General features: G+C 39.2%; 1 protein-coding gene across 1 annotated transcript; it reads right to left on the bottom strand.

Moving 5' to 3' along the window:
• Window positions 1–18,373: 18,373 nt before the first annotated feature.
• LOC119265942 (myosin-2 heavy chain-like) lies at window positions 18,374–94,469 on the bottom strand. The gene is made up of 12 exons (XM_037546991.1): window positions 94,428–94,469; window positions 26,285–26,579; window positions 24,437–24,607; window positions 24,092–24,322; window positions 23,183–23,353; window positions 22,838–23,068; window positions 21,802–21,870; window positions 21,411–21,581; window positions 21,061–21,291; window positions 20,152–20,322; window positions 19,807–20,037; window positions 18,374–18,552 (listed from the first exon to the last, which is right to left on the bottom strand). The coding sequence occupies exons 1-12, from the start codon at window positions 94,467–94,469 to the stop codon at window positions 18,374–18,376; spliced, it is 2,193 nt and encodes a 730-aa protein (XP_037402888.1).
• Between the last annotated feature and the right edge of the window lie 29,243 nt (window positions 94,470–123,712).

The raw sequence follows: 123,712 nt of genomic DNA, 5'->3' as shown, positions 1-123,712 counted from the left end.
CTTATAGAAAGCCAAATTACAGAAGTGAATCACAGACACCAAACAGTTCTTGGCTGAATTGAGTGTTGAGGTAACGAGAAAGTTTTTTTACCTTCAATCCATGTTCCAGCTAGCTCAGATTGACTGGCAGAGTCATCACTGGATTCATCTCGGATACCTGGAAGGATACTCGAGGTTTTAGCAGCTGTTTTATCCACCATTAAATACTGAATCTGAACTGTGTCTGTTAGTTTCCTTCATGTGTTCCTGTCTGAACTTACCCAGTGGATCAGCTGGGACAGGTTCCTCCACCTGCTCCTCCTTCAGAGATGTCTCCTCATCTTTCAGCTCCCCTGTTCCTCTCTCGAGGTCAATCCGCACTTCCTTCACTAACTCAATGCTGACCTCCTTCAGCAAAAGCTGTTTCTCCACCTCATTTTTCTCCTCTTCAGCCTTCACCTCTTCAACTGCTACCTCCTCCACTTCCTTCCTTCCGTTCTCATTTGTCTGTTTCACCTCCACCTCCTTCTCAAGTTGCTCCTCCAGCTTCCCCCTCTTCTCTCCTCTCTTCTTCTTCTCTTTCTTAAACCATTTTCTTTTTTTAAGTGGTTGCTCTTCGTTTGGTTCATCATCCACAACTCGTGGCCGACAAAAGCAGCAGAGCAGCATTTTGGCTGTTGGTTGTTCGATGTTCAGGAACAAAATGGCCGAAATCTGTGTTTTTCGGAATTTTGACTCAGTGCCAGAGTTCTGTCAGGTGCCTGTGACATCCAGAGTTCCAATGATGTCATAATAGTCCAGTTTGATAGCAGAACCACATGCTGCCATTTTAACTGATAAGATGAGAAAAGCCTCCATAAAACTGCTCTAAATGTTTTGATACTGAGCAAAATAGTGACAGCAAACATACGATATCAACAACTATGAGCGCTTGTCAGTGTTACAGCACTTTATTTTAAAGAAAGCAGACACTGAGCTTCATTAAGGCCTTGAGCTTTGTTCAATGGAACTCATATTAGACACTTAAGCTTAGGTTTATTTGCAGTTTTACTCATTTTTACTCATTATAATCTGTGTTAGGACACAGTAGGAAGTCTGTTATGTGAAACTCACTAATTACATCATCTATTGTAATAATGCACAACAAACAATACACTGTTAAAACTTGTGATGCAGGTTATTGAGCATGAATTTTAGTTTAATAAGCCATTTAAATCAGAAGTCAAATTGTTTCCATTTTCTAAAATGCAGATTTAATTATAAGTAAAAAAGCTTGAAACAAGTTTTCAAGATGTGTCTATTTTCTAAAGTGTAGCTTTAGTGATCATTAATCAGCTTAAAATCAATAAACACGTTTTCAGTATGTCGGTTTTTCTTCCATCGTTTAATGTAAACATTATGTTTGTGTTTTTTTTAGTAGCTCAAAGCATGTGCACATTTGCTATTTTAGTTTCAGCCAATTTTAACAACTAAACGTGCTTAAAACTGAACTATACACTCCTAAAAACGTGGTTCTTTTAGGGGTTCTTTAGAAAAGAAAATGCTTCTATGTAGAACCATAGAAAAAAAAATCACAGTACTAAAAGCTCATTGATGGAAAAATAACTGATAATGGCTCTTTACAAAAAGCAGTCAAGAACATTTGAAACAGTCAAACATGTGAACAAACAAGGAGCATTAATAACTCAACAAAGTTACTTTTCATTGGAAAATCTGATGTATACAATGATATTTAAAAGAGACCACCAACTGTAACTCAGAGAAACGTTGTTCAAAAGTTATGTTAAATGTATCTTTCAAATGTGAACACATGAATGACAAACTTAAACTTGACACAGTTTTGCAAATTAGTGTTATCTGTTGAATGGTTTAAGAGCTTTGATTCAATACTCCTTGATCCCAGTCAGGTGTGGATAATTCCAGAGTGTAGTAAATGAGCTGAACCTTCAAACACACTCTTATGCTCACAGCAGCCATGGGCTCCTCAAAGCCACTGACTGAGGATCGGACACTAATTATAACAACTCTTACAAAGGAAGAAAAGCTATAAAAGATATTAAAGCCCTTTGTACTTGTAATTTTCACAGTCCAAAATGACGTCAAGTAGTTTCTCAAGATCTGAAAGACAAAAGAAAAGATTTGCTCTTAGACTGGTCAAATATGCACACATCACTACAAAGGACCTATTGAAAGGAATGACTGGCACAGGCATAGGTATGCACTCGCCCACAGTGCAGTGTTATTAGACAAATGTCATCTACATGGAAAGGTAATCAGAGCTTAAACTGTAACTGTGATGTTAAGGAGCTCATCGCAAAAGTCAATGTGTAAAGAACGCAACACTACCCTTAGCCAGAGGCACTTCAGATCAAGTCCTGTGGTCTAACGAAGCAAACATTTTACTATTTGGACACAGTAACCAAAGGTATGTTTACAGAAAAAAGAACAGGATTTGATGAAAAGAACACCTTGTTAACTGTATGCATGGGAGTGGATCTATTATGCTATGATGTTATATGGCAGCCAGGGGCAAGGGAAATGTTGCAGGGATAGAGGGAAGAAAAAATTCGGTAATACTTTCTATGAATCTGTCACGGTTGGCCCCTCCCAGTCCTGTCCATGTGCTCGTGTTTTGGTTGTGTAACTCTGATCAAATCAAATCAAATCAAATTCATTTGTATAGCGCTTTTTACAACGGATGTTGTCACAAAGCAGCTTTACAGGATTTCAGAAAAGACAAAGTTTCCACAGGACTGAAAGAATGTACAGAATGTACAGAAACCCCCCAGTGGGCAAGCCAGGGGCAACAGTGGCAAGGAAAAACTCCCTCAGAACTGAGGAAGAAACCTTGGGAGGAACCAGGCTCACCAGGGGGGACCCATCCTCCTCTGGTCAAACTACCTACAGGTGATTATACTACTAATATTATCAGCAGTAATATTGATATTAGGAATATCTAGGAGTCTATGAGAACATCAGGGTAGGGTGGGCAGCTCATCCAAGGTGGTTGGTGGTAGCTGAGGCGTGGGCAGCTGGTCTGAAGTGGGTAGCAGGGGGGCTCGGCAGTCAGTCGCCCTTCAGTGTCCAGCCGGACATGTGGGCGGTTGTATACTCGGAAAAAAAGCAGGTAAATGGGATTAGTTTTGTTCTATCCATTTGTACATAAACAGGGAAATAAACTGTCCCTCGTTGTTCCATGTATTTAAGCCCTGTGTTTGCCCCTTGTGTTTGCCAGTCTTTGTATCTTTGTGTCTGGTCTTTGTTTGATGTGGATTCTGGTTCTTTGTCATGTCTGTCCCCCAATCTGTACGTATCGGCTCATTGACCCTGGACTGTTATGACCACGACCCTGGATTTGCCCATAATAAATCTCGCTTATCTCAGCATGTGCGTCCGCCTCCTCGCTCCCCCTTACAGAAAGACTGGCCTCCACAGGACGCAGCAGGTAAGCGAGACTCCGGCATGTGGTTGTTCCGTTGGGACGAAACTCCGGCTGTTTCAAAGCAGCCTGAGTTCGACGTGTCCCAACGCCACCAAGCTGGAGACAGCATATCCCCTGGCGCTGAGGGAACACGACCGTCTCGTCGGTCCCGCAAGAAAGCAGAGGACCTTCCCTCCTTGAGTCCGGGCAACGAGAGCTCAGGTAAGCGCCTTGGGTCTGCCCGTCTTGAGCGCCACTGCAGGGAGGAGCGACCTGCAGTGCAAGACGGGGTCAGACGGAAGGAGCATTCAGATGACCCGTTTTTTGGAACTCAGCTCGTTCTCAAGCGCCACTGCGAGCTGCCTATCGCTCGAGTGAGCCTTGGGAACGGCCGAGTGGGTCCAGTATCTGTGTGTTCCTCCAGGTTGGAGCAGAGGTTCCCAGCCCGAAAGCCTGATCCCGTGGCCGCACCCCACGGCACCCCTGATCCTGTGGCCGCACCCCGTGGCACTCCTGATCCCGTGGCCGCACCCTGCAGCACTCCTGATCCCGTGGCCGCACCCCGCGGCACGCCTGCGCCTCCGGACCCGCCGCTAGTCGCCGCGCCTCCAGGCCCGCCTGCCTCCGTGGACATCGTAGCAGGCCCGCCTGCCTCCGTGGACATTACATCCCCTTTGTTCCCGCCCATCCCGCCCTCACCTGTGTCTGTTCCCCCTGGGCCTTCCGTTTCTGTCTCTGTTCCCCGTGGTCCTTCTGTGCCTCCTGTGTCTGTTTCTGTTCCTTTGTTTCTGCCTTGTTCGGTCCCTGGTTTTGTCCTGTTCCCTACTGTTGTGTCTGTCTCGGTTCCCGTTCCTGTTGTGGTTCCCGTTCCTGTGTCTCCTTTTGTTTCTGTTCCTGTTTCCGTTCCTGTGTCTCTCTTGGTGCCTATTCCCCTGTCTTTTGCGTGGTCTGTTGTTCGTTCTTGTTTTCCTCGTCCTGTGTCTCCGGTCGTCTCTCGGTCGGCGTCGTTTTGTGTTGTGCCTCCTCGTCCTCCCTCCGTTTGTTGTCCTCGTTCTGTTTCGTCTGTTCCTGTGTCTGGTGTGTCTCCGTCTGTGTCTGTTCCTGTTTCTTGTTCTGCCTCTTGTGGTTCTGCCTCTGTGCCCGTTTCTGCCTCTTGTGGTTCTGCCTCTTGTGGTTCTGCCTCTGTGCCCGGTTCTGCCTCTGTGCCCGGTTCTGCCTGTGGATTTTGTTACGGACCTGCCAGAATCACAGAGTTTCACCACCATCATGACTATCGTTGACCGGTTCTCCAAAGGAGTCCGTTTCATACCATTCAGGTCTTTACCCAATGCTTTTGAAACAGCGGAAACGATATTCCAGCAGGTGTTTTGACTATATGGAATTCTGGAGGACATCATATCTGACAGGGGCCCTCAGTTTACTTCTCGAGTATGGACTGCTTTCTTTGAGCACTTAGGAGTGGCACTCAGTTTGTCCTCGGGATATCACCCACAAACAAATGGGCAATGTGAGAGGACTAATCAAGGACTGGGCAAATATCTCCGGATATGTTGTCACAACAACCCTGCAGATTGGTCCAAATTCTTGGCCTGGGCTGAGATAGCCCAGAACTCCTTGACTAGCTCCACGACAGGATTAACCCCCTTTCAGTGTGTTTTAGGGTATCAGCCGCCTGTCAGCATCCTGGACTGGAGCACAGACCGATGTGCCGGCAGTTGACGATTGGATGCGACGCAGTGAACAGGTTTGGGAACAGACTCACCAAATAATTGAGAACGTCATACAAGGTCAAAAGAAACAGGCAGACAAGCACCGAGGCCCGACCCCGATCTTCCAACTTGGAGATCGGGTTTGGTTGGCGACCAAGGACTTTCGACGTTCAGAGGGGCGTTGTCGTAAGCTTTACCCCAAATATGTAGGGCCCTTTAAGGTTATCAAGAGGATCAATGACGTTACATATAGACTGGAGTTGCCCCCCAGATACAGGGTCTCTAATGCTTTTCATGTTTCACTGCTCAAACCTCTGATTACAGGGCCCATGGACGAAGCGACTCCGGAGGCCATACCCCCACCACCAGAAATGATTGAAGGGGCTCTGGTTTATGCTGACCGTGATTTGTTGGATTCCCGGAGACAAGGTGGACAACTCCTGGTGGACTGGGAAGGGTATGGACCCGAAGAGCAGTCTTGGGTACCTGCTGGGGATGTGTTGGACCCAGGACTTATCCGGGACTTTCACAACCGGAACCCAGACAGACCAGCTCCTCGTACCAGAGGTCGTCCACGTGGTGGGCTCCCCTGTTCACTGCCCGCCCGTCTGAGGAACCGCAGGGAGGGCCCTTCATCTCGGCGTCCTGACAGCTGTACTCCGACCCCTGTTCATGGACCGGGTGGTGGGAGTGGTTGTCCGGGTCGTCCCCGTTCCATGGCCCGTCCGGACTCTTTGGGGGGGGTTCTGTCACACATTCAGCTCGACGAGCGGACTCCAACTCCCAGAACACCCTGGGACATCATGTGACTCTGGACTCCGGTACGCGCACCTATCAGCGCTCACTCTCCCCAGACTTTTAAGGAATGTCACCTGTACCTCATTAGAGCTGAGCATTTAAGCTCTGCTCAGACAAACAGTCAGTGCAAAGTATTGTTTTTCCTAGAAACTTACTGAGCGGATTCCTTCTTGTTATTTGATTGTCTTTGACTGACTGTGATTTCGACCATTTAGAATCGTGTTTTTCGACTACGTCTGTTGCCTATCCCTTTTGGTACCTCTGCTGGTTTTGTGGATTTGTTATTTGGACTCTTGGAGTGCAAAAGAGTGTCACTTCGTAACACCCTGAGATGCACACCTTTAGCACAGACATGTTGCCATGGTAAGAACATTGTTATTATTACTACTTCATTCTACTTTAATTGGAAAATAATTTGAAGTGAGGTTAAATAATAGCCAGGACTGTAAAAATGCTCTTATTTTCCTCAATGTGGATGTCATCTTGATGAGAGTTCTGCTACTGCCCGCAACTCCATCCTCAAGAAGATCCATGTGTCTCAGTCTCAGTCCCTGAGAAAATCTTTACATGTTATTTTGTGTTATTTGTAGCCATACTGTTATTATAGCTGCTGTTCACTAGTATTAATAGTCAATTCATTTCTTGACCCTTAAATTACAAAATCTATTTTCTATATTTTATACAAAGGAAACACAATTGCTTACCTGTAGATGAACTCTAAGTGCTGTCGAAGAGATAACCGGAACGAAAAAACACAGACCCCTTCCGGACAGAAGCTGTAACATCGGAACTATGATGAGCATTTCTTGTGCAGCACCTGGCAATATTTGTTTGGACAACCAAAGCAACAAAGCTTAAGTGAAGTAGTTTACACTGAATACATCTAACACTTTGCAACACATTTCTACTGTCAGGTTTTAAAAACAACCATCAAAATCTCACCGCTGATATCCGTCTTCCTGGACCCGTTTGTGTCATTTCATTTTTTTGTTGCAAGAGTTGCATCTCATTGCTCCGTGCAAAATCTCTTTTTTCTGCATCCATCGCACAATTTTGCATCTATTTCGAGGACTATCCTTTCCTTGTAACAACCCAAGAATTTTTCTTTGGATTAAGGACATCTTCCAAGCCTGCTGTGAGCTGTTCTGAAATCGCTCCGTTCCCATGTTTGACATGAACGGAGGACCTGCAGTCACGTGATACAGCAGCGCACTGTACAACATCATTTCAGGCGCGAAGAGTGAAGGAGACCTTTTCGCTGCTATAAAGAGGTAAGTCAGGAATAGGACGGTGTTTGGCATTTTATTGTGCCATGTAAACTATGTAAACGTAAAAACTCTTGTTCTTTAATCGTAACTGTAGCTGAGCCAACATATCAACAACATCATCAATAGCATACCCCATTGCGCTGCTAGTCAACCATTAGCATAGCTAGCTTAGCCAGAATGCCCTGATCCTTTCCTGGGCAGATCGCAATAGACAGCGTAACTTTGGTCACAGTTGAACACATGAAAATGTCACTGTCCATGAAATAGACCAACATGACATTCATCGAAATGTATTTAAACATGGAACAACCGAAACAGCTGTTTTATTAGCTACTAATGGCAGAGTTTAGTGTTAGCTTATGATTTAACTTTATTCTCCTAGATGGAAACTCGTGGACGGAAGTCAAAGAAGCCTGTCTCCAACAACATCTGATGCAAAGTCATGTACTTCTGACGTGACTTCATGCAAAAGATGTGGTATTCAGTCACCACAGCAGAGTAAAGCAGGTAATGTTGGTTTTACATGTTCACTAAAATAATAATACATGTTTTAGTACAATGTCTATTTTTTGTAATGTTTGTGCAGAATTCAGTGTTTCTTAATCCTCTCTGGTGACGCACAGAGCTGCATAGTTTTAACTACTCCTCAAAGTCAGCTAAGGTTTATACGTTAATAAATAAATAATAAAAGTAATCTATGCCATACATTTTTAAACTTACAATTCAACAATGCATTTTTTTAAGATAACCAGTTTGCTTACTTTTAGTGAAACAACCAAATCATTCTTGAGGTGTAGAAAATTGTTCCAAATTCAATTTTTTTTAACTGAAATGCTGGTCAGATTTAATAAGATTATGCAGGTTCAACCGCAAATTCCTTGCTGAAAAATGAGCAGACCTAACCTACCTATGGAAAGGGCTTTTTCTGTTTTTCTATGATGAACACTAAAGCTGTATCTAATAGTGTCTAGTGGACAGACTGCAACATATTATATGATATCATAAGCTCATTAAAATGTGTGTTCACCTTAATCCATATCTGTTCCTTTTTTGACCTCAACTTGAAATATGTGATTTTCAGTTAAACCATATACGCCAGTGCAGTGCAGTTATCTGTAATATGACATTTTTTAACCGCACACAACGCTTCGGGTTCTAATAAACTAATAAAATAATTAATAAACCTCTGTTTCCATTCTGCACTTAGTATCTGTAATATTATTGATTGTAACTGTACACTGCAAGCCATTAGCTGCTGTTGCAGTGCCTGTCATAACATGTACATTTGCTGTTTTTACAAAACTGAAAATTAAACAATGTAATTGGGTAAACCACGTCACCATGTAAGGGGTGCAAAACACACTAAAATAAGTTTAGGACTAACAAATCCTTTGTCCTGGTGTAATCCACTGGGTTACTTTGCAGTTGATACAGTATAGTACATCAAAATCAACAGATGTTATACATTAACATGTAGATTATTTTGTTAAACAAGTAACAGGTTGTGGTGAATACCAAAAAACTTTAATATTGTTTGTCATTTATTACAGTATCACCAACTGCTTTGCATGATTTACAAGTTGCAAAGACGCTTCTTGAAGCTGAAAAGGAGAAAGTTAAAAGTCTTCAGGAAACAATAAAACATCTTCAGGCAGACAAGGAATTCCTGAAAGATCAACTTTCCCGAATGACAGGTAAATTGAAGGGTTAGCTAAACAAGTTAAATATTTTAACATTTGATCATAAAGTTGTAATTTGATCAAAATCAGTTTCCTTAATCATGATGTTCCCATAATTGAATATGCTTAACTGCTTGGCATAAAATGTGTGTTTACTGTGTAAACATGTATTTTTTCTGTTCATTTATAGCCTCATCTTCTAGCGATTCTAGGTCATCAAGCATTTCAGGATCATCTACAGGTGCTCCAAAAGGAAAAGGTAAGAAGCTAACCCACTTCCTCCAAAATCTTTACCTTTTGCCTTCATTCACACGTGTGTATAACACACTGAACAAATGTCACTTGAGTGACAGTCATAAAACTTTAGTTGTTTGCCTAAGACTGTCCCATTGTGTTAATTACATTTTGAGGGCATTGATATTGCTTTAATTACAAGACATCATTGGTTTGTTGTGCACAGAAAACAATTGTGTGTCTGCAGTGCAGTTAGCATCTACAATATGATGGCTTGTAACTGTACACCAAACTGCAGCCCATCAGATGTTGTTAATGGATCTGTCACTACAGGTACATATCCTGTTCTTACAAAACTGAAAATTACACAGTGCTAATTTAAGCTTCCCATATTGCCAGGTGGATCTGTGTGTTAAGCTTTGCAGACTTATAGCATTACTATATGTAGGAGAATTAATTATTCATTATTAATACATTTATTTTATCTACCAACTAACTTTGTTACGTTGTAAATAACAATAAATCTTTTTGATGATACGCCTATGTGGGCTATAGATGTAAAACCACTTTGATGAAGTGATGCTTAATGCATGGCTTGTTCACATAAAGTTGTATTAAAATAATTCAAATGATTAAGTGCGCAATAATTTCTTAATCTTATAAGATCTAAGGTAATAGCATTAGACCCAGTTACAAATTGTTGCTGTTTTTGTTTTATAAATCCTAAAAATGTGTAAAGGAGATAAAAAACACAATGTCAACATTTTGAAAATTGGCTATAAGCAGCACTATCATGTATTTTTTTCCAAGTTAAAGTAAATCCTCCTTCACGGTAAAGCTAAATAGCAGTGATATTTGTTTCAGGACAATCACTTAGTTTACCCTGAAAGAGTTTAAAGGTCTATCAAAATGAGCATGTTGTAATTTTCAAAACAGGATATCCTGTAAAAACTGGGCATATCCCTGTAATTACAGCCACTGTAACAACAACTGATAGATTGCAGTATACAGTTACAATCTGCACAGATGCTAACTGTAATGCAGAATCACATGTCTATTCACAAATATGTATTGCAGTGTACAGTTCAAGCTATAATACATTCACATTCTGAAAATCATGGCATAGCAGTATGTAAATTGAATATGAAATAACATTTTCTCTGGGTGTAGTTTGGAAACACCCACATCTTTATAGGGTTTTATTCTGTGAGTGAGGCTAAACACTGGGCAGCGTATGCATGGCAAGGCAATGCACATGGCATACCAGTATTTAACCACCAGCAGCTTGCACAATGGTATGTTGACAACTAGGGTCCATGGTTTCATGGGGTCTGTGGTACACTATACTGTCAACACAAAACAATTCGTATTGTCTCTCATCGTTAAATGTTGCTAGTCCTCTTCTAAGGTCCAGTTAGCAACTTCACAATCCCAATATACATGATCATAATAAAGCACAATAGCTAAACATAAAACCAAAAAAAAGTACTTGTATATAACATGATGTCATGAGTCCAGCACAATACCAAACTTGTCTTCCCAAGCTGTCCCCCTGAGGTAACACCACTGCAGTCCTGTGACTTTAAGTTTGTCATTGTACTGCAGAACAGAGACACACAAATGTACTTATCAGTTTGAATGTGATATTCAGTTTTGCCACAGATCTGACACTATATATTGGTTCAGCATGAAAAAGTTCCATATAATGTTATTGCAAAAAAAGTCATCGATTAACAGTAATTTTGCTGGTGGTATATACTTCATTAATCTATTACCAACATTTGACATTAAGTACATTGAATGCAACAATTTTTAGTGTCATTGATCTAATTATAATACTTAAATGTGATTTGTTCTACCCAGGAAAGAAGGCTATTGAAACAGAGGAGGAAGAGTCAAGGGATGAGATAGCAGGTAAGATGAAAACTATTACTCACTCAATAATACATGTAGAATATATCACAAGTACCAATAAATTATTTTCTTTTTCTGTGAAAAATGATTTAAGCGGTCATGTGTAATAAAACAATAGCCGAGAAATGTCCCAATTTTATCATAAATAGTCAATCAGATGAGATGAATGAAAAAAAATGTACCCTTTAAAACTCTCAAAAAGTAATTATGCTCTACTAATGACATACACATGCTTGGTATGATCATTCAACTGTGGTTCAACTTGGTTAAATGATTTCAGTATGTCTGGTTGTACTTTTTAAACATTTTCAGCAGATTTTAACAGTATAATAACAATTTATTTTTTTGGTCAGTTAAATAGTGGTATTGCATTTTTTTCCCATTCCATTACATTTCTAACTATCAAAAACAATGATACAGCTTACTAACATTATTATTATTTTCTTATTTAAGTTCAGTTTGAGTATGGATTAAATTGAAATTGAATTTGGAATAACCTAATTAAAGACGACTAGTAAATCCAGATGTTTTGTTTTGCCAAGTTCTCTCCACAGAATCATCAACTATTGATGACTCAGATGATGAGGAGATGAAACCTCCCTCAAAAGGAAAGAAAGCAAGATCAACAAAGCAAGATGACCTGGGTCGAACTCGAGGTAATAACTAATAGTGATTATAATATACTTTTGCAGTGGTTCTGTGGCTTATCTGAATAAAGATATTCTTTTTTTTTTTTTTTTTTAGCAAAAACTGTTGGCGGAGTAATAATGCGTTACAAGCGTGCCCTACATGCCTTTAACCAAGGTGGCTCAATGAAGAAGGCTTTCCAAAAAGTTGGGGTGGATCGCAATACCATCTCCAGGACATCACCAATTCCTGAGCTTGCGATAGCAGCACCTGGTGTCTTTCAGGCCCTTCCTCCATGGAATGCCCAAGTAGAGAAATTGTCCACATTTGTAGATAGATGTCGTGAGGCCACAACTGACGAAATCAAGGAAAAAATCATGCAAATGAAGGCTTGTGGAGAACTGTTACCTACGACCCACTGAGGTGAAAAAAAAGTTCAGCAGTGAAGACATTCCAATGTTTGTTCTTTTGGAATGAGCAGTTTTTCTAGATTTGCTTAAATTCTTGAAAACCTTTTGTTAAGTAAATGGCACTGAGGTTGTTTAATATTGTTTTGAATGACAAAGCTTTTGTTGTATTAAGAAAATATTTGTTTAGGATTAACCCTCAGAAATTATGTTACACTGGAAAACCTAATTTAATTTGATTAAAAAATACAGGGTTAAAAGTAATTATATCCATGTATAAAAGTCAGTGCCTGTTTGATGTAAATCATGTTTAATGTAAATCATCAATAAATGATGACCTGTTCACCGTAAAAACGTACAATTCTTTTACTCTTCTGTTTAGGCATTCTTATAGATGGCAATCCTACTTTACTTAAAGCCTGTAAGGAGTGCTTATAGTGAGTTATAAGTTGTTATAAGTTCATATAGAGCTGATCAATAACATCACTTTACCTACAGACTGTAAGGAGTGCTTATAGTGCTTTATAAGTTGTTATAAGTTCATATAGAGCTGATCAATAACATCACTTTACCTACAGTCTGTAAGGAGCGCTTATAAATGTTCATTAATTGTTATGTGCACTTCTAAAGTCATTTTTATTTTAATGATACTGATGAGCATTAGAGAGTATGCCAGTGAGAATGGGGTTCTCACTGTGAATCTTTATAAAGCATTATGAGAATAAACAAAGCAGTTGTTATAAAACTTTATGATGCTGGTCTCACCAATATTCCAGAGAACAGGAACATGTATATATTATAGGGCATTATAGCACTTTATAGCATTATAGCACTATACAGCATGTTATGTGTGTAATTACAAACACTTATGTACAGTTACAAATGCTTATGTCAAACATTATAAAGCCTTATGAATGCTTTATAGATGTTTATGAATGCACTTATAATGCATTATAGATACCGGATTCATAGAAAGTGTTACCAAAAATTCTCCTAAATATCAACATCACATGAAAGCAAATGTGACATAGTCCATGAAGAACCTGGAGAAAAGTAATTAGAACCAGATAATGATTCAGAACAAACACCAAAATCAACCTCGATTTACTTCAAAGATTTACTTCGCCATCCCCAAACTTACGTCTAAAAAAATCCTAAATGATGGCACATCAGAAAATCCTTTAAATCCATTTATTTGGACAATAAGTGTGTTCTTGCCATTCTATATAATATCATATAACACTGGAATAAATATGTCCTGCAAAAGTGCAGCAAAAAGTAACAGCATATACACATTATCAAGGAGCACATACTGGAAGTTTAAGATCCTGTTTTTTTTTCCAGAAAAAAAATTGATTAGACACTTCAAACGTGTTTATCACTATAATTATAACCTGTATTAGTACATATTTGGAGCTCTTTTATGTGAAAATAACGTATAATTGCGAAATAAGCTGCAATAATTCACAATAAACATTGTTAAAAATGATTATGGAAATGATTGAGCATGAATTATCACATGAATTCCCATCTTATTGGTGTATGATTGGCAGCATTTGATTCCTGTAGGTTATGAACAGTGATATATGACTTATGGAGTTGATTATTTTAGAGGTAGCGGTGGCAGGTAGCAATTAGCAGGAGCCTAGAATGTTACAGTTTGAATAAGTGCAGGTCCAATGAAGCCGCAAATTCAGAGAAGAAACATCTGAGCAAGTACACCTGTGTCTCTGCATGTAGAGCTGTTAGCTCTAGTTACTGTTGCTTAAATGTCCTCATCTGCGCTAGAGGCTAGCGTTAGCTTAGCAAAGTCACTAAACCACCGGCACTTCTGACTCCTGGTGATGCACTGAGGCAAGTTTATAAGCAACACACAAATACTCAAATATTAGAGATAAATAATCTATAATTATCCACGATCAGTGCAAAATTAGAGGAAAAAGAAGCAGCATTGTGAGTCATGTTGAAGGTCCCACCCCCAGCTAGACAGTTTTAGGAAGGAGGAGGGAATTTCCTCGTTTCTTACGATAGGAGTGGACACCACAAATTTCTAGTGACATATTGCCCTTTATTGATTTGGATGGTCCACTGTGGAGTCTTTGTAAATGAATAGCAAATATTTAAGTAAAATTCAACTGAATAGTCATTACACGCCACTGAACTTGAAGCTGAATGTTACTTCGATGGTTCTCTGTAGATGCTTTGTAAATGCTCAGTCTGCCTCTCAATAACATCCAAATAAATATCCATTAAATTCAACTGAACTTGAGGTTCAGTGTGGAAGAGTTTATTAAATATAACCCTAAACCCTAAACCTAACCCTAATCTTAACCTTAAGGCAAAACCTAACCCTAACCTTAATGTTGATGATAATCAACTGAGGATCACCAGAAAGTTTGTTAATGATTTAAATAGCTGTAGAGCATCTATAGGTGACCTTCCAAATAAAGTGTGACCTATTGCCCTTTATTTATTTACAGTGGGTTGCATTATCTTGCATATTGCTCTTTAAATGATGACTTTTTTACAAGGATCTTGTGCAATGAACACAAATCTGAGACAAAATGTATTTCAACAATTCTTAAACATTTTATTAACTATTAGCAATAAACACATAAAGTACTACATTTAAACAACAAGAAAAACAGTAAAAAGCACAAAAATGTAAAAAGTATGTGAAGTATATAAAGTATGTAAAAAGTGTAAAGAACATAAAGAAGAAAATATGTAAATGTGTAAAATATGTAAATGTGTAAAAATATGTAAATGTGTGAAATATGTAAATATGTAAAAATACGTAAATATGTAAAAATAAGTAAATGTGTAAAAATGTGTAAACATGTACAAATATGTAAACGTATAAAAATGTGTAAATATGTAAAATGTGTAAATATGTAAAAATATGTAAATATGTAAAAAATGTAAATGTGTAAAAATGTGTAAACCTGTACAAATATGTAAACGTGTAAAAATGTGTAAATATGTAAAAATGTGTAAGTATGTAAAAATATGTAAATGTGTAAAAATATGTAAATGTGTAAAAATGTGTAAACATGTAAAGTTTTTTTTTTTTTTGTGATGCTTATTGGTGGGTTCTGTCTGTCATCCTGACGTTTTGTACATCTACGTCAGATTTTTGCTCCGTTTTCTCTGGGCCTTCTTTGCATGAACCTGTTCCTGAGGGCAAGTGCTGGTTTTATTCAGGTGCCTCTTCATCTGTTTGTGTCCCTTCACTGGTGAGTGTACATTAGGAGGGGTGGTCCGTGGTGGGTGTAGAGGCGGAGACTGAACTACAGAACAAAACAGCAAAGAAGAAAACACAAACTTAAAAATACAAACTCTGTAGGTGCTCATCACATCCTGCTTGCTTGCTTTCAGAATCTGATCAACAATCAACAAATAAAATATCAAATATTCAGTAATTATTTTATGTCCTGACTAAAACTGAGTATTAGAGAACGTGTTTTGAGTAACCTATAGCTGGCAACACTTCAGTATATGCTGACATTAAAATGGCTTTATAGAGCACTTATTAAAGGCAGATAAAGTTTTTAAACCTTTATAAGCTTTTTGAAGTTTAATTAACATTTTCCAGAGTAAATTATTTGTGTATCATACACTGTAAATTTAGATTTAATGTTAGTTGTCATGAATTTGTGAAACTCTACTTGAAGAAAGTGATCTTACAAGTCTGATTGATAAACTGATTTGACTTTTATTGTTAAATGCTTTCATTTGTTTTTCTTTCATCCTCACTTTTACACAACGCTGCAATCTCTTCAGATGCCTTACATGCAGCAGGGGTTTTGCAAGCTGGACAGAAAAGTAAATGTTTTGCTTAAAAATGGAAGAAATCTCACAATATAGCATTCATAAATAGAAACCACACATTAAGAATGTGATCTAGTGTCTATAGGCCTGTGTGATGTGTGTAAGTGTGGTGAAGTCAAATTCTGCAGGTAATGCAGAAATCAGCACATTATTTACAGAAAAGTGTTCAGCTGCACAATGACGTTTCATAGATCAGAGTAAGACATACTGTGTCCTGCAGCACATGGACATGTATTTGCCACTTTAATAAAGAGTCAGATGTGGTTTTAGCAGGCTGAATATATGTACAGACATATACAGAGAGGATATGGGTGACTATTGTCTTCTAGTGCTTGCTGTCAATGTTACACTCATGACTCCATTGCTAAAAACGCAAAATTTGGAGACCAAAATGTCTCGGCTCATCAGCTACATCTGCTGTACATTGAAAATTGTGTACATTTCAGTTTTTGACCATTTATTCCTTTACAAATATAGTAATGAGCATCCAGTACCTGTTAAATCAACAATAACTGGGGTGAAGTAAACATTTTCCAGATGACCTGTAATGATCTTATTGAGCCTTAACAAGCCAGTAGTTGGTTATTAACTGAAAGCTAATTACTACATCATTATGCCATGAATATAGTCAATTAAGCAAATTTGTGTATTTGACATCATAGTAATGAGGAAAAGTGCCCTTTGGAATTCTTAACTCTCCATTTGATGCTTTGTAATGTACTAATTAGCAAACAGTTAATTGGCAATATCTGGCTTGATAAGGCCTGATGAGGCTTGAATAGAGTGATATAATGTCCTCCTATAGAATACATGCCTATACACATTAGCAGTCCTTAGGCCTGCTGTAATAGGTTAATTTCACATTTTCTAGCTGTGTTATGCTCAAAACTCTCAATGACTCTATTTCTCACCACTTTTCTCAGTGTGGCTGACATCTGCTGGCCTTTCATCAGAACTGTCAGTCAGGTTCTTTAGCTCCTCCCTCTCCCTCAGTCGTTTCATCCACTTCCTCTTCATATCCATCTGTTTCAGCTCCTCTTTCAGGGTGGAGTCCACTGTGGTGTTCAGATGGAGATGCAGGTCTACTGGGGTATCATTGTGGAGGCTGGAGGTCGGAGGATGGACCAGAGGCCTCTTCACAGCTACAACACACCAAAGCAGAAGATACAATGGACTCCATTAAGTAAATAAAAACAATACATAAGAAGTTTCCTGCTTCATGTAATCATGTAATTAATAAAGTATTAATGACAAACCACTCGTTTCTGAGAATATTCCGGCCCATTTCTTCTTCATTTTCATCTGCAGTAGCTCATAATCCTGATGCTGAGCTTGGCCACTGTTCTTTAAGTGGGAGCTGATGGCTGACGCCTCCTTGTCCTCCAGTTTGCTCAAATTGATGGGGGGATTTGTGGGCAACAGCAGGTCTAGGAGGAGAAAATCCCAATTAACCATCAATTTTGCTCATTTGAATGCAAGTGATATACATAAGGCGATAAATATTAATACTGTAACATTGACACCGTAAGAATTGACGTTAATCTACTTGAATTAACAAAGTGATCATGCAAGAATGACTGATAAACTGATGTTGCTTTTATTTTTAATTACTTTGTTATTTTATTTACTTTACACCACTGGAGTCTCTTGAATTGCATTGAGTTATATAATTTTAGACGTGTTTTCTATGTCATAGTAATGAGCAGCCAGTTAGCTTGCAGCTGCGATCTCTATAGAGCTTAATTAGAGCAGAAATGATGCTTTGGAAAATATTTAATGTGCTGTTGTTCCTGCCTAATAATGTAATAATGAGCAACAAACTATTTGAAAGTTTTTGACATGGTTCATTAGTTACTACCTTAATAAAGTCAAACAGTGAACTTGTAAGAGGTGCAAAACATTATGATCTTAAGTACACAGATAAAAGAGCCCTTGGGAATTCTTAACTCACGCTATTTTATTCTTTTATAATTTAGTAATTAAAAACTAGTTAATTAAAAACTACTGCCTTCATAAGGCATAATGAGGCTTTTACAGTGTTATAATGTCCTTCTATACAATACAGGCCTATACACATTAGCAGTCCTTAGGCCTCCTATAATAGGTTAATTTCACATTTTCTAGCTGTGTTATGCTCCAAACTCTCAATGCCTCTATTTCTCACCACTTTTCTCAGTGTGGCTGACATCTGCTGGCCTTTCATCAGAACTGTCAGTCAGGTTCTTTAGCTCCTCCCTCTCCCTCAGTCGTTTCATCCACTTCCTCTTCATATCCATCTGTTTCAGCTCCTCTTTCAGGGTGGAGTCCACTGTGGTGTTCAGATGGAGATGCAGGTCTACTGGGGTATCATTGTGGAGGCTGGAGGTCGGAGGATGGACCAGAGGTCTACTCACAGCTACAACACAACAAAGCAGAAGATACAATGGACTCCATTAAGTAAATAAAAACAATACATGAGAAATTTCATGTTTCACGTAAAAATATTAAGCAATTAATAAAGTATTTATCACATACTATTCATTTCTGAAAATATTCTAGTCCATTTCCTCTTCAGCTTCATGAGCAGCAGCTCATAGTCCTGATGTTGAGCATCACCACTGTTCTTAAAGTATGTGCTGATGGCTGTTGCCTCTTTCTCCTCCAGTTTGCTCAGACTGTTGGCCAGAACTGTGTTCAACAGCAGGTCTAGGAGGAGTAAATCTTAATTATACACCAATTTCATTTATTTGAATGAATGTGACATACATGAGATGATCAGTATTAATACTGTAACACTGATATAATTATAATTATAGTAATTGATATACTTCTACTTGAATTACCAGAGTGATCGTGGAAGACTGACATAAACTGATTTTGCTTTAATTGTTAATTACTTTAAGTTATTTCATTATATCACCCTCACCTTTACACCATAACAAAGTCTCTTGAATTGCCTGCTCAGATGCCTTACATGCAGCAGTGGTCTTGCAAGCTGAACAGAAAAGTAAATATTTTGCTTAAAGAAGGAACAAATCTGACCATGTAGCATTCATAAATAGAAATAACATATTGTGAATGTGATTTAGCGTCTATAGGCCTGTGTGATGTGTTTGAAAGTGACATGAAGTCAATTTCGGCAGGGGAGCCAGAATTCAGCACAACATGTCTTATACAGAGGTGGTCCACCACACAACAACATTTCATACATCACAGTAACTTGTACTCTGTCCTAAACCACATTGATAAGTCTGTGCGACTTTAATGAAAACACAGATGTGGTTTGAGCAGGTGAAGTGAGTTTTGGAGACATATTAAAATTCAGTGATTATTGACTTCTAGTGTTTATTAGCAATAGTAAACTTGCAACTCCAGCACTAAACTAAAGGAGCAAATATAGACACCAAACATGCCTCGGCTGATCCACTACATCTGTGCTTAGTGGAAAATTGTGTACATTTCATTTTTCAATCATTCAGTTATTTAAAAGTGCATTAATGAGCACTCAGTAGCTATTAATTAACTGGCTGCTAATTAATACATTACTAAGAAACAATAACTGGGGTGAAGTAAACATTTTCCAGACCACCTAATGACCTTATTAAGCCTTAACAAGCCAGTAGTTGGTTATTAACTGAAAGCTAATTACTACATCATTATGTCATGAATATAGTCAAATAAGCTATTTTATTTGTGTATTCTACATCATAGCAATGAGCAAAAGACCCCTTTGGAATTCTTAACTCTCCATTTGATGCTTTGAAATGTAGTAATTAGAAAGTAGTTAATTACCAATATCTGCCTTGATGAGGAAAGATGAGGCTTGAAAACAGTGATATAATGTCCTTCTATACAATACATGCCTATACACATTAGCAGTCCTTAGGCCTGCTATAATAGGCTAATTTCACATTTTCTAGCTGTGTTCTGCTCAAAACTCTCAATGACTCTATTTCTCACCACTTTGCTCAGTGTGGCTGACATCTGCTGGCCTTTCATCAGAACTGTCAGTCAGGTTCTTTAGCTCCTCCCTCTCCCTCAGTCGTTTCATCCACTTCCTCTTCATATCCATCTGTTTCAGCTCCTCTTTCAGGGTGGAGTCCACTGTGGTGTTCAGATGGAGATGCAGGTCTACTGGGGTATCATTGTGGAGGCTGGAGGTCGGAGGATGGACCAGAGGCCTCTTCACAGCTACAACACACCAAAGCAGAAGATACAATGGACTCCATTAAGTAAATAAAAACAATACATAAGAAGATTCCTGCTTCATGTAATCATGTAATTAATAAAGTATTAATGACAAACCACTCGTTTCTGAGAATATTCTGGCCCATTTCTTCTTCATTTTCATCTGCAGTAGCTCATAATCCTGATACTGAGCTTGGCCACTGTTCTTTACGTCGGAGCTGATGGCTGACACCTCCTTCTCCTCCAGTTTGCTCAAATTGATGGGGGGATTTGTGGGCAACAGCAGGTCTAGGAGGAGAAAATCCCAATTAAGCATCAATTTTGCTCATTTGAATGCAAGTGATATACATAAGGCGATAATTATATTAATACTGTAACATTGACACCGTAAGAATTGATGTTAATCTACTTGAATTAACAAAGTGATCATGCAAGAATGACTGATAAACTGATGTTGCTTTTATTTTTAATTACTTTGTTATTTTATTTACTTTACACCACTGGAGTCTCTTGAATCGCATTGAGTTATATAATTTTAGACGTGTTTTCTATGTCATGTTAATGAGCAGCTAGTTAGCTTGCAGCTGCTTTCTCTATAAGGCTTGATTAGAGCAGTAATGATGCTTTGGAAAATATTTAATGTGCTGTTGTTCCTGCCTAATAATGTAATAATGAGCAACAAACTATTTGAAAGTTTTTGACATGGTTCATTAGTTACTACCTTAATAAAGTCAAACAGTGAACTTGTAAGAGGTGCAAAACATTATGATCTTAAGTACACAGATAAAAGAGCCCTTGGGAATTCTTAACTCACGCTATTTTATGCTTTATAATTTAGTAACTAAAAACTAGTTAATTAAAAACTACTGCCTTCATAAGGCATAATGAGGCTTTTACAGTGTTATAATGTCCTTCTTTACAATACATGCCTATACACATTAGCAGTCCTTAGGCCTGCTATAATAGGTTAATTTCACATTTTCTAGCTGTGTTATGCTCCAAACTCTCAATGCCTCTATTTCTCACCACTTTTCTCAGTGTGGCTGACATCTGCTGGCCTTTCATCAGAACTGTCAGTCAGGTTCTTTAGCTCCTCCCTCTCCCTCAGTCGTTTCATCCACTTCCTCTTCATATCCATCTGTTTCAGCTCCTCTTTCAGGGTGGAGTCCACTGTGGTGTTCAGATGGAGATGCAGGTCTACTGGGGCATCATTGTGGAGGCTGGAGGTCGGAGGATGGACCAGAGGTCTACTCACAGCTACAACACAACAAAGCAGAAGATACAATGGACTACATTAAGTAAATAATAACAATACATGAGAAATTTCATGTTTCACGTAAAAATATTAAGCAATTAATAAAGTATTTATCACATACTATTCATTTCTGAAAATATTCTAGTCCATTTCCTCTTCAGCTTCATGAGCAGCAGCTCATAGTCCTGATGTTGAGCATCACCACTGTTCTTAAAGTATGTGCTGATGGCTGTTGCCTCCTTCTCCTCCAGTTTGCTCAGACTGTTGGCCAGAACTGTGTTCAACAGCAGGTCTAGGAGGAGTAAATCTTAATTATACACCAATTTCATTTATTTGAATGCATGTGACATACATGAGATGATCAGTATTAATACTGTAACACTGATATAATTATAATTATAGTAATTGATATACTTCTACTTGAATTACCAGAGTGATCGTGGAAGACTGACATAAACTGATTTTGCTTTAATTGTTAATTACTTTTAGTTATTTCATTATATCACCCTCACCTTTACTCCATAACAAGGTCTCTTGAATTGCCTGCTCAGATGCCTTACATGCAGCAGTGATCTTGCAAGCTAAACAGAAAAGTAAATATTTTGCTTAAAGAAGGAACAAATCTGACCATGTAGCATTCATAAATAGAAATAACATATTGCGCATGTGATTTAGCCTCTATAGGCCTGTGTGATGTGTCTGAAAGTGACATGAAGTCAATTTCGGCAGGGGAGCCAGAATTCAGCACAACATGTCTTATACAGAGGTGTTCCACCACACAACAACATTTCATACATCACAGTAACTTGTACTCTGTCCTAAACCACTTTGATGAGTCTGTGTGACTTTAATGAAAACACAGATGTGGTTTGAGCAGGTGAAGTGAGTTTTGGAGACATATTAAAATTTCAGTGATTATTGACTTCTAGTGTTTATTAGCAATAGTAAACTTGCAACTCCAGCACTAAAGTAAAGAAGCTAATATAGACACCAAACATGCCTCGGCTGATCCACTACATCTGTGCTTAGTGGAAAATTGTGTACATTTCATTTTTCAATCATTCAGTTCTTTAAAAGTGCAATAATGAGCATCCAGTAGCTATTAATTAACTGGCTGATAATTAATACATTACTAAGAAACAATAACTGGGGTGAAGTAAACATTTTCCAGACCACCTAATGACCTTAGTAAGCCTTAACAAGCCCGTAGTTGGTTATTAACTGAAAGCTAATTACTACATCATTATGCCATGAATACAGTCAAATAAGCTATTTTATTTGTGTATTCTACATCATAGCAATGAGCAAAAGACCCCTTTGGAATTCTTAACTCTCCATTTGATGCTTTGTAATGTAGTAATTAGCATGTAGTTAATTGGCTATATCTGCCTTGATAAGGCCTGATGAGGCTTGAAAACAGTGATATAATGTCCTCCTATAGAATACATGCCTATACACATTAGCAGTCCTTAGGCCTCCTATAATAGGCTAATTTCACATTTTCCAGCTGTGTTATGCTCCAAAACTCTCAATGACTCTATTTCTCACCACTTTTCTCAGTGTGGCTGACATCTGCTGGCCTTTCATCAGAACTGTCAGTCAGGTTCTTTAGCTCCTCCCTCTCCCTCAGTCGTTTCATCCACTTCCTCTTCATATCCATCTGTTTCAGCTCCTCTTTCAGGGTGGAGTCCACTGTGGTGTTTAGATGGAGATGCAGGTCTACTGGGGTATCATTGTGGAGGCTGGAGGTCGGAGGATGGACCAGAGGCCTCTTCACAGCTACAACACACCAAAGCAGAAGATACAATGGACTCCATTAAGTAAATAATAACAATACATAAGAAGTTTCCTGCTTCATGTAATCATGTAATTAATAAAGTATTAATGACAAACCTCTCGTTTCTGAGAATATTCTGGCCCATTTCTTCTTCATTTTCATCTGCAGTAGCTCATAATCCTGATACTGAGCTTGGCCACTGTTCTTTAAGTGGGAGCTGATGGCTGACGCCTCCTTCTCCTCCAGTTTGCTCAAATTGATGGGGGGATTTGTGGGCAACAGCAGGTCTAGGAGGAGAAAATCCCAATTAAGCATCAATTTTGCTCATTTGAATGCAAGTGATATACATAAGGCGATAAATATTAATACTGTAACATTGACACCGTAAGAATTGATGTCAATCTACGTGAATTAAAAAAGTGATCATGCAAGAATGACTGATAAACTGATGTTGCTTTTATTTTTAATTACTTTAAGTTATTTTATTTACTTTACACCACTGGAGTCTCTTGAATTGCATTGAGTTATATAATTTTAGACGTGTTTTCTATGTCATAGTAATAAGCAGCCAGTTAGCTTGCAGCTGCTATCTCTATAAGGCTTAATTAGCGCAGTAATGATGCTTTGGAAAATATTTAATGTGCTGTTGTTCCTGCCTAATAATGTAATAATGAGCAACAAACTATTTGAAAGTTTTTGACATGGTTCATTAGTTACTACCTTAATAAAGTCAAACAGTGAACTTGTAAGAGGTGCAAAACATTATGATCTTAAGTACACAGATAAAAGAGCCCTTGGGAATTTTTAACTCACGCTATTTTATGCTTTATAATTTAGTAACTAAAAACTAGTTAATTAAAAACTACTGCCTTCATAAGGCATAATGAGGCTTTTACAGTGTTATAATGTCCTTCTATACAATACAGGCCTATACACATTAGCAGTCCTTAGGCCTGCTATAATAGGCTAATTTCACATTTTCTAGCTGTTTTATGCTCAAAACTCTCAATGACTCTATTTCTCACCACTTTTCTCAGTGTGGCTGACATCTGCTGGCCTTTCATCAGAACTGTCAGTCAGGTTCTTTAGCTCCTCCCTCTCCCTCAGTCGTTTCATCCACTTCCTCTTCATATCCATCTGTTTCAGCTCCTCTTTCAGGGTGGAGTCCACTGTGGTGTTCAGATGGAGATGCAGGTCTACTGGGGTATCATTGTGGAGGCTGGAGGTCGGAGGATGGACCAGAGGCCTCTTCACAGCTACAACACACCAAAGCAGAAGATACAATGGACTCCATTAAGTAAATAAAAACAATACATAAGAATTTTCATGTTTCATGTAATCATGTAATTAATAAAGTATTAATGACAAACCACTCGTTTCTGAGAATATTCCGGCCCATTTCCTCTTCAGCTTCATGAGCAGCAGCTCATAGTCCTGATGTTGAGCATCACCACTGTTCTTAAAGTATGTGCTGATGGCTGTTGCCTCCTTCTCCTCCAGTTTGCTCAGACTGTTGGCCAGAACTGTGTTCAACAGCAGGTCTAGGAGGAGTAAATCTTAATTATACACCAATTTCATTCATTTGAAAGCATGTGACACACATGAGATGATCAGTATTAATACTGTAACATTGATATAATTATAATTATAGTAATTGATATACTTCTACTTGAATTACCAGAGTGATCGTGGAAGACTGACATAAACTGATTTTGCTTTAATTGTTAATTACTTTTAGTTATTTCATTATATCACCCTCACCTTTACACCATAACAAAGTCTCTTGAATTGCCTGCTCAGATGCCTTACATGCAGCAGTGGTCTTCCAAGCTGAACAGAAAAGTAAATATTTTGCTTAAAGAAGGAACAAATCTGACCATGCAGCATTCATAAATAGAAATAACATATTGCGCATGTGATTTAGCTTCTATAGGCCTGTGTGATGTGTTTGAAAGTGACATGAAGTCAATTTCGGCAGGGGAGCCAGAATTCAGCACAACATGTCTTATACAGAGGTGTTCCACCACACAACAACATTTCATACATCACAGTAACTTGTACTCTGTCCTAAACCACTTTGATGAGTCTGTGCGACTTTAATGAAAACACAGATGTGGTTTGAGCAGGTGAAGTGAGTTTTGGAGACATATTAAAATTTCAGTGATTATTGACTTCTAGTGTTTATTAGCAATAGTAAACTTGCAACTCCAGCACTAAAGTAAAGGAGCTAATATAGACACCAAACATGCCTCGGCTGATCCACTACATCTGTGCTTAGTGGAAAATTGTGTACATTTCATTTTTCAATCATTCAGTTCTTTAAAAGTGCATTAATGAGCATCCAGTAGCTATTAATTAACTGGCTGCTAATTAATACATTACTAAGAAACAATAACTGGGGTGAAGTAAACATTTTCCAGACCACCTAATGACCTTAGTAAGCCTTAACAAGCCAGTAGTTGGTTATTAACTGAAAGCTAATTACTACATCATTATGCCATGAATACAGTCAAATAAGCTATTTTATTTGTGTATTCTACATCATAGCAATGAGCAAAAGACCCCTTTGGAATTCTTAACTCTCCATTTGATGCTTTGTAATGTAATAATTAGCAAGTAGTTAATTACCAATATCTGCCTTGATAAGGCCTGATGAGGCTTAAAAAGAGTGATATAATGTCCTCCTATAGAATACATGCCTATACACATTAGCAGTCCTTAGGCCTGCTATAATAGGCTAATTTCACCTCATTGTCTTCCAGTTTGGCCACATTTGCCAGAAAGTTCAACACCAAGTCTAGGAGGCGTAAATCCCAATTATGCTATAATTTTTTCTATTTATGAAGCGTGATATACATCAGCATTAATACTGCAGTACTGACATCAGTAAAGAGCACATATTTTATCTAATATGTTATTTTTCTCCTTTAAGTCTTCTTACAATGACCAAGGTCAGTCAGAACTGATGATTTTTACCTGTTCCTTGTGTAATCCTACATATACATATACAGAATTTTAATAGCCTGATAAAAACAATGAATCAAATTCTTCACTCTCAGCTTTACACCATGCTGTAGTGTGCAGCTCCGATTCACTGACAGAGTCGTCACTGGATTAATTTCTGATACCTATTCAAGGTTTTAGCTGCTGTTTTATCCACCTTTAAATACTTAATCTGAACTGTGTCTGTTCCTTCATGTGTTCCTAGCTGAACTTACCCAGTGGATCAGCTTGGACAGGTTCCTCCACCTGCTCCTCCTTCAGAGATGTCTCCTCATCTTTCAGCTCCCCTGTTCCTCTCTCGAGGTCAATCCGCACTTCCTTCACTAACTCAATGCTGACCTCCTTCAGCAAAAGCTGTTTCTCCACCTCATTTTTCTCCTCTTCAGCCTTCACCTCTTCAACTGCCACCTCCTCCACTTCTTTCCTTCCATTCTCATTTGTCTGTTTCACCTCCACCTCCTTCTCAAGTTGCTCCTCCAGCTTCCCCCTCTTCTTTCCTCTCTTCTTCTTCTCTTTCTTAAACCATTTTCTTTTTTTAAGTGGTTGCTCTTCGTTTGGTTCATCATCCACAACTCGTGGCCGACAAAAGCAGCAGAGCAGCATTTTGGCTCTTGTTTGTTCGATGTTCAGGAGCAAAATGGCCGAAATCTGTGTTTTTCGGAATTTTGACTCAGTGCCAGAGTTCTGTCAGGTGCCTGTGACATCCAGAGTTCCAATGATGTCATAATAGTCCAGTTTGATAGCAGAACCACATGCTGCCATTTTAACTAATAAGATGAGAAAAGCCTCCATAAAACTGCTCTAAATGTTTTGATACTGAGCAAAATAGTGACAGCAAACATACGATATCAACAACTATGAGCGCTTGTCAGTGTTACAGCACTTTATTTTAAAGAAAGCAGACACTGAGCTTCATTAAGGCCTTGAGCTTTGTTCAATGGAACTCATATTAGACACTTAAGCTTAGGTTTATTTGCAGTTCTACTCATTTTTACTCATTATAATCTGTGTTAGGACACAGTAGGAAGTCTGTTATGTGAAACTCACTAATTACATCATCTATTGTAATAATGCACAACAAACAATACACTGTTAAAACCTGTGATGCAGGTTATTGAGCATGAATTTTAGTTTAATAAGCCATTTAAATCAGAAGTCAAATTGTTTCCATTTTCTAAAATGCAGATTTAATTATAAGTAACAAAGCTTGAAACAAGTTTTCAAGATGTGTCCATTTTCTAAAGTGTAGCTTTAGTGATCATTAATCAGCTTAAAATCAATAAACACGTTTTCAGTATGTCGGTTTTTCTTCCATCGTTTAATGTAAACATTATGTTTGTGTTTTTTTAGCAGCTCAAAGCATGTGCACATTTGCTATTTTAGTTTCAGCCAATTTTAACAACTAAACGTGCTTAAAACTGAACTATACACTCCTAAAAATATGGTTCTTTTAGGGGTTCTTTAGTAAAGAAAATGCTTCTATGTAGAACGATAGAAAAAAAAATCACAGAACTAGAAGCTCATTGATGGAAAAATAACTGATAATGGCTCTTTACAAAAAGCAGTCAAGAACATTTGAAACAGTCAAACATGTGGACAAACAAGGAGCATTAATAACTCAACAAAGTTACTTTTCATTGGAAAATCTGATGTATACAATGATATTTAAAAGAGACCACCAAATGTAACTCAGAGGAACGTTGTTCAAAAGTTATGTTAAATGTATCTTTCAAATGTGAACACATGAATGGCATAATTTACATAATTACTATGTATAAGTACTTGATTAACTTGCTTCATTTACATTGATGTATCATTCATTTGTGCAGAACTGATGGACACATTTGAATGATGTGGAGAGAAGCACTGTTGTCAGTGTGGTTCAATGCCCAGCTCTGGTGAGGACACTCACATCAGTTCTTAACTGTACTTTCTTAGGCAGCCTATTCAAGTAGATTTTTTTTCTTTTTAAATCCCCCAAAAAGGACAACAACTTGTAGAAATGATTAATATTACTATAATTATTAACAGAGAAATCATGATAGTAATGGAAAAGAATAGAGTAAGGCAGAAACAATGGCAGTGAGCAATTATGTTATTAAACCATTAATGAATATCTGTTTGTTAATCTGTAATTAAATCTGTAATATCTGAATTTTTTTATTTCCTTTGGTCCATCTGTTCTCTCATTTTGCCCAAGTACTAACATATAGAAAGTTTCCAGTCCAGTCATACCATATGGCTAAAAAGTGACTTTTAAATGTAATATTTTGCTCATAGAATTTAACAAAACTGTAGACAATCCAAATCTTGTTGGTGAATAAAAGCATTGAAATTACACAAAATCCAAAAGGCAGCTGTTAGAGGTTAACATGAGCCATAAATGTGCCAAATTTCATTATGTTTAGACCAGTCAGAACCAGGCTTTTTGTCATAGTTTACTAACTAGTATGGGTTGGTGAAACTGTGCTTTTTCTAACATTGCACCTGTGGTTAAAACTGTGATTTTTGAGATTAAGAAGTGATTTATTTTGGCTAAGAAGACAAGGATATCCACATTTTCTGGCTTTAGGCTTAACCCCTGAATGCTTGTGATTTCACAGCACATGGAGGTTTGGTTGCCTCTAACTGTTCTAACTTACAGTGGGTTGCAAAAGTATTCAGCCCCCTTGAACTTTTCAAACTTTTGCCACATTTCAGGCTTCAAACATAAAGATATGAAATTGTAATTTTTTGTGAAGAATCAACAACAAGTGGGACACAATTGTGAAGTGGAACGAAATTTATTGGATATTTTAAACTTTTTTTAGAAATAAAAAACTGAAAAGTGGGGCGTGCAATATTATTCGGCCCCTTTACTTTCAGTGCAGCAAACTCACTCCAGAAGTTCAGTGAGGATCTCTGAATGATCCAATGTTGACCTAAATGACTGATGATGATAAATAGAATCCACCTGTGTGTAATCAAGTCTCCGTATAAATGCACCTGCTCTGTGATAGTCTCAGAGTTCTGTTTAAAGCGCAGAGAGCATCATGAAGACCAAGGAACACACCAGGCAGGTCCGAGATACTGTTGTGGAGAGGTTTAAAGCCGGATTTGGATAGAAAAAGATTTCCCAAGCTTTAAACATCTCAAGGAGCACTGTGCAAGCGATCATATTGAAATGGAAGGAGCATCAGACCACTGCAAATCTACCAAGACCCGGCCGTCCCTCTAAACTTTCAGCTCAAACAAGGAGAAGACTGATCATAGATGCAGCCAAGAGGCCCATGATCACTCTGGATGAACTGCAGAGATCTACAGCTGAGGTGGGAGACTTTGTCCATAGGACAACGATCAGTGGTACACTGCACAAATCTGGGCTTTATGGAAGAGTGGCAAGAAAAAGCCATTTCTCAAAGATATCCATAAAAAGTCTCATTTAATGTTTGCCACAAGCCACCTGGGAGACACACCAAACATGTGGAAGAAGGTGCTCTGGTCAGATGAAACCAAAATCGAACTTATGTTTGGCGTAAAAGCAATACAGCTCATCACCCTGAACACACCATCCCCACTGTCAAACATGGTGGTGGCAGCATCATGGTTTGGGCCTGCTTTTCTTCAGCAGGGACAGGGAAGATGGTTAATATTGATGGGAAGATGGATGGAGCCAAATACAGGACCATTCTGGAAGAAAACCTGTTGGAGTCTGCAAAAGACCTGAGACTGGGACGGAGATTTATCTTCCAACAAGACAATGATCCAAAACATAAAGCAACATCTACAATGGAATGGTTCACAAATAAACGTATCCAGGTGTTAGAATGGCCAAGTCAAAGTCCAGACCTGAATCCAATCGAGAATCTGTGGAAAGAGCTGAAAACTGCTGTTCACAAACGCTCTCCATCCAACTTCACTGAGCTCGAGCTGTTTTGCAAGGAAGAATGGGCAAAAATTTCAGTCTCTCGATGTGCAAGACTGACAGAGACGTACCCCAAGCCACTTGCAGCTGTAATCACAGCAAAAGGTGGCGCTACAAAGTATTAAAGCAAGGGGGCTGAATAATATTGCACGCCCCACTTTTCAGTTTTTTATTTCTAAAAAAAGTTTAAAATATCCAACAAATTTCGTTCCACTTCACGATTGTGTCCCACTTGTTGTTGACTCTTCACAAAAAATGTCAATTTCATATCTTTATGTTTGAAGCCTGAAATGTGGCAAAAGGTTGAAAAGTTCAAGGGGGCTGAATACTTTTGCAACCCACTGTATCTACAGACATTTCACACTCTTATTAGGTTCAATTTCTCCTCTTAAAACCTAAAAAAAAGTTTTTTGCTAATGCACAAACTTAAAAAAGATGGTTTTCAAGGTTTCTTTAGTAGAAATATAGAGCCATACACATTCAATGAACCATTTGCATGCTTGAAAAAGCTCTTTGCATGGTCAAGTGGTTCTTTGCATTTATGGAGAATGTATTGCACCTTTTTGACTGGTTTCTATACAGCACCAAAATGTTCTATTGTTGCAAGCTTGACATTGTAACAACAGCAAAACCCTTTCTGTGCACATGGATCCATATACAACACATTCTATCACTCTGAAGAACCATTTCACCATGCAAAGAATCATTTAAGCTTGCGAATGGATCTTTGAGTGTTCATGCTTTTATCCAGGATGATTGTTTTTACCAAAGAACCATCTTTTTAAGATCTATTTTTAAGATTGTAGGGTATATTTAAAAAAAATGTGCCTCTTAAATTGAAATTTTGATCTAAAAGCAATTCATCTTTCAGCACTACTAGAAACAGTGGCTTGATATGAATGACTCAGCAGGGCGGAGTAAATTAAAAGCCAGTAACGACTGCTTTTTTGATTTAGGATTAAAGGGTTAAAATTTCCTTAACAGTGACAGAGCAAACCACTGTAGTACTGTTGATAGAAGCAGTGTTGCACTGCCAATCCTTGTAAGTCCGTGTGTAAAAGAGAATATAACAATAACCCGCTCACCTCATGCATTAAATTAACATTCTCCTCCATACATCAAATGAACTGGAAGCCTGGCGAAGTAAATGGGTCGAGAGGATGGCACCCATTTCTCTTTGTCACACACAAAGACATTGTTAGGAATATCGATGAGAGCGGAGAGAGAGTGGGGCGAGCGTAATCTGCAGGCTAATAGAAAAACCTCAAAGACTCCGATATGAAAAGGTCAGGTCCCATGGGAGCGAGAGAGCCAACGTGTTCATGCCGGTCCTTTGGAGTGTGGAGAGAGATAGCAGGGCAATCACTCGGACTCCTCGCATGGCCTTCGGGCCAATGGGTCGCGTGTAGCTCAGGTCTGATCGCAGATTGGAGAATCGATGCTTATTTAAAATGACCCGGGGGCCTGTGTGTGATACATGTTTTAAAAGAGAGCACATTTACCTCCTCCTGTGATCGCATTGTGCAAAACGACATTGAAAATATATTAGGTACATGAGAGTTTTCTTTGAGAGAGAGAGAGAGAGAGAAAACAAGGACAGAGTGTCATTAATATGAGCCACCACTCTCCCATAACCCCAGAGGTGCTTTTTATTTGCCTGTGGTCATCTCCAAAGCCTAAAGTATCATGACTTTGAATGTTTTTGTTGTCGTACAGCAGCATTAAATCGACTCTGTGTTTGTATATCTGCACGCATTCTAGCCTAAAACTAAGCTGCTAATTATTGCCAGGACTTCATAATTTTTTAATTTATATGACTTCATAATAATTTTATGTGCTATAAAATCAACTGAGCTTAAAATGGGATTTCAGGTTTTGGCATAATTTAATCGAGAAGGTGTAAGCAAGGTCACTGACAGCATTTTGATGTGAAAAGAAGGACTGTAGAGAACATTTCACTTTTTTTCTTCACAGTGGTAGTCATAGGAACCAGAGGTCGTAGTGTCCACAATGCAAGTACAGCTATATTATTTACTGTTCAAAATGACCAGTGAAGCTGCATGATGGTAAAAAAGTAATACATCTGGTCACTCTAATAACTAAATAATCTCTGTCACAAACAATTCTTAAAATACTATGCCGGACATTTCAATCCTGACAAAATTATTTCTAACCCAAGCTGTTTCTGAAAAATCACACAAAATAGCCTGAAATGATCTTACTTAAAGGTAGTGTTTCAATGAAACTGAATATTGTGCACGGAAAAGCAACTTCTTATTGCACCACTGCCAAGAAAGGAAAGATGTGACTCTATGAATTGTTGAGCACAAACTGCTCATTACGCTTGCTTAATAAAACTGACGTAGTTCATTTCACTGTTTTGGCATCACAATTAGACTCATAGCATCTTATAAACAGCAAAATGAAACTCACTTTACTTAAAATATACAGAACTCTGACATAGTCCAGAGAAAATATACACAACTCTGTCAGTACAATGTCACGGCATTGCTATAATGATTCATAAAGATCTTATAAGTATAAATATGATACTCACTTTCTAACTGTTAGAACAGAGTATCAGTATCAACATCTTTACAATACAAGTACAATACAGTAGGTTGACACCTTTGTTTGATTTTGCACTAAGTTACACAGTCAGCTATTATAATGTGCTGTCATTGCACTCCAGAAAGTGTTATGACAGCACATAATGTTGGCAACAACCTGTTGCTGGACGTAGGTGTTGTGTCAACTTGATATTGAAGTTAACAAAGGCAGCCTTTATGAAAACTGATGCTTATTGGAATAAACCCTTATAAACGTTTATGTAAGTTTATGTCAGCTGTCATGAAAGACTTATGCAACAATCATTTAGCCTTATGAAAATAACCTAAGGAAAGTTCATATTTAGAACAACCTAATGATTTGGTGATATTGTTTCATTAGAATGCAGCTACAGCTATACTGTGGAGCAGATGTTTGTGTGGTCATAAAATAGAGTCACTATTTTACCTTTACTCAATAGTTTAGAAGCATCACCCAAAATGTCATCAAAACCATCCCTTAAAAGCTCACAGCAATAATTCAGTTGGCCATAGCACTATTTCACTTCTCATTGCTTCCATCTAAAATGGACATGCCAAGCTTTAAATACATTGGAGATTGTTTAGATGCAATCCACACTCAAATAGAAAATCTCAGTCATAAGAAATTCCGGTCTTGTCAATCAGCTATGCACATTTCACACTCACATTTTCACAGTGATTCATTGCATAAATCATGGCATGCAATATATTACATCCAACAAACATTGTTGTTTGTACCAATAGCAAAAGGCCTATATGTCCCTTGTGGGTGCCATGACTGACTTCCCCAGTAAGTCTCCAGCAACTAAAAAGCAAATGCATACACGTGTTCATGGCCCCTTCCCACAAGTGTAAGTTATTAAAGTAGAACCACAAGCACACATAAATAAAAAGAAGGTTCCAGCACTAAAAATGGAGCAGGAAGCTACTTACTGTCCCATTGTGGTGGCCGGAGTCCAGTATTCATACCAGAACAGGAGACTGAAATTTTCAACAAAGTAAAAGCAAACAATGGTATTACAATTCAAGCAATTCACAGAGCTATATTACAAGATGACATCATCTTCCATAACATCACCTCTGTGAACATCTCCACCATAGACAGACCTCTCACTGGGCATTTAATGTCAAAGAACCAACTGTACAGAGTTCCTTTTGAAAGGAATAACGAAATGAAGGAGATACAGTATTTGTATTTGCAGGTAAGGCCTTACCTCCTTACATCCTACCTTTCAATTTGTCTGAGAATGATGTGTGATGCTGTCTCAGAGATTGGTGTCATGCACCATGTTCCAACCATTGGCCCCTACAACACAGAACATCAGTGAAGTTCCCAGCACTATATTGACCATTCCTCAACCATCCTCAACCCTACTGAGGAATTCTTTTCAGCATGGAAGTGGAAGGTGTATGATCTCCAGGCCCATAATGAGATGTCACTACTTGAGGCTATGAATGCTGTGGGGGCATCACAGCTGAGGACTGCAAAGGGTGGCTGCGACATGCACGAAGATTTTTCGCTTTCTGTCTGGAAGGGCAGGACATCAGGTGTGATGTCAATGAAGTGTTGTGGCTCAACAGAGAAGAGAGATTTTTTTTTTCTTTTAAAAGATTATGCATCTTTTTATTTTCATTACTATTGCCGGATAGATATGAACACTACGATTAAAAGGGTTTATTCCCACATTTGTGTGTGTGTATTTGTGTGTGTGTGTGTGTGTGTGAGACAGAGACAATTTTTCTTGTGGTCAGTAACACAGTGCATTCAGTCCCATTCTGATACATATATCAGTACTTGCCTAAGGATCAAATAATCCTTACAATGTGGTGACGTTGTTGTAGTGATTGTCTGGCTTTGTGTGCTTTGGTGTATGTAGCTTATGATTGGAGTGTTTGAGGTTTTGCACAGGTGATACAGTGTTGTGAGAGATTCTTCTACTGTTGTAAACACTGCACTGAGAGCACTGAGAATAGATTACTATTTCAAGAAATGCATCTAAGTGACTGAAAAACTGTAATATAGTACATTAAACTACTGTGGAAGTAAAGTGACTAGTACTCAGTAATTTACTGAAATTTAAGGCAATATAAGGCAGGTTTATTTATATAATATGTTTCATGCTGTCATTCAACGTGTTTTACAGTGAGAAAATACAGTCTAAAAAGTAAAGGAGAATTAAAAGTTACAATATGATAAAAACATGGTTAAAACAGTAGATTTAAAAGAGAAATCGTTACATTAAAAAGCAATTTAGAAATGAAATTAGAATAGTAAAGTGCCATTACGGTGAATTTTTCACATTTTTCAGTTTGTCATGTTGCGCAGTTCCTGTAGCTCAACTTATATATATGAGGAGGTCAGTAAGTGAAAGAGTGAGGATCTAAATGAATGAAGTGAGTGAAACAGAAAATAAGAGACTGAATGTGTGCAGGAATGAATGAATTAGAGAGCGAGTGAGTGAACCAAGGAATGAGCTAGTGAGTGAATGAGTAAGTGAGTAAATAAGCGAGCTAATCAGTGTTGGAATAAGCGAATGACTGAGTGAAGGAGAGAGTGATTGAGTAAATGAGTAAGTAAGTGAATGAGTGAGTAACCAAGCAAGTAAATGAATGGTTGAGTAAACAAACATGTGAATGCATGAATGAGCAAATGAATTATGTGTGAGTGACTGAATGAGTGAGTCAACAAATAAGTGAAGGCGAATAAATGAGTGAGTAAATGAATTGAGTGAGTGAATTAGAAAATAAGTGAGTGAATGAGTACAGGAATGAAGGAGTGAGTGAGTGAGTGAGTGAGTGAGTGAGTGAGTGAGTGAATAAGCAACCGAGTAAACAAGTGAGTTCATGAGTGTTGGCATGAGGAATTAATAAGTGAAAGAGTGAGTGACTGAGTGAGTAAGTGAGTGAGTGAGTGAGTAAACAAGCAGGTGAATGAGTGGGTGAGCAAATGAATGAGGGAATTGGTGAATGTCTGAAAGAGTAAATAAATGAATGAGTGACAATGCGCGAGTGATTAAAGGAGTGAATTAGAAAATAAGTAAGTGAATGAGTACAGGAATGTGTGTGTGAGTGAATAAGTGAAGGAGTGAATGAGTGAGCAAGCGAGTGTTTGAGTAAGTGAATGAGTGAGTGAAAGACTGAGAGAGTAACAAACCAGTGACCTGATTAATAACACATTATACTAAAATGTATGTTTCTATATCAATGAATAAAAAGTCAATTATATTCATGAACACTGTTTAAATCAGTTGTATGCAAATGTTTATCTCAAGAGTAAATTTAGCCTGAAATCCAAGTGTGTTTCACAAATGCAGTCTCCTCACAACAGCAAGTGAGCTCAGTGGAAAGCAAATTTCAGGCCCTAACTGGGAGCATCCTTGGTAAACACTGCAGAACATACTGATCTAGAAGCAGACCGTCTCTGTCTACATAATTGCATTCATTGGGATGTAAAAAGACAAAAAGCACATCCCTCTCTGAGTGTTGGTGCACAGAGGAAGTTTGATAAGCCCTGCCATTGGCCTTTTCTTTAGAATCCTGATCTAAGGCCTCCCTCCGTTTTTTCTTCCAGCCGTCTAAATATTCATGGGCGAATGCAGGATGAGCGATTCCTCCAATCAGACGGAAAGGCAACTGTCGCCTTGGCGATGTGTCGGCATTCACTGCTGAATCACACACACACTCTCGCACACACACATTCTGAAATTTGGCAGGCGTTGGCCGTCAGCTCATTAAGGACACAGAAGCAGCAGGGATAAGATCTGCTAAGCAGTGCACAAAATAACACCGGCAAGGTAATCTGCAATCTCTAACAAGAGACGTACAACAAACACTGCTTTTTAAATGCACAATCCGAGCTGCTTTAGAACCGCTTTGTTGACCAAGCTTATCAGAAAATTTAAACAACGTCAAAGGAACATTTGCATACGAGTTTAACGGGTGGTGTTGGAGGGCAGGCGAGAACGAGAGAGAGAAAGAGAGGGGTGAGAGAGGGAAAGAAAGAAGAGGTAGAAAGAAAGGGAAGAGAGCAAGAGAGAGAGTGATAGAGAGATATTCAGCTCGGAAGAGAGGAGAGGGAGAGAAAAAGAGAAAGAGGTTGACAGAGACAGGAAAGTGAAAGAGAGAGAGAGCAGAAAATGAGTGCAAAAAGAAAGAGGGTGAGAGAGAGAGCGAGAGAAAGAAGAGAGACAGGAAGAGCGTAGGGTGAGAGTGAAAGATGGCGAGGAAGACAGTGAGAGACAGACAGAAAGAACACATGGAGGGATAGAGAGAAAGCAAAAGGGAGGGGAGAAAAAAGAGTGTGACGAAACAGAGGGTAAGGACGAGAGAGAGAGAGATGGAAAGAAAGAAGAAGACGGGAGAAGGAGGGGAGAGAGACAGGTCACGAGGTAGTGATGGAGAGACAAGAAGAAAAGGGGTAAGAAAGTGAAGAAAGGTGAGGAAGAAAGAGGGAGAGATTGAGAGCAAAAGAAAGAGAGGAGAAAATACCAGTGCTAAGGGACGGAGGGTGAGAAAAGGAGAAAGACAGATAGAGACTCAAAGAGAAAGAGGGAGCAAAAGAGAGAGGACGGAGGAAGAGAATGAGAGAAAAATAAGTGGGTTGGAGAAAGGAAAAAGAAAGAGAGGAGCAGGAGAGAGAGAGAGAAACAGCGAAAAAGAGAAGGAGAGAAAGACAGAAGAGTGAGGAAGGGAGTATGAAACAAAGCAAGGAAAATAGAGAGAGGAGAAACAGGAGAAAAATATCATGAAAGAGCGAAATTAAAAAGGAGATGAAAGAAGTGGGTCAGAGAGAGAGAGAGGGAGAGAGAGCGAAAGAGAGAGGGAGAGAGAGAGCAAAAGAGAGAGAGAGAGAGGGAGAGAGAGAGAGAGAGAGAGGGAGAGAGAGAGAGAGAGAGAGGGAGAGAGAGAGAAAGAGAGAGGGAGAGAGAGAGCGAAAGAGAGAGGGAGAGAGAGAGCAAAAGAGAGAGAGAGAGGGAGAGAGAGAGAGAGAGGGAGAGAGAGAGAGAGAAATAGAGAGGGAGAGAGAGAGCGAAAGAGAGAGGGAGAGAGAGAGCAAAAGAGAGAGAGAGAGAGAGAGAGGGAGAGAGAGAGAGAGAGAAAGAGAGAGGGAGAGAGAGAGCGAAAGAGAGAGGGAGAGAGAGAGCAAAAGAGAGAGAGAGAGAGAGGGAGAGAGAGAGAGAGAGAGAGAGAGAGAGAGGGAGAGAGAGAGAGAGAGAGAGAGAGAGAGAGAGGGAGAGAGAGAGAGAGAGAGAGAGAGGGAGAGAGAGAGCGAAAGAGAGAGGGAGACAGAGAGAGGGAGAGATAGAGAGTTAGAGAGAGTGAGAGTGAGAGCAATTGAGAGATAGAGAGAGTGAGGGAGAGAGAGAGAGAGAGAAAGAGAGAGGGAGAGAGAGAGCGAAAGAGAGAGGGAGAGAGAGAGCAAAAGAGAGAGAGAGAGAGAGGGAGAGAGAGAGAGAGAGAGAGAGAGAGAGAGAGGGAGAGAGAGAGAGAGAGAGAGAGAGAGAGGGAGAGAGAGAGAGAGGGAGAGAGAGAGAGAGAGAGAGAGAGAGAGAGCGAGAGAGAGAGAGAGAGCATTGCTTAAAGCATCTTTTAATTCATGCAGCTTGGATGAGATTTCTGCAGGTTGCGCTCTGAGCAGGTCTAAAGAACAACATAATTTACGACTAATTGGCAGATGCCAGTCACTTCAGGCAGATGCATTAGATGAATTACCCTCAGCAGATATGCTCAGTGTCTGAACAGCAGATTGCTGTGGAACAGCTTTGTGGCTGTACACAGGATAAAAATAAAACCTTGGCAACTGAATTCATCTTAAATAAAGTCCATACACTTATTATTTCTCATTATATGAGACCATGATAAGAGTTCAATAATTCAAGCTTTATTGCTTGGGAAAAAAAAAACAAATACTAGAATATTTTCAAGATAAAATTACTTAAATAGAAGCTGTTGGAATCAGAATGTTCATTAGGCACTCTCCTAATGAGAACTAATTGATATGTTGACTAGAATAAAACAGCTAATTTAACAGCAACTGAATTTTATATGCATTTTTGAAAAACATCATTCATATAGAGTCCATAAATTAACCTAAATGGCAAATATAAACAGCCTGTTTTGAATTCATTGTTTTAATGATGTCACAAAAATCTGCTCATTTGCATATTTCCATCTATTCAGCCTCCAGATGTTTAGCTCTGCACACTCACACTGAAATTACAAGGAGTATTTCAGACCAGACTGAGGCGCAATACAGGGCAGCTCATGGATGTGTGTTTATAAATGATTGGGATAAGATTATGTACAAGACACTCATGTTTCTGCAATGTTTACTTCTAAGCTCTCCAGACAAAAAAATGGTCTTCTTGCGTTTTTAAGGTGGTAGTAACTTCAGGCTCCTGCAGACAACGTTGCATTAGGATGATTGGGTCATGAATACGCGCTGAGTGTGACCGGATTCATAGACTGAGAAAGGGTTGTACAGTGCAGTGAATGTCTCGCTCGATGAGTAGACAGTGGAATGCAAAGCAGATGTTAATGATTGGCAAAAAGGGGTGATTGCATTAGGATATGCCAAAGACTAGAGTGTGCAGGAAGTAGCTGAATTTGCAGGTATATCGAAGCGTACAGTAATATGGGTCTACTAACAGTATCAAAAATCCCAGTCTACAGGAAATTCTTGCCAGAGTTGTGGCCAAAAAACTGACGGAGATATACTGGCAGGATGTTTCATGGCTTGTGAAAAAATTGCTTTGCTTCCAGGCAAGAACTGCTTCTAGAAATCAACACAGGTCCTTCACAATCAGTTTCTGAAAGAACACTCTGCAGGACCTGCATACCAAGAACACATGGACCGGAATGGCACACAAGAGGCCTTTGCTTAATTCTGCTAAGAAAGCTGCACAAAAATTGGACTGGAAACATGTGATCTAGTCAGATGAATCTTGATTCTGCCTGTATGTGAATGATGCTAGACATTCACCTCAGTAAGCCTTCATTGAAGACTGCATGCAAGGTGCGGTTCAAACTGGTGGAGCTCTGTCATGTTCTGGGGGTGTTTTAATTATGTGGAAATGGGTTCTTTGGTTGAGGTGGCAGTAAATTTGACCCACAGTGCCAACAACCAGGTTTTGCCTTTCGCTCATCATCTTCATCTGTAGAATATGACATTCTTATTCCTGTATTCCAAATGGACAGTTCTTGCATTCACAGGGCTTCAAATGTGACTGACTGGCATGATGAACATTCAGGAGCATTCATCTAGACTGGCCTGCAAAATCTCCAGATTTGAATCCTTTCGAAATCTGTAGGCCTGCCTGGAACAACAAGTAAGACATTAGGGAAAGCATCCATGAAATCTGATTAAACTGCACAATTCTTTGACATAGGAGTGGCTGAACACTGATGTTGCCTATATCCAGAAACTTCTCCAGTTAAATGAGCTTATGACCATGTGGTTGGTGAAGCACAGAAAACTTGTTGGTGTGATTGTTTTTTCCTCTTATTTTAGAGTAAGCATATTTAATAACTTATGAAGTATATCTTAACTTGATGTGAAGTACTATTTTATTTACACTGATTGTTAGTGTTGAGCATGTGTGCACTACAGCATGTGTAGATACAGCATGTGATTCACATATTTATGGATTTGCTGATAATGGTGTTTCTACTCTAACTCGTGTTGTCTTTAAACATTAAGTGCAGATCACTTTCACAGTTTTGAAATAGAAAAGAAAAAAAACTGAGAGCAATCAGTGCAGCGTAGGTATTATTTCTGCTGATTTTCAGCACCTTACATGTGAACAGGTGCACATATGTCAAAATAAAGAAATCTGCTTTGCATTTGGTCACATTTTCTACAACACTTAGATTGAGCTCTGCCATTGGACTGTAAATGTGTTTGTGTTTACATCTGGTATGTATTTTTATGACTGCTGGTTTAACATTAATGCTCCTAGTACATGTTGATTGTAATTTAATCTGCTGTCTCTTTGCTCAGGAGAGATCCCATCAATGCCTGTAAAACACCAGATAAATGTAAATCTAAACATTACTTCACTTAGGCACTCCTTATGGCTGGATTGGCTCCCTTATTTACATTTTAACAGGTCTTGTATAACCACCTGAAGGAAGATGGGATGCATCACAAATATAGCAGCATGTAAATCATATATTTAAATAATTAACAACATGCAGAACTGTCTGAGGATTATTAAAAAAAACAAATGTGGTGAAAATCAGTTGAATAATAAGCAAATTATGGCCAAATTAATCATCATGTCTCAATATATTTGTTTACAAACAGATCGTGATCGCTCCAAGAAGGCAGGCGCACAGATGCATTGTCCTCTTGTAATTATAAGGTTCTCTCTGCATTCTGAGCAGTTTTGAGATATTGAGCTTCAAAGATTTTGGGTTCCAAATAGCAAAAACTGAGATTTGGAACACGTCTCTTTAATACATTACAATGACACCTTTAATTTATTCTAAATGTAAAATATGAAAATCCTGTTAGATTTATAACTGAGTTTTTGGAACAGGTCAAATGCAGATAGAACCTTCTAATCTTAAGAACTCACTTTCTGCTTGGAAGATTTTATCTGAAAAACTTGAAGCAATTTATTTCAAAGAACACAAACAGTTTATACTCATAATTTGTTTGATGAACATATAATTAGTGTAATGGAGCATCTACGTTACCAGAAAGTGAAATTTAATACTTTAAATGACGTTTTTATGACTTGTTTATTGTTTATTTATTTTTATTATTATAGTATTTTAAGAACCTTTGTCTTGTTTTGGGATAAATCATAGTTTTCAAAAAAAAGCATTGATTGATAGAAATGATAGCTAATTGATAGATAAATATAAAGATCCGTGCTAAGTATTGTGTCCAGTGCAACTTTAGGTAGAAACCATTAGTTTAAGTTTCCTTTAGGCAACCGTTCACTGTAGTGAACTGTCTCAGCAAGTCAGTATAGCAAGTACATATAAAGGCGATGTGAGGTTCTGTTTTATATCAGAAATGAGACTCTAATGACCCAAAATGTCTTATTTTGGGAGAAAGAGGAAAATAAAAGATGGATGAATGAATTAATTTAATGTTTATGCTGTAATTAAGAGCCCTTCAGTACAAATGTTTATTGTTTAATTACCTTTAAGGCTTAATGGTTATAAATTTCAAGACAATAAGATGTTTTAAAGAACTGTAAGAAGACAGGCAGAGTTTTAGCAACATGTTTTCATGTTTCATAAAGTTTTAGAAACTTTTTCCACAGACACTGAGCAGTACGACGACATGACAAAGAAACCTGATTGGCTCCTATTTGTGTATTTGAAGTGCTGGTTGGCTCACAGATTGTACCATATAGAGCTAAAATAGAGGCTAAGTTTGGACATAGAACCAATTTTGACAAAAGTGTTAGAACCTTATAATCCCAAGGGGACTACATCGCTGTGACTGAGAACAACAGACAGTGTGGCATCCATGTATGAATATCTAAGGGATAGCCAATCAAAAAAGAGATAATTTATATACGTCAGTCTTAAAGGCACAGTAACAAAAACAGGCTGTGTAATTCTAAGGGATAAAAAGAAATTGGAAAGTTATCAGATGACTCATGAATTATCATGTTTTTGGTATGTGCATTTTCATAAACATCATGAGAAGAATCTTAGAGAAAAAGTTAAAAGGATATGGCCCCTTTAGGATGATTTTAAATGCCAAATTATCACTTTGTGCAGTGCAGTTTGATGAAGAAGGTCCATTCACTATGAAACATTGCTACAGCTCATTGTGTGTGAGCATATAAAATTCAGTCCCACAGCACTACTGCATGTACTGGATTATAAGTCAGGTCCATTTTAGATTCAGATCTGCCTGCAAAAAGGCTTTTTGCACCTTTATGCATAGCAATTTTCCCCAAAGGCTTTTGTGAAGAATATTTTTTTCCTTTTTCTTTCTTTTTTTTGGATGAAAGACAACATTTGTGTGACTACACCCTCCTCACAATCCCTCTGAAATATTTTCGGTCCTTTGGCTGCCTGCCCACGCCGTCTCCTTCACTTCGTGACGGCAGGCTCGTTCCATTCAGTCTGATCCCTGCAAGAGAAGAATGAAAAAAAAAATCCCTCATGTCATACAGGATGAAAATAGCACCAGAATTCTTACAAAATGCCAGAATAAAGACATTGGGTCCTGGTGAGCGTCTTGCTTTGCTATTTACATTCGGTCATTATTCACGTTCCGTGAGACTGTACAGCCAGACAACTTTCTAATTACAGTAAAACGGATTTTTATGAGTAAATAAGCAATCAATTTTCTTAATGGAATTTTTGTTTTTATGAGTCTGTCTGGTTAAGATTCATCAAATATGTCTGCTGTATAAATTTATTTTGTGCACACACACTATTAAAATGAAAGGTGAAGCGATGCCATTGAAGAGTGTTTACTCATTCTCTGAAGAACCTTTCAAGTGATTGTTCTTTAAAGGAATAGTCTGGTGAAAAAAAAGTATTGACACAATTTTCCTTTTAATCCTGATGTAGTCAATCAGCCAAGAGTGAAAAGTCGAAACCCTCGGATCTAGATCAGCAGGGGAGGTCTAATAATCTCTGGGTAATAAAAAATATGTCTGTAATTTTTAGTTAATTTTTATTTAATATAATCATGATGCTCATTCTAAACCCTGCAAGTGTAGCAATTCATTAAGTTTTGGTGGAAAATGAAAAGGGTTTAAAACCTGAAAAACTCATCAGAAAATGATCCAATCAGGGTTTTTTTGTCTCTGTGGTATCTAGGTAGATGCCCTGCAATGGACTGTCAACCTGTCCAGGGTGTTTTTTGCCTTTCACTCAGTGGTAACTGCGATAGGCTCCAGCACCCCCTGCAACCCAGCATGATAAGCGACTTAGAACATGTATGTGTGTGGTATCTATGTATATGGGTTCCAATCGGGAGGCAGCATTATAAGGCAGCATTTGTGTGCTCCCCTGGGACGAAGGCTGTCCCATTCGGAAGGTAGCATAAGTCAGCTGCTTGCTAAGGTGCCTTATTTTGACAAGACAGCATTGCATGTATTCATCTCAGCAAAGGCAATCCCACAATACTGTTCACCAGCTGACAGTTCCATCGTTTCAGTTTGATTAACATGCCGGATGTAGGGGCAGTTTTTGTCAACCGAGAAGTTTATAAATGTAGGTTATTTCTTGACTCCTTCTTTATTGTTTTGAATGATCGTTATATTTGTTTTATGTATTTAACATAATTTTGTTTGTAGATCTTTTGACGTTTAAGAAATGTAGGCAGTTGGCTTGTCAAATGCGACCTAACAGGCTGCATTTGTAACTCATTAAGTGAAGCTAACCTTAATTAGCTTAGCTAGTGTGGTGAATTTGATATTATTAATTCTATAGTTGTAACATTAATTTCTATTAGATTGGTTATTATACTGTGTAAGATCCTGGTTGAGTTATTTTGTGGGACCACAGGGTTTCAGTGGAAGCTGATGTAGGAGGCATCTGGACAGGAAAGGGGCCCCCTGAATGTAAACAATGCTATATATGGGGGTTAGACGACCAAGGTTATTCTAGAGAGAATGTATGTTAAATGCCTAATATGGCTTGAGAGGAGCCATACATCAAACTGAGGCTATCTTAACAGAAACCAGATGTGGGCTATATGTCCACAGCAGGTATAAAACCAGGAGCTGAAATGTATGCGGCAGAGACTATTGGCTGTTCTCACCAAGCTGGTTTGCGAAGGCTTGTTTGTGACTTCGACCTCTCAATGCTAATAAACATCTTTATATGCAGGAGACGGGTGTCCTACACCTTCACAGCATCGCTACTAAATAAACCACAAGAATTTGGCGTCACGAACCTCGGACGTGCTGTGGCCTGCAGGTGCAGACGACTGCCTCGACGCATCTACCTCCGCTCCTATTGTCGACAGAAAAGGGTGAGTTTTTCTCACATGTGTGAGCGCTGGTCCATTCGGTGAGGCTGTGCTGTTCTGTTGTGCTGTTTGGTCGCACCGTTAAAGAGCTTTGTGTGGGTGTGCCATGCTGTCTTGGTTGTGGGTTTGCCTCTTCGTTCTAAATTTTGTTTTGTTGCGTTGTAATATGCCGCAACAGGGGAGAGTATGGTAGAATAAAGGGAAAAAGAGTAGAAAAGAGTAAATAGAGTTAAGAAGAAGTTAATACCCTAGGAGTAACACTAGAAGTGGGATTGATTGACACCATGCAAGCGTAACGCAGATTAGGGCCCTTTTATCTCGTTAACAGTAAGTCATGTGTTTTCCATTCACCACACTAGCAGGCTAGCTGTGTAAATGTGATGGCTCTTCATAAAGAAAGACCAGGTTAAAATACTGGCCGTTCACTGTTTAGTATTAATATTTAGCTTTTATGTGTAAACAATTACTGATTTGATTCTATACCCTGCAATGTTTTCTGTTCTCAGGAACTAATGTTACTGCCGCAGAGAGGTGCTAGCTGGGGGGCTGAGGAAGATAAGCTATGCTGAACGACTTTTCCAGTGCATATTGGGAAAAAACATGGCGGAAACAGCACTGTAGACGGACATTCTCTTTGAACAATAAAAACTTATGCATAATAAAAATAAAGATAAAAAAATAAAAACAATGCAACTTAATGGACAATGTAGAAGTTCAGAAATGAAATGTTTTTAAAAATCATCGTCATTAACTGCTTAATCCAGACAGGGTCGCAGTAGCACTTGGGAGAGCAGAGAATCCCTGATGACCCTGTCCCCTGCAACTTCCTCCAGCTCATTCTTGGGGACCCCCAGCTGCTCCCAGGCCAATTTGGAGATACAGTATAATCCCTCTTGTGGGTCCTAGGACGACCCCGGGGTCTCGTTCCAGTAGGCCGTGCCTGGTACACCCCCACCAGGAGGTGCCAGGGGGCATATGGATCAGATGCCTGAACCATCTCAACTGGCTCCTCTTAACGCAAAGCAGTAGCGGCTCTATTCTGAGCTCCTCCTGGATGAGGAGGTCCTCCTCATCCTATCAAGTAGAGTATAGCCCACCACCCAGTGAAGAAATCTCATTTCTGCCACTTATATTCGCGATCTCATTCTTTCAGTCATTACCCATAGCTCATGACCATAGGTGAGGGTGGGATGTAAACAGAGAGCTTTGCCTTATGGCTCATGTCCCTCTTCACCACTACAGTCCAGTGCAGCGACCGCATTACTGCTGCTGCATGTCCCAGCCTGTGGCTGATCCCACGATCCCTCTTCTCATCACTCGTGAACAAGACCCCGAGATACTTAAACACCTCCACCTGGGGTAGGTCCTTTCCTCTTACCTGGAGTGGGCATGCCATCCTTTTCTGGGCTAGTACCATGAACTCAGACTTGGAGGTGGTGATCCGGATACCACCTACTTCACACTCATCTGCAAACCGCTCCAGTGAGCACTGGAGGCATCCATGTGATGCAGCCAAAAGAACAATATCATCTGCAAATAGCAGAGACGTCACCCTCCGGCCTCCACACATAATGCCCTTCTGACCTTGCCACCCTGGCCATGAATATCACGAGCAGGAGTGTTGATAAGGCATAACCTTGGTGGAGTCCAACGCTAACACTGAAAGAGCTTGACTTAATGCCGAGTATATGAACACAGCTCTCACTCCGGGAGCATGGAGATTGAAAGGCCTGGAGCAATAGCCCTAGACTGGGTTGGCAAATTCCCATGCCCCCTCAACAATTTGTGAGATGTTGAAAAGCTGGTCCTTTGTTCTATGACCTGGACAGAATCCAAGCCTGGACGGAATCTGTTTTTAAAAATATAAACCACAAATGCTTATTTTTATTTATAACAGCTAAATTTCAGACTAGGAGTTCATAAATCAAATGAGAATACCTAAAACAAAATGCACATTAGCAGCTTAACACATTTTACATAAAATTATACATCGTTTTTATCCTCTGTGTGTTGGTGTGTAGGTGGATGAGGACAGTGCATGGGTTGAAATGATTCACAGACTAGTAGTCATGATTATCTGGGGTGCCAAGTGAAGTATATAATGACAGATCCAACTCCTTGAATCAGCCCGTTCTTCAATTTGTACCTTTTCGTAACCTTATGTTTTAAAACAATAACATAAAGAGCCTGGAGATGACACGGGGTGTGTGGGGTCAATACAACTTAGAGAATATAATTTTAATGGATTATGAGGGTGTCACCCCAGGATCAGTAGGGGTACTGTCCTAGTCACAGTTTTGCACCTTTATTTCTCTAATATACATACATTAAAAAAAACACTGTTATTTGCATTTGTAGCGATTATTTTCAGTAACTCCAATGCAGCTCCATCTCTCTCATGGTTATAATGGATTATTACATTATAATATGATCATGGAATAGCTATATAATGACACAGCTGCTTAAAGATAGTGTGCAGACAGTGTAGACATTTAAAAATGTCATCTAGAAGGTCTCATTCTCCCAGTGTTTTGCCAAGAGCCCCAGAATCACTAAATCTGCCCCTGGTGCTTGCAGAAATGAGCATTGTCACCGAATGTTTTTTTCTCATTTGACATTTGGCTGAACTTAAAGCCATGCTCTGATAGTAGTCATGGTTTGTGTCACAGTTTGTTCCTCTGAATGTGCCTGTTTCTTCCCCTTTGTTGTAGCCATGTGCTTTTGTTTTTATTTTGGTTCCTGTGATCCACCTTCTTCCCCACCATCCCTATTAGGATTCCCACCTGTTTGTAGTACCTGTCTCTTCCCTCTCCCAGGTGTTCTCTACTGTTTGTAGTCTGTCAAACCATTTGTTTCTGTCCTTGGTTGTCTAGTCTGTGTTACTTTATCACATGTAGTGGTTATGTGCCTGCCCTGTGTTTGGTTGCAGTTAGTGATTCAGCATCATACTCAGTGTTTCTACTAGATTGTTTTGTTTATTAAAATTGGCTCACACTTACATCCAGCCTCATTACTCTCCACACATAACAGTTTGCCACTGTTAGTCAGCAGTCACCCAAATCTTTTCTGTAAATACAGCTCCAAAACATCTCCCAGCCCGTATAACACCTTCAATCTAAAATAAAGTGGCTGCCTGCTGTGTTCATCTATGCAGTAAAGTTTCTTTTTATGGTTCACAGTCCCCAAAGTTTAAAATCAGACTGTGATCGTCAAGTCTGTGAAACCTTAAAAATTATATTTTGAGCAGTTGTTTTTTGATATTTTGAGCAGAATGTTTGGGGATGTATTTACAGAAAAGATTTGGGTGACTATTGACTTTTAGTGTTTGCAAGCCACAGAAGAGTTTTAGCTCCACTGCTAAATTGAAGAAGCAAAACATGACTTGGCCTATTTGCTATATCCGGATTAAGTGCAAAATCGCACTTAATCCTGCAAAATTTTGGTTTTCACTGAACTAGTTTGAGGAACATCCACATAATGTAAAGATTCTCCTGTCATCAAAGTAAGCAACCATTCAGAAACCTTTATTTTCAAGTGTGCACTGTTTAAAGGTCATTTGCCCAATTAAAAAAACCCTCAAAAGCCTAAATAACTAACTAAATGAATAAAAATGAATAAAAGGAAAGGGAATTCATGGTGTGACTATGTAACAATTCCTGTCTGACAATAAGCTTAGTTCACAGACACTGGGCCATGTTGCCTTGGAGCTATATTGACTGGAGATTCCTTATCTGTCGTCAAAAGCCTCTTGAAATGAATGAACTTCTATAGCTTCTCTACACACAGCAGTCTCTTTCTGCCCTTTTATAAGGAGGGAACTGAGTAAGTCAAGTCCAGAGACAGCAGTACTACTTCCTAAAGATGAATGCATCATCACTAGCATATCAAAACCTCATAATTTTCTGGGTTAAAAACGCCAGCTGCACATTACACCATGTGAATATTTTATGATGAAAGGGCCAGTAGAAATGCTCCAAAATGACTTTGAATAACATGTCATTATATTGAATCCTATATCCTATATTCAGTCTTTTTTGTCCTTATTTGATCCACAAATAACATCTGTGTGATTAATTTTACATGATCATTTTCCAGATTCTCTTTAACCCAGTAGTTTTTGCTACTGTGCCTTTAAGACTGAGTTATATGAGTTCTGCTCTGATTGGCTGCTCTGTACTGTGCCTCGTTTAAAAAGATCTAAGATCTGAAACACTCTTTTTAACTTCAGTGTGAGTGGGCAAAGCTAACCCACTGTAGGCCGAATAGGTGGGAAATGAGTTGATTCTTGTGACATCACAGGAACATTGAATTTAAAACGGGGTATTTTGCAGCTTATTTTTCGCTGCTGTCAGAATGCAGTTGTTTCTCCATTGTATCTCAGGTCTTCGGAAGCAGGCCTTCTAGTGGTCCCTAGGTTCAGGCTCAGCTCTATGGGTGGTCGTTCCTTCAGTGTTGCGGCCCCCTTGCTCTGGAACTCTCTGCCTCTCTCTCTTCGCTCTACCTCTTCTCTTTCTCACTTCAAATCTTTATTGAAATCTCATCTTTTTCTCCTTCATTTTTCTCCTGCATCTTCCTCGGGCCTTGTGTAATGTGATATGCACTTGTAAAGCGACCTTGGGTTTTGTGTAAAGGCGCTATGTAAGTTCAACTTATTATTGTATGTCCCCTATATTACGTTTAAAATAAATGCCCCAAAATTACTTGAAGAAAATGTAGTTTCATTGATTTATATTAAAAGTATAGTATTTTGCTTCTTTTGTAAAGTTACAATTTTGGAGATACAAGGTTTTGTTCCAACTGGACCAATGCATTGTATTACCTGGGGAGTGAATGGTACATTTTGAAACCATAACTAAGTTTACATAGTGCTTCAAACAGAGATTTCCATGACATGAGCCCTTCTAGAATATGATTTCAGTGGAAAACCGTGACCAGTGCTAGGCCTTCAGTTCAGGTCATAAATGTCAAAACAAGAAAAACTCCATGATAGGCTAATGTCTAATAGCATGTTAACAGCAAGCTAACATTAGTGCACATGAACATTTCATTGCTTTTTAAGATTAAACACAGACATTTGAAGCTTGTAACAGACATTTATCAGTTTCACAGTGATTTTCAGTAAAAAGTGGCTTAGAGCTGCAGCTGCTGTTTTACATTCCTAACACCCACCTGAAAACCGGTTAGACTATGACTTCTATTCACAGTCAGTGATGTATCTAGAACTTTGTGAAGGCCTAGAATAACATTTTTTGTCACTTACTGTAAATGTTGTAAAACAAAGCTCTAACAAGATACCACCAGGAAAAATTCCTGATTGGACAATTTTCCTTTTGCCATTCCAAGACTTTAACCCTTTAGTTTCCAAACAAAATATAATGAATTAAGATGAATATCATCACAGCACTAGCAGTGTTTAAATGCAGCAAAAAGGCCCTGAGGGCTCCTCACTTTTTATAAATGTATTTGTTCTTCTTCTGAAAAGTTATCATTTCATAGATAGAAGGTTTTGTAACAACAGCAACAATGTACATTTGCTGATGATGCCCCTGCAGAGTGTGGCATGCGTTATAAATGTATGTATCTTTGAAGGAGAGTATGTCAACCTCATTGGTTAAAGGAATTTGCATTGCATATATAAAGCAGAGCTCCATAGGGAATTTCAATATAAATATCCACTGACAGCACACCCAAACTTTCTACCTGCGAGACGGCTTAAGTGGGTCTTTGGAGAATAGGGAATGGCCTTTGTCCACAAAAATCTGAATTAATCTTTTTAGAGAGGGGTCCAGTATTAGAGTATATGCATTACATCTAGTGGCTACCAGATTTATCATTTGGGAAAAATGAGCAATAAAACACTGTGTAAATATGTATGGAGATTTTCTATGGATGAATTCAACTCAGATTAATTTGTTCCCTTTATATGTGTTTTCTACCTTATGCAGCATTATAAGAGAAGATTCATGGCCAGATGTGTGAAGCCTTTTGCACCAGTTTCAAGCACAAATAGGACACATTCTGGACATGTTTTATGATACAAAACCAGAGCACTGTGCAAAAGTCAGAGACAACCCTTTGTTTGTTTAATATCCAGTCAAAATGACCATAAAGTATGTTGATAATTACATATAAGATTAATTACATACAAGATAAGCCACTTGCATAAGAAAAGTGAAAGAATTAGAGGAAAAAAATAAGGAAAATTAGAGAAAAAACTTTCCACAACTGAAGTAAAAAAAAAAAAAAAAAAAAAAAAAATAAATAAATATATATATATATATATATATATATATATATATATATATATATATATATATATATATATATATATATATTAAAAACTACACAGAAAACAAGACTGACCAACCATGCTAGATCTGGTAGACCATCAAAACTGCCCCATCAGGTAAAAAGCACTTCCCTCAAACCCTCGTGTGGTATTTGCCATTTTTTGCCATTTTTAATGTTTACCAAAAAAACCCAATGAACATATAAAATAACACATTATCAGTAACTTCACACTTCACACCCCCTACACATTTAGGTGAACCTGCGGGAAATAAAAGGTTCCCTTCTCTCTGCTCTTCTCTTACATGGCCTACTGTTAATGTGTGTCTCTGTGTGCATGTGTTTGTATGTATGTGTGTTTGTGTGTGTGTGTGTGTGTGTGTGTGTGTGTGTGTGTGTGTGAGGGTGGACAACATGGACAGGCTGCTGACTGGCTACAGCTGACGGAGAACCCTATATATAATAGGAGAACCCTATGTTGGCCACTTGTGATATTTTAAACAATTGGTATTTTTAAATAAATTGTTAAAAAAAAAAATCAATAATGCGGTGGCTCCACCAGACCACTGAGTAACAAAAACGCCAACACCACACAAGGGTTAAGATAATAAATATAATTAAATAAATACCCAGAATGAAGCTATACAAATAATATCCTGAATTAATCTAATGTTGAATGAATATCCACAGTACATAAAAATTTGTTTTCAGAATCAAGCTATACTAACGTTCTAATGAAGGTAATAACCAGATACTATATTTTGAAAACAAAGGTCTAGTAAAATAAGAGTCCAAAGAGAATCTATTGTTTAATGAATATCCAGAAATGAGTTTGGATAAACTTCATATCTATAAATTATAAATTAACACTCAGACTGAACTTATATTACATTGTCACGACTCCCTTCAGCTCTGAACACTCTTTGGACTCAATCTCCCAGAATCCCCTGGGAGATCAGGTGATTCAAGCCTTACTCTCATGCTCCAGTCAGCGAGGACCGATCAGTTACGCCTGTTCTTCTCTGATTAGCTCAGTTTAAAGCTCAGGCTTGTAGATGGTCTCGTTGTGAGGTATTGCTTCTTTTCACAGAGCTACTGAATGTTATTTCTGACTGTTTATTCCTGTTCTGCCTTGTTTTTGACCTGCCTGATCCCTTTTGGACTTTTTCGCCTGGTTATGCTTGTGTTTTTGTGTATATTGTCTTTTCTGGATTTGACCATTGCCTGTGACCTGATTGTGGATTCTGTTTGCAGTAATAAAGCCTCTGATTCACCTCTTATGTGTGAGCGTCTGCGTCATGCTGTCACGTAACATACATTTTAATATTCAGAATGAAGTAGTATAGTATAGTATAGTATAGTATAGTATAGTATAGTATAGTATAGTATAGTATAATGTCTTGCATTTGAGAAGTGTTGAATTTTGAGAACTTATTAAGAAATGAGTATCATTAGATAATTATAAAATATTATTTCTCATTTAAGAACTTAAATAAACTTAAAAATTATGTCCCTCCCTAAAACAATATGAAATACTGTATGTTCCTTTTGCACTAAAAAATAAAAATGATATAATAATGCATAATAACAATATGACAAACATGACATATGACAAGTGACTCCACATGTTTGAGGTCTAAATCTGACATCTGGGCCTTCAGGGCTGTTATCTTGGGTGCTACATGCTAAGCATTCAAAAGCACTAAGGTCAAAAATTGTGAAAAAAATGAAAATAAAAATAAAAATTATTTTTCATATGCTGTCTTTTCACTTTTACCTCTCCGTGAAGGTTTGAGTTCTCTCAGCACCAGATCAATCTGATAAACAACAAAGACCTCTGTCATTGCCTTTTCTTGCTTGTCTTTGTCGAGAGTAACAATAGTTCTGGAGGGCACTGCATATTTTCATGTATAAACAAATTAAAAGCACGAGGATCTGTCCCCACAATAACACTAAGCAGAGATGGAGTGCTGTCCCTGAGGTGAACTCCTCAGCCCAGCATCGTCTCAGAGCAGAGCTGCTGTAGTGGCAACGAAGCCAATGAATATTAGCACTCAAGGACCAGCTATTGATTTGCAAAATGCAAGCAGCGAATGACTGTATTATCCTAGGGAGGGTCTTGATGATTGCACCACGAGCTACACGGAGAGAATAGCAGATGTTTCGGCCCCGAGAGGGTAAACAGAGATTGTATGGCGTGAAATGAATACCAAGCTTTTTCATGGAGCTAGAGAGAGAGAGAGAAAGAGAAACAACAACATTAAATAAAACCAAAGAATGACACTGGTTCATTCAAGGTAACCAGTAGTTCAGTAATTGGAGAGAGAGAAAGAGAGAGAGAGAAAGAGAGAGAGAGAGAGAGAGAGAGAGAGAGAGAGAAAGAGAGAGATGACTACACTCTGGAAGTTTTTGTTTTTTAAGTCATTGAAAATATTCCTATTATTCAGCTGTTTCTAAGACTTAACCATTTAATTATTATTAACAAAGATGTCTCTGTTAATTATTGTATTATATTTATTTTTATTTCATTGTTTATAGTAGAATACTGTGTTCCTCTGCATTAATGTTTACTGACTTACTTACAATCGCCAGATTGCAAGACTTTCTGATTGTTTGTACAAATGAAAAGCAAAGGGAAAATGTTAAATGTGTATTTGCATTTTAAAAGTGCACATGTGACATATTCTGTTCATATACAACGTATACAACCCCAATACCAGTGAAGTTGGGACGTTGTGTAAAACATAAATAAAAACAGAACATGATGATTTGCAAATCCTTTTCAACCTATATTCAGTTGAATACACTACAATACATGACAAGATATTTAATGTTCAAACCGATAAACTTTATTGTTTTTTGCAAATATTCACTCATTTTGAATTTGATGCCTGCAACACGTTCCAAAGAAGTTGGGACAGGGGCAACAAAAGACTGGGAAAGTTGAGGAATGCTCAAAAAACACCTGTTTGGAGCATTCCACAGGTGAACAGGTTAATTGGAAACAGGTGAGTGTCATGATTGGGTATAAAGGGGGCATCCCTGAAAGGCTCAGTCGTTCACAAGCAAGGATGGAGAGACGTTCACCACTTTGTGAACAACTACGTTAACAACAAGTTAAAACGCTGCCATGCAAAGCGAAAGCAGTATATCAACAACATCCAGAAACGACACCGACTGACGCAAAGTAGAGAAAAGTGTCCTGTGGTCTGATGAGTCCACATTTCAAACTGTTTTTGGAAATCATGGACGTTGTGTCCTCCAGGCCAAAGAGGAAAAGGACTGTCCGGATTGTTATCAGTGCAAAGTTCAAAAGCCAGCATCTCTGATGGTGTGGGGGTGTGTTAGTGCCCATGGCATGGGTAACCTGCACATCTGTGAAGGCACCATTAATGCTGAAAGGTACATACAGGTTTTGGATCAACATATGCTGCCATCCAAGCAACGTCTTTTTCAGGGACGTCCTGCTTATTTCAGCAAAACTATGCCAAGCCACTGTTTCGTAGTAAAATAGTGCAGGTACTAGACTGGCCTGCCTGCAGTCGAGACCTGTCTCCCTTTGAAAATGTGTGGCACATTACGAAGCACAAAATACGACAACGGAGACCCCGGACTGTTGAGCAACTGAAATTGTACATCAAGCAAGAATTGGAGAGAATTCCACCTACAAAGCTTCAACAATTCTCCTCAGTTCCCAAACGCTTATTGAGTGTTGTTAAAAGGAAAGGTGATGTAACACAGTGGTAAACATGCCTCTGTCCGAACTTCTTTGGAACGTGTTGCAGGCATCAAATTCAAAATGAGTGAATATTTGCAAAAAACAATAAAGTTTATCTGTTTGAACATTAAATATCTTGTCTTTGTAGTGGATTAAATTGAATATAGGTTGAAAAGGATTTGCAAATCATCATATTCTGTTTTTATTTGTTTTGCACAACGTCCCAACTTCACTGGAATTGGGGTTGTACGTACACAGAACATTGTGAATACTGTACACTGAATTTCTTATGAACTGATTCAATTCCATGTGTAAATTTGCAGTACAGTATTGGCTACTGAATAACTACACATTACTTTTACATTTGTCCTGCAAAACACAGAAAATGACTGCATTTACATTTAATTACAGCTTATTACTGTATGTAGTGTGCAGCATAGCTAGTGGTGACTGTGGAGTTTTGTACTTTACTGTTAATTTGGTTCGGCAAATTACTGTGAAAGTTGTAAAGCTAGTTGCCAGTATTGCACTGCAAATTTATAGTGATTTTTTTACAGTGATAGTGGAGCTTTAGAGCAAGTAAATAAGGCTATTAAATAAAGCAAAAACAGTTATTTGGATCAACACATGAGATCACTGGTGCAAAAATTATGGGGGGAGGGGGGCAGTTAAGGGAGTGTTGAGACATGGCAAGGACAATTAAATTACCAAATGAAGAAGTTATTTTTGTGGGGTAGCAGGATGGCTATTAAAAAGGATACATAAGTTCTATTATCAATTTTATTTTCTATTAAATCTTGTGTTGTTATTACAAGCTAAAACAGGAGATGACTATGTATGTGGAAGTTCACACCAAGTGTGTCAGTGTGCAGCAGCACTTAGCGAAGCATGTAGCTAACAGCTAACCTCACCAGCTTTTATTTGATCAACATTATGTGATTCTCTATCTACACTAAAAAGAAGCATCCACCAATGTACTTCTTATTAACAACATTGTTTTTGTGCTTTATCGTCGACATATGAAGCACTAGATATCATAAGAATATGGTAACTTGCCATGTCATGTTCTGCAGCCCCAGGGGACACTGACTTGGACTCCCCCTGGCTCCGCCCACTTTCCTTCTCTCCCCCACACCTGCAATTCATTCCAAGGACATTATAAGGATGTGTTTTCATTTTGTTGAATTTCACTGGTTTTGACTGCTGTTTTTTTTGCTTTGAGTATGAATGAATCTGCATTTTTTCCTGCCTGCTTGCATGTTGACCCTTGCCTGCTGTGACACTGAGCATCAGAATGCCCTTTAAAAAGTCACTTTGGACTTGCAACCCTCCTTAGCCGCTACGTTACAGTGTATGAACTCTGTAAACCTTTATGTGGTGTTAGTGCTGTATGTGAGATTTAGTTTTTTGATGTTGGTCCCCCTGACTTGTCAGATTAAATACACACCCCTGACTGGGACAGTGACACTGAAGCCGACGTTAAATGAAATGCTTTGGGCACTAAAAAGACAGCATGAACTAAAAGAGTGGAATGGAGGAATGGAAACATCTATTGGCTGTAGAGCAGATTTTTATACCGAGCTTGATTTCGCAGTGTGATTTGTTTGTGTGTCAGTAAATTAATTAGAACATGTTTAAACCATTTGATGCACACCTGATGCGATTTTGTGGGTTATTATATTTGATTTCTGTGAACTTTCACTTTATCGTCAAACTTGCAATTTTCACAAACAAATTGAAATCTCACTCTGAAATTCCACTTAAAATAAGCATTTTAAAACATATACATATTTTTGGAAAATATGGAAAAATTGATTTGAATTGTTAGAGGGATGCAAAGTTATTTCTCACCACAAAACTACAAAAGACAAACTCATTACTGTTTATTACTGCTGTCGGAACAAAACCTCATATCTCCAAAATGAAAAAAAAAAAAACAAAACAAAAAAAAAAATGTAATTTTGGACCATTTCTTTTGGTACATTCACTGTGAAGTTCATATGCAGTGTAAAGGGCAACTATGCCTATTTCAAACTATGAAGATAACTGAAAAAAGACAAAAATTGAGAGGAGTTTTTGTTCCGACAACAGCAAAGTATTAATATTATAAAGCAAAAACATTTTAGTATAAAGCAAAAATTCTTCTTCTTCTTCTTCATCTTATTATTATTGGTCCTGTTTAGGTTGCTGTTATTGAGTCTATCACTGCTATTAGTATTTTTGAACACGTTAAGCTCCAAACTTTATGACATTACCTTTGTATGTTTTGGTAATATACTCATATGAAGAGAGAGAGAGAGAGAGAGAGAGAGAGAGAGAGAGAGAGAGAGAGAGAGAGAGAGAGATGATTTCCTTTGACAGAAAACCTTTGTGTCACGTTTCAGAGCAATTTGAAGTAGATTTAAATGGATAAAAGAGCTGTCAGTGCCGAATGCCATTGGCAGTTCCACCTGCATGCCTAAATGGGGGGCTGCCGACTCGGGGGGATTGTGAGCGTGCTGCAGGATTTTTTCAGTCAGGGTTTGTGGCAAAGTGGCAGAGCGTTAAAGGCTACAGTGGCTGACGCAAACGAGACCCCATACGTCAAGCCTTTTCACTGAGATTAAGAAAAGAAATGATTTTCTTTATTGCTTTAATGATGCACTTGAAGTCTTTGCAGGGAACATGCGAGAAGACGTTGAATGCATCATGAGAAGCGTGAGAATTCTCTGTGCATATTTCTGATGCTTTTCAATTTACCCTGAAAAAAGGAACTGACGTGCAAAGCTGTGCTGGTACGCTACGAAGTAATAATATTTGTTGCATATGGCTAATCATTACACACAAATGAGACTGAACATTTTTAGCCTTGCCTTGTGTAAACTTTAAAGCTGTCAATGTACTGAAAGGCATGACTGCGTCTATAGCTGCGTTCCAAAGCCAAGGCTGCAGCTGTGTTATCACAACACCTCCTTAGTAGCCTATTGGTCACACAAGTGGAACAGTCCTAATGAGGCTGTGTGGTGACGTCACCAGAAAGGTCCCATCTCTCGTAACTGTGGCATTAAACTTATGAGGGAACTGGTGCATTGAGTTTGTTGCTATCTTTACAAAAAAGGAGGAGATGTACTTATGTAGTGCGCTGAACTACATATATACAAATGTTTCTAGACAGGATATATGGACAAATCTTTCCTTAATCAATCACTTTACACTTGTAAGGTAACGAAGACAAATTCAAGGACATGAACAACTTACATTTTAAAACAAGCTCTGCTCCAACAGCTTTGTTTTCCATCTTTATCATGGTGCTGTTTTTTTTTTCTTTGCATTGCTTGTGCGCGAGGAACTGTAGGTAACTGAAGGCCTGTAAGGATACATCTGGTGCGTCCTTGAAATCACTCAGAACATAGGCTGCATATCTAGGCTGTATACGCAGGGCCTTCTCTGACATAGCAGCTGAGAAATGCAGCCTATCTCAGCTGCAGCCTAAGCCTTAGAATGCAGCTTATACATTTATGTTGATGCTAGAAGTAAAACACAGCTTAAAAGCAGTTTTTAATCAAACTTTGCTAATGTTCCTATCTTAAGAAACCTTGATATCTTCAAAAAGACTTGAAAAAGCAGTTGGCCTTCACACTTGTTTGGGTCTCATCATCACAAACTCTGAATTTGTTTAGTGCTGAACTTTATCTCCAAGGGCTACAACTCAGGCAGACAGCGTAAAAGGGTCAGTTGGTATCAGCAATTTCCAAGTCTGGCCCTGAAGGGCCACAACACTCATCATTTAAGTGGTCTCTCCACACCATCACACCTTATCGGTCGCTTATCAGGTCGAATCAAGTGTCGAAGCAAGGAAAGCACTAATGTATGCAGCACTACAGTTCGGATTCATGTTAAAAATATAGTCTAACCTGTCAAAATCGGTGGTTTCTCATGACAGTAGAGGTACGAGCTCAGCTCCAGAGCTGAAACACCAGAGCGAGTGGAAGGAAAAGCACAAGGCTCCATGTGAAGCTTCTTATATGTGTGGAAGGAGCCGTTAATCAACCAACAGCAGCCATGAGCATGGAGACACATGAGGAAACGGAGTTAAAAATAGGCATGTAAGTCTTCTCAGCACCCAAGCCTGAGTGCTTGAGATCGACATGAAATGTTCTTGACATGCTAACTTCATGGTGGCTGCATCCAAGGGTTAAATTTGGCTGGAACAAACCACAAAGGCATTCCAGCACCATCTAAGCAGCTTGGAACAGGAAAGGATTTCTCCTCTGCAGAGTTTTCTGTCTGTCTTTTACTCCAGAGTTTTCTGGTTTCTAGTTTCTGAGCTGAACCACGAACCATATTTGCTGTTGTTGTGGCACAGAAAATAATGACCTGCCATGTTTTCACATGAAAATAGAAGGACCAGTCATGCCATTCATTTCCTGTTGTGTGGTATCTGGTGGTGCATAGAAAGTAACTGTGCAAGTTTCAATTTCTATGATAATAATATTATAATTTTTTTTAATCCAATTTAGCCATGGCTAAATGAACTTGCTCGCTTGGTCTACCTGTTTCAAGCAAAGCTGCTAAGCTGGGAGAGTGAAGGATAGCACTTTCTTTCCAAAGAAGATTTTATTGGCACCATACCGGAAAATGTAGCAATAAACTTAAAAGACTTTTGTTATCACAGCAGAAATCATGCAGGAAAAGATCAGTAGGGTAGCAAATGATTAGCCATCTTGCTTTCTGCAGAGCCCATTCAGAAGCAGCTTAGGGTTAAACTGGAAGTCAGAAGGTTGTAGAACTCTAGATGGGTTAAAGATAGGATTACCAGAGTGTTAAACGCATCTTAAATGGTCTGAATGCAGTTAGCTAAATGTAAAACCATTTAAGCATGAACTGGTTCTGTATAGACCGCTGGGATAGGCTCCAGCGCGCCCCCACGACCCTGAGGAAGTGGCTTAGTGTGTGTGTGGTTCTATATAAAACTCATGGTTCTAAACCACTGTCTTTACTAAAGAATTACCCTTGAAGAACCATCTTTTTTTTGCAGCATAGACCAAATGATGATTAGCCAGCCAAGGGTGGCATAGTTTTGTGGCAGACTGTGTAGTATCATTTATGTTTGCATCATTATTTTTGTAATATAATTTATGTTAACATTCATATTATACTATGAATATATATATAATACTATTTATCTATGATCTCTGGTGATCTGCCTGCAGTGTGAGAAATTGCTTACATTCCGTGAGGGTCATACTTTAACCCCACTCACTTGTCGTAGTTGTGAGTTGTCTCATGCCATTTTTCTGTTGGTAGCCTTTTAGAGAAACGTTGCATCAGCCATCCAGTTCAAGGTTATATTCAAAACTAGGACTTATTCACTTTATATTGCACTTTGGAAGTCTGTCATGAACATGAAATGTACTCTTACAGTCCTGGAATGCAGTGCAATAGGTACTGCACAAACAATGGGCCTCATCCACCAACATCCTTAGTTCTTAAGTGGACCATTTTTGTTCCCTATAGGAAAGTTCTATGTAGTGTTCCTGATTTTCCTAATCGCCTATTCTGTTATTTTGAATACTCATCACCACCTCGACGTCCCCATTACTGCAATTGGTCCACTGCGTGAAGTGAGCTTCTAGTCATGCTGGGACATGTTACTTCCAGTTTGAAAATCTGATTTGTTGAACTGCATTCAAAGCCATGGTAAATTCCATGATATACGCACACTTATGATCCCTTCACAACAAGTGAATTGTATATTACTGCACCACAGCATGAAAAAAAAATGTGCTGATGATGGAATAATCTTTGATTCTCATGCTGCTTGCATGGACCACTGAGTGTACTGATGAAGTAAGAACCTGTTTTGTATCAACTGGGAGGGACTTACGGTCTTAACTAGAGCTGGGCTGGTCAGCTACATTGCTAACAGGCTAAGAGAGCCAACGGCCTAAACAACTCTATCATTAATATCACAGGCTTCAATTAAAGTATGTATGGTATGATTAACTGTAATACAGAAATATACATGTCTAAAAAATGTCACTTGAATGGATTACAGGCTTCAAATGTTCATGCTTCAGTCAAAAGTTGCATCAGACCAAGGCTCAATCCCAAATTGCTCTGTACTCCATAAATAGCGTGCTAGCTAAGAAAGTTTAGAAATTCAAGCCTCTGCAGCGAAATAGTGCATCATTTATTGAGTATAGATGTTGCCAAATGAGTATTTATGAGCTATATTTTGCCCTGTCGGGGTGAGAAAATGCTGTGAAATCTCAATAAGGCACAGCCTTAATGCTCTTGACTTATTGCTTTAGTATACTTAAATATGCAACAGAGTATTCCATGGTAGATCAAATTAGCTTAGTTCTTTTGTGGTTTGAATTACACTGCCAGCATGTAATCATAATTAGGACACCATGTATATAATGATCCAGTGTATGTAATAGTGATTAATGAAACATTTCTATTCACTTTATAGTGTATAGTATGGTATTCCGTACAGTGCTCTAATGTAAGGAACATTTCTATTCCCTGTTTAGTGCTCCTGATTAAGGGACCAATTTCAGGAACAGTTTGTAGTTTTTGACTAAAATTTGGATGCTGTCAGAATTTTGTTGCCACATCTCTTTGGTTGTAAAATAGGTCCCCAGTGAACACATAACATTAAGCATTCTTACACGACTAATTTTAACTCACAAGCGACAAATTCATTCAGGATTAGCAAGTTTTTGTCTGTGACAGCACTATAATGGCAAAAATCACGGAGTGTTCACCTGCCTTAAGATGTTTGCCCTCTCTGTTTACTGCATATAATCCCAAATATGAGCTCCCAGCAGCTTTAGTTTTGGATATTCCAAGCTAATGTTCTCAGTTTTTTCATCCGTGGAGCTTTTCCTGGAACTGCTTTGCTTTGTTTTTCCTCACAGTGCTCTGACAGATAGACCTGGCAATGCGCATCGCCTTACAGGCACAGAGCTAAAATGGTTATCGTCCGTTTGATGTCTTCCTCTCCGCTTCCGGGCCTCAAACAGGGAAACGAAGCAAACAGCGGGAAGCTAACGCAATGCTTGTGCAAATCTGGGACGTGCTTGTCCGGCAAATTTTGCCTTAATCGCACATCCTCTTGATGGCTCGCTCTGTGCTAGCCGAGTTGTATCTTCATTAGGAGGACATTCTGTGAGTAGTAATTCACGTTAATGAATTTAATTGCACCAATTATGGCTGTGTGGAAGTTGGAGGTTCCTCAATGATGCGCACAAACAAGACACCAAATTATTTCTTGAAGGGATGCACATGTGCACAAAAACCATGATTTAATTATTTTACACTTGGAAATCATAGTGTTTTGCTCTGGGACCATTTTACGCAGTCGTGGCCTTGTGATTGTGCAGGATGGACTATATGAGTTACTGTTACTCCTCTAGTAATTTTCTTCATGAGTCAGTTCAAGCAGGAGCAAATCCCACTGGGTTTGTTTTTCGGCCTGCCACAGAATGTGAAATCATCTCAGGCGGACACAGAGGAAGAGGGAGAAAGCTTGGCTCATATCTCTGCTCTGTTTACTCTACAGTGACCTAAAGGGGTTGTTTCCTTCTCACACATTTCACCCTGTCCTCCTCCTTTTGATTTTTATTTGCATGCGCCTCTCCGTCCTTTGTAGATCCCTCTGGCATCAACTCCACATCTGCTCATTTTTTAGATGTTTTCTCTGTGGTGCTTCATAAAAGATGCGCTAAGTATTTAAATTCACTTAACGGTTCCGCTGTAGAAAGCCCAGATTAACAAGACAGATGTTGCCTGGATTAATAAAGCTCATTTGAAGGGACCCAAATGTCAGATTCACACACAATCAGAAATTACAGAGGGATATAATACAGCTGAAGTGTGGAGTGCGCCTTACTCTTTTTGTGTTTTTGCTGTTAGGCTCAGTTTTGTAAGGAAATTGCTTCTGCTATATAAGCATCTGCTTTGAGAGCATTTTAAACACAAATGAGACACCATGAATGAATGAACGTGTCAGTGAGGGGATATACTTTGTGATTTGAATATGGCAATTTGAACCTATACGACAAATAAAAACTTAAACTAAGATAAAAAGCATGGAATCATATGCAATCAGTATCTATTGTCAACCAGTGATCAGTCTGTTCTACAACACAATGCATCTTAATGGATATGCAAAACCAGCTAGGTATACACAGGTGTTTCTGTCCAGCCTTCCACTGTGAGAAGACAACTCAGTCCTACGGGTCTGAAAGGATGCGTAACTGTCGAGAAGCCTCACTGAGAATATTTGTAGATCAAACAAAGAAGTTAATGGTGATCTCAGAACAATGGACAGCTAGCACTTTGTAGGTTAAAGAAATGATAAAAGGGCATTTGCACTGTGAGAAAGCATAATACATGCCATTTATCACTGGGGCCAATGGGGTCAGTAACCCCATGAGTATGATTTAGAAGGAGAATTGTGAAGAGCATACCAGGCATGGCTTTTACCTTTTAATGCATGCTAGGGTATCATTACAACCACGCTAGGACCACCTTGAGACCACCAAGAATATGATTATTTACTCTATCACACTGCTTGCTCTTTAGTTTAAGTTTTCATCTAACTGCAAAACTAAAGAGTTATCTACACTGATCTTACCTATAGTATACGTATAAATACAGAGATTGGTACCTGCCCCTTACCTAATTATATGTTGGGCTGATACATGGTGTAAAGCGTGTCCATCTGTCCTGTCCAGAACATCAAGGAAGCACTGCAGCATATGAAAGAGAAAAGAGCTAGATAGGTGCAAAGCAGTGATGCAATAAAGCTGGTATGATTTAACAACAGGAGGCATAAAGGCACAAAGCTGACATGGTTAAGACAAAGTATCAAACTGGTCTGACAAATAAACTAGCACACTACACAGCTATGAGCACAGCGGGAACTCAGGTCTCTGACGAGCTTTGCTGGGTTGCTTTTAAAACTGAGCTTGTGGTGAGTGGTCGCTGAAATGGTAGAAATCGAGCCTCTAATGACAGTTGACACAGCTACTAACCTGTAAAAGAGACAGGAAACAGACAGGGGAAAATATATGTAAGACAAATAGACAGAGAGAGAGAGAGAGAGAGAGAGAGAGAGAAATATCAGACCAGACCAGATACCCCTTTATTCAGTGTGTTATGTGTCATTTGCACCATCACTGGGATGGTACCCTCTAATATACATATTCTGTATCTTTAGTTAGTACCATAATTGTACCATCACATAATTATACCACATTCCTTTGCAATTATTATCTTTTTTTTTTTTTGACATTGTATTGACTCTACACACTCTTTTCTTGAGCCTTTTATTTTAATGTTCTCTTTTTAAGCTGTAGGTCATAAAGAAAAGGTACAAATATGTACCTTGGGGATATTTTTTTTCATGGTTGGACATTGAAATCATCATTAATCACCTTAATGAACAAAAAATGTACCTGCACAGAACCGTTTTCTAATAGTTTAGCCTTTTAGACTGGATATTAAAAGTATGTCTGGGTGTTTTCTGACTTTTGTACAATACTGTTTTTTTTTTCCTTTTAATTAGTCTGTTTAGACTTTTAGCTATAGGCCCCTGCGTGAATGTGCTATTGATTGATAAATAAAAACAACTTGGCTTTTTGAATGAGAACTGTTTGCCCTATCCTCAGTAGGATTTAGATTGGGGGGGACCATATGGGAAGATGCTACTATCACTAATTAGAAGGAATCAAAACTTTATATTACCACTGCAACTACAAGCACTCTTAGATCAATGTAACTCTACCTCTGTAATCTGAAATCACACACAGGTCCACCCTGTGCCAGAAAGTAAAAGCTTATAAAAGATAACACAGTGGTCTGCTGTTGTGGGGTTGTTTATGTTACCATGACTAAGCCACTGTCACTGGTCTGAAATGTCCACATAGTGCTGATCAGGCAGAGAATTTCTGGCCTTTTACTCCATTTGGCATATATTTTTCCCCAAATCTAACTTTGGGTAATGATCACCCAGTCCCAAATCCAAAACACCAACCATACAAAGCACTAAAAACATCTTGAGTTCTAACAGCGTCCCCTATTCACCTTACCTAATGTGAGTGAGTTACAAGTCAAGGCAGAAAAATCTATTTAATCTAGGCTTAGGTTTAATCTGGATCTGAGAACCTGGCCTCAAGAGTAATAACTTATATGTGCCATTATGGGTGAATCAGGCTCAGTGGTGTTGCTGAGGGTTTTATCGTAGCAGCGACACACATGTGTGTAAAAACCCCATCAGTGTTGCTGTATCTGTGACTGATACACTTCTACCAGCAACACACACTACCACGTTAATGTCACTGCTATACTGAGATCACCACCAAGGTAATATATACACACCAGCTGTCCTGTGGTTTGAAACTGACCAGTGAAGAATGAAGCTTCAGTCTGTAATTATACACATATATAGTCCTATAGGTAGATGTTTCTAATGAAGTGGCCACTGAGTGGAAGTACAAAGTAGTTGTTTCCAGTAGAGTGTACACCACTGTGCTGGCAATGGACCACCCCCTGTTCTGTGGTGGTCCTTTTCCATTGAATGGCCATGAGTGCAATTACAAGAGGCACCTAATATACTGGCCAATTAATGTTTTATTGCCCCTGCCTGTTATTTACTAGCTTGGAAATATCTCTGAAAGTATGAGAGGCATCTAACCTCTCAGTCAAGTAAAGCTACTCAAATAAAAACAATCCATATAAAATTAAAAACCCTAAAGAAATCTGAAGGTTAAATGTCATTCATTTGTCACCTTTACAGAGGATGCAAATAATTATATATATATATATATATATATATATATATATATATATATATATATATATATATATATATATATATATATATATATATATATAATATATATATATATATATATATATATATATATATATATATATATATATATATACTTTTTGTTTTGGACTGGAATGCATAATTTCCGGCTCATTCTCTGACTTTCATTGCATGCCTGTCCTTGTTTTTTTTTCATTTGAATGAAAGAAATGTCAGAACATGAACTTAGCTGTAAGTGTTTCTATCCACCTTTTATTCTTTACTTTAAATGCGTTCAGTTCTCATACTACAGGTACACGTGCCTAAAGTTGGCCCAGAGTTTATATGTGAAAGTTTAGCACTGATTTCAAAGGTGGGTTTTATCCTTTAGAATGGAGCATGGCCATATATTGAGTTTGTAGGTGTTAATGAGATATGGACCTTTGGCATTACAGTTATGAGTTCCTACATTCAATAAAACCTTTCACACTACATGACTTGCCGCAGTATAGAATGACATTTGTATGACGCAGCTTTATTACACTAACTGGATTTGCCATTCTGCACTTATATTACACTGAACTCGTGAACTGCCCCCGAGTGTCCATGAGGGAACACATATCAGCAAGAAAACCGTTTTGTGAGAAGGAAGCATTGATCAGCCTGTATTATCCCTCTCCCCAAGCTGCCTTTTCACACGTTTCATGAAGTATACCCTTGCCCAAGCTTTCTAAGGTCTTTTCTGTAGCAACACAGATAGGTTTGAAACTGTAGTGTTTGTATTAAGGCTCATCTCCACTCGCCAGTATGTCCATTTCAAATGATGTAATCATCACTGCCCACATACTTCCATGCATCCTTTTAGGCATTGATGTTAAGGAATACATCCACTGGAGGGCAGTCCAGAGTCAAACGTTTCCGATAACAACAGAAATAGGTTTTAGTAACTTACCTACTACAAAAGAGACGAAAGAGGCAGCGTTGTAGACTGTGGTGGTCTGTGAGGTCATTAAATACTTCTCGACATGTGGACAGAGAAGTCTTTAAACTTATGTAATGCAAAGACAGAAACTGATCATGTCTCGATTTAACTATTAGCTACACTTCCCCCATGATTTACGGCTCTGTTTTGTCTGTATACATTAGTTTTCAGAGAACATACACAAATATGGGCAAAATGAACACAAAATATGGACAAAAAGCTCTGTCCGTATCCATATCCATATACTATCCACATGCTGTTGGAAAAAAGGTATCTCCAAAATGGTAACTTTACAGAAGAAGAACCTACTTCACTTTTAATGCAAGTTAATGAAGGCAGACTTTCTTCCAGAAGGCAGACTTTCTTCCATTTTGGACCATTTCTTTTGGTCCGTTCATTCTGAAATTTACACACAATATAAAGAGCCATGGATTCTTTTACATATGTAAAAAAACTGAAAAACAGCAAACATGGAGATACAAGGTTTTGTTCTGACAGTCCCCATATTTAACACTGGACACAATGTTTTCCATCAATGTTTTGCATTATGTTCAGAGCATTTTTCATAGTAAAATGACAATGGCTATATATGGCTGATAATTTTGCATGAAATTATTTAGTTGTCGTGAAAAAAAGGCCTGTAATGGTACTGATCACACAGAGGTGTACCACTTAACTTTAAACGCAAAAGGAGCTTCAAATGCAAAGTGCTTTGTCTTGTATGCATGAACACAACAGAGACCACCGTCATTATTCAAGTTTCAGACACAGCAGTCATTAAAGTGTCAGGAGAAAAACAGAAAACATACTTAACAGAAAATTATACAGAATCCTCAACAGCCAAATGTATTGCATGTTTTTTAGCATTTAAAGTGCCCATGCTTTACCTTTACTACAAGCTCACTGAGTTTTTTGAAGAAATCTGCAGGGATATTTTTGCACATATCCAAAGTTCAAGCTTAAAACCTGGTTTTCACAATCCAGCTTATCCCAAACACATTCAGTAATTTGAGGTCTGGGCTCTGGAGTGGTCAGTCCAATGTTCTGAGAGCACCAGCAGCTTCTTTGTTTGATGTCTTCTGTTTTGTCTTCTCACAGGGGAAGGATGGACAGAAACACCTGTGGATTTTTCAGATCTGATTGGTGGAGTGGAGCTTGTTTTTTCTTCTCTCTCAAAGATGAAAGCCTAAAGTGTGGTTTATCTGATGGTGATAGTGTTGGAGGTCTACTAGGTCTTCCAGGTGGTCCAACTTGCTTTTTTCACTTATTTTACTTTGACTCTTCCTTATGCAAGTGGATTATCTTGTATTATTTTAGAGTACTGAATGTTTTATTTAATAGGTCATTATGTAATACTGCATGTGCATAGTAATTTGCATTAAAAAACTAACAGACATATACATTCACCGGCCATTTTACACCTTGCTAGTAAAAGGTTGGACCTCCTTTTGCCTTCAGAACTGCCTTAATTCATACTTTCAACAAGGTGTTGGAAACGTTCCTCAGAGATTTTGGTTGGTTATTTGAGTTACTCGTGCCTTTCTATCATCTTGACCCAGTCTGTCCATTCTCCTCTGACCTCTCACATCAACAAGGCATTTTCGTCCACACAACTGCCGCTCACTGGATATTTTCTCTTTTTCGGACCATTCTCTGTAAACCCTAGAGATGGTGGTGCATGAAAATCCCAGTAGATCAGCAGTTTCTAAAATACTCAGACCAGCCCATCTGGCACCAACAACCATGCCATGTTCAAAGTCTCTTAAATCACCTTTCTTCCCCATTCAGAAGCTCCGTTTGCACTTCAGCCAGTTGTCTTGACCACCTCTACATGCATAAATGCATTGAGTTGCAGCCATGTGATTGGCTGATTAGCTATTTGTGTTAAGAAGCACCTGAACAGGTGTACCTAATAAAGTGGCCGGTGAGTGTACAGTATATCAACAAAAATGGAGATGCATATTTTTCTTTGGAAAGTGACAATATACATTTACATTCATAGCATTTAGGAGATGCTCTTATCCAGCACTTACAATGATGCTTCGTTCTCCACTCAGAGAATGTTTTAGACAATTAAGGCATTACATAAGTGCACTAACAACATGACATTTTAATAAGTGCAACATTTGTAATCATTAAAAAGCTTTTCTAAGAAATGGGTCTTTATTTGTTGTTTAGGGCTCACTCTATCACCTCGGAGAAGAGTCTTAATGCTTGCCTCCTATGCATCTTAAGGTATGGTGGATCAAATCTTACTTTGAGCTTGAAGGGCTATAGGTACAGATCAGGTTTTGACCAGCACCTTTAGGTAGAGAGAAGCTGGTCAATTTTGGCTTTGAAGGCAAACATCGGTTTTAACTCTAATGCAAGCAGCTACGGGAAGCCAGTGAAGGGAACAGTGGTGACATGAATAAACTCAGGAAGACTGAAGACAAGCCATGCTGCTGCACTCTGGATCAGCTGCAGTGACCTGATGGCCCGCATAGGAAGACCATCTCAAAGTGAGTTGCAGTAGGCAATCCTGGAGATGACAAGAGATTGAACAAACACCTGTGTGGCCTTGCTAGAGAGAACAGGACAAATCCTCTGGATGTTGTAAAGGAGAAACCCACATGTACTGCATGGTTTTCAGCGTGAGCTTGTCACCCAGAAATTAAGTAAGGCATTGTGATGGATTGACCATGGAGTTCCACAGCATTCAGTGTGGACTAAAGATGTTTTGAAAAAGATAAAAAAAATATACTCTGCATTCTCATATATATAATGCTGTAGATTCTCAGTAGTTTGAAAATGCGGCTTTTAAATCTGCTAGGATGGCACTGAACACTTTTCAGTGAAGTGTTGAATAAGATAAACTATTTCATAAATTTTTCTCAAACCGCCAGTGTTTTATGAATGGGGGACAGCTGTTGCAAGCACAGGAAGTATATCAGTGTGAGAACAGCATATAATGTGACTTTTATTCGGCAATATTAACATCCCACATTGTCAAAATCCATTTAGAAAAAATTCAGGTTTCCTTGGATCTGAGATTCCAGGTAAAGACCTGAAAATTAAATGATTGCATCTGGAATTGTTTAATTTACAGAATAAGCATTTTCATTGGGTGAATTTAATTGGCTTTGGTGTTGCTTGTATTCATTCAGAGTGGGCACTGGTTGGATTCATTCAGAGTGGGTACTGGTTGAATTCATTCAGAGTGGGTACTGGTTGGATTCATTCAGAGTGGGCACTGGTTGGATTCATTCAGAGTGGGCACTGGACGGATTCATTCAGAGTGGGCACTGGACGGATTCATTCAGAGTGGGTACTGGTTGGATTCATTCAGAGTGGGTACTGGTTGGATTCATTCAGAGTGGGCACTGGTTAGATTCATTCAGAGTGGGCACTGGACGGATTCATTCAGAGTGGGTACTGGTTGGATTCATTCAGAGTGGGCACTGGTTAGATTCATTCAGAGTGGGCACTGGACGGATTCATTCAGAGTGGGTACTGGTTGGATTCATTCAGAGTGGGCACTGGTTGGATTCATTCAGAGTGGGCATAGGTTGCTTTCAGTCAGAGCAGGCTCATTTGCACTTGATCTTGGCCCTCTTTAATCTGTTGATCTCATCTCGATTAGTTATGGTCTTGAACTTGTTATGAACTTTAAAAAGGTGGTCTTGACTACAGCCCTATTCAAATCTTTTGGCCTTGGGAACCATTTTAAAACATTTTCAATGTCCAAAAAACACTGTTTCAGTGTTGATAGATGGCCAAAATGGAAAAAATATTCATGGGTTTTGAAATCAGCATCTATATTAGTGTGAGCAAGGTCTAAAACTGCACAACCACTGCTGAGAATGTGAAAATATGTGTTGTAAGCAAAGGTGCTTAATATTTTTCAATCCAGGTCCAATTTATGGTGGGCCAGTATACACAGGAAGAGCGTAGTTTGTCGGCTGCGAGGCTTCGGCTCAGTGCCAGTGTGGCGTGTTTAATGTTGGTCTGTCTCTCGCTGAGATAGACAGATGGATGCGAGGTATCAGAGGGGGGAGAAAACGAGGTCAAAAACAAACTCGATGGGAAACGGAGGAGAAGCCAGTGAATCAGAGACGCAAACAGCCTCAATAAAACATCAATCCTCCATCACACGCTACAAGTTGGCTGGTATGGGAGATACACTTGAAAGGGGATTTTTTTTCTTTAAAAGAAGAGAGAGAACACAGTATGAGCAAGCAGCAGTGATTTCTACAAATACCTCAGTAAACAGTGGCATATTGACTTCCAAACGATTGACATTCAATTGCTACAAGACATATAATAGGTGTAATAAATCATGTCTAACGCGTCAAACAGAACACATAGTTCCATCCACATGCAGATAAGCATTTATAAATGCTGGCAATAAAGCAATGACAGATTTGATTCAGTCTTTTGGTGAATCACACCAGCGGTTACTCATGATCAGGTGTGTCAAACTCAGGTCCTGCAAAGCCACATCTGTGATGCACCCAACTCAAACCATGAAAGATTCTGTGAGTCACTGAGTGGAGTCAGGTGCGTCAAATAACACTAAACTCTACTAAATGCTACACTATACTCTGTAGTGTACTTCTCTAATACTGCTCATATCAAAACAGAGCCAATGAAAGCACAAAAGCTGTCAGAGACCACCTTTCATTTCGTTCATTTCCACTGAAAACAGCCGTTGAGTTATTCATTTTTCAGGAGATATAAGATAATCCACTTGCATAACGAAGGAAAAAGTCTTTATTTAAATAAATGAGTGAGTGAAAAAACAGACCCCATCGAATAAATAGGAGAAAATCAAGCTCCACTTTTGCTTCAGATATGAAAAAAAACTCACAGGTGTTTCTGTCCATCCATCCACTGTGAGTAGACAACTCACCACTATGGGTCTGAAAGGATGTGTAGCTGTTCAAGAAGCTCTTACTAAGAAAAGGAGACAGAAAAGAAGAATCTTTTTGCAAATCAAAGAAAGCAGCTGCGGGTGTTCAATGGACTTGAACAATAGACTTGACCACGCCAGAGTCCAGACCTCATCATCACTGAATACATTTGGGATTATTTGGTGAGAAGCAGAAAATGCAAAACCAAGTTCTAAGACTGAACTTATTCCTGCAGTTGTCTCTGAAAAGCTGAAAGCAAGACTTGTCAAAAGAGTGGAAGCTGTAATTAAATTGTGTGGGAGTTTCGAGCTGGACGCTGTTTTTTGCTAACCAAGGGGCTAAGGATCTGTATGGGACTGTTTTTTATTTTATTTTAGTCCCCCCTCCACCCACCCTGCAGTTCTGTCCCACCCACCCTGCGGTCCTGACCTACCCACCCTGCAGTTCTGTCACAATAAACATCCATCCAACATTTGACCTTTGTGTTTTCACAAATACATTACTCTCTGTTGAAATGACCAATCATGGTCATCAGGCTTACTGTGAAGTAACTTCACCAAGCATCATTTATTCAGAGTAAACACAGAGCTGGAATTAAAACACAGAATGGTTATTTTTAATGTTTTGCTGGGCTTGGCCGCTGTGGCTGGTGGACTGAAGGCTCTGCCATATCTGTAAGCTGCAAGAATTTTCGTGTTGTCTTGTTACTTTGCACATGATTCTGAGTTGCTTTACAACTCTACAGAATGACTTGATGCATTTTAATTGTTTTACTGTTATCATTTTAAATTGTGAATGATTTTGTAATCATTCTACTTTATTTAGGCTATTCATTAATTTGTGGGATGTCTTTTCATGCGTGCGTCCACCTGCTCCTACCTGCAGTTGGGTGGTTACACAGCACTGAAAATTAGTCCCGCTCCACAAAGTATTGTGGTGGGTCCCGTGGGATTCACGCTGGATAGAATGCAGACATTTGCCCTACGTAACACACACTTTTTGTGTGCAGGCCTTTCATAATGGAGGAGTGATTTCAGTCCACCTTGAATAAAAAAAAAACGAAAAGCAACTTTAGTTAACCTTGTTTTTAATAACAGCAACACGTTTGCTAGTTCATGTCTTATCAAAGCAGTGCTTGAGATTTTAAGGACTTTTTTGTTGTTTTGCTATGCGATCTATAATTGACATATAAGACTTTATTCCACATACAAACACAGTGTGAACCCCCCAAATGCTGAAAAATGTGTTATTATATAGTTGTATGTATTTAGTGGCACATATAAATATATAAATAAATGAATGCAGTTATATGCATATGGTACTTTGTTACAGCAAGTGCAAGCGTCTAATGAGCATCATAGAGGGAGATGGTCTCAGGATAGACTTATAAGCATGGGGAACTAAGAGCATGCGGAACAAACAAAAAGATCCTCTATCATCCTCAAGGCTGCAGTGCAGTTAGAATACAAGAAAGTGTACATGGAAGATTAAACAAGCTGTCAGATCATACAGAAGACAAATCCAGGAGAAATCGCAAAGGGTGGCCAAAGTTACAAGTGTTTGTCAAACTAATCTCCTAAACTGAGTTTTTCAGTCTGATCTCTATCTACTACATCTGTAGCGTATTGATCAACAACAATTATTCTGTCTTTAGAAAAATAAGAAAACACATTGACTTGAACTAGACCAAACAGAAGACAGTGGGCATGTGTTTCAGCATTTCCGTAAGCCATAAGTGATGATTTGCTGTGGAAATCATGACTACGCTACAGACGCAGCAGATAAAGATGAGGTTGAAAACATTGGAGTGTTCTTTTAAATGGTAAAAGATCTTATCCAGCCACCACAAGCTGTTTTTAGATGTTTTATTCAGTGTTCTGGGTATTTTGGGAACGACATTATTATTGAATAATAAATAATATACTCTAATGATCTATTTATAGTAATTTATTATCAAAGCATATGTCTGGAGATTTAATCAGTGCTTTGCAAATGAGGCTTGTTGGATATTAATTTGAATAGAACCTCATTCCTTAATCAGTTCTGTATGGCCTCCTCAGTAATGCTGGAATCACAGGCAGGCCCACTCCACCTAAAATATATCATTTTTATTAAGGATTTATATTACGGATCATGAAAAATTAAGATGCCAAAATGTTTTTTTTGGAGAAAAGAAGCCACGTAAGAAGGATTTTTAGTTCCCTTGTAATGGATGTTTTATAAAAATGGTATTTGTATACATGTTAGTATTACCATGTAGAAAATACAGCATTTTTACATTTAATATTAATATAACATTAATTAATATTAATATTGATATTAAATATTAATACATACATTTTTGGGATATGAAGCTTAAGCTTTTGGACACCTTTGGGTTTTTTTCTCAACATGAAAACCAAAGTTGTGCCAAAAATGTCAAGAAAATAATTATAAGGCTGAGAAACAAAGAAAAATGAAACAGCGAGACACGTCAACCAAACCTTACCAAAATCATCGGTTTGTAAGGTTATAAAGACAAAAGAGATAACTAATAAGCTTAGTAACCATAATGAGTATTAAAATCATAATCAGAATGTTTATTTGCTCAGTTATTATGAGTGCCAGATGTTTCTCTTGGTGCAGGTGTCAACGAAAAATTAAATCCAATAAAACAAACATAGCATAAGATATTATATATAGAAAAACATAAAATAGACCGTACACAAATAAACAGCAAGTAAAATGATGTGCAATGGGCTAAGTACAAGCACTGTATTCATGTACTGAGGTATATGTATACAGTATGTACAGCTAAGAGAACTGAGCAGCAAATATAAATATAAATGTAACTGTAGACATGTTTACAAAATATGTAAATTGCAACAAGTTAAAGAGTATTTTGTGCACTGACTCCAGAGGAAAGTGAGAAAGGTTCTTATTCAGGAAGATTATGGTATTTTAATGTGTGTAATAAAGTTAATGTGTAGCAGTTTAAGGCAGAGGGGTGTGAGAAGGCATCTTGTTTATGAGGATGATGGCCTGAGGAAAGAAGCTGGAGGTGGTGGTTGGTCGGAATATTTAGGGCTCTCACTTTTGGTCTAAGATGGAAATATCTGGAAAGAACAGTGACAAGGGTGTGAGGGGTCAGCCAGAATTTTCCCTGCCATTTCCTCATACTACATGAGTGAAATGGGAGTGGTAGGCCAAGAAAGGCCTTCACAGCTGATGACAGAACATTCTCATCGTAAAGAACACAAATCCCCAAGCCATGAGCAAATTGTGGAGATGACAAAGAACTAACCAAGATTCAAAGCCTAATCCAATATGCCCTCACCTGTAAAACATGGTGGTGGTAGTTTTATGGCCTGGGCCTTTATCGCTGCCACAGGTACTGACTCACTCATCTTTATTGATGTTGTGACTGCTGAATGTTGTGAGTACAGAGGCATATTAAAACATCATTAAAACCTAAAAGGTTCTTCACTGGCTGAGTCAGTCAGCTGACTTGAATTCCATTGAGCATGTCTGTTATATGCTGAAGAAAAAACTTTAATATGCTAAAGAAATAAGAGCTGAAGATGGCTGCAGTACAAGCCAGGCAGAGCATCACCAGAGAAGTTATTCAACATTGCAAAGGATATGCGACAAAATACTAGACATGTAGACATGACTAATTTACAGTACATAACACTGCTGCCTCCCAAACAGTACAGTGCCTTGAAATGAGCATGGGGGGCATTATGGTGCCTTGAAATAATGTCATGATCAAACATTATGAAGGGCACTGTATGAGGCACAATTGGTTTTATAACACTGAAAATGCTGATTCCAAACTTTTGAGATGTACGTGTAGGCTATTATTCTCTTGCTTCACTTAATGTCTATGTTCCTGTAGTGCTTTCTGACAGAGCACAGATTTGCCCTAACTAGCAAGCGGCTGCTGGCGCACTGATATTGAATGGCAGTTTGTCTCCTGTGTTTGTCTCATTCTCCCAGTTTACCTCCGCCAGCCAGAGTCATTGATTTTCCCCTGTGGGCCTGTGAGGAAGCAGCTGTCGCACTGAGACCGGCCGGGTGTGGAGCTTCATGTTTGTGCTCCATCACCAACCCCAAAGGGCCTTTTTAGCTGCACACAGTCAGGTGAGCGGCAGCAGAGCCCACTTCTGAGTTTACTGCAGAAATGATGAAGTGTTGGAGAGGAGGTGTCTGGGTGAAATCAGGATATAAAGTGAATACAGCTGTGGATAATTAAGCCTGCAATCTCAGGCCTGCTTGCATAAGGCTGAAGTTGAGCTTGTGTAACAGGTAGAAAGACCCAAAAGAAAGAGTAGCTGGAGTAGCTGGACTATATTCTTCAGAACAAACTAATTTTCATCAGCACATCTGGGTGAATTTTTCCTGTAACAGTACTTTTTATGATATTTAAACACAGTGCAAAAAGAAAAATATCTTAGTTTTACAACTGATCTTCCAATCTGAGGAAGCTTGCTGGGCAATCTTCCATGCCTTCTTAATTCATTGTTTTAGAATTCAGAATGTAAGCAGCTCTTTCTTACGCTTAAACGAGTCACTGAAAAGCTGCTAGCTAATTAGCTAACTAGGCTAACATAAGATAATGTTCAATGTAAGCTAACGGGTAGTCTTGCGGAGCTAGATGTCACGTCAAAACGAGAATATGGATTATGGCAAAAGCCACTGTAAACACAGGACCCCCTCTAAGACCCGCCCCCAAATTCCACTCATTAGAGGATCACAAGTTTGATCCACAGCCATCCATGGCTGAAAGTTCAAGAGAACTCAATCGACCTCTCAGTCCTCTGGGTAGGTAGGATGGTCCTCCCTCTCCCACCATTAGTCAGCATGATGCTAACCAGCGCAGATGTCTGTTAGCTGACGTAAAGGAACTGGTGATTAGCACTCTCCTCCAAGCGTGTTCAGCTGTCCAATGACTTTGCGTTAGTGGAAGTTTGAAAAGATTTGGTGGCTGGCTTCACAGGACACTGGTGGCATCATGTGAACTCTAAACTGAGGAGAAAATTGGAAGAAAATCCAAAAGTAAACCACTTCAAATGCTTTGTTTGAAGACATTAGCTCAGGAGAAAAGAAATATGGTAAAAGAAAGAAGCTTCAGGTGATTTCAGCATTGTATTTGGTATACCATCAGCTAAGACATGGAGATGAGCATTTCAGACTGATTTATTTTGCTGGAATAACGGAGAACGAAGTTCAAACCATTGCCCAGTGGTGAGTACACGTATTTATGTATTGTTGCTGTTGTTTGTTGCAGATAATGATTATTCTTTTCACTTGTTTTTTTAGTGGGCATGAGGGCACAGCGATTAGCTCAAGTAGATAGAGCTTGTCTATTTTCAAACATAACTGCCAGCAATTTCCTCATCACTTTCACTCCCATCCTATCCTGCAACCATGCCAAATACAACTTTGGTAACCCATCATAAACTTTTATCACATGTCCATTGAGATATCCTAAAGCTAATGCATAGTCTAGTATAACCTAACTGCTTTTTCCTTGAAAGAAGTCATGTTCCTTTTTTGCACATGATGCTCATCTATGTGCTAGTTGCAAATTTTGGGGAACTTTTCGGTCATGCTAACTTACGTTACATCCATGGGCTAATAACAGGCTTGTTGTATGATGGACAGTGTTGATGAGTGTTGATCATCCCCTACTTTGAGTTGTGCCTTAAAGAGGAGGAGGAGTTACATTGGTTAAAATGTTTCACACTTTGTTTCCACCCTAATAATTTTACATTCCCTTCCACTTAGCTCAAGATTTCTCATGGCTCTCTCTGGATGTTTATGATATACAATCACGTCTAGCTCTGCTGGTAGCTAAAAGGAAGCTTAGTGAAAACGTGGGCATCAGAACTTCTTTTTGTAGGGTAAAAATGAACTTAAGGTGACTTAAAGAAGGTTTGTAGCTAAAGGGGCTCCATGTGTCCCTCTGCCCATAGCTACACCAATGCATTTAGTTACTTTAAGTTAATTTTCACTCTACTGAAGAAGCCTCAAGGTTTCACTAAGCTGCTCATAGCTTTTTAAGATTTTTAGCTGCTCAAAAAAAAGGCCTTTGATGCAAATTAAAATGTAAATTGCTATAAGTACAAGCAACATTTACATGACTGCATGCTGCAGTTGGCTGTGCAACATCGTGGTACAAAGGATGCATATTTATTTCAGTGCCAACATGTAAACACAGCGTTAGCCTGCTCAACCGTTTCTGCAGATTGTAAGAATTTAGCTGAGCTGTGCTACTTCTTTGCATGGGCTACTACATACCTAGCTAGTACCTAGTAGGTAACTAGTAAAGATTAGTAGACAGTGGTGAAATAAACAACTTAGTTCATAAGGGTGTAAAATAAGTAAATACATACATAAAAATGCCAGAATGAAAACAGAAAATATTCACAGATTAAAACTAGCAGTTTAAATGATAAGATACAATAGTTTGTGCATTCAGAGAATGGCAAAGTCAGCTGAACACATAATGCCCTAAGGAAGCCATTTAATTAAGCTTTAACATCCTGTCTTGTCCAGCTTTGTCCTTCCTTGTTCCTGTCCCTGTCTGCCTTTGCTTATCTTCAATTATATGTCTTGTTCCATGTGCTTTTGTTGTTGTTTTAGTTTGTGTCTCCTCCCTAGTCCTTGATCATCTGTCCCACCTTTCTATAGCCTGTAGCTCTGCCTTCTCATTAGTCCCAGGTGTTTCTTGTTTCCCTAAGTGTATCTATACCTGTGGTTGCTCAGTCCCTTTGTCTTGCTTTGTCTATGTGACGCTGTTGCATGTTTTCACCTGTCTTCTTGTTCGTCTTTTTTTTTTTTTTTTTGTTTAGTTCAGTTTTTCTTTATTTTGTTTTGTCATGGATTTGTCTGCTTTGTGCCACTCTACTACTCAGTTCATCGGATTGCAACTCGTAATTGCATCCAGTCTCTGCATCTCCAATGGTACAAAGGCGATTGTCCATTTAAGACAAGCTCACATTCATTGCAAAAAAAGCACTCCTTCTCCTTTGTTGATTCCACAGCTTTGTAGCCGCACTGTTCTCAGATATATTTCAGAAGTGAGCCTGGAAAAGACATGTTTAGAGCAGGTTTTACTTCTTTTAGTGCTTTCTGAATACAAGTTTTTTCCCCCCTTGTACTGTTTCAGTGTGAATTAATGTTGAATACTGAAGGTTATATTGATATAACATGCCTTAAAACCAGTCAAGATATTCTTTTAAAGTACCAAGGACTAATAAATAATGACAGTTGTTGAAGATACGTGAATAGTTCATCAGATAAAGCTTAGCATTGTACTGGATAAATGTGGCTAACACAAAGCTAGCTTTGCTGACTATGGGGGCCGTGTGATGCGTGTGCATGTTGTATCTACGGTGAGTCATTAGCCTGCTTTTTCACAGCCATTTATATTTGAAACATGCAATTACTGTTAACCTTTGGTGTCTTATTAATCCCCTTTATAAAGTGGTTAGTGCGATCTTGCATTACAGGGACTGCATGATTCTGTATTTTAAAAAAAGTGCTGTGGAGCTGGCTGTGGGTGATGTGGCAGCCATGTGGTGTTGCAGTGCTTCAGGAACGTTTCACTCTGTACTAGAGTTGCCAACCGTCTCTTAAAATAAAGTCCTCACATAATTGAAAGCTAAAAGACTTCTTTGGTATTAAAGTGATACGGAACGTGCTTTTGTTCCATATTTTTGAGAATCATTTCAGTGCAGATCTATGGGAGAGACTATTAAGTCAGGGTGATTTGTGTGAGAGAGAAGGAAACCTTCCTGCTCTCCCTCAGCGTGTCTATCATTTTGTGCTGTCAGAGAATGCGCTCAAGTCATGACCAAATAGAAGTGCTGTCAGCGTTGCTATGATACGCCTGACAGTGGCGTGAGATTTTAAAAAATGGCAACCTCCGAGCATAGTCTGCCAAAAAAGAAAATACAAAAATACAGACAGAGGCAGTGGGGAAATGACTACCTATGGCTGGAAGAGCCAGCTACATATACTAAGCCAACTGCACCACCTGCCACTGCGTTATCTCTATTAGTCCTGGTGGAATTTGTGACGTCAAATGGCATGCACAGGAGGAACTCATAACAGAAGCAATAGGCTGTGGAGGACACAGGGAGAAGGAGCAGTCTCAAATTTCCCTGCCTGCCAGATGTCACTAGAGGCTGATCATTTTGATTTTTGTATTTAATGCAAATCTGGATGATAGACAACAATGTTGAGGAAGCTACTTCAAAGCACAACTTGGCAAGCTACACATTACTTCACACTGGAAGAAGAACTAACTTACAGCATGGCTATAGATGGTTTTTCAAGAGTTGTTTAGTAAAGAAAATGGTTCTATATAGAACAATGAACACTCAAATGGTTTAAGGGTACTTTGCTTCGCAAAAGGTGTTTTTATGGAGAATGTACTACATATAGCTTCAAAATAGGTTCTTCCGTGCTTGATATTGTAACGTTAGAAGAACCCTTTTTGATGCAATATAGAAGCCTTTTCAAAAAGGTTCTATATAGACCTGCATACAAGTGTTGTGCTTGTCAAGAGCAGATGCACGCTTTTTATAGAGAAGCGTTGCTGCATTGTTTGTTGGGTTGATTTAATCCGTGTAAAAAATCTTGCTTTTGTTTTGCCTTGATTGGGAAAAAAAGACCATGTTTATAGCAGTGAGGTGCCCAACACCGTATGCTGCCATTATGGTGCTGCATGGGTTAGCTAGGTACCCATGAAACATTTGTTCCCAGGGACTGATAATGCTCCAGGCCTGTTTACAGGTCATACATAAACAAAAAAAACAAAATACCACAGCCTCCATGGGAAAGTGCAAGGAATGTCAACCTTTTATGATCCCCAATTGTTTGTAATTTCACTAATTTACCACACAAAAAAGCAATGTAACTTACCAGAATCCCATTCACATATGAATGTAGTTGACTCACCAGCAAGCTACAGCAAAATATAGTTAAACAAATGGATTAGGTTTGTTTTTGGTCAGTGTTCCTCAGTCCAATGTCTTTTTGAGTACTCTCTTCAACTGTTGGACCTTATCGTACTTACTCCTGCAGGACTATGGCTTGAGTTCTCCATAGTTAAGAAATAACAGAGTCACTAAACAAAGAAAAACCTTGATTCTGATTAGAGATTTTCTTTTCGTCTTTATAAAGATAGCGAGCCAGGTATCCTTCGTTCTCAGACTTAGTATCTTCTCATACATGTTAAGAACAAAGTTATCATTATTGCTCCAGACATTTAATCTAGTCCAAGTAAGTCCTTTACCCACCATGGCATTCTGTCAATCATTCTAGTAACCAGGCAGATAAATATAGGGTCCAGGACATGCTTCCTAACTGCCCCTCTAAGTCTGTAAGCAAGCCCCCAATATCCCAAAAAGAAAATCTATTTAATTAAACTATTAAACTAACTTCAAATAACCCAAGTTTTTCAATCATTTTCTTTTTTTTCTTGTGTATCAGTGGGTTATAGTAGCAGTGCTCCTTCACCCCCCTGCAGCTTTCCCAAAGTTTACGCCAGGTAATGATAGTGGTGTCACATTTGTTGGTATTTTAGAAGAAATCATGATAAATGTTTTCTTCTTTTTTTCCCTTTATGATAAAAGGAACAGGGAGCGATACATCTCTCACCTCCAGGGCGCCTCCTGTTCCGTACATCCGTATATCAGATAAGCATCCGGTTCGGATCACAGCGCTCCTGTGTTTTATCCCAGGCAGCTGCTGTCCCTGCCGGCAAAGTCGCTACACTTTAAAATGCGTGCGCATACTCATTACCAGAAGAGTGGAAACAAATGACAGTGACTTATGGAAGGCAATAGATTAAATTGTAATTATTAACAATGGTGGCCATTGTGTGTCAGCATGTTAATACGGCGCTGCTTTTAATGAGCTGTGACAGAAACTGCAAAACAGCGTTAAAAAACAAGAAGAGGAAAGATGAGGGTAATCAGGAAGTGATTACAGTTTGTCACTTAATCAAACGTCTCCCAGGGACGTCACAGTGTCATAATTAAAGTGCCATGCATGCAGAGAGAGAGGGAGAGAGAGAAAGAGAGGGAGAAAGAGAGGGAGAAAGAGGGCAACAGTGTGAGTATTGTGTGACAAGAGATTAAAAGGGTGCTGGCTATAGTGTCCAAAGTCACTGGTCTTTATTACAGACCCCCACCTTCTTTAATAAAGGGACTGCAACCCATCTGTTGATGCACAGTTTGTGTTTCTCTATCCCATCATCAGTGGTCAATTTCTGACCACCATGTCAGTATCACTGCTGTACTGAGATTTGTCCACCACTCAAGTAATGTCTAGAATCCAGTATCTGGTTCTGTGGTCAGAAAATGATGAATGGGGTAGAGGGGAGCTGATGAAACGTGCAGCAACAGATAGGCTTCAGTCTGTAATTTAAACTTCTACAGTGGAAGGGAGGTGAAGCTGATGTGAGGGGTTTCTAATAAAGTGACCATTGAGTGGAAGCACAATGTAGGCGTTTCTAATAAAGTGGCCAGTGAGTGGAAGCACAAATAAAGTGAAGAGTGAGTGTAAGTACAAGGTAAGCGTTTCTAATAAAGTGGCCAATGGGTGGAAGCACAAGATCAGCTTTCTAAGGTGTTTCTAATAAAGTGGCCAGTGAGTGGAAACACAAGGTATGTGTTTCTAATAAAGTGGCCAGTGAGTGAAAGTACAAGGTAGGTGTTTCTAATAAAGTGGCCAGTTAGTGGAAGCACAAGGTGGGTGTTAATAATGAAGTGGCCAGTGAGTGGAAGCACAAGGTGGTTGTTTCTAATAAAAGTGGCCAATGAGTGGACATACAAGGTTTTTTTAATTCTCAGTTCACAGCATTCTGTGCAAAATCACTGTTCCATTATGTAAGTGTCCAGTGTTTGTTTCTGTTTTGTCTGTTTTTGCGCTTGTCTTTATGTTTCACTCTGTGTTTTTGTGTATTTGACTTTGTGTTTCTGTCCATCTGTGAGTTTCTGTTTGTGTGTCTGTATTTCTGTCTGTTATGACAAATCAACATAAACCGGACGCGCGTGGATAAAAAGGACAATAGCAGCTTTATTTTCAAAATCACAGTCCAAAAACATAGTCGAATAACAGGCGTGGGTCAAAGCCAGAAACCATAGCACAAGTGTTATAGTGAACATAACACAAGACAAACAAAAAAAGGGCAAGACAAAAGACAGAGTCAAAGGGGCAGGGAAAAGTGGTCAAAACACGAATCAAAACAGTTCAACAAAAGGACAGAGGGATAAGGCAAAAGGCAGAGTCAAAAAACGAAACAAACTGTCCAAAAAACAGGATATAAGCAACAGGAAAGAATGCTCAGTAGTTTACATCACAACTAGACCAAACTAAAACCCGGGCTTATAAACTAAACTATATGAGTTGCATGACTACACACACACAGGTGATACACATTAGAATTCAGGTGACTGTGAGCGCTGATAGGAGTGAGAGAGAGAGTCAGAAGTCATGTGATTCCCCGTAGCATTCTAGGTAATGGAGTCCGAGCCGGGTCTGACGAAAGTATCTCAGTCATGTGATCTCCCAGAGGAGTCTGGGAGATGGAGTCTGTATCTTTCTTAGAAATGAGAACTTTAGTGCAAGTTCTGCCAGGGAGACTCCAATGCTACGTCACTAATTATTCTGACCAATCACTGACCAATGACTTGACTTACACACCTGCTTTGCTGCTTTCAGATTCTGACATTTCGTCGTTCCCCTCCTTCCTCCCTGCCACCACCAGTTGGTCCCTGCTCAATTTGCCCAGGGGGTAGGCTCCGCCCCCTGCCGTCCCTTTACGGCAGGATCTGTGAGGCTCTACACGTTGAAGACCTGGGCGCAGGGCCCGCGCCAAAGACTTTTAGCTTACTATGGAACTGTTAAACATTATTAGATGAAACTATATTTCTTCCTTCACACTTGTTTCTGGAGTCTTTCTGGTAGAACTTGCCAGATGCGTCACATCTGTCTGTGCTTCTGTGTCTGTATTTCTGTCTATCTGTGTTTTTGTCTTACTTAATCTCTCTTTGCTTTTGTTTGTGTCTCTGTGTTTCTGTCTATGTCAGTATTTCTGTTTGTGTATCCCTGTGTTGTGTGTGTATTTCTGCTGGTGTCTGTGACTTTTTAATCGTAACTCTTCAATTCCTCATTGAACAAAATGTGCGACTCCACACTTTTCTGCGGCCCAGCTGAACAAATCATATTTACTGCCTCTAAATTCAGCCAACACTTTTAGGGGGAAGCATCTGACATATTAAAAAGCACTTGTGAGCTTCCTCACTGCTTTTTTGGCATGACTAATTTTTTCTCCCCTTGCATGACCCAAAATGTACATGGGGTGTCTTGCAGAATGTTCTGGAAGACTTTATGAATAAAACACACAGACAGAGAGAGAGAGGGAGAGAGAGAGGGAGAGAGGGAGAGAGAAAGGAGAGATACAGACAGTAAGTAAGAAAGCTAGAAAGTAGCTCTCTGATAGCTAGAAATTCTAAAAGGAAAGAGATTGTCCGAGGGAGAGATGAGAGAGCTAGAGAATAATAGCTAGAGACAATGACCTAGACAGAGAAAAACAGAGAGAGAGAGAGAGAGAGAGAGAGAGAGAAAGACTATTTTGGAGCGAGAAAGATAAAATAAGACAATGCTAGAGAGAAATAACTAAAGCAAAAGAAAAAGATCTACAGAATGAGAGAGAGGAGAGCAAGACAGAAAAAGACAGAGAGAGAGAGAGAGAGAGAGAGAGAGTAATAAAGTAAAGGGAGAGCCACTGTTTTGTAGAGAGAGAGAGAGATAGAGAAAAAAACCATCAGCTTTATTAAACAGATCTTCCCTTATAGAGTCTGGATGAGGCTCTGTGCATTTGTTTGGGGGGGGGGTGGGGGTTGAGGTTGAGACAGACTGGATGTGAAGTGCAGGCCCTCGCTATAGGCTAAACCATCTCCCACTCTCTGTGTAGGAACGGACAGAAGATGACGAAGAAAAACCTCTGCCCTGTCATCCATCACTAATCTAAGGTGGCAGGCTCAGACAGACTGCAGAAACAATAGAGGAAACATCTGGTTAAGGACAGTGTTTAACACATGATGATACGGAAGCCTTCGCCACACCATCTGTTCCCTCTATATCAATTATGCGGGTGCCATATATATATATATATATATATATATATATATATATATATATATACACTGCTCAAAAAAATTAAGGGAACACTTAAACAACACAATATAACTTCAAGTAAATCAAACCCAGCAGCAGGACCGCTACCTCCACCTTTGTGCAAGGAGGAACAGGAGGAGCACTGCCAGAGCCCTGCAAAATGAACTCCAGCAGGCCACAAATGTGCATGTGTCTGCACAAACGGTTAGAAACCGACTCCATGAGGATGGTATGAGGGCCCGACGTCCACAGATGGGGGTTGTGCTCACAGCCCAACACCGTGCAGGACACTTTGCATTTGCCAGAGAACACCGGGATTGGCAAATTCGCCACTGGTGCCCTGTGCTCTTCTCAGATGAAAGCAGGTTTACACTGAGCACATGTGACAGACGCCGTGGAGAGCAATCTGCTGCCTGTAACATCCTTCAGCATGACCGGTTTGGCAGTGGGTCAGTAATGGTGTGGTGGCATTTCTTTGGAGGGAATGCAGGACAATGCTAGACCTCATGTGGCTGGAGTGTGTCAGCAGTTCCTGTAAGATGAAAGCATTGAAGCTATGGACTGACCCGCCCATTCCCCAGACCTGAATCTGATTGAGCACATCTGGGACATGATGTCTCGCTCCATCCACCAACGCCACGTTGCACCACAGACTGTCCAGGAGTTGGTGGATGCTTTAGTCCAGGTCTGGGAGGAGATCCCTCAGGAGACCATCCACCACCTCATCAGGAGCATGCCCAGGCGTTGTAGGGAGGTCATACAGGCACGTGGAGGCCACACACAATACTGAGCCTCATTTTGACTCGTTTTAAGGACATTACATCAAAGTTGGATCAGCCTGTAGTGTGTTTTTCCACTTTGATTTTGTGTGTGACTCCAATAATCCAGGCCTCCACTGGTTATTAAATTTGATTTCCATTGGTGATTTTGTTGTCAGCACATTCAACTTTGTACAGAGCAAAGTATTCAATGAGAATATATCATTCATTCAGATCTAGGATGTGTTATTTGAGTGTTCCCTTTATTTTTTTGAGCAGTATATATATATATATATATATATATATATATATATATATGTGTGTGTGTGTGTGTGTGTGTGTGTGTGTGTGTATAATTGCTGCTCAGTTCATGTTTATCTTAGCTGGTCTAGATCAAAACAAAATCAACTGTAATTCATCTGTAATTGGCCATGGCCAGGTTTTCTCTCTACTGTCGAAACAGAAGTGTCAGACTATGGATGACAGAAATGTTGTTTTCCTGGAAACAACACATGAATAATAAACCTTGAAAGGCTTGACAAAAAGCCAATGAGATAAATCAGGTGTGGTGGAGTAAGACAACTACTGTTACAAAGCTCTCGCTCTAGCTCCATCCCCTGCTGACTGATTAGGTTTTATATTCATATATAAAAATATAAAATCAGTGCATTTTCTTATAGCTATGTGACTGGACAAAATAAGCTTCATAATAAACTAATAAGCAGAATGTACATATTAGATTTATTACATCTTTTAACATTCAATATGTGAGTGGTCTGGATGGGTCAGAGGCAAGTAGAGTTGGATATTGGATAAAACTTTTAATAAAGAGACAAACCAGAGATGGAATCCAGAAACAGGCTAAGGTCAAAAACAGGCAGTCACAAACCAGGAAAATCGGTACAAACAAAAGGCTCAGTAATAAACAGCGAGCTGAAGCAAAACTTCACAATGAACCTAACTAAAAGCCTGGGCTTCATACAAACTATAAAGCAACACATGGCAAGGAATACAGGTAAATGTAATCAATATTCAGGAGAGGCTGAACATGTATAAGTGGGTCGCAAAGAGTCTGGAGTCAGGTGACCTCCCAGAGAATTCTGGAAGTTGGAATCTGCAACAGAGTGAGGCGTAGTGGTTTCAGCGGAGCCGAAAGACGTGACACAATAACATTTTTTTCATCATATAAATGCAGGATTCACATTAGCGAAACATGAGAATCATGTGATTTCCACAAACCGAACAATTTCCAGTTTTTATTAGCAGTGTCCAGTGAGAGTAACAGAGGCTGCATGTTCTAAACAATAAGTGTATGAATAATATATATATATATATATATATATATATATATATATATATATATATATATATATAATATATTTCATATAATTGTATAAATCATATACAATATATTTCCAAAAGCATCCACTCACCCATCCAAATCATTGAATTCAGGTGTTCCAATCACTTACATGGCCACAGGTGTATAAAACCAAGCACCTAGGCCTGCAGACTGCTTCTACAAACATTTGTGAAAGAATGGGTCGCTCTCAGGAGCTCAGTGAATTCCAGTGTGGTATCATGATAGGATGCCACGTGTTCAACAAATCCAGTTGTGAAATTTCCTTGCTACTAAATATCCCACAGTCAACTGTCTGTGATATTATAATGAAGTGAAAGCAATTGGGAACAACAGCAACTCATGAAGCAGCAAGACAGCAAGCTATGAAGTGGTATGCCACGTAAATTGATAGAGCGGGGTCAGTGGATGCTGAGTGCGCAAAGGTCAACCACTTTCTGCAGAGTCAATCACTACCTACCTCCAAACTTCATGTGGCCTTCAGATTAGCTCAAGAACAGCGAATAGGGAGCTTCATGGAATGGTTTTCCAATACGTTTAAATATAATGTACACTGCTCAAAAAATAAAGGGAACACTTAAACAACACAATATAACTCCAAGTTAATCAAACTTCTGTGAAATCAAACTGTCCACTTAGGAAGCAACACTGACTGACAATCAATTTCACAGCTGTTGTGCAAATGGAACAGACAACAAGTGGAAATTATTGGCGTTGGTGGTGCTTTCACACTCATGGTAGCATGAGACGGACTCTACAACCCACACAAGTGGTTCAGGTAGTGCAGCTCATCCAGGATGGCACATCAATGCGAGCTTTGGTTTGCTGTGTCTGTCAGCGTGGAGTCCAGACGCTGGAGGCGCTACCAGGAGACAGGCCAGTACACCAGGAGACGTAGAGGAGGCTGTAGGAGGGCAACAACCCAGCAGCAGGACCGCTACCTCCACCTTTGTGCAAGGAGGAACAGGAGGAGCACTGCCAGAGCCCTGCAAAATGAACTCCAGCAGGCCACAAATGTGCATGTGTCTGCACAAACGGTTAGAAACCGACTCCATGAGGATGGTATGAGGGCCCGACGTCCACAGATGGGGGTTGTGCTCACAGCCCAACACCGTGCAGGACACTTTGCATTTGCCAGAGAACACCGGGATTGGCAAATTCGCCACTGGTGCCCTGTGCTCTTCTCAGATGAAAGCAGGTTCACACTGAGCACATGTGACAGACGTGACAGAGTCTGGAGACGCCGTGGAGAGCGATCTGCTGCCCACGCAGTCCTCCATCTGCTCACCAGAGGTAGCCTGACTGCCATTAGGTACTGAGATGAGATCCTCAGACCCCTTGTGAGACCATATGCTGGTGCGGTTGACCCTGGGTTCCTCCTAATGCAGGACAATGCTAGACTTCATGTGGCTGGAGTGTGTCAGCAGTTCCTGCAAGATGAAGGCATTGAAGCTATGGACCGGCCACCTGTTCCCCAGACCTGAATCCGATTGAGCACCCCTGGGACATCATGTCTCGCTCCATCCACCAACGCCACATTGCAACACAGACTGTCCAGGAGTTGGCGGATGCTTTAGTCCAGGTCTGGGAGGAGATCCCTCAGGAGACCATCCACCACCTCATCAGGAGCATGCCCAGGCGTTGTAGGGAGGTCATACAGGCACGTGGAGGCCACACACAATACTGAGCCTCATTTTGACTTGTTTTAAGGACATTACATCAAAGTTGGATCAGCCTGTAGTGTGTTTTTCCACTTTAATTTTGTATGTGACTCCAAATCCAGGTTAATAAATTTGATTTCCATTGATGATTTCTGTGTGATTTTGTTGTCAGCACATTCAACTTTGTACAATATTTCATTCATTCAGATCTAGGATGTGTTATTTGAGTGTTCCCTTTATTTTTTTGAGCAGTGTATATAGTCATTGGTTCAGCGGCTGTTGTTCATAAAACTGCTAAATTTGTGTTACAGTGGTGGCTCTCAAGAGGAACTCGTGCTTCATTTTTGTTAGTTTGCTGCTTGTTGATATATACATATGTAGAGAGAGTTAGAAAGACAATCCCATAAGCACTGTCTACCGTAGTCTTCTAAAAATGCTGAAGGTTCCCCTTTTAAAGCCATTTAACAGCTGCTTCAGGATACATGGGCTGCAATCACATAGCAATCTACAGCTCCACTGCTACAAGTGGTTTGAAAGCTCAAACTCACAAAATTCATTAGCACCATTTAAAAAATTAGTGGCAGTAATAATTTTTCATGTTAAAATGTATATGTATTTAGTCCGTGTTTCTACATTCACAGGCCAATGTTTAGGTGTTCCATTTTGTTGCATTTATCTATAAATATATTTATAGATATAGTTAGTTATAGTTTAGTTAGTTGACCCTTAAAACCAAAATATAACTATATATATATATATATATATATATATATATATATATATATTGTATTTTGAGTCAGTTACAATTTCAATTGCAATTATAAAGTATTTACACAAGATGTGCAAGTCACACATGCCATATGTTGTTATTTTCACAAGACACTGGGCTACTCAGATACGCCACTATTTGACATGCAAATGCTAACAGAAATTTGATATCTTTATGCATATGGCTACTTTTTTTATCAAAAATGTACCTAGCGTCTGCAACTTTTTGTTATATTTATGCTTGTAGATATCTTGAAAACCACTGGAATTGTAGATACTTTCTCAGAAATTGTTAGTCTGGAGTGTCTATGAGCTGAAAGTGCAAGGTTGCTTCATTCTATTGGTCATTATGCGTAAACAATTAGCATAAGGCAGCCATGTTTTTTACTAACACTGAATTTTATGTGGTACTTGATTTAAAGTGGAACTGCATTTACGATAGCACAAAATTTAAGAGGCTCAGAATTTAAGATGGAACACCATTTAAGGTGGCACTGAATTTAAGGTGTACTTTCATCATAAGCACTCAGTTTGTCTCAAAGAGCTACAATAACAAAATAATTCATAAAAATATGTTTTGTTATCACAGTGACTTTTGGAGAGGCCCAGTGAAATTAACGTCTTACGTACATTTGCCACAACACTAAACTGTGCAGTGCGGATGTCCCTCAGGGCTGGAGTTTGAACTACACAGTTCATCAGGTTTCACTGTTATGGATCTTCATGCACAGCCCTGGCCTTTTATGATGCAGTATTATAGTCATATGGGTTTCCTTTATTCCCTAAAGTTTCATATCAAAACATAAAAGTTCTCATCCCATTCCTTCTTATCTAACATGTTTATAGTATTGCGACTTTAGCCTATTTGAATGATTGATTGCATTCATGAGTCGTCTAGTGCGGCCCTTGCACATGCTCCCCTTTCATGTGGTGAGACACACAAGACTACAGGGAGGGAGATTGGATTGAAAAAATAAATGACGTTTCAATCAAAGGAGAGAGAACGTTAATGAGATTGTCCTTTTAGAGTGCCTGCACACGCACTATGACCATAATGAATGGAGATGTATGCGAATGTATGCTCTGGTTCAGCAGAGGCACTTAATGGAAAAAGACAGTGATAATCTGATAGCTCCTACTGGGCTACAATCCCTCGAATGAGACAATGCATTAATAGAACAATAAGGCTAAAGAACACAGCGCAGAAATATCTAAGGACCCGGAGTTCTGCAAATGCACCCGGGGAGCTGGTGCAACTGCCGCGAAAGCAAATGAGAGCTTTTTGTGACTCGCAAACCTCAAAAACAACACCGGAGCATGTCTCCTGACAGGGCCGTCTCAAAGTCGAGCCGTGGACTTTTCTCTTTTGATGCTACTATGAAAGGGGACACAGGCTATCTTTCATCTTTTACTCAGCCTCCCCCTCCTCCTCTGTCCCCCAACACTCCTCTCTTTCAATCTAAATTCTAACTATCCATCCGCTGCTACGAGGCAGCCTGTGACATTTTCTCCACGACAAAGGGAGACAGAAGCTCGGGTGATTTTCAAACGCAGAGGAAAGCCGTGAGACACCCATCAGCTTCGATCAAGACAGGCCGTTACACACCAGTGCTAATGGTGTTTGAATGGATGCCGTGTTCCGCTTGCATGATTTTACACCACAAACATTTTCTTGATGTATAACCATCACTACGCACTACAACGGCAAATTACAGTGTTCTCATAATTGGAAAGTACTTTTTAGGCTTTTCTTTCAACATTTTGTCATTTTTTTCTAACATGCACTTTTGTAAAAAGTACTTTGGGCAAAAAAAAATCTCATATAACATAAAAAAAAAACATATAAAAGTCACTTACTCAAAGGCAGCCGCTGACCACTGGGCTGCTACCATTACCAATCCAACAAAGGACTGACCATTGACACTAACAGCTGACTTTTGGGATACCACCATTTACAATGCAACAAACTACTGACTAGATACTACCTTTAAAAACTACTGACCACTGAGGTATCACCTTTAAATGTACAAGTACTGACTATTGAGGTATCACCTTTAAATGTACAAGTACTGACTATTGAGGTATCACCTTTAAATGCACAACTAGTGACCATTCAGACACCACCCTCAAATATCTCGACACAGCTAATGACCATACAACCTTTAATAACACAGACAATTACTGACAACTAAGATACTATTTTCAACAATGCAACTAATACTGACCTTTCAGTTACTACCCTATACAAAGCAATTAACTGGAGACCGCTCAGGTACAACTGAGCTACCACTATATACAATGCATCCTGCTGACCATTGGGGAACATCTTTCAACAACACAACTACTGAACATTCAGATAGCACCTTTAAAAACACATATACCTACTGATAAATTCAGATACCACCTATTACAAAGGCATTACCTATTGATGATTGAAACACCACCTTTGAAACACCACATCACAGCAGCTTACCATTATGAAACCTCCATCAGCAATTTAACTAAATACTGACCTTTGAGATATTTATTTTTACAAAGCCACTACTGACCTTTGAGGTAAGACTGTTAATGACTGACCTTGAGATACCACCTTCAACAACACAGCTAACAACTGACCATTGATCTACTACCTTTAAAAAGACCACTGAACTTTGTGTCACCACCTACAACACAGCTACCTATCACTGAGATACCACCTTAATAACCACAGCCACTACCTTGAGCAAAACAAGCTGCTGTAACTTCTGAGCACTGAGATGATAACTTGAGCAGCACAACTACAATGTAATTAATTACTAACCCTTGACCCACCAGCTTTTTACAAAGCTTTTCACTGCTGACCTTTGATCTATTACCTATAACAACAAGACCATTGACCTTTGAGTCACCACCTATGACACAGCTACTTATTTTTAAGATACAACCTTTAACGACCACAACCACTGATCTTTAAGAACCACCTTTAAGGACAATTTCTGAGCACTGAGATGTTACCTTTAACATAACTACAATGTAACTAATTACAGACCTTTGAACTAGCAGCTTTTTACAAAGCTTTTCACTACTGACCATTGATCCATTACCTTCACCAACAAGACCACTGACCTTTGAGTCACCACCTATAACACAGCTACTTTTCATTAAGATACCACTTTTAATGACGACAGTCACAGACCTTTAAGAACCACCTTTAATGACCACAACCACAGACTATTAAGAACATAACTGCTGACCACTGAGATACTACCTAGACTAATACAGCTAACTTCTGACCATTGAGATGCTATCTTTAACACAACTACAACGTAACTAATTACAGACTTTTGACATACTTTTTACAAAGCTATTCACTACTAACCAATGAGATACTACCTTCAGCAACCAAAGTAACTCTTGTCCTTTGACCTAAGGACCATCTGGACCAATCCAAGCCTTTTTTTATCAACACCACTATAATTACAAATGATGTACATGCTTTTAATATTCTAACTCAAATAAACCACAGCCTAAGCAATCCACAGCCTCTTTGAATCTTTGAAGGCCCATTGAGACTTCCTGACCCAGTCAACAAAGAAAATTTAGGGAGATAATTGTCTGTCTGTTTTCAAGCTTCAAGATCAACGACTGTGAGCAGAGAAGGCTGGAAGCTTTGTAGACCGATGCAGGCTTTGATACGTTCAGCTTGTTCAAAACCTCACCCAAGTTGTCAGAGAGCATGACATGCCGAACGGGTTCTTGGCAGAACATCATTCATCATCTCAGCTCAACGACTGGAGACTGAGATAATAAGACAGGATCAAATGAAGACTTTGACTCTCTTCTCTCCCTTTTTTCTGTTGCTCACTCACCCTCTCCCCCTGCTCTCTCTCTCCAAGATGTTTGAGAACACTTCAATAACTCACTGAAGCTCTGATGCCTTAAGTGACAGGCTCTGAGGAATGGAGGGTGACACTGGCTCTTCCTTGATTAGATAATTTCCTGAACTTAATCACATTCAGAATTAGAAGTGCCAAGCCTGACAGGTGACAGCCAAACAAGTTTTTATTCACTCCAATTGCTCAATCAAGCCTGGGATTCTCATCTTGTAATGGTCTATTGGGGGATTGATTTATCTCCTGTTAAAGCTACTCGGCTTGTTCGTTTTCAAGCTTGTTTTCCGGAATCGGCCTAAACAAGTCCAAGAGAGAGATGTGTTCCCAGACCATTCCTGTGTGGCTCTACTGAAGGACATGACATTTTTTTTTTTACACATTTTGTAATTTCCTACACATTCATGGAGCTGAATGTAGAACACTTTTCTTACTCAAGTAGCCATATTGTATTCCCTTGCATATTTAGAGTACACCGTTCAGCAGTGATGTAAACAGGAACACATTTTTGAGTAGGCCTACGAAAAGGTGCATAGGCCACTTAGGTCAATTTTTTTCAGGATACATTTTCCAACATAATGTCATAACATCAGGCTGTAGCCTATGGTAACAGCAGTGAACAGTGATCACCCTGTCTACCTTATTCAACAACTGTATGGTGATCTCATCACTATAAAGCATACGGCCACTCGCCACACAACTTTTGACAACAAACCCTTTTTTACAAAAGCCAGAAAGTGCAATTCTTGCCTTTTTTAGAGGTTTTTTTTCTCCAATAATATTGATGGAATATATTTTGATGGAAATGTAAAACCAGAATCTGGATTTTCATCTTCATAGGTGAGCAAGTATGTCAACATTTATAAAAGTGTTTTTACTCTGTTTGAATGCTCTTTTTTATTGTGTCACTTGTACAGGATTTTTTAATATTATTTGACGAAAGCTGCATTTGTCAGTTTTATCTCAGCACGGGCGTCTTTGTGAATTGTTGTCACAGCAGGACATTCTCACCCTTCCAGTTTCACCCCGCATTGCTCACAAGCAGCTCAACAAAGAGCCACAACATTTCACACACAGTGCCCTAGTTAATTTGACAACAGACATATAGGTAAAAATATATCATTTGATTGTGTCCAGAGTCAATTTCCATTCTGCCTGCAGAAGGACCACCAGGAGGCCTGCAGAAAGCAGTTAAAATCAGAGTGGAGAGATGTGCTGACATAGATATTTGCCTTAATATTTTGAAAGTTTTGCTTTTGCTTTTAGCTTTTGTAGTGAAAGAGCATTGTAAGAACCCAATCCATAGCATCAAAGGCTTGAAGCAATATAAGATAGCAACAGTTGCTGAAAAGAGATACAAGGGCTGAAAAAATTAGAATGAGCTTGGGACTGACTGATTGGGATTGGCTAATTGGACTATACCTTGCACATTCAGGAATGATGCAACAAGGGTAATGACTTGATTTGATTGGCCAAAAAACAAGGAGAGCACTCGCAAAATAGCCTATCAAGTTTTATTATCTTCAATATTATAAAGAGAATTTTATTGGAAATGTTTGGTTAGTTTTTACTGCCCCCGTGGACATCGTTGCAGGCCTGCCTGCCTCCGTAGACGTTGTTGCAGGCCCGCCTACCTCCATGGACGTCGTTGCAAGCCCGCCTGCCTCCGTGGACATCATTGCAGGCTCCCCGTGGGCCTCCTGTTTCTCCTGTGTCTGTGGCTCCCCATGGGCCTCCTGTTCCTCCTGTGTCTGCTGTTCCCTGTGGGCCTCCTGTTCCTCCTATGTCTGCTTCTGTGTCCCCGGGTTTTTCTGTCCCTTTGTTTTTGCACTCGTCTGTTCCTGGTGTGATTTTGTTCCCTTCTGTCGTGTCTGTGCCCATTCCTGTTCCTGTTGTGGTTCCCGTTCCTGTCTCTCCTTTTTGTTTCTGTGCCGGTGTCTGTCTGTGTGTCAGTTTCTGTGCCTGTGTCTGTCTTGGTTCCTGTTCCCCTCTCATTTGCGTAGTCTGTCTTGCGTTCTTGTTTTCCTCGTCCTGTCCTTGTCCGTTCGACTCTCACTTGGTGTTGTTTTGTGTTGTGCCTCCTCATCCTCCCTTCGTTTTTCATCCGCGTTCTGTTTCCTCTTCTGTTTCTGTGCCTTCCGCTCCTGTTGTGCCATGTTCTGTTCCCATTTCCGCTCCCATTTCTGTTCCTGTTTCTGTGCCCATGGTTTCTGTTCTGTGTTCTCCATCTGTGTCTGCTCCTGTTCCACGTTCTTGTGTCTCTGTTCCTGTTTCGGCTCCTGTTTCGGCTGCTGTTCCTGTGCCTGTTCCTGCTTCTACCCTGCTTCTGTGCCTATTCCTGCTTCTGTGCCCGTTCCTGCTTCTATGCTTTTGGCTTCCACTCCCGTTCCAGTACCCCCGTTCCTGCTTCTGTGCCCATTGTTCCTGTTCCTGCTTGTGTGTCTGTGCATGTTCCATCCCCCATTCCTTGTGTCCTGGCTCCTGTCCCTGTTTAGTCCTGCTTTTGGTGTCTGTTTGGTTTTGTTCTGTTTTGTTTTTTTGGTGCACCTCGGAGTTGTGGGGGTACGGTCATGATCGGCCCCTCACAGTCCTGTCCATGTGCTTTTTGTTTACTTTTTCATCCATGTACGTTTGTTTTGGTTCAGTCCAGCCCCCTTGTTGTCTGACTCCACCCCTGATTGTTACTACCTGTTTCCCACCTGACCCTTATTAGCCCTCTTGTATTTAAGCCCTGTGTTTTCTTTAGTCTAGTGCTGGTCTTTGTTTGATCGTGTTAGATGTGTTGGATGTATTGTATTGTGTTCTAGTGGTGTTTGGTTCTTGTTTGAGGTTTTGTGTTAATTTTGTCATGTCTGTCCCTCCTGCTCTCCGTATCGGCTGTTTGAACCTGGACTGTTTTGACCATGACCCTGGATTTGCCCATAATAAATAGACATGGTGTGGTAATCAAACGGCTGGTAATTTTAATGTTTTTTGTGCCTGTCCAATAGTTCTAAGATTGGAAGTGCTATTAGGGACTTATTTGGTATCATGAGTTATCATGGGTGAATTTTTATTTTGGGAAAGTGTTTCAATTAGTATAAAAGAATGATAAAAAGCTGCTTAAAATATAATTGGTAGCTAATACAAAGATGCTTATGCTTAATAATTATTGTCTCCATTTGATTGGACAGGACTATGATCAATCTGGCCTACCTGTGGCTACACGCCTGCCTTTTAGTAACTGTAAGCCTTGCATGGCTTTTGCCAGCAATTGAAAGAAAGAGAAGGGGACACCAGCGGACAATGTTTTGGGGGAAAACACTCCTTAGTCCTCAGGGTGAAAAACACACACACACGTATTCCATCTATTTCTGTCTCTTGATTAACGATCTGGGCCACTTAGGAGACTCTTTGATCTATAGCTCCTACCTGAATATATATTTCAAGATGAGTCGCTTTATTCCTCTGTGTATTCTTTCTAAAGTTTCATTTGCCATGGCAAACTTATGACTTTGTGCTAAAAAAGCTGTTCTGATTTTCTGTTTCAGCCTGTAAAGTTTGATTCTGCTCAAAAGGGTGACACTACCTGCAATGTGCCATAAAAAGGACAGAAAATTTCATTTTCTAATCTTTGATGCCTGCTTCTGGGTGTGGAAGCATAGAAGTTGTAAACTAACAGGCATGATCAAGCTATTTGTATTCGTTCGTTATGCCTGGAACACAGTCAAACAGAAGACTGGCTGCCAGGAGAGAACACTCTCAAAAATACAAAATCATACTCTCATGTAAAACGGGAGGCAGAGAGAAGAGAGAGTGCAAGGTAAGGTTTGGAAAGGATATCGGTGAATGAAGGGCTGGTACAGTCGCCTCCAGAGGCTGCTAATCAAACCATGTGGAATAGTTGGAATGATGGAGGGAGTGAAGTAGATGCAGGTTGGAGAAAGTCAGTGTATGGCTGAGAGAGGTGCAGAGTCAGCAAGGCTCTCTGCCTGATCTGCAAATGATTAGCAGGATGCTGCAGTAGAGGCAGTGGAGACTGGCAGAGTCTTCTGTAGAAAACTCACTGTGCACTGGAGAGCTTCCTGCACAGGAAGGTAATGACCTGTCTCCACCGAGCTGACACACACTCTGTCTTCAGGTCCAACACCTCTATCTTCTCGTTTCAGATGCCACCGCTTGTGTAAAACTGACAAATGCAGTGGTGTAGTCTAGTCTGAAGGAGTGAGTGAACTGTGACTAGCTGATCCCCCAACTCATTTTTATTTATTTTTCAGGAGATATTTCTATACAGACTAGATATAAAGGAATCCACTTGCAGGAAGGAGAAAGTCAAAGGAAAATAAGCAAAAAAAAAAAAAAGCAGGAGCTTTCAAAATGAGTTTAATAAACAGATAAACATCAGATAAACAGCACTTAAAGCATTATATATCAATCCTTGAGAGAGAGGAGAAAATCAAGCTGCTTCAGATCTGAAAACATCCACAGGTGTTTCTGCCCATCCTTCCACTGTGAGATGAGAACTCAATATTCTGTTTCCATATATGTAAAAAATATTATACATGATTGACTAGAGACTGAGAGAGAACACCTTAAGGTTTTCTTTACAATTAATAGGCTAGCTTGACAAAGAACGGAAGGCCTTTGTAAACTACCCCCTACCACTTAGTGCAATACCTGCTCTCATGTAAATGCAACACATCTGTCTTTTAATCTATGTAATTATGTAAATAGATATATTTTAATTCCAACTTTGTCATACTCTCATCATATCATAACTTATGTCTATAAGTTTTTTTTTTTGTTTTGGCCTAATTCATGTCAATTTTAATTGTCTTTTTATTTGTGCCTAATATATGTAAGTTTATGTACAATTATATGACTTGTAACACTGCAATTTCACTTCAGGATCAGTAAGGTCCTATCTGTCTATCTAGAAAATTACTTTTTTAAAACAATATGATGTGTATTTAAATAGACGTTTCTATGTATCATTGTAGGTAATTAAATAAGGTTTTTATGCATCACTGAGACTTTGAAAATGGGAATTTGTAAATTGGTTGTGTACATGGTGTATACCTGCTGACTATACATGTAGACTACACACTGACCTGTGAACAGATATTTTGGGCACAAGGCCTCAGGGAGAAGAAAAGGCAATCTGAATATGAACAAAATTCATTTTAATTTACAGCATATGGCAAACACACTTATCCAGAGAAACACTCTAACCATGTTTCAGAGGAAAGTAAATGAAGTGTTATTCTGAAGTTAATAACATGTTACTGTTATTATGAAGATGCCATTTCTGCCAGTGCACTAGCACCAGTACCAGGAACTAAACACCAGTCTTCGGCATGTAGGGCTGTAGTGGTACTACATTAGTACCTGCTGAAGCATATGAATTAAAACTGTATTTTGGAGGCCCATATTGCTATAAAAATCTTTGCTCATGATTCATTTCAGTTTTACAAAAAGCATTTGTACACAGATAAAAGGTAAAAGGCAGGATAAAACTTAAGCTCCTCTGGGGTCTATCTATGTGCGTGCCTGACTACACTGAATAACAATATTTACATGCACAGCAGTTTGTGGGCTTGTAGTTCATAACTAACTGACTGAATGGCTGACTTATTGACTCACTCACTCATGTTTAGCAGGTTGCAGGTAGCTTTTGTGTGCTTCATTATAAAAAAAAAGAAACTGACATGATCCCATACTAACAGAATCTTACATATGGACATGCATTTGCAGTTCCAAACTGTATGTATTTGAAGTTAAAGACCATAAACCCTACCAAATGGATCCTATGTAAGAACATGCATGCATAGTCAACTTGATGCTGCTACTAGTCAAACTAGTACAGATTGAGTTTATTTACCGATAGGGGAAATGTTCACTGTGGAAGAGTGGAGATGAGAACAGTGGGTCTTCCAATCAGTGACAATGTACGCCCTTGTTGACAGACTCAAGCACTATCCAAAACATTTGAAGAAAATAACAGGTTCAGAGTGACATTCATCTGCCATCATCAGCATAGTCTTCCACATAATCATTATCATCACCATCACTGTTCATCGTTATTACTCCTATCCCTGCTATTGTCATTCCATTGTGTGAGTAATATATAAAATCCCCAACCCCTTGAACCCAAACTCTTGTGCATGACCACAAGTTCAATTTTCAATTTAAGAGAGGCCAGTGGTTGTGTTTTTGCTGACAGCGTAGCCTGAACAGTTCGGGAGTGTGGAATGGTTTGTGTCCCCATTTTAGTAAAGCTTCATTAAAAATTCATGGGCTTCTGAATGAGTGAACTCCAAATACAGCACTGTCATCCCCTCTACTGCAGTGCCCACTGCTTTGAGTGTTCATACTAGAGGTCTTCACACTTTCCTACCTAAGAGTTATATATATAGTTCTATAGTTATACCTAAAATATTTTATATAATGCAGCACTGATGCTAAAAAATAGAAAACCTGCACCATCCTCCACTACACTGAACAACTTTGAAATGACTCTTGTATCTATAGTACTTGCAGAAAAAGTTTAAGGAACTCCAACAAGGTGAATGTGATGGTCCAGCACTGGTGTTCATTAGTGGAGAAGAAAATGGAAAGAAAGGAAGATACTGGATCAAGGTACAAAGTACCTACAGTACTTCCAAATCCTATAGACCACCCTTCATTTCTGTTTTTACAGTCAAGTAAAATTATGACTTTTTCAAGAGATATTCCAGATATAAGGAAACTCAAAGAAAAAATAAGTGAAAAGATAAAACTAAATAAAATAACAGCAAAACCTGGTAGACCACCCAAACTCTCCCCATCAGGTGTTAATACTATGAATCTGAATGAACAAAAAAGAAGAAAAAAACACTGCAAAACAAAGAAGCTGCTGGTGTTCTCAAAACAATAGACTGGCCATCCCAGAGTCCAGACCTCACTAACCCTAAATGTATTTGGAATTACTTCAAAACCAACTTCTAAGACTGAACCTTTGAGGTGTGGAAAAAATATCCCTGCAGATTTCTTTGAAAAATTGAAAAGAACAGAAGCTGTTAAAAAAATATCAACACCGGACACACTAAATACTGGAATATTTGATAAAATATTTAGCAATATTTAGTTGTTGAGGCTTCTATGTAATTTTCTGTTTTTCTGGAAGTTAAATAAATAAAAGAATTGGCCCTGATTTTTGCACAGTATTATAAATACCAAGATTTGCACATTGATGTCTCTTTTCATTTTCTTTTTAAGCTTTATTACTGTATATGCCTACATACCCCAAGACATTTAGCCATGGCTAAAAAGTAATGTTTTTCTAAGGAGAGCTTGCATGGAGTCTGTGCTGTGCTTATATCATAAAATATTCTCCTTTTGTGGCCACTGAAGAGACATGTGAGTTTTGCTGATAACTTTGTGCTAATACTCTGTTTTTAATCCCTCTCTGAATGAAAACCTGCAGTGAAAATTTGGAAGGGATGTCTATTCAGTGGTTGGTGTTGAGGAACTTATTAAGATTTAATAATTAACTGAGCTAATTTATTTTGTTGTTGGCTTTATATTGAAAAAGAAAAGAAATTCATTAACATTACTGAAACAGCTGTAACTGGATCAAACATATTACCAACAGTATTATGCGAGCTTACACAAAGCCACATTTATACAAAATATTTCCTGAGGTTTATTATTCAATCAATACAAGGGAAGCATTGCAAATGAACTGGGCTTCTCTTAAATTATACTCGATTTTGTTCATCAAGGTACAAACAACAATCATAACAGTGGTTTTAGGGTCCAACTGTATACTTCATCATCGTTAACCGTTTAATCCAGATGGGGTAGCAGTTGGGAGAGCAGAGAATCCCAGATGACCCTGCCCCCCGCAACTTCCTCCAGCTCTTTCCTAGGGACCCCAAGCTGCTCCCAGGCCAACTTGGAGATGTAATCCTTGCAATGGGTCCTAGGATGACCCCAGGGTCTTATCCCAGTGGACCGTGCCTGGTACACCACCAGGGGGCAATCGAATCAGATGCCCGAACCACCCAGCAGGCTCCTCTCAACGTGGAAGAGTAGCGGCTCTACTCTGAGCTCCTCCCGGGTGACGGAGCTCCTCACCATATCAAATAGAGTGTAGCCCACCACCCTGTGAAGAAAGCTCATTTCCGCCACTTGTATTCGCGATCTCATTCTTTTGGTCATTACCCACAGCTCATGACCATAGGTGAGGATCGGGATGTAGACTGACCGGTAAACAGAGAGCTTTGCCTTATGGCTCAGCTCCCTCTTCACCACTACAGTCTGGTACAGTGACTGCATTACTGCTGCCGCCTGTCCCAGCCTGCAGCCGATCTCACGATCCCTCTTCCCATCACTTGTGAACAAGACCCCAAGATACTTAAACTCCTCCTCCTGGGGAAAAGGCCTTTCCCCTTACCTGGAGTGAGCATGCCATCCTTTTCCGGGCTAAGACTGAATGACTGATTGATTGACTCACTTACTCATGTTTAGCAGGTTGCAGGTAGCCGACCCTTTCTGGATTGGGGCCTTGTCATGGCAGAAGGGCTTATATGGTCTAGGGATCTTCAGAGCTAAGTTGTTGGGAGCAATATACTCCTGGTAGGGTCTCCCAGGGTGAACAGGTCTGGAGTGAAGACCCAGACTAACACAATCCAAAAACCCACCATGAAAAATGGCCACAGAAATCCGTGTACCCTGCGGCGAGCGCCTGGTGACTGGGCAGCCCATGTAACCCGGCCAGGCTCAGCCCGATGAGGCAACGTGGGGGACCATGTGGACCATCACCCACAAGGTCCAGCATGGGGGAGCAGTGCAGTGCTGCACAGGAAGTAGGAGATTTCAGGGGGGCCCTTGGCAGCCTAGGCCCTTGCAGCAGAACCTGGCTCTCTTGATAGAACACGAAAAAGTATTATTTAAATAGAATATGATGCTATTAGGTTCCCTAACTAAAGGTACTGGAGACATCTTTGAGGGTACAGCCCAGTGACAGTTTAGTAGCTTTTTTCTGAGATCGTAGGAATGAGTGGAAGCCTGGACCTGCTAGTGGGTTTTGGGTGTTAAAGGGGTTAATACTGATTTAATTTAGTAAGCAAAATTATCCGTTAATACATAACAAATGCAAGCATACAGAAAGGACCTTTGGACATAATAATATTTTCCAACTAACAACCTAATTTGTACATTGAAGTTTTAACATGGGACCTCCTTATCTGGGCCAACTGGCACAAGTACATTTCATGCACTATTCTAAAAAGACTATAGCAATGGCAAAACCATTAACACAGTCAATATAATATTTCATATGCACTGTGGAGAATCTTAATGGCAAATCACACAATGAATCGTGAACCGCAGTGGCCCTCAGACGTAGCCCTGTAGCCCTGGAGTACCTCACCACTGCAGTCTGCTGTTTATTCTTGTTGAAACACACATTTCCAACAGAGTTAACATTATTAGCTCAGAGGCCAATTATAAAGCCCTTCATTAGCTGAATCCAGTGTGGCAAAGTGTTGTATATATGCAAAAGTAAACTAAAGGCAGGTGAAGTTGGACTAAATTAATTTCATTTATTCATTAAGCAGATGCACTTCCCCAGAGTGCTTTATAAAACATGCAGAAAGAAGATGTCACAGTGATTCATGCGCTCAGAAGTCCTGTGACAATCTATAACCTCAAGACAAATGAAACAAGCTTGTTAAAGTGTAAGTGCAACTTAAGTGCTACATCAGAAATTAGAGCAGAAAACTAGCAAAAGTTAAAGTGTAACAAAACTTGGGAAACAGTGAAATACTCTCCCATTTTGCCATTAAAAGCTATTACTTTGCATCAGCATCGGCTGTGCCGGATGCCTTCACCCCATGCTATTTGAACTTGCTTTCCACAGTCATTTTTTTTACTGTCAAATTAACACTTAGCAATGAACTTCTCAGGCTTTAGCAGTCTGGTTATGGAGCGCAAACCATGCCACAAGACTGGCTTCTGACAGGCTGAATATGGATGAATAAGACGCATGGGAGACATTGAGCAGCAGACTACACTCTTCTCTCCTCAGGAGTAGCTGAAGCGCATTGAGACGCTAAATTCACATATAGCGGGTGAGTGACAGTGTGAGAGTGCACGCAAGAGAGGCTGGGTGGTGGAGTGACATCCAGATTTACATTCCCCCTCTCTCCTCCAGCCAGTGTGAAATATTCACAGAGAATTTAGGATGTGTAGCTGTGGCGAAGTGCATCAGCTGCCGAGTTTTCCACAGAAGCTCTCAGGGTTCAGCGAGAAGACTCGGCTTGCAGGGGGTGGAAACACCACCCACGGTGGACACATATTAGTGCCAACAAAGCCAGCAACATATAAGTCAACAAAGCCTGAAGCAGAACAAATATAACTCTGTTTTGACCTCATATACTAATCAGCGCATTTTCCTTTATAAGTTATTTAGCTGTTAGCAAACATTTTAAAGCTCAAGATGGTAAAGGGTGCCCTTTGGAAAAAAAGGTTGACACATACTGTAATCCAAGTGTGAATTTTTCCTTCAGGGAAAGATCTCCAGCTGGTTAATTATTCTGAAATTTGGTCTTACAGTGAGCATATATTCCAGCAACAGTGGATCATACAAACACTGTGCTAGCGTCTAATATACGCCTTTCATACATGCCGTTTGTGGACAGGTAACAAAATAGTTCTTTTTAAGGTATTGCTATGTATTATGTCCCTCAAATGACTGGATGGTAGAGTCATACAGCACAATGTAACACAATTGCTCCAATGTAACAAAAGATATTCTCCTGATTTCTCTTGTATTTTTGAGTGCTGAAGCTTTATAATCCAAGATGACGGACAATACCAAGAATGCAGCTAATGTCTCAGGTATATCTGTTCAAAGGTCTAATCAGGTAATGAGGTTTTTGTGTCCACCAGACTCTAATGAACATAACTAAATTTATTAAAATGAGTTTTCCTGACATCTGATGATTTTATGCTACAGAAACCAGTGGTCCACAAATGTGAACGTCATGCAACAATGGCTATAAATTGAACAATGAATGTCATAGATGTTTTAAGTTGTGTATATGAATAATAATAGTACATCTGCACAAAACTATATTTACTGCACGTAGCAAATTCATAATCTGAAAATCAAATTAAAGAACATTTAAACAAAACTATAAAAATCACTAGACCTTGGAGTTCTATCACAAAGAATGCCATGAGATGCTGTTATGAATTATGTGAAAGGAAGACAAGATACATCTGTGTCCAATACTACAACCCCAATTCCAATGAAGTTGGGACGTTCTGTAAAACATAAATAAAAACAAAATACGATTTGCAACATATATTCAATTGAATACATTACAAAGACAAGATATTTAATGTTCAAATGGATAAACTTTATTGTTTTCTGTAAATATGCACTCATTTGGAATTTGATGCCTGCAACACGTTCCAAAGAAGTTGGGACAGGGGCAAAGATAGAGCTTCGTGTGATTTTGAGGAAAATATTGTAGTCCATTCAGTATTTGCCCTTTTTTGCGTTTTATCTGTCCCTCCCCCCAGTCTCTCACTGCTCAAAAAGACATAGAGCACATGGCTTGTGTGGTTATAGTCAGGTTCCAGTGTTATTACATGTATTTAGCTGTAAATTTCTGATTATCAGCCCTAAACTCAGAGTCTGAGTCAGAGGATCAGAGGACTGTTTGAGTCATGAGGAGAAGTTCTAGAATCGTACATATGCAGGCAGACATTTAAATGGGGCAGTTAAATGAATGTAAACACAAGATCAGGATGTCTGTAGCTTAAACCATTCTGAAGTTATGATGACTAGACGTCACCTATGCACAAGTTAAATGTTTAAACTCTTAAAGAGCAATATATAAGATGACGCAACCTGTTGAACTCATACTCCACACTCCAAACAACTGGTAGGCAGCCCAATCCACAGCGCCCGGGGAGCGGTTGGGGGTTAGGTGTCTTGCTCAAGGACACCTCAGTCACGTGCTGTTGGCTCTAGGGAGTGAACCGGTGACCTTCCAGTCACAAGGTTAGTTCCCTAACCTCCAGCACATGACTGCTCCGGGAGCAACAGATCACCGGACAGTTGTGGTGTCTACTTCTAATGTAAGAAACAAGGAAATGCACTCCTCTCTCTTCATTCTTCCCCCTCCAGCAGTGGAAAACAGCAGTAATGTTAACTCTTGGTTACTTCTATTTATGTCATTTGTTTTCTTTGCTGCTGATCGTAGTTCCTTGGTGTGGGTGGTGATAATAGTCACTTTTCAAGACCTTCAGCCATTGTGTTTCCTTACGTCCTTAAAATTTTACTGTTCCTTTCATTGTCTACCTGTCCTTAAATGGTCTAACTGGGGTGAGACCTTCAACATGATTGCCAAGAGATTAGAATCTGCCCTCAGGGCGGTGCTATTTCTTTATGCTCTAATGCTGGACAGTGACTCACTATCGCTTCTTGAGGTACAAAGTGGTGTCACGAGGCAATGTTAGCATGCTAACTTCACTAGATAACGCTGTGACATGATATATCTTTAACAGAACATCAAAACTTCACATCTTCACATCTTGTTGATAATTTTAGTTAATTCTGGAATGCTTTACGCACAAAATCCTGCAAAAAACTATAATTATTAAAAATTATAATTCTAATTACACATCAGCATAAACTGTGTTGATGAGCATCAGACTACACTCAATTACAGTGTAATTGTCAAAAAGGGGGCTACTGGTGTTCTCAGAAGAATAGACCACAAGAGCTCAAACCTAAATATTACTGAATTTGCTTGGGTTTGGGAAAAATATCCCTGCAGATTGCCTTGAAAAACTGAAATATAATTGCGTAAGAACATCAGTCAGCGATTTTAGTAATGCTCCATCACAATAAACATACTTTGGTATAATGATGAAACATTTCCCACCACTGTCCACAGTGTACATATAGTGAATTAAAGTTAGTCTATGTGCTTGGCTGTAGCACTAAGAACTGCATGCACTGCACATTTTGTGCTTTTCTTGCTGTAACACATTTGGCATGGACCATAAAGGACATAAACATGAAGAGGGCATGGGATTCCTGGAAGACGTTTGAAATTTGCAGGTCTGTGAGGCCAGCTAAAACAATGGTTTATTGATCCTTCACGCAGTCATTAATCCTAACCAAGCCAATTCATTTACACCTGAAAACCTCATGTTACATGTGAGCATTTGTTCCTGTATTTCGTAGGTCAATATAGGGATAAGTCAACCTCTTGAGTTAATGGCAGATTTAATTAGCAGGATAAGCCACATAATTCACAAAGACTGCTAAAAAGAGAGTTTGTAAAACACAATTCACAGCGCATTAAAACCAATATGCTCCAAGGCCTTGTTCGGGAGAGTGCCATATTTTGGAGAGCTGATGCGGTTGCTGTCACCGCTGTTCCTCCTGCCTCGCAGCTGAAGGGTAATTAATGATGGTGCTGGGGCAGGGCTGTGCAAAGGCCAGAGAAATGATTAAAGGTGAGGAATTAGATGAGCGATGCTGAGCGATCGAACAGGCTTACATGGCCGTCAGCCCACAGATATCGATATATTTCACTCGGGTGCCACCGACGTGAGCTGCTTAGCTGAGCGGTCAGGGGAATTGAAGGGGTCTAAATGGAAACGCTCGAGCCTGCAGCATGAGGGTAATCGTGCATAAGTCTCAGTATAGGCCCTGCTATTCATTCAAAGCTGTAGCTGTCTATTAAAGCCCTTTATGAAAGCTCCTTACAGGCATATGAAAGCTCTTTATTTACTTACTTATTTGCTCGACTCACTGATTTCACTGTGCGGGGACCATCTTTGATATTTTGCACTTGATTTGAAGTTATTAACCTATTAATCAAGTTTTTACACAATGATCCTAAATTTGAACAAGTGTGAAGTCAATTCAAACAGATGTGGACATAAAATCATGGACCACCCTCTAAATTTCTGGTAAGACTTTACATTGATAATCCATTACTGTTACCTTCTAGATGCTCACCTGTGGCCACTTGCATAAAACGTCTAAAGGGAATTTTTGCTTTAAGTTTTCCCTCAAAGGAGATACATAATGTCTCTTCAACATTCAAATAAATATCAGTTGAATTGAAGTTTAATATGAACTTTAATGTGAATAGAGTGTATTAAATGTATCTCTAATTCTAACCCTAATATTATTGATGAATGGAAGCTTTAGCAAAAGTTCTGCCAGGAAGACTCTTATGTTATGTCATTCATCCATTGGTCCTGACCAATCATGGGCCTACGCCTGTTTATAAAATGACTCAACTTATGTACCTATTCTGATGTTTTTAGGTGCCTACGTTTTGATGCCCCCCTTCTTCCTCTTCACCACCACCAGTTGGGTCCCTGTCTAGTTGTTGGGGGTTAGGCTCTGTCCATGCGGTCTCTATTCAGCAGGATGAGCGAGGGTCTTGACGCTCAAAGAGCTGGACTGAGGATGGGGCCTACACCAAAGACTTTCATTTCTACTGTATTTTTGTTAATTGTAAACTGAATTCTCTTGTTTTTTTTAATTTACAATAACTTTAATTTACAATAAATTTCATTGAGGATATAAAAAAATTGTATTCCCTCGAAAAGAGTATTTCTTGCAGTTTCACCACATAGTTTCTTAACAGTTTAAACATGTGTAAAAGAACTGGACTGGGAACGAAATTAAACCCTGGACTTTTGTCTACACCAGTCAGCTATATCCATAGTGACCCCTTCCCAAACCACAACGACCTCCAAAAACTGCGACCCACCCCCCAGCGCCTCACAACTCAAACTGTTATAGAGAATTAATGCATTTTCAAACAACACCTTAAGTTTCACCTCCTTAACCTTAATTGTGAGCTCATCACAAAAGTGATCGTGTGCGGAGAAAAGTGGAAAAAAACCTTAATTAAGAAAAAACTGCAAGAAATGTTCAGAGGCTGTGCTTTCAGCCAAAGGTGACTTTACTCAGCACTGGTTTACAAACTTATTCACATGACATACTGTATGTTTTATTTTTAAATTTGACATTTTAGGTAATGTCGACTTCTGTTTAAAGAAATCAACAAAATATGTCTTTTGCTAAGGGTTAAAGGATTATTTGACAAGATAGTTTGTTGTATGTACACAAAAAAAACACATTCATTTTCACAGTGTATCAATACATTCAACATTTTTGCAATGTTAAAGTTTTTTTTTTGCTAATACTTGAAATTCATTTTAAAAGGCATGTTGGATGTTTTCATACATTGTCCAATTTATTTGATGAATACATTTAAATACATTTATTGCTGTATGGAATTCCTATGGGTTACACACATTTTAAAATAGATGACTTTATTTACATCTTAACAAATCGATTAATTTCCCAATTGAAAAAAAAAAATTCTACTGCTATATTAAATTCTTTTTTCTGTAAGATCACTAATTCATGAAGCATCTAGTCTGTGCTGACCCCTTTTTTGGGGCAGGTGAACAGGGCTATAGGCGTGTCTGTGTTGGGGTAATGTACTAGAAGGTAGACTGAGGGAGCAGATGGTGGAGAATTCTGGAGGATTCTTCTGAGGAGTCGGGTCTTTCCGGCTCATGTACCACCCTAATTATCAAACTAAGTGGGGGGAAAGGCATGGAAAATTTTCATTAATGTCAGAAGCTAGCAGCTGAGAAGAAAAATATTGTCTGGGACCAGAGACTGAAGCATGAACTCCAGCCTTCACCGCATGCTGCAGATATTAAAGCCAGGGGGAAAGGGGTCCGATTATGAACACTTTGATATTTTCCTCTTCATTGCTGAACTGAACTTCTCTTAAGGTAATCTCTAATAAACAAACGGGTTTATGAGCAGAATATTTGTTTTTTTGGGACGGATAAGGCAGCCCTCACTTGTTTGTGGCTGGAGAATGGTTTCTGTCAGTAAGAAATTTTCTCTATATTAAATCTTGTAAGGAAAGGAAGCCTTCTGATCTGTGCAAATAACTGCTTTAATAAATGTATGGAGGTCCAGGCATTTTTAAAAATAGATTAAAAGACAAAAACCTTTGCTTCACATTTATTTTTGTAGAAATACTTATGGATATAAATGGATATGAACTTATGGAACTAATTATGGAGAAGCTAACTAAAGCCTTCATCAAGGTGAAAACAGAACCACTGTAGTGATGTTTTAATTGTTATTTTTGTGCATTAGTTCATCAACCTATTTTTAAAATTTCTTTTTAGTGCAATTTCTTTTAAATGTACATGCACTGGCCATTTTACACACCCCTACACTATCCACTAACTAGCCACTTTATTAGAAACACGTTCTGCACTTCTGCTCAATGGCCACTTTATTAGAAACCCATTCTTGTACTTCCACACACTGGCCACTTTATTAGAAACCCCTACCTTGTGATTCCACTCACTGGCCACTTTGTTAGAAATCCCTACTTGTACTTCTGCTCACTGGCCACTTTGTTAGAAACACCTCCCTTATAAGTTTACTATATATGTATACTATTACAGACTGAAGCCCATGAGATGAAGCATAATTTATTAGCCTGCCTCTACCCCGGTTCTTCACTGGTCACTTTCTGACCACAGTGTGGATGCTGTGTAGATATTTTTTGGGGGAAGGTCCATTCTCAGCAGTGACACTGACATGAGAGTGTGTGTGGTGCTGGTTCAACTATATCAGACTCAGTGGTGATGCAGAGGTTTTTATGCACATTAACATCCAGCTGAGCAGATCTGTGGTCAGAACCATACACTGATGAACATTAATGAAGAGCTAGAGATTATGCATGACAACAGATGGGCTTCACTCTCTCAGTTCAGTTCAGTCCAGCTGTCTCTTCCGTTCAACTGCATGATGGCAGTGTGGATCTAGAAGGTGGGGGTTTCTTATAAAGTGTCCAATGAGCACACCTCACTGCAAGACAAACTGGATTTTTTACTAAAGACTATGAAGACAATTCTGATGAATGATTCTGCGTTCTGGCTCACTGAATCGACCTTTTCTCACCATGGCAACCAGCTTCTCTCTGTAGTACATTATTAATTAGAACAGAGGATCTCTATTATTGGTCTGCTATGTAATACACATGATTCAGAACAGAGTTGATTTCTCTAGCAGGGGGTCAATCATGCCATCACAGCATAGAGGACCTGCTTTTTCCTGGCTGGATTCTGTACTGCAGTAGCTTCATCACAACAAAAGGTTGAAGAGTACTTGAAAGTTTGAGTCTTTGTGATTAAAAAAGAGAGCAGCAATTTGAGCTTTGTGGATGGACCACCTAACACATTCTGTTCCACCATTTTAAAGCTACTGACGCATCACATTTGTAGCTCTGGCCAGATGCCTATAGGCAATGCCATCTGCAAATTAATTCAGACTGAAGAATTTGGGTCCAGCTCATAATATATCTTCATTTCCTTCTGTACTCAGAAGCTCAAGCCAATGCACTGTCCTCCGATGTCCTACAAGGTCAGCCTTCTGAATAAGTCTTAGTAAAATCCCGACATCAAATTACCACCTTGAGACACTTTGGTTCAGACTATTCTAGACTAAGCAGGGGTCCAAACATGTTTGAGAGAGGAAGCCAAAAAGCAGAAATGAATGTTATTTTGCTGCATCTGCTATGGAAGAGGTTTCCAAAGTTTTTCATGGCAGGGCCGACATATTGAGGTAGCTTGTTTTCTTTGTATTGAGAAAAACAAGCTCAATAGCTTTTGTGATAAAAGAATGAAACATTCATAAGACTATACTATTAAGTACTTAGATTCTGAGAAATAATAAAATAATTGTGGCATTTTTTCTGACCCAATACTGTGGGTCAGTACTCTCCTAGGTTCTAGGTACATTAACCACTAACGTGTGAGGTACATACTCCAAAGTAATGGATTATTATTTTAGATAACATGATGGGACATTCTGAGGCAATTCAATAAAATTGTATCATTGTAACAATTGTAACAGTAAGCAAAATGCAAATAAAAACAGAAAGTAGCAAATTAGCAATCTGGCCATGTTTCGGACATAGCCTAAAAGATAGGTCCCCTCACACATTACTTGCTGGGGTATTCAAATATGTCATTTGTCCTTTTGTTTCTGAAATTAAACGGTGTCCTGTGACTTTTGACTCACCCTGTACTTTGACCTGTATGTGGAAAAAAAGTACAGTTTTTCTAAATAAATGGTCATTCTGAAACCGATGCCACATGTTCCAGAAAACTTAGGACAGGAGCTTGTGTCTACAAGGAGTCAAGTCTTTTATGAGCAAGGATAGGTTGACGCTCACCACAAACCATCAACATTTCAAAAACTGAGCAATTGGAAGTACTTTGTGTTTCACTCTACAGTGCATAGTATCATCAAAAGATTCAGGGAATCTGTCAAAATCTCTGTGCACCACACTGCCCATGACCTCCAACCACTCAGATGGCACTGCATTAAAAACAGAACTGTCTCTGATTGAATACGTTTCTCTTTTTAAGCTCAAAATATGAAAATATAAGCACAGTACAGTGGTGAAGCTGAAGATGTGTAATACTGAAGAATAGTAAAAATAAATTCAGCTTTTAAAGCCGGATCTGTTGTTGTCTTCCGTCCCCAAAGGTTTACTAAGTGTTGTTTAAAGGAAACATGATATAACACAGTGGTGAACATTCAATCATCTCCCAAGTTTTTGAAACATGTTGCAGGCATAAAATTGGGAAATAATGTATTTTTATAAAGTTTGTATGGTAAATCTTAATTCTGAACTAACTAAATGAAATGAAATGACAAGCAAGATATTAGATATTAAACTAATAAAGTTATTAATTATTTGGACTAAATCCAGTGTTATTAGCCTAAGTTATAATTTGCATCTTGCATCCAAAATATTTTATTTTTTATTTGATTTTATCTTATGTCCAACTCTACATTGTAACTTTTGGAAGCATATAATGGCGTGGTGGTACTGCTAGGGGGGTGCTGACCATCAACAATATAGAACATTTTATCAAACTTATTTTTAAATACAACAAATGTTCTTGATTATTTGCCAAATTAAAACATCATATTTATATCAACCTCACTTATTGTTCTGCCAAAATGCTAGTTATGTTTATATTTTTAGTGTACAACATTTGACTTCTTGACTTTATAGAACTCATCCATCATGTATACATTTTTTAAAATGATCTTTCCGAAACATAAAAATTTTGAGTCTGGGCCATGTACAAGTGCAGCAGCCTCCATATCTCACAGTGAAAACTGAGAAACCAAGCACAAACCAAAATTAAGAAAATACAGCAGTGTATACTTAGTGTACCCAAGGCTTGAGATGGAGGCACTGCACTTGGCTGGTCTCAAGAACAATTTCTGACTTCACCGTAGCACGAGACCGGGACAAAACTGAGGCCAAATGATATTGAGAACAAAACGGGACTGAGACCATTCATTTACAGTCTCAACACAGTGACAGGACTCAAGTACTACACTAGTACTTGAATCAAACACAGGTTTCAGCTAGATCTATGTTATAGTGTCTCTAGCCTTTGTAACCATCATGACTACAGAATCCATGGATGAACTGAGGTCAATTGGTCTAACTGTAAGCATTTTCTCATTATGTTAAAGTGCATTTTAGACAGTCGTGCTTGCATAACAAGAGGTGTTGTCATGATAGCAGAAATAGCCTAACGAGTATTGGCTCTGCTCAGAGCAACCCAAATAATTTCTATTTCTGAGCGGAAAGTCTGTGTGCTACTATGGCTGTAGTGAATTTATTGTGCTGTGATGTTTTTTTCTTATTAATGATGTTACTGACTTGGTAATGGCTTGAAACTACTAGTGTGCTTGCAATCAAACATTTGATAGCCTAAAAAGAATGCCTGTATGGCCAACTGTGGCAGTTTCTACAAAACGATGAACTGGCAACCAGCAAAAGCAGCTGTTTCCAGCTCAGTGAGAGTGCATTACACTGACTTTTCCAAAAGAGAATAAGTGCTGGAGATGGTCAGCAATGTGCCAAGACATAGCCTTACTCGTGCCAGCTTTACCAACACATCTTCATGCGTGCTTGCCCTTTTTGTTTTAACACCAGGGTTCCATTTGAAGTTAGGTTTTTCACAAAGTGTGTTAAAAACATCCTAAACGATGTCGGTTTGCCAGATATGAAGCAACCTTTTTTCAGAGTGTGACATTATTCTAAATGCATCGTGAAAAAGCACTCGAGGCTGTGCTGATTAGAGTTCTTTATCACTTCAGGGATCAAAACAGCTGCTTCAATTTTCACTCTCACCCAGACAACAGTGCTGTAAACATTGTATTCCACATTTCTCCAAGCAGTGTTTTTCACAGCGTGCTCCCCCAGCTTAGTTCAAACTAAATCTCTAAATGAAGATCCTTAAAGAACCAACAAAGCAGGAAACAATAAAAAACGCAAGATGCTCTATTTCTTATGTGCACTTTTGGCTTTTAGGGGGCCATGTGGGACAATTTAAATTGAAAATCAATGCTCAGAATGCAGATTTAGAAAATAACAATATTGCACATAAACATGATGATTACACATATCTAGTGAGCAAGGGCAGATGGAGATAATAGCTAAAGCTGCACTATGCAAGATTTCTGTTAAAGTTTCTGTTAAGTTTCTGTTAAAGTTGAGGAAAGTCATATTACCAAGTTATGCGAGACTTGCACAGGCTCAAACGGAGGTCCAGGCACAGGTTCAAAAGAATGCACAGGCTCAAAATAAGGTCCATCTCAATGTTTACATCTCAAATGCAAAATCAACATTGTGCTGATGATGATATGATGACAATACTAGATAATTCACTCACAATTCACTCCTGTCCTTCTTTGATTTTTAATTGAGTTCTCTTTGAATTCTATTTCCCTGCCCTCACAATCATCAGATTCTGTCAGGTGTTTGCCAGCCCTCGCCACCAGAGGTCAGCCTCACCCGAATACTGACATTCTCCCTCGTTGCACCCTGACCCCTCACCTGCAGCTCATTTCACCTGACTATTTAAGGACCTTCAGTACACTAACTCAGTGTGAAGTATTGTTAGTCTACCTGCATACCAAGCCTTGTCTCCTCATTGTATGTTTTTGGATTGCCTTGACCCTTTTCTGTACTCTTTGACTTTGTTTCTGAATCTCCCTTTGGTTCTTTTGCTGGTTTTGGATTTTTCTAGTGTTTTGATCTTTGGATTGTTTTTGACTCTGACTCTGGTTTTTGTGTTTTTGGATTAAATGGGATTATGGATTCCAATCAGCCTGGAGAGACTTCCTCACAGATTCATCCACTAGGGGAAGGGGTCTGAAGCATAACTCACATTACTAAATGTTCTTCTGCATGTTGCATCCATTTACACATTTCTACCTAAGAGGTCTTCAAAAACAAATATAATGTAGATTTAAGAGGTTCAAATTATGGGCTGCAAAATGTATTTTTGAAAGGTGGGGCAAGATAAATCTTTAAACAAGGCAGACAGGAACAGCCACTGTTTTATAAGCGAAATTGAAAAATTTCATATTATTGACTGCATAATAATATATATAATAATATATACTGCATAATAATAAACTGATTCCATAACATGTATTTTGCTGTGAAGTCTGTTAAAATGGACACATTTCTATCACCATGTATTGCTATGAAGATGAGTGTGTTCAATCTGCACCCAAAAAAAGTCGTATTTTACAACTATTTGTAGAGAAAGTTTACAAATCTGGGTTAAATTCAAAACAACATGGATTTAAACTGGTCAGTCCTAAAGATTAGAAGATAAAAAACATTAATGATTGCTATGCCAAGTAGTTGCCAGAGGATTGCTGGGTAGTTGCTATGGTATTCCAGGAGGTTGCAAGGTTCTTGCTAAGTGGTTGCTGTAGTGCTGTAGGTGGGTTCTAGGCTATTGGTAAGTGGCTGCTATGATATCTCAGAGGGTTAGTATTAGTAACATGGCTACTATGGTATTTTGGGTGCTTTTTAAAGTGTCCCTGGTGTAGTTGTATTATGTAAACATAGAAGTGGAGCACAAATATTTCAAGCATGTCAGGATATTGAACATTCCGCCTTTCATTCCTATAGGGAAAAAGTCAAATTTGAAGGCTATACAGCAACTGTACATCCAAGCTCACAATCAAACTGAACATTCTGGAGTTGGTTTGGATGTCTCCAAAACTATGGGATGGCAAGTACTTGACAAAATATTGTGTGTCTATTTTTTACAGCAGTTTGTTGTGAAGTCAAGGGACCCAGGGTGTCTGAGACCCCCTAATTAATCTCTTGGATCCATTGAATGTCTCAGAATCTAAATTCTGGAGGGTCCCTGAAAATAAACTTATGTTATGCTGTCCATTAGGGAAAAATAGACACTCAAATATGAATTTGTGGAAAGGTCATTGTTTAGCTGCTTCACCCGCTAATGTGGAACTCTATATTTAATATTCTTAACTGACGAGAGATGCAGCATTATTCTGCCTCAGGGTAGCGCTGTAGCATATTGGTTCACTCAGTTGGTCTTTCAAACCCTTGCGACTGCACCGGGATTCCTCTGAAAAATGGCTAGTATCAGTGCCACTATGGCAAGTTAGTGGTAGGAGTAGCCTGCCAACACAGGACCCCCCAAATATCAGGGGTTAATTTGCACACTGAGGGTAGGTTTGGGTTTTATACAATGAAAGCCTAGAGAAAGGTTTTTGCTTCATGCTTCCAACCCAGCAACATGTTACAGAGACGTTTGTCAGCAGAATCTGTTTGTGTAGCAGAGCTCCTGTGTGCCTAACAGGAGAAGAAGTGGAGGAGAAGAGCAGGTAGGTCCTAAGAGGTGGACTTCGCTCAGCAGTGTGCTAAGAGAGAAAGGTCATTCTGGCTTGTGCAATAAATAAAACAACACCAGGGCCGGCAGAGCGGCTCCAGGCTGGACGCCAACTCCAGCGCAGAGGCACAATTCCCAAAGTGCTCTGCGGCCTCCATCACACTGCTGCCTTGCACAAAAGCCTCATACTGCTCAGCCAGACTCCTGCAAGCCACTGCTTCATTAGCTATTGTCTGAGGAACTTCAGGGCATTTCTTCTCCTCTGTTCATCCCTTCAGTGCATTCTAAAAACCAACAGCGTTCATGAACAAATGATCTGCATTGGATGGAACACATCTCAGTGAATAATAAAGCATGTAGCTGGGCCCCACAGGTCATACTGTTGTGCCATATGGCCAGTGCACATTGGGGGAAATCTTCTAATTATAATGCCCTTTGGCTCTTCCACTTGCTTATTAATACTTATCATTCCTTAATGCCTCTAAATAATGTAGAAGCAATATGACAATAAGTCAATAGGCCTGAAGTCACAGGACTGAAGGCAAGTTTAACCAACAGGCTAAACCCCCTGCTGAAAAACAGTGGCTGTGATTTAATGTTCACAGGTTTTATGGGAGAATTTATGACAGAGGCATACATATGGATGCTGAGAGGTTACACAAAGCTCTGCAGGCAGTTTGGGTTTGATAGCAGCACTGTGCCTGTGCATAGTTGTTTAGAAGCTAAAGGCAAAAGCTCAGACTTTTTAAAAATTTTGATTAAAGGCAAAAAAAAAAAAAATCTAATAAAAGACAAACACAAAATCCTTAACGTCCATTGAGGAATTGCTGCAACTTTTAAACTAGGGTTTTAGTGGGGTTTAGTGCTTTAGGGCCTTTGGGTCATAATAACAGCTTCTCTCAAACCATGAATGCAAACCTCAATTTGAATATTTACAGTGCTCTCTCTTAGCAAAACAGGTTAATCCTCAGGTCGGCCACTGCACTATCCAGACTATTCCTTGTTCCTGAGGTAAAAAAAACATGTTTATCAACAGGTTAAATATTGAAGTGCTTGTAATGAGCTCTCTGATTCCTAACGGGTGAATCTGCTTCCAGCTGCATATTAGCTCCTTAAAAGATACCACAAACCAAAAAAAATCCCTAAACTAGCAAATTTATTTTGGTCTGCATTTGTAAATAATACATGCTGTGGTAGTTCGGAAGTAGCTGAACTGATTAAAGAATCTGTGTTCGAGATGAAGAGCAAAACCAACATAATATTTGGCTCTAACAGAAGTCCATTCTGTACAAAAGCTACATAAGTACAGTACTGGAGGCACATGTTCTCAGTTGCTTTCCTCCACTGATAAGCATGGAGATGCCATGCTCTCTTGGATGATAATACATGCGTGGGCACTGGCATGCTGGTGTAGGAGGATACATGGTCTGCATTATGTCCCTATATGGTCACTCTGTGCGTATTACATCTTGTACATGCTTTCAGGGGGTGGCTGGTAGGAGCCAGAATGAGCAGCTGTTGTTGGGATAATAAGTGTGCCCCTCCTCTCTTTGCTAATTAACACTGTTTAATTAAAGCCAGCCAATTCCTGTAGATCGTTAGGCTGCTACATATGAAGTGGGTGGATAAGAACACGCTGGGCCTGGAGACCACAGACCAAGGCCCAGGGCCCAGCACTTCAGAAGCAGGGCAGTGTTAAATGCACGATATCCATTACAGAGAGTGTTCAAAGGGATGCTCGCATTTCACGGACTTCAACATGTTTGGATGAAACTCTGCTGATTAGTTATGGAGATGTGTGTTCTCGAACTAGCCTTTGAAGGATACAGTATTCTGTTCACACGTGCCCCCGAGTAGTGAAGACTTCAGAAACCTCCTGTCTGTTTATGTTCTACCATCTATAGCTTTCATTCAAAGAGAACCAAAGTGTGCATTATCAATTACTGGTAATGAATATTTACAATTATACAACAGATCCTAGTTCAGGTCCTAAATTCAGATTGGCTGCACTGCATTCAAAGACGATATACACGATATACACACACCTATGACTGCCTCACAACAACTGAATTTCATATTACTACATGATGGCACAAAAAAAAAATCCTTGTGCTGTTAGTAGAATAATCTTTGATTCTCACGCTGCTCGCATAGACCACCGAGTATATAGATGAAGTAAGAACCTGTTTTTGAACTGAGTGGCTGGCAACTTATGTTCTTAACTAGAACTAAGCTTGTCTTCTAACTAACAGGCTAAAAGAGCCAATAGCCTAAACAACTCCGTCATTAATATCACAGCCTTCAATTAAAGTACTTACAGTATTACCTGTAAAACAACAGTATAAAAGACTAATTATGTCATTTGAATAGATTCCACGCTTCAAATGTTCAAATGTTTGTGTTTCAGTTAGAAGTCATGTCAAACCCAGGCTGATTCCCAAATGGCTCCATACATCCCAAAATAGTGTGCTATTAAAGTTTAGAAATTCTAGCTTCAGCAGCCAGATAGTGCATTGTTTATCGAGTATGTATGTGACTGAATCCTAAATGACTATTTCTTAGCTATATTTTCCACTGTTAGGGTGTAGGATCCAGTATTTAGATTCTTACGTAGTGCACTTTGTAGGGAGCAGGGAGCCATTTGAGATTCAGCCCCAGCAGAAGAAGAGGGAGGCTGCTGGATTGATGCAAAATAAGAATCATGGTGGTAATCTGGTGACCAAAAAGTACTTATAGAGTGAAAGTTTTTGCATTAAACAGTGTTGCATTATCATATGTTCATTGTTATACAACAAAAAGTTTTTAAAAATTCATGAAATGACCACAATACACAGCAATGGGCTACTGAATGGATTCTGTGCAATGGTACCATACACTAAAGAAACATTTCTTGGCAGAATGCTTGTTTATGCCAGTTATTATAATAACTTAAATTGTTTTCTGAAAAATTGTGTATATTATTATTTTTCATGTTGGCTGCTGTTTGATATAAGCAATAAGTCACTTGAGGCCAAGTGTTGGTGCAATTTTATCACAGTGAAGGGAGTTTTAGGAGCTCCACTTTGTGTTGTGCCTAAGAACTCCTTATTCAGGGTAAAATTGCAGTGATGCACAGCCTCTCGTGGCTTATCGCCTTATTCAATCCATTTTCTCAGCATCCATAAAATGTACTGTTTTGGAGGTTCCTCAGTTGAACTAAAGTCCTGACCAAAGAAATGGCCGAAGCCCAAAATACCAAATTTTTTACTGATGGTTTTGGCCTGGTCAAAGTCCAAATTTAGACTGTAGAAAGGATATTTGTTCTCACATTAAACACAAACTAGCTTGGCAGTGTTTTTCAACTGTTTAATGCCACCAATGCTGAGCAGAACAATATTGACTCTTCCTTCTGTAAAAGGCTCATACTAACTTTCCTTTACCTTTTTTGTTATTAAGGCCATTAAAAGCTTAATGTTTTACCATTTTGAGCTTGGCTTATTGTTTTGACGGGGATGTATGTTTTTTGTTTTGTCTGTAACATTGATGGAATATGATTTACAAAACCAGAAGCATCAAGCATGTCACCATTTAGAAAAAGTTTTTATTGTATTTAGCTGCTACCGTCTACTGGGGCAGTTGTGCACTATTGCGTGATATGAAGAAAGCTGCTGTAGTGGTATTCATTTTATTTCAGCACAGACTTCTTTGTGAAGAGGTGTGAATTTGTTTCACAGCAGTGAAGCAGCACACCTCCCCTTCCACCTCTCACTGCTTGCTAGCAGCTCAACTCACTACATTTCAGACCTAGATTGTTCTAGTTAATGTGACATCACAGCTATGGGGAAAATATTTTATTTAAATTAAAAATATTCAAGTCAATTTTATTTGAGGACCTGCAGAAAGGTTACAGCAAAAAAAATACAATAATCTTACTTCTCACACACATGATCAACTGATGTCAGAAGGTTGCTTCTTTAGTTTTGCACTGGACCTATGAGGCTAATGTCCCTGCTGAAAAAAAATCCATGCTTGTCTAAGCTGGTTTATGTTGGGATAGTGTAGTGGTTAACACCTCTGCCTTCTACGCTGTAGACTGGGGTTCAATCCTCACTTGGGTAAGCACACTACACTATACCAATAAGAGTCCTTAGGCAAGACTCCTAACACCACCTTCGCCTACCTGTGTAAATGATCAAACTGTAAGTCGCTCTGGATAAGAGCGTCTGCCAAATGATGTAAATGTAATGTTGGTCTAGTGATCATTTAATTGGTCACCAGAGCATGGCTACGCTGGTTCACCAGCATACTATCACCCTAAACACAACATGCTGGTTTTGCTGGTGACCAGGCTTGCTGATCTATGCTGGTTTTTCTAGCACGGGTAGCTCACAAGTAATGGAAGCTTATACCCTGTACAACATAAACATCATCATTTAGCACAGTAAAAACTCAATGGATAAATCATAACATACCCACCTCAAACCGAACTGAGTTAATGATGTCTAACAGACTTGCTTTGATGATTTCTGATGCTGTGTGACATTCTGTTATCTTTAAACATGGACAACCGTGCATCACAACTAAAATTCGCATTAGCAGCCGTCTTAAAGCCTGGATTTTGCCCATATACTTGAGGCAAGTGTGTGATGATTTAAAGGCCCAGTAATGGTAGTGTTTTGTCTGTAAAATTTTGAAAAGTGAAACTGCAACAATCTCAAAGTAAATTGCCTGGCTTTATGTCAGTTAACTTATGGGGAGAATAAATTTCCCAAGAAAAACTGTGGCAAGTTTAACTTTGGTAAACTTCGAGACACAAATTTGCTCCTCGACCAGTAGCGCTTCTAACTTGCAGTGTTAGCTTCTTGGCTAAATGCAACCACTAAACGACATGCATGCCAGTTATTTACACCTTTTTTTGTACAACTCAGTGTGCAGCAGTGAGCAAATATGTAACAAATGTAGTATAATTGAGTTTACTTTTGTGTTTTTAATGCTTCTGAAGGTTAGAAGGTTAGCCAATTTGCTAACTGCACAAAAACAGAGGATTTAGGTATTCAGCTTGTGTAATGCTAATCTTGTGCGTGTTAGCTTCCATGCCTGTCAGCTACATTCGTAGGTCTTGGCTAGTCAGTTACATTTGGTGTAAAGGGGATAAATAGGTTATTTTTTGGTTACCTTCAGCTATCCCCATTATCTAAGTGGATTAAATAATGTGGGGGGGGGGAGGGGGGGGGGGGTTCTTTTTTTTTTTTTTTTTGGTCAAATAGTTTCTTTTACGTGAAGCATTTCAGCATGTATGATGATGAACATGTAGTTGCTGTTAGAACAGTGCTGGATCTCATCTGTGGTATCCGCGTTGTGATAGGGGTGGTGCAGTGAGCCTCCATGGTGAATGTGCAGAGAACGCTAGTGTGTGTGTGATGCTGCGAATGTAGCTAGCAGCACCGCTGTATTTTAAACAGCTGGCTGGACTCCAAACCCATGAGCCCGGCTGATATAGGGCTGGCCTATCTGCTGTGACAACACCTTATTAAAATCCAGTGAGTTTGTCCTACCTCCCCACCACCTCCACCCCTTCCCCCCACCTCGCTATCCCTTCTGTCCTGCCACTATTTCACCCTTCTTGGCACCACGGACCTGGAGTCATTCCACCGAACGGAGCATAAATCCACCGAACGGAGCATAAAAGCGCCCCGGGCAAGGTCTTCATCAGAGCCTTATTCTTCACCACTTTACATGAAGTCAGCAGAGCAGCCGAATAATTACTCCAGGTCTCTAGCGTAGAGCTCTCTGCATAACCCTCAGTGGAAGGATGTGGCATTATAACTAACAGGTGTGCTGGAAAGTGACTGCTGGAGTGACTAGAGGGAGATTTTCCAGGAACGATTGCCCGGGACAGCATTAGTAGCTCCAAGCCACAGTAACAGTCACTTCTTTCTGCTGTCTGCTTTGAACTAAGGGTTACCAAATCTCTGACCTTGATGCGATTCTGTTCCACAGTTCTTTACAAAGTGATTCACTGCATCAGGATCTATTCGATACCACTATTTTAATAACAGTTCAGAGAAATTTTTGAATAGTAAACTGAATAAACAAAGGTGGCTGGATAAGCTATTTACACATTAGTGCAATATAAGAGCTTATTTTTATATATATATATATTTTATGTATATTTCTCACCAAAAAGCACCTGCTTTATTGAGTATTATTTTAATCAATTACCACACTCCAAATATAGTTTTAGGCAGTTGAATCATGACATTCAGATTGGAAATGCATCCATGCATTTTAAGAATGCTGTGCTGAAGTCAGATGCCTCCCTTTATCTATTCCATTTCCAGTTGAAATGGACAAGAAGTAGAAATTCTTTATTTGAGCAGAAAAAAAAATGACAAACTAAAAACTATTTTCCAGTATGTGTCCACACTTTATCGTCATTATAGCTTTTGCTCTTTTCAACAGACTTTCTTTCAGGTTTACAAAGAAGTCTGCAGGGATGTTTTTCCACTTCAGTCTTAGAAGTTGGTTTAGCTTTTTCTGCTTCTCTCTGTCCAAGTAATCAGTGATGTTGAGATCTGGACCCACCAGCAGCTTCTTTGTTTGATGTGCCTGTCTTCTTTTCTCAGTGAGGCAACAGCTGTGGACAGACACACCTGTGGATGTTTTCAGATCTGAAGCAGCTTGATTTTCCCCTGCATAATTAAAGGATTCATATGTTAACAAAGTTAATCAGAGTAGTTTGGTGTGAATTGCTTCATTCTAGAGACACTTAACGAGTCAGAGTTGTTAACAGTGGTAGTGATATGAATCACACGTCTGAAGAGTTTAATAAATAACACCTCGCTAAAAAGTTATTTCCTGAGATAGTTATGAATACAATGCCTGGTGTCTGACACGTTCTTGTGTTGTAGTCTTTTATAAAATTCATTCATGATGCAGGGATACATGGAGGGTTTTAGAGGCAAAATAGATCCCAAAGAAAACTTATTTTTTTCAGGTTGACCATCACATTTCACCATCAACGTTACATATATAAACTAACAAGATGTGTAGGTTCACTGGTGGTATTGGATGGCTATATTTGAGCTGTGGACCCCTGGTTCCTATCACCACCACTGTGAAGGAATCCGTTTCTCTAATTTTCTTTACAGAGAACCATTTCACATCAAACCACTCTGAACAACGAACATTTCAACCACTGAATTATGCAGATCTTTCGACCAAGTGCTCTTTTGAAAGAGTGTTGTTCATCTGATGGAGACGGTTTTGGTGGTCTGCCAGGTCTTGCGTGATTGTTAGGAGCCCCATTTTCTCTGTATCTTTGAAATGTATTTTGAGCTCCAGTTTTTTAAACTTCTGGTTATTCACTTATTTTCCTTTGTCTTTCTCTCCCATCATGCAAGTGGATAATCAGATATCTAATCTCATCAGAGAATTTCCCCAAAAAATTAATAACTGTTTTGATTGGAAATTAAATAAATTTCTGCTCTCGTGACAAAACCTCATATCTCCGTTTTTGCTGTTTTTCATTTGTTGACATAATTTGATAACGTAAGTTGCCCTTTATGATGTGTACTTCCATTGAAAGTTAAGGCACTTTTTACGAGATTTTGTTCCAACTGCAGAGAAATGAAGGTTCTCTGACTTTTGTACAATACTGCACATGCTTACTTTAAATGTTATTTAGTGTGCTATCATCTCCTCTCAGCACACCATTAGAACCATAACTACAGAACTGACTCCAGGAGAACACTACAGCACATCTCTGAGGTGAAGTTTGGTGTTTTCCCTTACCAGCAACAACACTTACAAACAATACTTACAATTACACAGACTTAATGACAGCATTGTTCCCACACTAGCATCCAATTTAAGGCCCTTGTTGGCTCTTCATAACATCTGTGTTAAGCTAACACAGCCTCAGTGTGATCTGGTGGTTGCCAGATTCACCAAGATAGTATGCATTAAAAGTTATAACTGCTTAAGATGCTCATATACTAGGGGGAAAAATGCTTGCTTTTGTAAAATAAAAGACTAATTGCACAGCCAGGGACACATATGACTACCCTTTCAACCAAGAGCAATTTAACTCCACCCATTCACACTGAAGTACTGTTCCTGCAGACAGTCTGTAGCA

The sequence above is a fragment of the Pygocentrus nattereri genome, chromosome 18 (assembly GCF_015220715.1).
Source record: "Pygocentrus nattereri isolate fPygNat1 chromosome 18, fPygNat1.pri, whole genome shotgun sequence".
In the NCBI taxonomy this organism is placed as follows: Eukaryota; Metazoa; Chordata; class Actinopteri; order Characiformes; family Serrasalmidae; genus Pygocentrus; species Pygocentrus nattereri.
The sequence above is the reverse complement of the archived record's forward strand: the minus strand, read 5'-3'. Positions and strand labels throughout refer to the sequence as shown.

Excerpts from the sequence above, each read along its gene's own strand:
- LOC119265942 (XM_037546991.1), bottom strand. The coding sequence starts at position 94,469 with ATGTCCACGGAGGCAGGCGGGCTTGCAACGACGTCCATGGAG. Across the intron at positions 24,323-24,436 it reads AATATTCTCAGAAACGAGTG|CTGTGAAGAGGCCTCTGGTC; the intron begins GTTTGTCATTAA and ends GGTGTGTTGTAG. Across the intron at positions 21,871-22,837 it reads CAGCCACACTGAGAAAAGTG|CTTGCAAGATCACTGCTGCA; the intron begins GTGAGAAATAGA and ends TTTTCTGTTTAG.